The sequence below is a fragment of the Lissotriton vulgaris genome, chromosome 2_1 (genome assembly GCF_964263255.1).
Source record: "Lissotriton vulgaris chromosome 2_1, aLisVul1.2, whole genome shotgun sequence".
NCBI classification, from domain to species: Eukaryota; Metazoa; Chordata; class Amphibia; order Caudata; family Salamandridae; genus Lissotriton; species Lissotriton vulgaris.
The window spans coordinates 1,920,586,753-1,920,730,931 of NC_141687.1; positions in this window are offsets into that span (position 1 = coordinate 1,920,586,753).

The following is a 144,179-nucleotide window of genomic DNA, read 5'->3' on the forward strand; positions in this document are numbered from 1 at the left end:
TTCCGATTCAAACGTGCACCTCAAGGCTATTGTGAGAGTCCCTCCATTTATAGTCAGGCTTTGAACTCTCAGCTCGATGCTTTCACTTTGCCCCCAGGTGCTACTCTTATTCTGTATGTGGACGATTTGTTAGTTGCTGCTGATTCAGAGGATGTTTGTAAGAATGTGACTGTTTCGCTGTTGCGTCATTTGTCTGACCTGCATCACAAGGTGTCACCCTCTAAACTACAATATTGCCGCCAAGAGGTTACCTACTTAGGTCATCTCTTGTCGAAGGAGGGAAGGCGATTGACCACAGAACGTATTGAAGCAATCGCAAAAATGTCTGTGCCATCCACACAAAGGGAGATGCGTGCCTTTCTGGGCATTACCTCTCATTGTAGACAGTGGATTCCAAATTTTTCTTTGTTGGCTAAACCTCTGCTGGCACTTACTCTGAAAGACACATCCCATCCTCTTCCTTGGACTGACGAATGTCAGAAGAGTTTTTCTGACTTACGTGCTGCCTTGAGTTCTGCCCCTGTGTTAGGTACTCCGGATTGTAGTAAGCCTTTCACACTCTATGTTCATGAAAGAGAAGGTTGCGCGTTGTCAGTTTTAACGCAACAATTTGGAGACAAACAGCGGCCATGTGCCTATTTTTTGGCTACATTGGATCCAGCAGCCAAGGCATTGCCTAGTTGTCTCAAAGCTACAGCAGCAGCAGCGATCTCCATTCGTCAATCTGCTGGGTTGGTACTGGATAACACTCTTGTTGTTATGGTACCACATGCAGTGGATACTTTTTTGAACAGAACGAAAACACAACATCTCACGAGTGCCCGCTTGTCTGGGTACGAGCTGACGCTCTTGGCTAGTCATATACACATCAAGCGGTGTAATACTTTGAATCCAGCAACACTGTTACCCATTCCAGAAGAGAAAGACACCCAAGAACAGCATGATTGTTTTCTCTGTACAGAGGAGGAACGAAAGGCAGAATAGACTTAAAAGTTACATTACTTGTGGACCCGGATGGGATTCTATGGGTGGATGGGTCTTGTTTCAAGCTTCCCAATGGCGAGACGACTGCGGCCTATGCTGTTACCACCTTGTATACAGTAGTGGAGACAGCACGCATTACACAGAATTCAGCCCAAGCAGCTGAGCTGATTGCCCTGACGAGAGCGTGTGTGTTGGCTAAGGGAAAGAGTGAATGTTTACACTGATAGCCAATACGCCTTTGGCGTGGCTCATAGTTTCGGTCATTTGTGGAAGGAAAGAGGATTCTTTACTTCCCATGGGACTAAGATACAGCATGGTCAGTTGGTAAATGACCTTCTCGAATCACTTGCTTTGCCTACCCAAATAGCAATAGTGAAGTGTAGTGCACATAAAAGGATCACTGATGATGTGGGTCGCGGGAATGCTTTTGCAGACGTGGTAGCGAAAGAAACAGCGAGAGATGCTACAAGTCGCATGTGTGTTGAGGCCCTGCAAGATGGGTCAGAGAAGGAGGAATGTGTGAGGACACAATAGAAAGTGTGAGAATGATTCAAGAAGAGGCTACAGAAAAGGAATTGAGTAAGTGGAAAGAAAGTATGGGAATGTTGGACGCAACAGGGTGTTGGACGGAATTGTCAGAACATCAGCGTTGGCTGTTACCAGACGCCTATGTACTGCCTGTAGTTACTATGGCGCATGGTCCAGCCCACATCAGTGTGAAAGGAATATGCGAACTTCTGGCTCCAGTATGGCAGAATGAAGGAATCCCTAAATGTGCGGAAAATGTGGTAAAACATTGTATCGTTTGCTTGATGCATAATCCAGGAAAGGGAACCCCAACTCCGGCAGGTCATTTTGCTCCCCCTAAGTATCCTTTTGAGGTATTACAAATTGATTACATTCATATGGAACGTTGTAACAACCTTAAGTATGTTCTGGTGGTGGTGTGTGCCTTTTCCAGATGGATAGAGGCCTACCCCCTAAAGGACAATACTGCTTTATACACTGCCAAAGTCCTTTGGAAGGAATTCTTGCTGAGGTTTGGTTTGCCGCGAATTGTCTGGAGTGAAAATGGAAGTGACTTTGTAGGCCAAATTATGCAGAAGGTGTGTGCGGGTCTTGGTATTAGGCCGAAATTCCATGCGGCACACCACCCTCAGTCAGCAGGTTTGGTAGAGTGCTATAATGGCACTCTCAAGCTCAAACTGACAAAGATTCATGCCAGCACAGGTCTTGCTTGGCCCGATGCTTTACCTTTGGCACTTTTATCTACAAGAACAGCTGTACATTCTCGCTTAGGACTCAGCCCATACTAGGTCGTTTTTGGGCACCCAGCTAACGTCTGGGGAGTCCCTCGACTTAAAAAGTACTCTGATAATCTGTATCCTATGTTGATTGACTACTTACATGACCTCACTACTAAATTGCGTGTTCTTCACCAACAGGTTCAAAACGCTTTGCCGGAGGCCTCCGCAGATCCAGGTCATTCCATCCAACCCGAAGACTGGGTTTGCCTGAAGAATTTTCAGCGGAAAAAGAATTTGGAACCTCTTTGGGGGCCGCCTCGGCAAGTTCTTCTAGTGACACGTACAGCAGTAAAGGTCGTCGGAAAGAAGAATTGGATCCATGGCGTGCACTGCAAAAGGGTACCTTTGCCTTTGCCTTTTGACCAGTGGGTCCGCAAGGGTGTAGGTGATAGTGAGAGTGAAAGGGTCCCACGTTTGGTACCTTTCAGTAGTGCACGTCTGGATCGGAAAAGGTCTAAAAAAGAAGACGACGATGTGTTGCAAGAAGCTGTACCATCACATTTGCGATTGAACACAACAAACTCAGAGACTTTGTTTCGAGAGTAAACGGTACCTGGCAAGACCCGGTACAACCTAAGACATAGACTGATTAAGAACAATTGAACTTTTTCTCTTTTCTTTTCAGGTTATATTTTTGAGAGACATTTCTTTTCACTATCCATCAAGTTGCAGGGTCACGGTAGGAGTCTTAGGCTGTGACCTGAGTAGTGACAGTAAGTCTGCAGGACTTGCAGTGTCATAGGACGGCTAATAACCACAACTAAGTGATCTAGGAAGATTACAGTGAGCAACGCTTTAGAGAAGCATTTTAATATGTTCATGTATTTTCTTGACTTGTGTGGTTTGGGTTGTTCACACTATGCAGCAAGCACCTGTTCCTACTTCTGTTTCTTTGCCTTTTTCTACTACTGCCTCCCCGCATCAGTTCCATACACTCCCAGAGCACGAGCAAATTAGGAGAACAGAATACTTTAACAATTCATTCATCCAGCTGTTGCATCAGCATCAACTGGTAGTCAATACTACTGACTGTTGGGTTTGTGGACTCATGCCCCATAACACAGAGAGGGATGCCATATTTAGTCCTTCCGTTTTCTCACGAAGGTTCCGCTTGGGCCTATTGTGCCATGTTTTCCAATGTATATCAGAATCAACTTTGATATCCTCCTGGTGGTCCATATGGTGATGGAGCAGATTTTAGTCATAGTTCTTTGATAAAGGGAATAGTGGCCATGGCTAGATTTGCCGAAATTGGTAAGATTCCCGTTGATGAGAAACGAGCATATGATGGTTGGAACGTGACTCGTTATGTTACTAGCCTCACAGATAAGGCTAGACGAAGGAGATCTCCAACAATTTGGACCGTACCTCATCGAGGTAATTTATGTCTACAGATAAATGGTCAAAATATTAAAACCCAACAGGAAAAGAGTGTTTGTTCCCATACATACATCTATTCACCCCAGATTTCTTCACCGTTAGTGCCATCTCAAGGCACATATTTTGTCTGTCAGGACAGAGCCTACACGTGGCTTCCCACCTACTTTTCAGGAACGTGTTATGTGGCTTTTCTTCTCCCTCCGACATACACTGCTCCTTCAGGTCATCACAGGAAAAGATATGGCAGAGGGGTTATCGATTCCAAAGACACAACAGGACAAGAAGGAGGTGACTTTATCAAAGGGTTTCTTCCTTTCTGTTGCCCAATGGCCAATAGCAGAAACATTAGACAGTTAGTTTGTGTTGTTGAGGCTACCATAAATGTGACTTCTGGAGCCTTGAGTAATCTAACAGCTGAACTTCAGGCGGACCGCCTTATGACTTTGCAGAACCAGATGGTTCTAGACATTGTCCTTGCAGATCGTGGAGGAGTTTGTAAATTGATCGGGTCTAGTTGCTGTATTTATATTCCTGATAATGCCTCTATGGGTGCACAGACAAAATATCGACTCCAAAATATTGACTGGACATAATATCGACTTTTAAATATAGACTGGACAAAATATCGACAGGACAGAATATAGATGACCAAAATATCGTTTTTAAGGTAAGTGATATAATATCGACTGTTAAAAATATAGATAGTAAAAAATATCAATTTTCTAATAATATCTAATTTTTATAGTGTATTTTTATGGTATAATATGTGTGAAAAGTGTGTATTTATGTTATAAATAATATTAATTAATGATTTTTGTTTTTATAATCATTGCGTAATTTAATTCTGTAGCGGGTTGTGGGTTTATAGGGGAATAGGGTGGGAAATATTTTAATTATTATTAATTAAATATTTAAATTTATTTATTGATAGTAAATTTAAATTAATACTTAATTAATTTATAATAGTTAATTAATTACATTTTAATTGGTAATTAATTTTAATTAATTGATTAATTGGTAACTATGTAAATTTTACTAAATTATTTTTGTAGCGGGTTGTGAGTTTATAGGGGAATTGGGTGGGAAGTGATTAAATTATAAATAAGTAATTAATTACATTTATTTATATTTATTTAATTTCAAATAATTGTTAAATACTTTTTCATTATTAAATAATTAATTGTAAATATTTATATTAATTAGTATTAATAGGTGATCAATAGAAATAATTATTGTTAATTAGTAAATATAATATATTAATTAATAAATTGTATACAAATATTAATTATTTTTAATTAATTATTAATTGATATTCAATAATCCATTTTATAATTATTTAAGAAGTATTAATTTTGTATTCTCTGGAGTGGGAATAGTAATTTTAACCCCTACGCTATCCAACTTTGTCCCTACTGTTGCACCCACTGGAGTGGGAATAGTAATTTTAACCCCTACGCTATCCAACACTTTCCCTACTGTTGCACCCACTGGAGTGGGAATAGTAATTTTAACCCCTACGCTATCCAACGCTTTCCCTTCTGTTGCACCCACTGGAGTGGGAATAGTAATTTTTACCCCTACGCTATCCAACTCTTTCCCTACTGTTGCACCCACTGGAGTGGGAATAGTAATTTTAACCCCTATGCTATCCAACACTTTCCCTACTGTTGCACCCACTGGAGTGGGAATATTAATTCTAACCCCTACGCTATCCAACGCTTTCCCTACTGTTGCACCCACTGGAGTGGGAATAGTAATTGTTACCCCTACGCTATCCAACGCTTTCTCTACTGTTGCACTCTTTGGAGTGGGAATAGTAATTTTAACCCCTACGCTATCCAACGCTTTCCCTACTGTTGCACCCACTGGAGTGGGAATAGTAATTTTCACCCCTACGCTATCCAACGCTTTCCCTACTGTTGCACTCTTTGGAGTGGGAATAGTAATTTTAACCCCTACGCTATCCAGCGCTTTCCCTAGTGTTGCACCCACTGGAGTGGGAATAGTAATTTTTACCCCTACGCTATCCAACGCTTTCCCTACTGTTGCACTCTTTGGAGTGGGAATAGTAATTTTAACCCCTACGCTATCCAACGCTTTCCCTACTGTTGCACCCACTGGAATGGGAATTGTAATTTAAACCCCTACGCTATCCAACCCTTTCCCTACTGTTGCACTCACTGGAGTGGGAATAGAAATTTTAACCCCTACGCTATCCAACGCTTTCCCTACTGTTGCACCCACTGGAGTGGGAATAGTAATTTTAACCCCTACGCTATCCAATGCTTTCCCTACGCTTGCACTCTTTGGAGTGGGAATAGTATTTTTTACACTTCTGCTATCGTACGGTAATATAATAGTATCTTATTTAATTATAGTATGTTACTATATATATATGTTTTAACAAATATGATTGTAAAAATTTATTTTTATTAATTTCATTTATTATTTAATTATTATAAGTTAATTTAAGTATTTTTAAGTATATTTTAGTAATTACATTTTAATATTAATTTAATTTAACACTGTTTTTAATAAAGTCGATATTTTTAAAGACTATATTATTATAAACGATATTTTGTACTCGATATTTTTGTACTTACCTGTTTGTAGATACAAACTCGATATTTTGACTGTCGATATTTTGTCCACGATATTTTTGCAAGTCGATATTTTGTCCCTCGATATTATTTCAGTGATCCGCCTCTATGGTATACCAAGCCATCTCTAAATTGCATGTAATTTCCGAGTCTATTCACCAGGACATAGGAGATTGGTCTGTGATAGGATGTTTTGGGGACTACTGTCCACATGGGGATGGAAGGTATTAACCTTCCTTGGAATGGTTTTGGCCATCATTTTCTCTTTTTGTCTTTGTTTACAGTGTGGCCCTGCCATCTGCGGTCTTTGTGCCACCATGTGTGTCCCAAGGCCTGTGTCACAGAAAACAGAGAACATTACAATGATGTTGCAGCAACAGCTCGATGACCTCATGGCCATTGACATCGACTCAGACTAACTTGAGTCCTTTGTGTTTTGCCTGAGTAATGGCAAAAGGAGGGTCTGAGGTTCTTTGGTTTTCGACTTCGTCCCGTATTCGGCCGCCGTTTTGTGTCCCGTCGCCATTTTGTGTTGCCCTCACTCAGGCAGCACAGCGAACGGAGTGTTTTTGCCTTTTCCAGCTGCTACTTGTCTCTTCTGTTAAAAAGTAACCCCCTGCCCTTGTTTACGAAACCGATGTCAGTGTCTGGCCGAGTCCACTAATCCATGTCTAGGTTGATTGATCCCTGTCTCGACTGATTGTTTGGCTTCCCCTATTCTTTCCTTACTTTATCTTATAAGACTGGCCTTCGCTATTCTCTCCTTGTATTCTCTTGTTACATAACTATCCTTTGAGGCACACAAGTACGTCCTGCCACCTGCATATTGGATTGTAGGCATTTGCACTGATTAACTTGTGGGGAAGGGTGACACACAGGGTCTAAAAGAAGGGTATATACACTTGATAGCTTGCTTTCCAACTTTTCTTATTGGTTAGCCTTGTATGTATTGGGAGTATACGCTGTAAATAGGTGTGCTATAAAAGATTGTGCGCCACAGAATAAAGTGGCAGTCTCCTGAGAACCTACTCTGTACTTCTCGGACAACTGTGCTTAGCTGCTGCTAATAAACCTGGTTTTCTACGCCTAACAGAGTGTCTCGTGTCTCTGTCCAACAAGGCAGGTGAACTCAGAGATTTAAGGCGTACCCTGCGCCGCCAGGCCCATAAGGCCCGGTTCTTCACAGGGAAGCGGGGAGGCAACACAGGTGGCTCGAACTCGAGGCAGCAATGCGGGCAGAAGAACGGGCGCAGCAAGGTGGAGCTGTACAGCGTGGAGAGCGACCTCCCTGGAACAAGGTCAAGGGTCGCTCTCTTCACTGCGCAGCAGCCACCATTACGAAGGGGAGGTGGGAGGGAGGAGCAGCTGGGAGGCAGGTGCTGGGTCAATGGGCGAGCGAGGGGGGCGGGCCACAGGGGATGCAGCAGCAGGAAAAAAGTAAGGCAGAAGGCAAATGGCAGAAGGCCAATCATCAATGACTCCACCCGCACTGATTGCCAAAGCTGCACCAGAGTCTGGCTGCGCTCATTGGAACCGGATGTGAGCTGGTGTGAAGAACTCACCTTGTGATACTTGCAGTGACTTGGTCACTGTTCTAGTCTTTCTATTGTACCAGCCACTCCCCTAGGGCTGGCGTACACCCTACCCCACACCCATTCAACACAGGCATCACAGGATATGTGAACCTGTTAATAAAAGGGGCCGGGTGCATGGGCCCAGGGCCAGGTCTACCCACTATAATACTGTATCCATGTCGTTACTATCTATGCATGGGGGCCTAGGGCATCACAGTATTACAATCCTGACTCCACCTACAATAGCGGATAAAGCCATCAAGTGGGACTGCTGAATGTTGCCTCACCTAGTAAATATTCCCCACCATACTTTATCTACTGTAATCCGCCTGGCTGTCTAAAGTTAACAACAGCGTATCTGAGTATTTTCTTCTTCATCTGTGAGAACCCTCCTTGATCTTGTATGAGGTAGGGTTGTCACGCCCTGTCACCAACCTCATATCTACAATTTGAAATGCTTGTGATATAAACCTAATACTTTGGACTGAGGGAACATGGAAGTAAGGGAAATAATTCATAAAACAGAAGAGTAATCTCTACAAGCACACAACAGAATATAAAAAATATAAGAAACTTGGGCATGCCCGTACTTTACCACACTCATCCAAACTGGCATCACACATACCATAATAACAGCCATACCAGGGTCCTTATAACTTTTGCTGCTACATTTACAAACAATTGAAGTTGATGACATATCGCTACAGGAATTTTTGTGTAATTTTACTCGTAATCTGGTTATGCTAACTTTCGAAACTTTATAGAGAGACCTTAAGAAGTTAGTTGCATATTAGCCTCAGTCACTATTGCAGCAGAAAGTATAAACCAGCAGCCACCCTTCCTCAATTAAATGGGTTTACCTTCATTTCCTCTTGAAGGAATGGATACAATTATTTGAATATAACCTCATAGCCATAGGTGAAGAGAGATTCAGCCATGCACTTAAACGTCACATTCATTTGCATACCCTAAGCATCGAGGGTATGAAAATCCCTGCCTAAACCTGATAACATATCAGATGGAGAGGATGAGAGTTAAGTCAGATGTTTATAAGATAATTCTTCTAAAGTGAGAAACTTATTTTGGAGATCAAGTCAATGTAGTGTTAGAAAGTTTTTTTTTAGCAGAAGCCAGGACAAGAGAATGTAACAAACTATATGGCTGTACTTAGAGGCGTATCAAAGTTATGTGATTTCGGAATCTTCAACAACTCCCTGATAAGAGAACAGGTGGTCAGATGTACAAATATCCCACAAATAAAAGAGAAACTGTTATCAAGGAACTCCACAATACAGGAACAATAGAAATAACCAAGTCTGTAGAACGCACAGCCCATTATATCAAAGAAATGAAAAACCAACTAAGGCTATTGACGAGATTCACACAGAGGATGTATGTAAAAAGATATCAACCCTGATATGAAGTATAAATAAAAGTATTTTAAAATGTTTCCACTGTGGGATGAGTAACCACCTTGCAAAAAATTCTGTCAGACATACAATGTCACCATTAGGAAATGTAACAAAAAGTGCATTTTATCAGGGTGTGCAGAGAGAGGGACGTGTATATGATAGATTCCAGAGTGTACCCTAGAGTTCCCGAAATGTTGTATATACTTAGATGACAATGCTGTTTCAATGTATGCTGATTCTTGCACTCCTTGACATTGATAATTCGGCTTGACTTTGAACAATTGAAGGGGTATGAGAACTTTCAACTAGATACACCTGATATCAATCCTACAAGGTACATGAGAGACCCAGTTCTATTAGAAGGTGTGACTAAAGCCTGCCTTACATTTAAAGATCATTCTAACTATGGTCCGATTTATGTGACATCGAAAGGTTCAGATTTGTTGGGGTGGCAGCATCAAAAAGAAGTTGGCATTAAGTTAGACCCTAACAATAAAGAACAAGTACTTCTTGTTGACAGATGCATGGGCAACTACAAGGAATTGTGAAATTAACTCACCAACCTATTTTCAGAATATTTGGGTATGTTGAAAAGTTTCAAGCTCAAAATCACACTGAATAATGCAACAGCTGTGGTACATAAATTACAACCTATTGCACACCTCACAAAGTGAGCTTAAGAGCAACAGCTCTCCAGACTGACGAAGATGGGAGTTATACAACCCATTGACTGTGTGGAGTGATTAGCGCCAATAGTCTTTGCTATGACAGCTGATGGTAAATGGTTGCTTCTATGTGTTGATTGAAGTAGCCTTAATAAAAACATTTGGATCGAAAGACACCTTCTAACACAGAATAATGATATACTGTGCACCATGGATGAAGCAAACTACAAGTATCATCGATCTTACAATATACTACCCTCAGGTAAATCTTCAACCAGATTCAAGACCTTTAACCATATTTGTTTTGCCAATGGGGGACTTCATGTTCCTTTGGATGCTTTCTGAATTAGCATCCTCTACTGCCATGTTAAAAAAAGTCATGAAAAAAATCCCAGAACACCTAATGCTTTCAAGACGACATATTACAATGCGGAAAAGATATTCAAGAACATGGCCGAATCCTAGAGATGGATTGATACTGGCCTGACCTTACAGAGACAACAATGCCAATTGGGTGTCACCTCAGTCGATTACTTGGGTCAAACTTAATTAATTGGCAGAATACCTGCCAAAATATATTAAGAACTTCTCAAACAGCAGTCCTGACCTCCAAGATCTACTGAAAAAGGACTACCAGTTACTATGTAGTGAGAATTGCCATGAAGCATTGGAAACATTAAAAACTGATTGGCCCTGCACCCACCCTAGGAACATTTGACACAAAAAAGAAAACTATCCTTACTACAGGTGCCAGCAAAAAATTACTAAGTGCCACTCTTTCTCGAATAGTGGATGGTAAGGAGGTAATTGTTGCCTTTACATTCAGGTGCTTATCTAATGCGGAACACAACTACCTGTGAGAGATAAGGCATCCCTAGCCTCAAAACACACAAGTTATTTGTACGGGGTATACTATTCACCATATTCATAGACCTTAAACCTCTCATATCTATGTTCACATCTAAAGAGTCAGACAATAGCACACACAAAACTGCTAAATTTAGGTTAGGTCTAGAAGGATTCTCATTCAAAATTGAGTATTTACCTGGTGCAGAAAATCCAGCAGCAGACCTCATCTCAAGGGCACACATAGAAGGACAGAAACAGGAAGAAATGTTGGTTTCCCCAATCCTGCCCATCCACAATACAACTTTAAAGGAAGCTGAATAGAGAAGGATCCATTTCTACAACGAATCATGAAGCACATCGCTGATGGATGGCCATCAAAGTTCAGTCTCCTTGAAGAAGATCGGTAGGAGTTTCGACAGGTCAGACACAAGCTAAACATGGCCCATGAAGGCATGACTTTTTGCTTCACAATACAAAAAACGTACCACCAATGAGTTTAAGGAGCAAAATAGTTGACCTAGCGCATGAATGACTGATTCCATTTGCTGATGCTTGATCGACAAGACCAAAATCGCATGTAAATCACAACTGTCCCTGGCAGTGGTACTGGACAAAATATTGATCAACAAAATTCTCTGGAAGATAGAGATCTTTTGGCAATCTTAGCCCTCAAAAAGGGTATTCAGTCTTATTATATGATTGTCGCTGCTCTCCACAAGCCACAGTTTAGACATATCCGATTGTTATTGTCCACAAAAGCTGTCAGAAATTTCTGCTGTTTTTGAGTCAGCGGATCAACCCATGGTAAAAAATCACGGTAGATGTAAAGGACCAACCAAGTTGTCATCATTGTTTTAAAACTGTTTATACAATGTATAAATAAGATACTTGTCAGCACCTAAAAATGGGCTTCTATATGGAGTTCTTCAAGGCTTATTTCTATCTTGATGCGTATTCAATAATGATATCAAACCACTTTCGGATCGAATTGAGGTGGCGCTTACATTTCAATTGCAAGTCAACTATAACTAAATAACTTAGAATTGTTATTGCAAGATTGAACTCTGAATGCCCTTTAGTAATTTGCAGCTTAATGTAGTCAAAATGAGGCCTAATGTACACCATGAAAGCCCCAAGGTTATTTTTGTACAGACGTATAGTTTGTGGACGTGTGCTGTAGTCTCTCACCCTGGAAGCTCTCTGTCAAAATGTATTCGACCTGTAATCTGAAATGTACACTTTATTAAGACAAAGTACACTGCTACACAACAGGCTGAGTGAGAAATACTGTTGTCTCATTCAGCCTGGAATTTGCGCATATGTAGCACCAACATGGTGAAGGACAGGGTCCTGTAGGGCCACGCAGGTTAAATACAACCACCTGCTATGCCTTCCCAAAGGAAGTGTCGGTCTGACAGTAGAGAATACAATAGGCATTTTATTAGCTATACTCTGCAGAGGAATCCATTAAGACCTGCACCCTAAGGTGTCTGCCAAGCGACTGGATTTCCTACGCATAGAAGTAACAGTTATACATTTCAGCAGGAGCACAAGACACACCCACCCAGTAACCTTCCACAGAAGGCAGCAAGAGACAAAGAGGGGCACACAAGGATGAGCTAAGAGTCTGAGGCTGGGTACAAACTATCTCTCTCTGGCAAGGTAATTCTGTTTGTGCCTGCAGCTGAGCCAGTGGAAGCAGGCTCCGTCTCATGGGTAAGGTATGCAGAAGTATAAACAATATATCCACTAATACAGGGAGGCCCAACCTTAGGAGAAAATGCACCCCAGCAGCTTTTTACTGAAGCAAGCAGTACATACACATTCAATCACAGTCTAATATGGATTTTGAAATACAAAATGGAGCCACAGGTGCTAACTTATGCCTGCATTCTATTAGGACAGCTCAGTGGGTTACATAAAAAAATGTGGTTACTGCTACTAACTTAGCCTTATTTCTTTTAATTTTTATTAGGAAATACATGAGTAGTTGGTCAAATCCGTTTCCGAAATACAATGATCAATGCAAGCTTTCAAATAAACAAAAAATCCCTATACAGAACAAAACAGGGAAAAAAATGTTAATGTTGTAAATCATAATATACAATATAGGGTTACATCCATATCATAGGGACTACAAGGATTCCAGTAGCTCCAGATTTCAAATTTCACGATCCAGATATTGCGAGACAGTGCCCCAGACTAGCCACCCAAGCTTCTTTTTATGATGGCCTTTGAGGGCATATAAACTGTGCTCCACATTGAATATAGAAAAAAACCGTACCCTCCAGGCCGCGAATGTAGGTGGTTCCTGCTGAAGCCACGCTGAGGCAATGCTCAATCTATATGCTGCTGTAGCTAAAAATATTAAGAAAGCCTGCTGCTTCGTTATTCCAGCGGCTGCTGAGCCCATCTCTACCCCTAAGAGAGTCTGAGTAGCAGATAATTGCGTAGGGGCACCTAGAATTTCTGTAAGGAATTGCTCCAACTGACACAATAGCTTCCCTAGAGTTGGACATGCAAAAATATATGGACATCATCTGCAGAGAGAGGTCCGCAACGAAAACATTTCCCTATTTGATCCCCAGTCCATTTAGACACCTTGTCGGGAGTATAATAAAGGTATAATAAAGGTTAAATAGTGATTTGAAGTGTTGGGCTGACAATTTTGCGGACAAGAACAATTGACTAGCCAAGGCAATAGAAACCTCGATTTGTATATCCTGCCACCCCAATTTAATCCCCCATTTACAATTTTGTTTCTCCAAGTCATAAGCCTTAGTACTTAACATAAGACCATATAATGTTCCTTTCCTTGCTGCTTTCATATTACCTTATATCAAGGGATTAGGTTGAATTGTACCACACTTATTCACCAAATAATGTCTAATTTGTAAGTACTTAACAAAATTCTCCCTAGGTAACTGGTATTGTGCCCTAATTAGTTTGAATGATTTGAGAGACTCTTTTGAAAACAAATCTCCGAACATTCTAATTCCTTTTGCTCTCCAGTTATGGACCGCACGGTCCCACAAATCAATCCGCAAAAATATTGTGGATACCAATGGTGTATACCAAGAGATTTTCTCAAAACAATACATTTCCCTTATTACTTTCCACACTTTATATGCTGCCCACAAGACCTTGAATCTGGTTCGCTTGTAATAACTCCCGTCTAATTGTATAAACAAACAATTTTTAGCTTTCACACCCAAAAACATCTGGTATATAGAGGGGCACACCGCAATATCCGGGGGGCCGGCCCCTGAAAGCAAAATATCCATGCCCTGGATCATGCAAGCATAATAGTACAGAGTGAAATCTGGTACAGACCATCCCCCTAACAATCTCGGAAGAACCATAAATCGTATAGCCCGGCAGGGCTTGCCCCTAGACCACATAAAGCGCATGCACATAGATTGCAGCTGTGTAAGGCTTGCCTTTGGGATCTCTAAGGGCACACATCTAAAAAAATAAAGAACTTTAGGCAATATCATCATTTTTAGTAAATTACAACGCCCAACAAGGGATAGATGAAGACATTCAGCCTGAACTAACTGTCTTCTTACCCCCAGCATAAGCACCTCCCAATTTGACTTCACCAAGGCTGTTGCCGAAACCCTAAGCTTGACACCCAGATACACAGCCTCCTGGCAAACCCTAGGATCAAAATACATTGGCATATTGGCACATAACAGCTGAGTTTTAGCTGTTTCAACTTGTAGCCAGACACTGCTCCAAATTTAGAAGCCAAAAGTTCAATCTCCTGCATCGCCATGGCTGGTCTAGGTGTGACAACAGCAACATTGTCTGCGTAGGCAAGAACCTTGAACTGATAGTTCTGTATGTCTATTGGCTGAATCCTACTGCTGGATTCCAACATGTTTAAAAACGGCTCCATATATAACGCGAAGAGAAGTGGAGAGCACGGGCACCCTTGCTTAGTGCCCCTTTGTATCCGAACCGGCCTCGACTCGAGTCCCATGGTGCAGATACGGGCAGTGGGTTGGCAATACAAAGACTGCAGCGATGTAATGAAGTCTGTGCCAAAGCCCCGATGCCTCATCACATCCCATAAAAAGCACCAGGAGACTCGGTCAAAAGCCTTCTCGGCATCCAATAACACCAGACATAGGGGCTGGCGCATTGTGCTCGCATAATCAGAAAGATTTATCACCCGGCTAACATGATTTGGCGTCCCTCGATGCGGAATGAAGCCGTGCTGTGTAACAGAAACCAACGGAGTAATAACAGAGGAGAGACGATTAGCCAAAATTTTTGAGTAAATCTTCCCATCAGCATTTAAAAGCGAGATGGGACAATATGAGCTAAGTGTATTTGCAGGTTTACCTTTTTTATGAAACACTACTATGGCTGCTTCATCCCAAGATTTTGGAGCACCACCTTTCTGAGCCATTCTGACCGTTGCTAACAGATCTAACTTCAGAGAAGAAAGTTTTGTAAATTTCTAACTGTAACTTATCTGGGCCTGCCGTCTTGCCCACGGCCAATCCTTTCACCGCTGTCTCTAATTCTTCTAACATAATTGGAGCGTCCAGCCTTTCTGCATCATCCAAGCTAAGGTCTGCCGTACAATACTGTCGAATGAGAGTGTCCGCATTAGCCTCATTATACTCATCTCTGCAATAGAGTGAGTCATAGAACTCTCTAAATACCTCTAATATACCACTTTCGCTAACCACGGACTAGCCATTTGAATCAAGGATATTATCTATTCGTTGGGCAGCCTCTCTCAATCTTACTTTTTGGGCGAGGCACCTGCCACTTGCCTCCCCATACTCATAGTGCAGTTGTTGTTTGATAACGATTTTGTTTGCAGTTTCTTGGGTTCAATTAAGAATCACCGTTGCTTTGCATCGTGCTACCGCCATTGTGGCAGCGGTTATATCGTTGCCGGCATGAATACCCTGCATGAGCCTCTCCTTGGATTTTATCAAATCCTGGTACAGCTCGTAAGATTTTACTGCCAGCTTTTTTTGATTATACAGCCCCATACTTAGGGCTTCCCCTCTAAAGGTGGCCGTGAAACTATCCCAAACACAGCCTACATTGGCGCTCCCACGATTTATATTATAAAAGGTGATAATCCATTGCTTCATGTATTCCACAAATTGCTGATCTAATAATAATTTACGATCAAAAGAAACAACCCCTGGCTGTGTAGCGATTGCCATACTGGTTATCATCAAAACTACTGGCCCATGATCCGATGAGATTCTTGGATACACCTGAATAAATGCCTGATTGAACAATGATTGCGGTGCAAAAAAAATAATCCAATCGTACTAATTTTTGGTGGGGAAAAGAAAAAAAAGTATATCCTGCCTCCGCCCCCGAAGATAAGCCCAAGTATCAACCAAGCCGTGGGCCTCTATTAAAGACTGCAAGGCTTTAAAAACACGCGGCTTCCTACCGCTATATATCGCCTTAAAATTCCTTAAGATGTTGGGAGCCAAATTTATATTTAGGTCACCACATAGAATCAAAGGTGTAGGCCAGGTTGCAAGCTCCACATTTAAAAAATCTAGAGTAGCATCTTCATCTATATTCGCCCCATACACGGAGCAGATTGTGCAAATTGTGGTACCTATAACACATTCCACGATTACCCACCTACCTAATCCATCAGTTGCGACTCTGCCCGTACTGCCAATATGTTTCCACACCTCTAGCTGTGCCAGAGTATTTAGTAGAGACTAATAAATTAAATCCCAACTCCTCCAGCAGTTGCCTTTTGGACCATACTATATGGGTCTACTGGAGACACATTATATCGCAAAGCAGGATACGTAACTCTTGTGCCACCCGCCGTCTTTTATCTAAGGAATTGAACCCCCTGACATTCAACGTGCCAATCCTGATACCCCTAACCGCCATCAAATTGTACATAGATTGCCTGCCCTGACTACAAAGAATACACAGAAAGCTTACAAAAAAGACTCTTTATCAAACTGTACTCATGTATTATTTTCTTTTTTTGCCCCCAAACACCACCCCCTAGTTCCACCCGCACAAACCCCCCCAACCCCACTACCCCCACACCTGCCACACCCCCCCACCACCCAAAATGAGGCTTAAGGACCATGTCCTCTGCGATGTCGAAGCGATATGCGCAATGCCCCCCCGCCCCTACGGCTCCCCTGTCCCCTTTACTTCTATTTTTTTTTTTTTATCCTTGTGATTGCGCTCAAGTATCACCCTAACTAAGGACCCATATATATTATCCTCCCCTCTCCAGAACTTGCATTACCAACCATTTGCCTATATTAACAGTCATATAAGCAATTCAGTTAACTAATTAGCCAGGGAACAACTAGACATTAATTTTTCTGGCCCTTGTCCATATCATTTAGAAAGTCTTGCGCAGCAGTCCCAGATGCAAAATACCTTGTTTGACCCTTAGAAATGATTTTTAGTTTTGACGGATTGAGTAAAAAAACCTGAGCTCCCTTTGCTTGGAAGGGTGCAATTAACTTCCGAAGTTGCCAACGTTCATGCACCGTTGCCGGACAAAAATCTGGGCGAACGAAAAACTCACATCCCATGGCAACCCGTCTCTTCTCAGGTCGTGCAAGATCATATAGTGCCTCCCACAACAGGTAGTTATTGAGGCAAATCAAGATCGCCCTAGGATATGCATTCTGACCAGCTTGTTGGTCACTGCTGCGCTGACGCATTGCGAATGGAAATCTGTGTGCCCTAATCACCTCTATGTCCCAGTTCCAATCACTAAGCTCAGGGAAGGATTCCTTAAAGAGCTGAATAATAAATTTCCGTGGGTCTGCCCCTTCCTTAGACTCAGCAATTCCTAGGACACACAAATTATTGCGTCGTGCGCGGGTCTCCAAATCCATGAGCTTCCAGTCGACATCGGTTTTAGATTTTTGCAAAGTCTTGATGATTTATTGCTGTCTAACCAGACTATCCTGGGCTGAGGAAACTCGTTCTTGCACTTCCACCATACGTGTAGCGACCTCTGCACTAGACTTCACCAGACGCCGCACTGTGTGCTCACCTGTTACAGTTGAGGCAAGATGGTGGCCGCAGCAGTGGCCGTGTGAGGTGGTGTGCACTCTGCACTCCATGGCTCCCTCTTACCCCGGGAACTGACTATGATTGCATACCTGGAGGTCGGTTTATCCGGTCCGGCTATACGGGAGTCTTGAAGTTGCCCTCTTTAACTTTGTAGCAGCAGCGTTGCAGCTTGTTTGATTCAGCTGCGTGTGTGCTCGGACATCGCTCACGCCCCCACACTGGGCTGCAGCCCCCAGCTGAGGCCGGTTGTGAGCCTCGCGGATTGGAGACGCCGGCGTGGGCGTTGGTTGCGTGGAGTGTCTGCGGAGTCAGCTCTACTGTGCGCTATTGAGAGAGAGAATCGAGCAAACGACTGAGACCGGACCATTAAAGATTAAAGAGTGAAGTTCGGAGTTTGGGGTTTGGACAGCCGTGGACTGAGCTGACTGAGCGACGGCTCATAGCAGGCGAGGAACGGCTGGTCTTTGAGGTACATTTTGGGCGCAGCGCTAGTAACTGAATCTTTGGCGCCAAAAGGTAGAGGAGGCACAAGGGGCCGTGGAGCGGCTCCGGCATCGGTTAATACATCTGCAGGCGTGGCGCTAGAGGGTGCCGCTATGGCCGTGGGGGCCAATGGTGATATGGAAAATGCTGGTCACTCTCGAAGCGCAGATACTAGTGTGAGTAAAGGCTCCAAAGCCATCGACAGCAGCAGCAGCAGGGGAAATATCGACAGTAATGTCACTGTGATAAAGCAAGGCACAGCTGGCATACAGAATACAAGTAGGGGTAATGAATCCCAGCAGGAGCCATCTACATCTATACAAACACAGGTTGTGCAGGGGAATTATGAGACGCCAGCAAAGCATCAGTAAGTGCTGACCCTATAGTTACTGGAGAAGTAATCACAGGAGAGAATGTTGCCTTAGTAGGGTCAAGTCTTGATTCTATAATATCTGCCAGGGAGAAGAGCAGTGATCCAGAGTATGCTGGATCTGAGGGAAAGTTTTATTCTATGTCCGATCTGCCCACTGCCTCTGATAAGGAGAATGAAGAGGATAGCTCTAGCAATCCAGGAGAATGGGGCGGTGCCCTAGATGGAGATGACGGTGAAGATATTGAGCATTCTCTCTCTCTCTCTCTCTCGAGAGACAGTGAGGAAGGTGGCTCAGACTGGTGAAGTACTAATGTACGAGCAAACCTTCAACTTGCTCAGCTAAACTTGGATGAGGTGGTTGAGGAAGAGTCGATAACCCTTGGTTTAATCTACAAGAGTATAATGGCCCACCATTCAGAAACTAAGGCAGAGGGCTCGCGTACACAAGGGGCTGTGAGGAAACTAACTTAGCCTTATAATGCTAACCTAATATAGCACAGTGCACAAATAACACAGCTAGGGGATTTTCAGGCTAGTAGTAGATGGAACTCAGATTAAATTGCTTATGGCCTACTGATGCCTTATAATTTAATTGCGAATCAAGCAGAAGAAATGCTCTATTTGTTGTTTGATTAAAGTGAAAAGCTGTAGTGTTTAAATATGTTTGCAATTTGGTTAAAATTCCCGAAAACATTAATTTTGATTGACAAAAGTTACAACAATCATTGACTTATCCTGTCCTATCAATTACTGGGTCATGTTAAGAGTCCGTTTTATTTTGTGTGAGTTTGCTTATATACTTGTAAATTTGGCATACATCTCTGAGCCTTTCTAAAAGTGATTCATCCTCTGGACTTCCCTTCAGGGAATGCTAATGAATCTGCTTCCAGCCTCCTCACTCCAAAACAATAAGTCCATCTTTGAGAGATTTTATGTTTCCTGGAAGAAATCATCTCTGTGGGTTGAATAACAGCACTGCTTTGTCATCTAACTGCAGGATATTTCTGCATGGGATAAAGGGAGGACAGACAGACCTTTAGATCCAGCTGCCACAGAGGGTTCCTATGAAGTCTTGGAGGAAAGAAACCAGATAAGAGTGGACGGAGCCTGGCCCACAGATGAGAGGTGTGGTACTTTTGGAGGCAGCTACAATCTTTCTTACTTCCCAGAATGCTGTGTGAGGGGTTGTGAAGCTAATAGGCAGATTTGGGGGTAGCTGACATCTTTCTTTCTTCCCAAAATGCTATACAAGAGGTTGAGCAGCCAGTGGGCAGATCTCTTAAAATATCAGTTAGAGGTGAAGGAATTATGTGGCGTCACTGGATTGGGTTTCGATTCCCAGGTGCTAGAAATTTCTATCTCCTTTCTAAAACTGTTGTTAAAGGAAGAAGGGCAGATACTCAGCATTTCTACTCCTTGCACTTTTGTGTACTTTCAGAACGAGTAGAAAGTGCAGCTGCCAGGAACTCTGAATTTGAAGGGAAGGGTCCCTTTGTACTTCTGTGAACCGCACATGTGCCCCAGGAGTGGGTACTACAGGCTCCTGCTGCAGGCGTGCTCCTCACAAGAGGCTGAATGGCTGAATGCATGGGGAATGTTGGCCTGGAGAGGTGCACAACCAACTGGACCTGCCTGAACCCTGCTGCTGGCCTCTGCTGGAGCAAGTCATGATCCCCAAGATGGGTTTTCCAGGTCCTGGACCCTTAGTTTGCATCAGTGTGAACTCGTCCTCAAGAAAAGCTGAAAATGCTGAAGCATTGGGCTCCTTGTGACTGTGAAGTGACCTCTTTGTTCTGGGAATAGACAGCCCGGGAAAATTGGCAACATGAAGCTCCAGTGGAACCTGCTCTTTTCACTGACAGCGACCATCTGCAATGCCCTGTAACACGAGATCTGCCCTTGGCGATGAATGCGACCATCTGCAATGATTAACCAATTAGAAACTTCAGTGACAACTGACTCATCGCACTACACCAACAACTGTCCACGACACATGTCCTGCTCCTCGCACCTAACACCACCTCCTCTTGGCTCCCTCCAACATGGATGGAACTCTTGCTGACTTGAGAGGGTAACTTTTCAGTGAGACTGACCTGGTTCCTATATCCAACCTGTGCTCCGTTGTGGGTGCCCTGAACTTGTGACTTTTCTCCAAAGTAGCATAACCAGATGAACGTGAGTGGCATTAGTCCTTCTTAGCACTGTTTTTACATAAAACTTAAAAAAATAAAACGGCTGGTTATGATGATTGGTTTTTGTCATTCTGGTATAATTTTATTCATTAATATTTTCTCTATGTTTCTAAATTGGTTTCCAAATTTTCTTGTGTGGTATTGTCACATTATTACACTTTTAAGCACCGAACACCTAGCTTGCCACTTGCCTCCGGCCTCCAGTTCCTGCTTGCTTCAGACTGATCTTGTGACAACGCAGCTACCTGGGTTTTCCCACTGGGGTTTTCCTGACCGGGTATTCCCTTTTACCATTCTTCCTGCCAACAGAAGCCCCGCCCACCCCAGGACCTACTTAATGCAGGCCTCAGGCCGCGCTCTCACCTAGGTGGGAAAGAGAGTGCCATTAGTTACATACCATTTGAAACATTCATTTGCAGTAATTATCAGGGTGTGTCACAGTGATTTACCTAGCAGGCATCCTTCCCCAAATTCTCCAGCAGCCAGGCATGTATAGATCCCACTGTTCTGGAATATGTAGGAGTCGTGGGTGCTCTCTGGAAATTTGGCCACAATGTCAGTAATTATGTTGCCAGCGTCGCAGATCATCTGCACATTTATTGAGTGGGTGGACTTTCTGTTTCTGTAAATGTACTCTGTGGCAGCAGGTGGGCAGATCGGGATGTGGGTGCCATCAAAGCAGCTGATGATGTGTGGGAAGTGTGCCATTTGACAGAAGTCACTCTTGGTCTTGAGAAGTTCTGCATGTGTGTCAGGGAAGCTGATGTAAAGATGCATTCTCTACATCATGGCATCTAGGAACTTCCTGAAGAAATGGGACAGGCATCTTTGGGATACCCCACCTACCGCAGCTATCACCCCCTGGTAACTCCCAGATGCAAGCAGGTGTAGGCTACAGAGCACCTGCACATGGGGTGGGATGGCGTGCACAATTAGTTTTGGGTGTTCCAGAAGTGGGTGTAGGTCCCTGATCAAGTCCAGGATGGTTTGCGGGTGTAGCCTGTACCTTTGCAATATCTGTGCCTCAGTGAGTTGGAAGAGCGTTAATCGCTGTCTGTAGACTTGCTCCTCCCATCTCCAGACCCTCTCTCCTGCTGCCTGTAGCCGTAGCCGCCTTACTATCACGTAGAATGCCGCCATTCTGGTCACACTGTTGCATTTTGGGGCCTTTTTTATAGCCTGCACATGGTTACCACCTGCTTTCAATCCATGGTAATTACCGACTCTTAAATACCGAATATCATGAAATTCGGTATTTTAGAAGTTACCTACATCTCGATTGTCATTTTTTAGCATTTCTTGTTTACCGATTCGGAAAATATCGAATCAGTAAATTCCGAATAGGGAAATTCCGAATCGGTAAATTCCTATTCGGTAAATTCCGATTCGGTAAATTATGATTTGGTAAATTACCGATTTGTATTTACCAAATCAGTCTTTTTTGATGTCCTACATCTCAATTGCCCAATACAGGTCGGTAACGGCCGAAATTCGGTATTTTCAGCCGTTACTGACTGGCATTTGGCTAGCTACATCTGGCCTCAAATCTTTTAAGTCTTTAAAAAAGTCATCTACTATTGTAGGTGAAAGTTGGATTACCTTGTTTAGATGATTAACCACACATAGATGTGAAGCATCGCCGTCAGCATTAGTCGCATTATCAATGTACGTAGTGGATGATACCTGTGTGCCTGTTTCCTCTCGTACCTCACCATCAGTATTTTGCGTCCATGAGATCTCAACGAATGCCGTCATCAGAGTTGCTAGCCGCTGGGGACAACACAGTGCATGGGCCGTTACTGCTTCAAGCAAAGTATCAACATCCGTTGGCATGACTGATGGGAGTGTGAGACATGAGTCTATCACGCATTCTTCTCCGCATAGCAGGCAGCGTAGAACAGGTAAGATGCAATCTTGTCAGATTGATCTGAATGACAGAAACCATGTGGTAATTAATTCTCGTAAACGAGTTAATCCCAAAATTTGAACGATGCGCTCACGACACTTCATCGCCAGTATAGTTGTCTCCATGGAGAACTGGGTGTAGCTGGTGAATTGGCTTACCATAACGTAGCAGGAATAGCAAACATAGTATCCCTGCAGCGAGTCCCAAAATAAGAGGCAGTCCACCAAACACTGAGTGCAGGAAGTTTGGAAATATTCCTAGGACTGCTTCGAAAGGTGCTAACAGTCCAGAAAATACGGTCTTTAATACATGTACAATACCGCTCATATCAGACATGTTTAAGATACGACTTAACATTTCTGGGAAATATACAGTGCAGTTTGTAGTTAATAGGGCATGTATCTTTACAGAAGTCCTTGCGACTTGCAGATCATAGATCTCTTTGGCCGAGGTCAGTGGCACAGTTTTAGGCAAAAGAATGGCTTTCATTCTGCTTAAAGTATCAATTCGTATAGAAGAGATGTTCAGTGAAGGCCATAACGGCGACTCCCTGTCTGTCTTGGTTTTAGGAAACAGTATTTGAATGCAGCAACTGACCCTGGCTGACACAGTTACTAGATAGGGTAAACCTGGCAACGTGCCACAGCAGCTGTGATCGTTCAACATGTGGTAACTTCCATTGGAAAGTTGTCCAAAAATTGGTCAATCACCGCAGCTGGTGAACTTTGCAGGTGGCAGGATACGTTGGTAGAGGACCCATCGCAGGCCCCATGTAAATTAATACCCTGACAAAGGAGAGAACCGCTCAGTGCTTTTTCACAGTTTTTACCACTGAGAAACACTTCTCTTCCCCCACTCCAACATCTGTGTATGTACAGTATTTCTCAAGATGCCTTGATGTATTCTTTACCCTACCTTTCATATGTGCTTGCTGGTATATGTGTTTGGCAATACTGAAAATGGAAAATTGTAACAGGCAGAGAGATTGTTAGATGTATAAACCATTCAGTGGCTGGCTTTTCAGCCACTGTAAAAGGCAATCTTTCCAGTTTTTCAATGCTCAGCACTGTATAGTCTGCTCCCCTTTGTGCCGATTTGATCTGTTTATCAGTGAGATTGAATTCTGAAAACAGTGACGTAGTATTGATTAAACGCTAAGGCATATAGCCTGAACGAGTCGTTAACCCATTGTCAACCACAGAGAGAGTTTTCTCTAAATTAATACAATCAATTTCTCGTATCCTTTCTACAGTCTCTGCTTGCGTAATCTTTCATGCTTCATTATAAGCAGCATAGATACCGGCATATATAAAAACGTTTATGACACAGTAATCTTGGTCCTAACAAGAATTCCCTAAGATAAGCACCATCTCTAAGTAAAGATAAGTGTTGTTTCACATCCTTAGTGTAAATCTATGTAACCATTTAAGGCACAGTTTCCCTACACTGTATGTTGTTACTATTCCAGGATTCTGTCTTTGAACATATCTTGGGTCTGGCCTCGGGAATGTGAAACCCTTTGTTTTGTTCAGGAATCTGTCTTGACAATTGTTTGTGTCTGTGGCCCAGATCAACCATTTATTCCAATCTGGGTCTGTTCTGTTGTGATGCAAAATAGTATGTAAGTCGACCTCCCCCTCTGAAGTGTTACTGCTATCAGGTGCAGGTATGGGTATAGACGGATTGTTCAAGTCTTTTATCTTGGCTAACCCAAGGCAAGACATTTGTTGAACAGTGTCATTCAAAAACATAATTTGCTCAGGGATGATACAGGCTCTAAACAAAGCTTCTACACCAGACACTTGCCAATCTTTTGTGCCTCAGACAGTTTTTGTGTCAATGTTGTCTTTCCAAAAGTCGAAACCTAGTTTAGACAATTGAGCATAAAAGGCTGCAGAATAAATTTGTTTGGTATTTATCAACTTACTTTTCATGCCTGTTTTGTTTACATTTCTAAAGTAAAATGATTCAGCATTGGATACATTGAACCCTGAAAAGTACGGAAATGTTCTTGCAAATGTTTTTGAGTTACCCTTTGGTGGTATAGGACAATGTTCCCATTGGTTATACAATAATACATTTCTAGGATTTTCAGATTTGTGCAGGAAATGGTCCCCATAATGATTATAACGATACATTTGTTCATAATCTGATGAACCTTGTAAGTACTCATGATTTGTAAAAACAGCAGACTTTTCTAAGTCTGACATCATATTATTAACCGTCTCAAAGTTCCAATCATCAGAAAAGGTACTAGATGAAACAAAGTCATTCAAGGAAATCTTAAAATGGTGTAGAATCTTCAACAGCTCCGCAGGGCCGAAAATGTCATAGTCAGTTCTGTCCCAAGCTATACCACCAGGTATAGGAATCGCTGTGATGTTCACTGTTGACAAGTCTCTTTGTTCACTATGGGATGATTTGTGTGGCTTGAATAGTAAGTTGATGTTCTTACTTGCTGTGTCCTTCTTTTACATATCTTCCATTTATCAGCATTCCCAAAGTTATCACCAGAGTCAACCAAAGTAGAAGGAAAAGCACACCCAACACAATCCAAAGTTCAATCCATGGTGAAACCAGATAAGTCTTTTCCAGGTGATGAAAAAGGTTGGTTGCTTGTTCTTTGAAAGTTCTTTTAGCTGGAGTCGTTTCAGGTTCACTTGGATCCTCAGAAAACGTATCAAAGTTAATGAAGTAGCCAGAGGCAGTTCTGTCAATGGTGGGGATTGCATCCGGATTTGTTGAAATCGCTGGAACCACAGGATCACTTGTTACTTCATTGTAGACAGGTGTTTCTTGACAAACTGTTTTTTGGGTTTCAAGAAGTACAAGTTCTATAGCTTTGTTGCTTAGTCATTCATTTTGCACTGCAGATTCCTCAAAGGTGATGAGTCTCTCAGTTTGAACCTCTTGGATAGTAGCCAGATTAGGGCATCTGCTACTTGGTCAGAGTCCACTTAGCCTACTACTTATGATCAGCCAATTGATGTGGTTTGACCACGTCGATTGACACAAACCTGTTCTCCTTTCTACCAGCAAGGGACAACAGTAATACTGTTCTTGATCTGTGGATTGCTAGGACAGGTACTGGTTGTCTGTAAGAAGGCCCAAATTCCTTCTTGTACGCGATCTTTTCTCTTACTAGATCCCCAAGCTTAGGAATCCAGACAGGCTGGGATGGTTGGTTTCTCTTCAGTGGTGGTTGGCTTCAGGAACAGGTTACCTTGTAAAACAGCCAAACAGTCTTTGATATCAAAGGTTTTTGGTCTACCACTGAAGTCTGAAAATCAAGGTCTGATACTAACATTCTGGTCCCAAAAAGGACTTCATATGGAGTGATGCTCCCTAGAGAACTTCTTGGCAGATTGTTAAGACTACGTTGGACACCTATTAGATGTTTGACTCACCCGTCACCCAAGACTAATACCCTAGCTGTTATAGATTGCTTTATGTCCCGATTTTTTCTCTACACAACCGAATTTCCCTCAGGATGGAATGGACTAGAGTACCGCAATGCAACGCCCAATTTGGCCATGGCCGACTTGTAAGCTCGAGAGCTAAACGTAGGACCCTGGTCAGGATGTAGCGTGCCGACTGCGTATGTACTGATAAAGATTCGCAAATCTTTTATAACAGTTCGAGCGTCAGCCAAGCACTGAGGCCACATCCAAATGAACCTTGAGCATGAATCCACTGTGACCATGATATATTTGTAATTACCATCCCTCTGTAAGGGACCGCAGTGGTCCAGGTAAATGCAAGTAATGGTTTATCTGAAATTAACAGGGGCGTCTGCGCAGGAAGTTTCACTGTAGAGACTTTCATCTTTTGGCATATTTCACATTTCAAAACATAGTTTCTGGTTTGTTTCCTCATGCGCGGCAATCAGTATCTCTGTTTTAATAATGATACTGTGGCTGAAACACCTGCATGTGCAGAGGCAAGCCTTTCAGGTGCTGCTAAGATTAGTCCTAATCTATGTTCCATGTTTGGAATTACCCTATACCCCACTCCAGGGATTCAAGCAAACGGAACATTATTCGCATCAGTTATATATGAGTATTTGAGTGGAAATTCATTAGGTAACGCTGCACCGCTGCCTTTGCTTGTGGTATTGACAGCTAGCATTATTTTGCCATCTATTTTCGTTTTTAAACGAGTGATTGCAGCTACGGAAGCCGTTTGCACAGCTGCCTTTGCAGCTTCATCAGCCAATAAATTCCCTGCAACGGGCACACCATCTCGTTCATGACTCAGCGTATGTATCGCAGGAGTGTTTTGTAGTCCTGGTCGCAACTGAACTACTTGTAACCTAAAGCATTTTATGCATCATTGTGCCACCTTTTGCAGCTTTGTAACCGTTTTGAATCCAGTTCTGCAAGTATTCATTGTAAGATTGAACACAAATTTACGAATTGTACACTATGAGTGTGGGGAAATCGCAATCTGTATTTTCAAGTGCCATCTTGAATGCTTGTAGTTCAGCTCGCTGAGATGTACAATCTCCTAAAGTTTGAGTTTTAGTGATCATTGGTTGGAATTTGCCATCGTGTCAGTGACCTTTAACGATCGCGCACGCCGCACTATAGGCTTGTTTACCCCTCCGTAGCGGGTTAAGCTGATCTGTCCATATGAATTATACACTCATATTCCTCTAGAGGCAGAATTTCAGTAGGCAGATGACATTCTTGTTCGTATTGTAGAAATCTTGAAATATTGGTCAAAAACGTATTCAACGTCTGTTGCAGCAAGAGAATTAACCCATTGTATCCATCTTGGATGTAAAGCTTTAGCATTTGGAATGCTCGCTTTCATCACTGCCTCTAAGGCAGGTACAAGTATAAAGACCATAAAGCGCTTACCCTGTGCAAGGGCTCTCTCTTTTGCTACTGCAGCTTGGACTGCTGTCAGAATTTTTTCTGTTGATGTGAATTTCATTTCTGCTGTGTGATTTGTAAGCTATTGGTACTTTTTCACCTTCGATAAAAGTTAAGTATGTGAATCCGCATTGTCCTGGAATGATTCGGATCACTAAGTTGTGTATCTTTACACGTGTTTGCAAATGTTTAGTTGCTAACATGTCTCTTTGCAATGAACGCAGAATTTCTGTGTCTTTTTGTGTCCAATTAACTGTTTTGAAATCAGGTTAGATTTGTTTGTAGAGAGGTTTAACCCTTTCTGCGTAATTTAGAATGTATGTTCTACCGAAATTAGGAAACCTAGAATCAACTGTAAGTATTTCGGTGTTTTTGGGGGTTGGAGCAGCGCACATTTCTCTAAAAAGTTTGCTGCTAGGCTTTTGCCTTCACTTGAAAGTTCATATCCTAGAAACAGGACGTTTAAATGGGCAATTCTAGATTTTTTTAAATTGAATTTGTACCCTTCAGAGGCAAATCCTAATATAATTGTATTCACCCTGTTCAAGTGCCTATCCAAGTCATCATCTGTCAGATAGATGTCATCGACTTATGACAATGCTTCGTCATCATTAGTTAGTAGTAACTCTGTTACCCTCGCTGAGAATAACCCAGGACTATTCTTGAATCCCTGTCTGAGATGACAGAGTGACTCTGTGTCCCCATAATTGAAGTTTGAAGTTTATTTTATTTTGCCGAGTTACTTAACACCATTGCAATACATGCTAAAATAAAACCATATATAAAATATTCGACCACAATAAAAAAATATCATCCTCCTGAAAATGTAAAACGGTTCTATTGCTTTAAGAAATACAAATTTAGACATGCTGGAGCGACCTTTGTAAGTGACCCAGTCTCTTCCATCGACTGGGGCTCTCCCTGCGAAAATTAATTGGCCAGAGACTCCAATGCGCTAAAGCTTTAGTGTCAGTGTGGCATTTTTTGCCCGGGCTGTTAACTAGTCTAGTGTTTAATTGCGGTGATGCTGGGTCGAAGCAGGCCAAAACTGCCTGCCTCCTTCTCCTAATCCCCCTTTGATTAAAGGGAATTTTTAGTAGTTGCCTCCTTTCTTGAAGCATCTCCGTGCAAGAACAGATGGTGTGGATGATGTCCCCCTGGCCATATTTGCACAAGCTGCATACTGTAAAAGTCTGCACCCATTTCCATGGTGGAAGATGCTGCGTGCATGGCATCACTCCGAGTCATAACTTTAGGAATTTTAGTTTCAGTGCTTTTGGATAGCCCAGTTTAAAGTATTGTTGCGGGGCTAGGGTCTTGTACGAATTCAAGGTCATCTAAGCATGTGCTCTGACAGAAAAAGTAGATTTGACCTCCACCAGTGACTGTATTTTCAGCGACTTACACACTCATTTTTTAAAAATTTAATGGTGACAGGGTGTGTATCTCATAGGGGGGTAAGCCCTTATTTGCCAGTGCCTCCTGAAGGTACAGTCTTGCGGGCAAATTCTTTCTCTGTTGTAGTTCTTGCCACAACAGGTGGTTTAATATGTTAGTGTTTGCTGTTCTGATTTTATTGCAGCAGTTGATATATGCTCCATAGCTGGCCAAGGTTTGCTTTAACAGGCCGAACTCCAGTCGGATTTGCGCCGGGATAGGTGTATTTTGGGACGCTGAACATAGTTCTGTATGCTTTTAAAATCAGTTTGTCCAGAAGAATGGTATCTCTTCCACGCAGTGCTTCACTGCCATAGGTAATAGTAGGTAGGATTTTGGCTCGTGCTACTACTAAGAGAGGGTTCAGCATAGGGCCCAGTAGTTTGGCTGTTAAGCTTTTCATGGTTAAGGCAAGGATCGTCCCTTTCCTTTTGATCTCTTCTTGTTGACGGGCAAGCGATCCTTTTTTGTCTAAGTAGACTCGCAGATACTTGTAATCCTCTGCTGGTTCAATATGTTTGGCGCCCAGATGCCATAGATAGCTCTTTTTTCATTTGCTATTAATTTTCATCGTTTTATTTAGATTTATTGAGAGGCTATTTTCCTCTACGTAGACCTGCAGACCATTAAGAAGATGTTGCAAGCCAACTGCTGTGTGGCTAAGTAGGACTACATCGTCCGAGTATAGTAGATTGGACAATGAGGTGCCCCCTAATCTGGGCGCATGGGAATTACAGGTGTTAAGTGTTTGTGTTAATTCTGCCATGAATAAGTTAAATAAGATAGGGGCCAGTATGCAGGCCTTTTTAAGACCTTTCGTTGTTTTAACTTTATTGAGAGCTGGGATCCTGAACCTAATTTGACCTGCACCCAGGTATTGGTACATAAAAGCATTAACATTGATAGAAGGGTGTTTGGGATGGCCCATCTGGCTATCTTGTTCCACAATTTGGGCCTCTCCACGTTATCAAACGTGGCGCTAAAGTCAAGGAAACAGACATGCAGCTGTGTTTTCCTCATTTTTGTTGTGTCCGTTATCGGTGATATTGCCATGATGTTGGATATCGTGCTGGAATTTTTGGAGAATCCTGTCTGATTTAGCGGGATTATTTCATTATTTTCAGCCCAAGTTGTCAATTCCTCCAGCAATGTTCCTGCAAAGTATTTGGTCTTGTTATCAATCAGTGCTACTAGCCGATAATTGGCTGGCAGGATCTTGCTGCCACTTTTATGGATTGGAATGATTGTTGAACCTTTCCATGAATCTGGGATAATGCCCAATTGTGTTACCTCCAGAAATAGTGGATGGAGTATTTATGCCCAATCTTCTGGCCTTTCTTTAAACACTGCAGGTGGGATTCCATTTGGGCCTGGCACACTTTCCTTTCTTCCCTTCCTGATCTGTTTCCTGATTGTTAGCGGATCAGTGACAAGAGGACTTTCCTCCTCATGAAGAATTAAGTCGGAAAAGTTGAGTGTGTCATTTGCCCTTACACGGATAAAGGCGGCAGAGCTGTCAGGGAAATAGTTGTTACTGCTTTCCATTCTTCCTATGTTGGTATTTTGTCTGTCCCTGGCAACTCTGCTCTGCTTTGGTGTGGGCTGGTTGTTGCTTTGGCTGTTGAAGTGGGAATTTAAGTAGCTTGCCCAAGTTTCCGCTAATATGAAGGAAGTAAGTCCCCCATGATGCGGGTATATGATAGTGTTTACTATTTTCCAGAAGCCATTGCTGGCATTATGCTTTATATTGTGCAAGAGTTTTGCCATAATTGAGAAAGCGGTCAAATACCTACTTTCTGGTCCAATGTTTTGACAGAAGAAACCGTTAGAAATATCTAATGTGGTTTTATATTTTTTATGCACAATGTTATTCATTAGTGCTGCACTATGTGCATTTCTGTACTGCAAAAGTTTTGCAACATGAATTTAGATGCCTGTAGTTCAGAACTAGACGATATGTATTGTCTTGTTTGGAGAAAGGAAACAAAGGATTGTTCATAGACTAGGTGCATGTTTCAATCACCCCCTGGTATTCAAGTTGATCTAATATCCCCCTGACCTGTTTTTTAGCTTCTTGCTTAACTGGGTACTGCCTTTGTGCGGTTGGTTGATTTTTTAACTGGATTTTATGTTGAGGAGAATCCTCATCCCATCCTACATGATATTTATATAATGCAGGAGCCTGGGCTACTGCCCATTTCCTGGCATAGGTATATTTTCATTAATTGGAATGTGGTTGGAGAAGGCTGCCATAATGATGTCTTCGCCATGTGGGCACTCCCTGACAAATTGTGGAGGCCAGTCTTGTTTAGCTAGAAGAATGTCATAACCCTTAGAGAGTCGCTCCCAAAAGAGTGCTCTCACTTTTCTTGGTATGTCTCCCTCCATCCGGAGTGTTACTTCATATAACTTATGTGAAGAACTAACCCTGGTAGTTTCAACTTGAATGAATTCATTCAAGTCCACTGTCTCCAGATGATCATTCAAGCTCTTGCGAGCTATGGTGAATTCTGCTGTGCTGTCCAACATTGTCTGAGCCCATTCCCCGTTCTTGAGTTGTGCCCTCAAGATCCTTGGCATGTCTGATTTTTAGACCTACTACTTTCTTTTTGGTGAATTGACTTTTCTTGTTTTTCGGAACGTGTTGATCGTCTTTGAACTTCACTTGTTCTTCCTTATTTTTGGATCATCCTCTTCTTTTGGATTTCTGTGACAAAGTCTGAAAGGTACGAGAAGAGCGTGTATTAGTGTCTTGATATCTATCAGGTTTTCTCAATTTATCCCTATTCCTGAGTTTATACCTCCTTTCAGAGGGCTCCTTGTGAGGAGACCTACCTCGGTATTGAGAACGCTTCTCTTTAGAAATTTGTTTGCTTTTTTTTCACTTCTTTTTAGAAGGAGTAGGAGTGTTTTTAGACAGTTGGGGTTTAACTGGTTTTTCACCCAGACTGTCTGTGCCTAATTCATGTGGTTGCTCAGTTACATCAAATTCCCTTAATTTCTGGTGGATCGCCACCTTTAATATTAGCTAATATTATTGCTGAGAACTGTTAGAAATCTTTCAGTAATTTCATACCTTAATTTAAAGCAGGCTCTGCCCCGTAGTCATTTTGAATCTCTTTCAGGACAACAGGTATTACTGCCATAAACGGAACATCGTGTGTTTCAGTGTAGATCGCAGCAAACACTGTATCCCAAGTGTTGCAGTCTTCCATATTTGGTACGATCCCCATTGGTAAACAGATTGTTAAAATTATGTGTTTCTCATGAAGGGTAGTATTAGGAAATACTGCTTAGATTTGAGTAATTGTTTGAGCTTTCCAGAATGGAATTTGTTCCCTTTTTGCAGGTAACTTACCAATGACTGAATGCAAAGTCTGTGGTGTAATTTTATTTGTATTCCCCTGGTGAGGGGATTGTTGTGGAATCATTATTGCAGGTTGGACTGTAAGAGTCCGCATGACATATTGAACCAATTGTCTATAGATTTTGATTAACTCTTTAAGTTGAGTTAGTAACTCCGCATCTGACATTTCTTCAATGTCAGGATGTGGTGTATAGCTTGCTAAGACCGGCCATGTTGCTCCTGGTCTATTTAGTGGACCGAGTCTGGCAATGTGATTTATATGTTTTAGGGCGCCTTTAAACCAGAGCGCATGCTCCTGGTAAGCTAGTGGAATGTCTATATCCTTGAAAGGAATATACTCCTCAGGTGGTTCATCTTCTTTGTAGAAGTGAAACACATTTGTTACTGGATTTGCTTCAGGGAAGACTGTCCATGAATAGAATACCTCTGTCTGATGATATTCATGTGCTTCTATCACGAAAACTACCCTACCACCTCTCAGTGTTAGGCCATTTAAGTTTTACAGTGATGGCTTTCCTTAAATTTAGCGGAATGCTTATAGCCTCATTGTCAGTTTCTTGGGAACCAGTAACACGATTGCCATCATATCGCACTTTCTTTTATCAATAGTGCCTACCCCTCTTTCTTCAAATAAATAAATCCTTAGGTGAGACACTATTTTTATCCCATTTTATCCTTTTCCACTATCTCTGGACACTTCTACCTGTACCGGAGGTAGCCTCAGGTGAGGCAGGCATCGACTACCCTATGAATACGCCATGACTCCTGAGGGGGCGGATAAAAGATACACCTAAACGGTGATGGATCAAGCCCTGATCTTTGGACTGGGTAAGAGTGGTCTGCTTAATTCAGACACTCTGTTCATCACCACCTCCTTTTCTGAATCATTTTGTCCACCATAAGCGTGGAAGGGTATACTCAGATGTGAGTCCCTTGCTCATTGCACCATCAGGATTCAAGCAAGCCGGGCCGAAGATGGCTGAAATGCCAGAAACCGGTCCCAGGAAGCTTGTTTCCTTCCCAGTATAAGAATTGGCTTAGTAGTTTGGTTTGCCCTGTTCCCATCATGCACTGGGACAGGAACAGACTAATTTGCATGTAGCCAGGTTCTGAGCTGGGATGGTGCAGTGAGCTATAAAACGGTGATGGATCAAGCCCTGATCTTTGGACTGGGTAAGAGTGGTCTGCTCAATTCAGACACTCTGTTCATCACCACCCCCTTTTCTGAATCATTTTGTCCACCATAAGCGTGGAAGGGTATACTCAGATGTGAGTCCCTTGCTCATTGCACCATCAGGATTCAAGCAAGCCGGGCCGAAGACGGCTGAAATGCCAGAAACCGGTCCCCGGAAGCTTGTTTCCTTCCCAGTATAAGAATTGGCTTGGTAGTTTGGTTTGCCCTGTTCCCATCATGCACTGGGACAGGAACAGACTAATTTGCATGTAGCCAGGTTCTGAGCTGGGATGGTGCAGTGAGCTAAAAAACGGTGATGGATCAAGCCCTGATCTTTGGACTGGGTAAGAGTGGTCTGCTTAATTCAGACACTCTGTTCATCACCACCCCCCTTTTCTAAATCATTTTGTCCAACATAAGCGTGGAAGGGTATACTCAGATGTGAGTCCCTTGCTCATTGCACCATCAGGATTCAAGCAAGCCGGGCCGAAGACGGCTGAAATGCCAGAAACCGGTCCCCGGAAGCTTGTTTCCTTCCCAGTATAAGAATTGGCTTGGTAGTTTGGTTTGCCCTGTTCCCATCATGCACTGGGACAGGAACAGACTAATTTGCATGTAGCCAGGTTCTGAGCTGGGATGGTGCAGTGAGCTAAAAAACGGTGATGGATCAAGCCCTTATCTTTGGACTGGGTAAGAGTGGTCTGCCTAATTCAGACACTCTGTTCATCACCACCCCCTTTTCTGAATTATATCTAAATAAGGGCTTTATTTCTATGCCTAAATAAGGGCAACGTGGATTGTACCTATATAAGGGCATGAATCAGGGAAAATTCATTCAGAATGTAAAACGGCATACAACAAAGCGTGTCTCAGGGCTTGTCGCAGCTCCAAAGTTAGAGAGTCGCCGCATGGCCGCCGGGCATGCACGCATCATCTTCACGTCGTTTCGTCGCATCAAGGGTGCCATCTTTTCACATCTCACTGGATCGTCGCATCGCAGCAAGGCGCCATTTTTTTGCATCACAACCGGGCTGCACCTCGAGATTGTTGCATCACCTCCTCTCCGGTAAGGAACAGATGCATCGCCTACTTTGCGCAAACACTGAGGAACAGACGCATCGCCTCCCCCAAAGCAAGGAACCTTCGCATCGTTCTCCCTGCAAACCTTTTGCTTATCTAGCATGACGCATCCAAAGGTGCTTTGTGAGAAACATGTCTCATTTACAATCTAAAGTGAACTGGGTTATTTCTACCATCTTAAAGTCATTTTCTTAATACTGTATTGTGGATTTTTGTCATTAGAGTCCTGTGTTAAGTCTATATAAAGAATACTTATTTTTATAAAACCTGTGTTGTGTCCATCTGCAGTGTTTTCACTGATTTACTGTATGTGTTCACAAATGCTTTACACACTGCCTCTGAGATAAGCCTTCCTGCTTGTGCCAAGCTTCCACAGGGTTGAGCAGGTGTTATTTTAGTAGTGTAGCCCCCTTACTCTGACCAGAAGCAAGGGTCCCTATTTAGACAAAGGTGCAAACCATTGCCAACTAGAGAGCCCCAGTTCTAACAAATCCCAACATACTTTGTTGTATTTGGGAATTCTAACTGTTTTAGATTTGACTGAGCACAACATTCTCCTTGCTCAAATTCTCTGGGCCTGTCCAGTGAAGGAATTTATATACTGTGCAGAGTGCCTTAAAGACAACTCTTTTCTTAACATCAAGGCCTGAGAAACTGATTAATATTAAAGTATTTTTATATGAAACAGGCTGTTATTTAAATAACGCTGCTGTATGCCCTGATAAAGGGTATCACAATAGTCCTGCCTGGACAATACCAATGCAATTACCACTGATTTTTGCAGAGTGTAGGGAATAAAATAAAGCATTTTTCTCAAAGTCCTTAAGAGAAATAAGCAGGTATAAGTGAGTTTGTTGATCTGATCTCTAAAGGATCTCATAAAGGGTCACCCTTGGTTACCAGCAATAACAGATGTTAGGGTGAGCCACCAGCTCACCCGGCCGCAACTTCTTACCTAGACAACCATTCCTCCCAGTACAGCACAGATATGCACTCCCACAGTATACTCCACTTCATGTTTTCACATATCATGGACTCCGAGCAACTCTCAGAGCCTTACATCATACCTTCCCTAATCCCCCCATTCTCCATGCACTTGATATTCTGCTCATCAGCACATCCCCCTGTAAGTTGATCATGCACCTTGATACGGCCATGCAGGCTAAAGCAAACATATGGACCCCCAGAGCGCTCTCTAGTTTGGAAACTGAGATTGACCCATGGCGGAGCAATGGCGAGACTGCTGCACCTTGACTAAAGCGCTCTCCCCTAACTACAAACTGTGCTTGCTGCACCTCCTATTCCTTCATAATATATACCCGTACCCTCTTCCAAATGCACGGCAAGGGCCACTCTGAAGACTGGCGGTGTCACAGATGTCGAGAGGACAATGCCTCATTCCTTCGTCTTGCGTGGGATGCTCTGCAGTGGCCCACTTCTAGACCTGTGTTTATGATGCCATTGCAGCATTCATTGTTCACCACCATCCACTGGGCTCCCATGGCAGCCTTACTGGGCTCCTTAAAGGAGTTCCCCAGTGGAGCCCCATGCCTAATTGCAATGCTATTACTTTTGGAAAAGCACAGAGTTGGGATCCACTAGGGCCACCGCCCAGCCCCTCAACTTAGCGACTGGCTGTGCGATGTGACCTATTGACAAGAACAACTCACTCACTCTAGAGTGGGAGTTAATGCCTCAAAGATCTCACCCCATGGCCATCTGGCCCCATTTCTGCAGCTACCTCTCCTCCCACTTGGATTTTTCCACAGTTTGAAATGATCAGAGCCTTATTCCTCTGGAGAGGCCTTTTACCAATGATGTCAACGCCCATGCCTACCTGAATATCCAACCCTTTGGGGTAATGATATTCAACTGATGCACGCCCCAGTCCCGGTACTGACACACCACCTGATGCATCGCCAATCATAACCTGGAGTGACCATGTACTGGGAGCGGGAGGGGACCACTAACCTACATCCTGCATCGATTGATGTTACAAAAAAAGCCAAACAATTGTATGCAATTCTATAAATACATCTTCATTCTGCTTGTTTATTTTTGTATCTTTATTCTACTGTACTATTTTTAATGGATTCTATACTCTAATGTAAAACCTCAATATATGAAAGGAAAAAAACCATGGTTTGATAATATCAGTCGGCATGACTGTTCAAAATTGATTTCACCGCAATATTTTATTTAGGCACGTGACAGGTGATTGTGGTTTTAAGTAACCCTGGGCGGTGAACTACGTCCTCTCCTGAAGTTTGCAGGGTTTCGGTAACTTTGTGGATCGCGTAGAATGTGTAGTCACCGAATACTACCCAATCTGCAACGTAGCGTAGCTGTTTTTTTTCTTTGTGCGCTCAATATGCATTCTCGCGCACGCGGTAACGACTTACCATGATTCTGCATTCGCCGACCAGCTTTCCTATCCGTTCGCGTGCGCCACTAGATTTGAAATCCGTTCACACGATCCTGTAAGAGTGTGGGAACGAGGACACGTCATTCGGACGCGCGATCTGACTTCTGGCGGCAGTGTTGGTAAGATCGCGAACATCCAGAAACTGCGACCTGGCGAAGAATATCTCTCGAGCATCATAAAACCTTCTCAGAAATGATCATTTTGCTCAAAAAAACTTCTCAGATCGTGATTTGGCTGTAGTTTTTTGTGCAATGAATCCTTTTTCTATTTTATTTTTGGTTTTCAAGAGGAAGGAAGAGCCCCTGAGCCTCCAACTTCCTGTTCCTGTGCAGCAGGCTCCTCCCAGTGCTTTGTCCTTTTGCTGTTCACTTTCATTTGGATTTGGAGCTGGAAGGATCACTTTTTGTGTCTGTCTGCAGCATCATATCATTGGATTTGTTCTTTGCTATTCTTATTCTTCCTGAGTGTACACAGTACACCAGGAAAGCCCTGGCCTTGTTGTCAAAGTCTCATAAATGACTACACTGTTGTTGTTCACTGAGTTACTAAAATGTAATAATTGTGACCACCACATACTAGCTTATATATTATATTAGTCTGATGGTACTATTGTTTGACTGATGTTCTTCTGGCTTTTTTGCTTTTAGGTGCACAAAAGACTGAGGAGGAGGTGTGTCATCATCGCCCGTTGTGCTGCCAGACAGATGTCCTGCTGCTGTACATGTGACCTGACCGGTCCTGACCGGACATCTCTGCAACTTGTGCAACTGAGTGCTGCTGACATCTGAATAAGATGGGCCCAAAGGACCGCTTAAGTCTGGTGTTCCGCCCCATACCTTTTTTGAGAAAACAAAAATTACGCCTGCAGCAGCCGTGTCCAGAGGGCAAGCGAAGCATCTCCGCATCAGTGGGCCCAACCCACCAACCCTGGCCCAAGCACATGAGTGTGTAGGAGGTAGCCAGCCTAATGGTGGAAACCAGTGATGCTGAGCCTGAGTTAAACTTATCACTATCTCAAAGTAGTACCCAATCAACGCAGGAGGAAACACAGCAGATAAGGGGTCAACAACAGCCGCAACCACCGCCCTCAATAGTAGTTGTTGTTCCTCTCGAAGTAGGGGCAGTTCAGGAAATTGAGCCTCATGCAGAGGAAGAAGAAGAGGAAGCCACTCATTAAGAAGATCCATTGCCTTCCAAATCTCCAGCAAGGAAAAGGGGGGTTAGTCCATCAAGTTCTTCTGATGTTCTAGATGCCACTTGGAAGCCACAAACTGAGTCTGAGACGAAGACACGCCCCAAGACCAGGCTAGGAAAAAAGCAAGGTTCCAGAAAGCCTTACACTAATGGAGGTCGATGTACAACAGCAGGATGATGATGATGAGCCAGTCATCATGAACATTACTCCCGGCCTGAGGAGATGGAGACCAACATTCTTACCCTAACCAAAAACACTGCTAGGGATGTAGCATGAATACCTCCAACACAGGTAACACCAACACGGCCTACAGCTTCCATATTTGCACTAGCAAAATCCCGGCAGCGACCTACATCCAGCACAACCACCACCTCTGTAGAAGTACGTAGTGGTACAGCACAGAGTCAAATTCAACGCACACTCTCCAGTTCATCCGGCATTGGATGTAGCACCTCCAGCAGGAAGCAAAAGCTAAGCTCCCCAGTTTAGGACTTCTTTATGATTAGCGTAAAGGAGTAGAACATTGCTATATGCTCCACTTGTAATACCTCTGTTAGTCGGGGTAAGCTTGGTACAAACTAAGGTACCGGAGGCCAAATTACTCATCTGAAAAAACACCACTTGATCGACTGGGTGAACCACCTTCGCGGTATAAAAACTGCAACCATTGGTGTTGATGGGGATAAACAAGTAAAAGATCCGATCTCGGTGGAAGAGGAAGGACTGGGAGGCATTCACTTTGGTAGTGGAACACAAAGTAGCCCTGTCCCCAGCAGTGCAGTGTTATTGTCGCCCACATCTTCAACAACATCTCAGTGGCACATGAGTAAGAGTCAGCCTGAGACAGTAAGAAGTACCTCAATAAAAAAAAGTGCATTGTTGAGCCTAAGGAAAACTATGCAGCCTACCATTATCAGCATGTTTATGGGGGAGGGGCAGTACAAACGCAATCACCCAATAGCACGTTTGTACAATGCGAAGCTGGCTAAAATGTTAGCACTGGACCTTCTCCCTTTTTCTTTTGTTGAAGGGGTGGGTTTTCTGGAATTTGTGACAGCCATTTGCTAGAGTTGCTGTTCCAGCACTACATCACAACGTGCTGGATTTGCTTGAAAAAGCCTTGAAGCAGAGTGCTGTTCAGAGTATCCACCTGATAACAGACATGTGGACCAGTTGCCACGCCACTGATTACATGTACATCACTGCACACTGGACCTCTTTTGTGGGGTTAGAGAACAGATATCTGCTGGTGTTGACGCTGCTGAGAATTTTCATGCCACTCGCAAACATGCAACTGTAGCCATGTTTGCCATGGAGAAATCTCATACTGCTGCAAACATTTTGGAGGAGTTTAACAGCAAGGTCTTAGAGTGGCTGCACCCAGGAGGCCTTAACATTGGTTTTGTTGCCATGGACAATGGCAATAATGTAGTTAATGCCATGAAAGATGGTGGCTATTTCAGGGTCCTGTGTGTGGCACACTGCTTTAACTTTGTTGTTCAAGACTTTCTGAAAAATGAATACAAAGTCAGCAACTTACTGGCCACGTGCAGAAGAATATGCACACATTTCAGCCATTCTTTTAAAGCCCGGAAGCTGCTGAGGATCCTTCAACGTGAGCATAAATTGCCAGTCAAAGCACTCATCCAGGAGGTGCCAAAACGTCAGAACTCAACTTATTACATGCTTGATCGTCTGTTTGAGCGGTACATACCACTCAATCCTTATGTCATGAAAACGTAAGGGGATCCTACTGTGAAATGCATGACTGTTGCCATGGGCCAATGGGCCTTTGTTAATTGCCTGACAGAGATGCTATTTCCTTTTGAGGTCTTCACACATGAAGTCAGCAGGGAGGACTGTACTAGAGGCCAAGCTATCCCATTGTTGCACATGCTAGAGCAACAGCTGAAGGAGGTGTCTGAAACTTACGCAGATGTGGATGACAAAAAAGACACATATTATTTGGCGGACTCCTTAGCTGTTCGCTTATCTGACAATATAAGGATTCAAAATAACATTGTGTCACATCCACATTACATTACTGCTATAATTTTGGATCCACGGTACAAAGTAATTCTGAACAGTAAGGCAGTAATTCCTTTTTCAGAAGTGGATGTTGCCAAGTGCAAAACTTTGATAGCTGAGCAAGCCATTAACTATTGAAAACAAACAGCTGGTAATCAGAACCCCCCCCGCCCCAGGCCAGAACAAGTCCTACAGAGCAGATTCCAGAGTCAAGTTCTACTTCAGAGCCTGCGGGAGTGCGTTTGTCTCCCAGTAGTCACCAACACTACCAATAACATCAACAACAGTAAGAAAAGGATCATCCACAGTACAATCGGCAACTGATTGGCTTCTACGGCAGGAGTATGGTAAGTCCAGTGCTGATGCAAAGGCAAAAGAGGCCGAGCACATCGGAGCACCCCTGAGTATTGAGCGGATGGTCCAGGCCTATCTGGATGACCCAACAGAGGTGTTCATGGATCGAAACCCATAGGTGTATTGGTATGGGAAAAGAAGTCAATGGACAGTGCTCAGCAGGCTGGCAATAAAGTATCTGGCTTCCCCTGTCGCAAGTGTCTCTTCTGAGCGTGTTTTCAGTGCTGCTGGTGCCATTGTATTTTTGAAAAGGACTCGTCTCTTGCCCAAAAGCGTGGAGAGGTTAACCATGATAAGAATGAATCAGCACTTTATACCACCGGAGTACAAAATACGTGAATCACAGCAGGAAGAGGAGAGCGACTTATGACGTAAGTAGTATGTTACATGACCTACTTCTGTCTGAACCATCAGATTTTGAGGAAAAGCTCCTCTTACCTGACAACTAGGCTTTCAAATTGTCACTTTCTTCCTTCCTTTATTTGTGTGTGTATCTGTCTTTCTGGTTCAAATCAAATCACAACAAATCCATCACCACTGTCTTCTCTTTTTATTTCCCTACTGGAGTTGCACGTCTGTGCATTTAACTGCCCACTCCTTAGAGTCCTGCTCCATCTTCCTGACTCACCCTAAATACATTTTCATCAAGCCAGACATTGGATGGAGAATAGTACAAGAAATGTTGCCTCTAACAGTCCCTCCATAAGAAGTGAAACGTGACTATAGCTATCCTCCGTTTTCTTTCTGAGCCGACACTAATCACTGTCTGAAGGCTACCGTCTCTGCAGGCATCCACAACTCTTCACTGTCAGAACTTGGGCAGGCATCCAAAGGTAAACTCATCACTGTCAGAAGGCAACAGCCTCTGCAGGCAGGCAGCCAAAGCTCATCACAGTCCGGATAAAAGGTACTTGGCAGAGAAAGACAAGCCTCTTTGAAGAAACTTTTCTGCAAATTAAATTGACCAATGACCTCTACCCAGGCTGCGACCCATCACAGCGCTGACCATGTGAACCAAGTTCAACTGTGCCAAAGTGCCACAGATGAATAAGAAGAAAACCGAAACAGCAACTAACAACACTCAAAATAAATGTGGAGTAATAATGAGGCCACAACCTCGTTAAAAAAACACATACCTGTCAGGACTAAGCATCTGATCTGACAGCCATAGAGAAGAGCAAGACAGGTGGTGAATGATAGCATGCATTGGATGTTTGCTAACTCTGAGCGATTGCTCTTGTTTGGAGTGTTGAATGATGTTGTGCATGAAGTCAAACTCTGCTAGTTAATCTACAAAGTAAAGGTGACTCAAGTGATAGTAAATGTTTCCTTGTTGTTTAATAACCACATTGTACTCCTACTACTGCAGGTGCAGGCCAATATCTGTTGCAATTTTTTAATATGGAATATGGACTTAATCTGAGTCACTACAGACTGAGCTGTAGTTGGACATCTATTGACTGGGTGTGAGTGTTTGATTGGTTCAGATGCTCTGTCCATCACCACCCCCTTTTGTACCGCGTTGGACATGACGTACCACACCATGATGATGAACGGCACCATACTATCTTTGCACGCAGTCAGTCAGTTGGATCGGAGATGATTGATGGAATAACTGTGTTTCATGAAGTGGCATAAAAGGTAAACACAACAATTCAACAAGAACCACAGCAGACCTACATGTCTGTGTAGTGGTGGAGTCGAGTGTAGTGGTATGACTGACAGCGGCGCATTGATTTAGTCACTTAATTTTGAAAATGTTAGGTTGCTGTATATGCCTTTTGTCTGGCTCTGTCAAAATGTAAGGTAAATGGAGGATGGGTCACGGCCCGGTGCCGTGGGCCTGTACTGTCCTGTTGTTGTTGTAGCTTAATGCTGTAAACAGAGTAGACATGATGTATTCAAGCAGCCTCAGTCTGAAAGTGTTCTCTCTTCCCTTGCTGCACTCCACTGTAACAAATGCTTTTTTTTAATTCATTGATTTTTCATTACCCCTTTTGTTTTTCCATCTACACTTACAGGCCGGCCTTTACCCTGTGCTATACTCGGAGAAACAACTCACACTTAATTTACCAATCCGCATCAGGCAGGCAGTGGCACCCAAGATTGATGTGCGGAGCGTCCATGGAAGGGAAGACCGAGAGGAATGACGAGATTCAACTCCACAATTTGACCAGGATAATACAGTAACTTTAGTAGAATTCATCATTTATCTTTAAATTCATTTGATTCCTTTTTTCTCTTTGATCATTACGACTATGTGTCGAAGGTACTAATTGATACAAATATTGATGAATGCTATTTTGTACAGTTAACAGAGTGTGAGGACATAGTACAATTGGCTCTCCCTTAAGGAAAGTAAGGCTGAATACAACGCTGTCCTTAATGTAGAAGAAAAGCTGAATGCAAGTTGTATACCCTGTTGTCTGCAGGTTAGATTGAAGGTAGTTGTTGATACAAAGATTGAAGAATGCTATTCAGTTCTAGACAACAGAATTTGAGGTCACAGCAGAATTGTGTTTGGGTTAAGGAAAGCAAGGTTGGATACAATGCTGTCCTTAATGTAGAAAGAAAGCTCAATTGAAGTTGTGAACTGAGCTGTCCGTAGTGTAGATTGAAGGCAGTTGTTGACACAAAGGTAGATGAATGCCATTTAGTCACAGATAATAGAATCCCAGGATACAGTATAATTGTGTGTGCCTTAAGAAAAGCAAGGCTAAATGCATTGCTGTTCTTCATGTAGAAGGAAAGTTGAATTGAAGTTGTGAATCCTGCTGTCTGCAGTGTAGATCCAAGGTAGTTGTTGACAGAAAGATCGGTCAATGCAAGTTGTCCACCCAGTTGTCCGCAGTGTAGATTGAAGGTAGTTGTGTACAGAAAGATTGAATAATGCTATTTAGTTACAGATAACAGAGTCTGACGACATAGAATTGTATTTGTGATAAGGAAAACAGTGTTGAATGTAATGCGGTCCTAAATGTAGAAGGAAATCTCAATTGAAGTTGTGAAGTCTGCTGTCTGCGGTGTAGATTGAAGGCAGTTGTTGACACAAAGATTGAAGAATGCTATTTAGTTACAGATAACAGAGTTCTTTACTGCACCAGAAGGGCTAAGTAGGATCTCGAGGAAAGACCTAAAGAATAACTGCTGGTACCATCTGGAATCCCTGTGACTAGGGGTAGAGCTAAATAAGAGATCAGTTGTGCGGCACCAAATGTTGCTTGTTTCGGGCAACATGCAACCCTATTTGAATTGGTGCACCAAGGGTTTTGACAGGTTTTTACTTGCTAGGTTTAATTTGATATCTTTTTTCGCCTAGTCTCATTTCCACAAATTAACGACTGGTCTGAAATGCTCATTAAATGCCCATGCGATGGGAGGGCCGAACAATCAACCCTCCACGTGATTTGTTTCTGTGGATTTGACCATAAAGAGAGAGCCCAATGGATTAAACCATTTTTGAAAAATTATGGAACTTGGCACCAGTGCCGCCCAGCTTTATTGTATCTCCAGTTGTTACATGACAAACTGTGTGTGGACACCATGGTCGGTTTTTTAAAGAGTGTTTTTAGAAAAAGGAAAAGTTTAATGTGTTCATAAAACCATTGTATCCACAGCCATTTTCTTTTTAAATGTAATGTTATATCTGTGTACATTATGTATTGATTTTCTGATGATGTTGCTTTTATGATTTTTTAATTCTACAAAAATCGAATAAAGCTTTTCTACTACAGATAACAGAATGTGAGGACTGAGTACAATTGTATCTGTGATAAGGAAAACCATGTTAAATGTCATGCTGTCCTTAATGTAGAAGGAACGCTGAATTGAAGTTGTGAACCCTGCTGTCTGCAGTATAGATTGAAGGCAATTGTTGAGACAAAGATTGAAGAATGCTATTTAGTTACAGATAACAGAATCTGAGGACATATAATTATATCTGTGATAAGGAAAACTGTTGAATGTAATGTGGTCCTTGATGTAGAAGGAAAGCTCAATTGAAGTTGTGAATAAATGCTGTCTTCAGTGTAGATTGAAGGTAGTTGTTGAGACAAAGATTGAAGATTGGTATTTAGTTACTGATAACAGAATATGAGGAGAGTTGAATTGTATCTGTGATAAGGAAAACAGTGTTGAATGTAATGCAGTCCTTAATGTAGAAGGAAAGGTGAATTGAAGCTGTGAACCCTGCTTTCTGTAGTCTAAATCAAAGGTAGTTGTTGACAGAAAGATCAGTCAATGCAAGTTTTCAATCCAGTTGTCCGCAATGTAGATTGAAGGTAGTTGTTGACAGAACGATTGAAGAATGCTATTTAGTTGCAGATAACAGAATCTGAGGACATAGAATTGTATTTGTGATAAGGAAAACAGTGTTGAATGTAATGTGGTCCTTAATGTAGATGGAAAGCTCAATTGAAGTTGTGAACTCTGCTGTCTGCAGTTGTAGAGACAAAGATTGAAGATTGCTATTTAGTTACTGATAACAGAATCTGAGGAGAGTTGAATTGTATCTGTGATAAGGAAAACAGTGTTGAATGCAATGCGGTCCTTAATGTAGAAGGAAAGGTGAATTGAAGTTGTGAACCCTTCTTTCTGTAGTGTAGATCGACAGAAAGATCGGTCAATGCAAGTTGTCAACCCTGTTGTCCGCAGTGTAGATTGAAGGTAGTTGTTGACAGAAAAATTGAAGAATGCTATTTAGTTACAGATAACAGAATCTGACGACATAGAATTGTATTTGTGATAAGGAAAACAGTGTTTAATGTAATGCGGTCCTTAATGTAGAAGGAAAGCTCAATTGAAGTTGTGAAGTCTGCTGTCTGCAGTGTAGATTGAAGGCATTTGTTGACACAAAGATTGAAGAATGCTATTTAGTTACAGGTAACAGAATGTGAGGACTGAGTAGAATTGTATCTGTGATAAGGAAAACAATGTTAAATGTCATGCAGTCCTTAATGTGGAAGGAAAGCTGACTTGAAGTTGTGAACCCTGCTGTCTGCAGTGTAGATTGAAGGCAGTTGTTGAGACAAAGATTGAAGAATGCTATTTAGTTACAGATAACAGAATCTGAGGACATAGAATTGTATTTGTGATAAGGAAAACAGTGTTGAATGTAATACGGTCCTTAATGTAGAAGTAAAGCTCAATTGAAGTTGTGTACTCTGCTGTCAGCAGTGTAGATTGAAAGCAGTTGTTGAGACAAAGATTGAAGATTGCTATTTACTTACTGATAAAAGAATCTGAGGACTGAGTAGAATTGTATCTGTGATAAGGAAAACAGTGTTGAATGTAATGCGGTCCTTATTGTAGAAGGAAAGCACAATTGAAGTTGTGAAGTCTGCTGTCTGCAGTGTAGATTGAAGGCAGTTGTTGACACAAAGATTGAAGTATGCTATTTAGTTACAGATAACAGAATGTGATGACTGAGTAGAATTGCATCTGTGATAAGGAAAACAATGTTAAATGTAATGCGGTCCTTAATGTAGAAGGAAAGCTCAATTGAAGTTGTGAAGTCTGCTGTCTGCAGTGTAGATTGAAGGCAGTTGTTGACACAAAGATTGAAGAATGCTATTTAGTTACAGAAAACAGAATTTAAGGTCACAGTAGAGTTGTCTCTGCTTTAAGGAAAGCAACACTGAATGCAATGCTGTCCTTAATATAGAAGGAAAGCTGAATTCAAGTTGTGAACCCAGCTGTTCGCAGTGTAGATTGAAGGCAGCAGCTTCTGATTTAATTTGTACTACAATGTCAACTAAATTTAAAACTTCCATCAAAGCTTTCGTCTTCAAAATCACAATTCATGTTTGCAGCAGTAATTTCTCCTTCTTCACTCTCATTGCCTGTGACAGATACGATTAGTTCTTCAATTCTATACAAAGTAATATCCAAAATCTCATGAGTATGAGGCTCATTAAAGGGCCTTGAGTTTGAATTTCAATAAGAAACTGAAGATTTGATAACTATAGACTATACTGGCTCTTTTTTTAATATTGTTAGACTTTTAAGCTTTTGTTTATACATGAACGGCAGAAATACGCAAATTACCCACTGCCATTCACGAGTAATAGTTACTAAGAAGGCTCAATAAAGGGCCTGCACTTTGAATTTGTACTACAAGAAGGACAATTGACAACCCCAGCCAAGAAAGGCAGCAAGTGTTCAAATTTCTGACTGCCTTTGGATGGGATAGATCTTCGAACAAAAAAGCTTGATAAATGTGTAGTGAGTGATGTTGAGGCGAGTGATGTTCTTTTTTTAAATTTTTGATGAGGTTGATAGAGTATTTGACGTAACTGAAAAGTTCATCGCAATAAATGCATAGAAATTTAAGTTTATCAAAATCAAGATCAATATGTGAGTATGGACTACTTGCCAAAGATGCTGTTGCAGCAGTTGATGTGGTTGGTGCAGCAGCAAATGGGTTGTCATGCAATCTCTGTGTTGCAGCTCAAGTGAAGTTGTTGGGGTGCAAGTTTTTACATGTCGCACCATAGTTGGTGTGCCAAAGGAGTATTTTTTGGATGGATCATCCCTTGAAAGAGTTGTTTGCTAAATTTTACAGATTAGTTTAGTAGTATTAACCTTCTTCTGGGGTACTAGAAATTAGAAAAAGGTTAGATAAAGAGTCTTGACGTTCAATTAGAATACCAAACTGGGGAATAATTGATAATCCCTGCCAAGAAAGGAAGCAAGTGTGCATCTAAAGCAAGAAAGTTCTGTGGAGTACAAGCAGCACAGATTGGTAGCAAAATCTTTAAAATCAAGTTTTCTAATAAATATTGGTTGTCCATTCACAGAAGTAAGTTGAAGTATATTTTCAAAAAGTATGATGTATTTTTTCTAAATAAGTCATCTCATTCAATACGGTGACATGGTGATGATTTGTGGCGCACTGAGCTAGTAATACCTTTAGCGCTGAGCTTGAATGTACCCTGTGATGATGTGTGGTCGGGTGAGGTACAATAATTGAAGTAATGTCTTTTGTTGATTGAATTCTGCATCAATTCCACGTAAAAGGGACAGTATGTCTCACTGTGACATAAAAGTGTTCACTCTTGTTTGTGATTATTTATGGTGCGCTGAGTAAGTAGTATCTTTGGCGGTGAGCTTGTATGTTCCCTGTGCAGTGTGGATTGAAGGCAGTTGTTAACAGACATAGATGAATGTTTTTTTCACTTATTTAAACAAAATGTGAAACACATATAGTAGAATTTTGTGTGCATTAAATCAATGAAGACTGAATTTCCTAGTGTTCAAAGTTTAAGAAAATGTGAGGATATTGTGCAATGGTCTGTGTTTTAAGTAAATCAAGATTGTATTGAATGTTTTCTGTAGTGCTGGCGCTCTTGGTATCTAGTTGTGAAGTCTACTGAGCGCAGAATTGATTGAAGGCAGATCTCAGCACACATAGTGTAGATAAATTTACATGGAAAACTGAATTGAAGTTGTGAACCCTGCTGTCTGTAATGTAGATCAAAGGTACTAATCGATAGAAAAATTGCTGAATGGTATTTTGTACAGTTAACAGAATCTTAGGACAGAGTAGAATTGTATCTGCGTTAAGGAAAACAATTTTGAATGTAATGCTGTCCTTAATGTAGAAGGAAAGCTACATTGAAGGTCTGAATGCAGCTGTCCACAGTGTAGATTGAAGGCAGTTGTTGACACAATGATCGATGAATGCTATTTTGTACAGTTAACAGAATGTGAGGACACAGTATAATTGTCTCTGCCTTAACGAAAGGAAGGCTGAATGCAACGTTGTGCTTTATGTAGAAGGAAAGCCGAATTCAAGTTGTGAACCCAGCTGTCTGCAGTGTAGATTGAAGGCAGTTGTTGACACAAAGATCGATGAAAGGTATTTTGTCACTGTTTGCCTAACCTGAGGACACAGTATAATTGTCTCTGCCTTAACACCTTAGCTGCTTTGGAACGTCCAGCTCCAGTGCTGAACGTTCCATTGCGCAGGTGCAGTTGGAACGTCCAACGGCAGCACTCCCGAGGTAGTGGTGCCGTCGGCCGCTGGACGGGCGCAGCGCTTAAGGGGTTAAGGAAAGCAAGGCTGAATACAATGCTGTCTTAATGTAGAAGGAAAGCTGAATTGAAGTTGTGAACCCAGCTGTCCGCAGTGTAGATTGAAGGTAGTTGTTGACAGAAAGCTCTGTCAATGCAAGTTCTACAAGTTAACAGTATCTGTAGACGCAGTATAATTGTGTCTGTCTTAAGGAAAGTAAAGCTCAATACAATGGTGTCCTTAATGTAGAAGGAAAAATGAATTCAAGCTGTTAACTCAGCTGTCCACAGTGTAGATTGAAGGCAGTTGTTGAGACAAAGATCGAAGAATGCTATTTAGTCACAGATAACAGAATCTGAGGACACAGTATAATAGTCTCTGCTTTAAGGAAAGCAAGGAAGAATACAATACTGTCCTTAATGTAGAAGAAAAGCTGAATTGAAGTTGTGAATGCAGCTGTCCGCAGTGTAGATTGACAGCAGTTGTTGACACAAAGATCGATGAATGCTATTTAGTCACAGATAACAGAATCTGAGGATGCAGTATAATTGTCTCTTTCTTAAGTAAAGCAAGGCTGGTTTCAATTATGTCAATAATGTAGAAGGAAAGCTGAAGTGAAGTTGTGAACCCTGATGTCTGCAATGTATATTGAAGGTGCTACTCGACACAAACATTGATGAATGTTATTTTGTACAGTTAACAGAATCTGAGGACATAGTACAATTGCCTGTGCCTTAAATAAATTGAGACTAATATGTCATACTCTGTTTTAAGAGTTTGCAGCATTCTTAAATGCACAAAGGCAAGCATTAAGTTTGATAGCATGCTTATGTGATCAATAATGAGAATTTACATTTTCTTCAAGAGTCTTCACAACAAGCTTGTCCAACTATCTTGTGGTATTGTAATTTGTTGTTATACTCCATAGGTAGTATAAGTAAATGATGTAATGTAGCATTGGTAATGTTAACATTTGGTTATATTTTTAAGATAAGGAAGTTATTACAAATATGCAATAAGGAAATTAAGCTGAATACGGAACTATTCTACAAGAAGTAAGAATTGGAGAAATGACTGAACATGTCAAACAAGTTTTACAGAGACGATTAGTTTAAAATTTGTTTCCAAAACAAAATATTTTTGCTAAGTTTGTAGGTATTTTTAAAATAATTGACAACCCCAGTGAAGAAAAGCAGCAAGTGTGAAAATATCCTACTTTCTTTGGCCGGCGTATTAGCTACAACAAAAAGATTTGTTAAAGGTCCTTGACTTTGAATCAGAAAATGAAATTGAACAATAATTGATATCCCCTAGCCAAGAAAGGTAGTTAGTGTGTAAATTTTCACTGCGTTCGTTCGTAGTCGTAGGTACAGCAAAACGCCTCAATAAAGGGCCATGAGTTTGTATCAGAATATGTAATTGATGAACAATTGATAACTGCAGCCAAGACAGGCAGCAAGTGTGCAATTTTTTACTGCCTTTGGCTGGGGTACTTTTTACCAAAAAAGGCTCGAAAAAGGGCCTGTAGTTTGAATACGAATATGAAATAGAATAGTTGATAACCATGGTCAAGAAAGGCAGCAAGTAGGTGTGTGTACGTGTAGATAATGTGTTGATTGAGTGGAACATGAATATTTTAAAAACTAAGAAAGATTGTAAGTGTGCAAATTAGCCACTGCTATTCATGGGTAGTAGTTTGCAAGAAGGCTCAGTAAAGGGCCTGCACTTTGAACTAGAATAACAAAGAGAAGATTTGATAACCATAGACTAAACTGGCTCTTTTTTAATATTGGTAGACTTTTGTTAAGCTTTTTTTCATACATGAATGGCAGGAAGTGCACAAATTATCTACAGCCATTCACGAGTAATAGTTACCAAGAAGGCTCAATAAAGGGCCTGCACTTTGTATTTGTATTACAAGAAGGATAATTTATAACCCCAGCCAAGAAAGGCAGCAAGAGTTCAAATTTTGTACTGCCTTCGGCTGGGGTAGTTGATAGAATAAAAAGGGCTTGATAAAAGGACTGCAGTTTGAATAGGAATATGAAATTGAACAATAGTTCATAGCCCCTGTGAAGAAATGCAGTAAGTGCGCAAAATTTCCACTTACTTCTGGGAGTGCAGTATCTACATGAAAAAGGCTTGATAAATGGCCCGCACTTTGAATACAGATATGAAATAGAAGAATAGTTGATAACCATAGCAAGGAAAGGCAGCAAGTAGGTGTGTTTACGTGTAGATGATTTGTTGATTAAGTGGTAGATGAATAATCTAAAAAAATATGAAAGGCTGGAAGTGTTCAAATTATCCACTGCCATTCATGGGTAGTAGTTAGCAAGAAGGCTCAATAAAGGGCCTGTACTTTGAATTTCAATAAGAAACAGAAGATTTGATAACCATAGACTATACTGGCTCTTTTTTAATATTGTTAGACTTTTAAGCTTTTGTTTATACATGAATGGCAGGAAGGGCACAAATTACCCACTGCCATTCACGAGTAATAGTTACCAAGAAGGCTCAATAAAGGGCCTGCACTTTGAATTTGTATTACAAGAAGGATAATTGATAACCCCAGCTAAGAAAGGCAGCAAGAGTTCAAATTTCCTACTGCCTTCGGCCGGGGTAGTTGATAAAATAAAAAGGGCTTGATAAAGGGACTGCAGTTTGAATAGGAATATGAAATTGAACAATAGTTCATAACCCCTGTGAAGAAATGCAGCAAGTGTACCACTGCCTTCTGCCAGTGCAGTATCTATATGAAAAAGGCTTGATAAAGGGCCTTGACTTTGAATCAGAATATGAAATTGACGGTGCATAGTCAGCTTTCAATTATAGTGCACGCAACTCATAAAAGATTCTTACCATAAAGTTTTCTGTATAAGTTGCTGAAGCTTTTTGGTTACAGACACCACAATACTTTTCAATAGACTGTAAATGTAAAAAAGATGTATATTAGGGAATCATAATAGCAATACTAACCATTGAAAAGGTAGTTTGCAAAATAAATGTTATCCTTGAAACCCTCTTTGGTATTTACGAGTATTTTAAGGAAGTTGCATCAAGCAAAAAAACGGTTGCAAACTGGCAGATTCTCAGAATCGTTCCATTTGTGACCGGTATTTTTGCATTTGGGATGCATCATCCCAAATGCAAAAATCGCAATTAAGGAATCTGTAAATTGAGATTCCTTAAATTGCGATTGAATTTAAGGAGCCACGGCTCGTGCAGGGCGTTACGCCGGGCCGTGACGTCAGGCAGAGGAGGGGCAGGGTGGGGGTTGTAAAATGCGGAATATGGAGTATGTCAGGTGAGTACCAAAAAAAATAAAAAAACACATTTCATTAGCCGCGCTGCATCGCCAAATGTGATGCAGCGCGGGCAACGAAATTTGTTTGAATTATTTTTTTCAGTACTTACTTGATATCGTCCATATCCCGCATTTTACAACCCCCCACCCTGTACCTCCTCTGCCTGACGTCACCGCCCAGCGTAACGCCCTGCACGAGCCATGGCTGCTGACATCACCGCCCGGCGTAACGTCCTGCACGAGCCGTGGCTGGCAATTACATTTGTTTACACTTACAAGTATTCGAAAACGAATACAGGCTTAGGAGTGTCACGTGACTCTGTAATAAATATTAAAACTAATGGGAGAATTAGGAGGGAGCAAATACGATGAACCAGAAAGCATATATTCCAGAAAAATTAAGCAAAGCAGAGCTGGGAGGGCCACCTGATGGATAGAAAGAAACGTTTGCGCAATAACTCACTGTCCACACTTCTTGGTTAGGAAGAAAGGCCACTTTATTAAGACAGGTGCAAATTAACTTCTAATCAAACATCTTGCTATTCATTATTTAACAAATCAAAAATTACTTCATCTTAGCATCCTTATGAAAGATGAAACCCCCACCAAGTTAACCCAAACAAACCCAGGAGCAACTGACTCTTGTTGATACCCCCCTCCTTTCCTTTAACTGCCCTTTGAGGATGGAGCAACTCGGTCCAGGCTGCCCACCCCCAGAAAAAGCGCCTACCAACTAAAATTGCACCTAGATCTGTCTTAGCGTGGCAACCAGGAATAAACAGCTTCGGCAGTACCCAATGCACAATAAAGCAACAAACAAATAGGACCTGAAAGAGCAAGAGGATGGGTGGGGCAAAAACAACCTTCGCCACCCGCACAGTTCCTTTTCCTGCCCTTTCTACCCCTATTTATCCCTTGTTCTTTCCTCTCCAACTAGCTAATCAACGCCCCTTGCACCTGTGAGCAGTTCCCTTGCTCGAACCAACCCAGGGAGAGAGCGGCTCGCGCACGGCTCCCCCTGGGTCCTCCCTTATACTACGTACATAGAAAATCATTGAGGGGTAGGAGGGGCACGTGATGCAGAAAAGAATACCATCATGAACATACAATAAAAAGAACACATTGTAAAGCACGTGACACACTTCAAAAATAGGATACAGAAATTCATGGAAGCTCAATTTATAAAAAAAGGCGTAGGAGTGCTCCGTAAGACAGAAGGATCAACAAAGGAAGATCAATAAGAATAGAGGCCTGGGACCAGGGCCTGACTGGGAACCAAAACCGGCCCAAGGGTTATATTACGCTGAGAGAAGGTCTGCCACTCTTTCACAAGGATGATGTCCTCAGTGATGTCATCAGTGATGTCATTTGAGATGTCATCAGTGATGTCATGAGTGATGTCACTGACCATGTCATGAGTGATGTAATATGTGACGTCATCAGCCGTGCATTGCGGGCGCGCGAGTTATAGTTAGCTGATTTAACTATAACAGAGGAATTTCAATGCTTTTGTATGAGAGAAATGTCCAGCTAACTATAACATGGCTGAAACCTATGGTTTTTTCATTGAAAATATATATATATCTATATATCTATATATATATATATATATATATATATATATATATATATATATATATATATATATATATATATATATAACCTACTGGCGGTCGCCAGTAGGTATATATAGTTAGGATTTTTTCTCTATGGAACTTTTGAAAATTCTATGTCTAATAACTTTGGCGTTTGCGGACGGAATCGGCTGAAATTTTCAGGGAATTGGCACATTTCGTTCCTGAGCAGCCCCTGAAAATTTGGGGAGGTTCCGTCAAGGGGGGGCCGAGAAAAAAGGGGGGTCCCAAAACGCGTTTTTCCCATTCATTTTTCCATAGGGCCTTTGGCCTCACTTTTAGCTCGAACGGCTGAATGGATGTACACGAAACTTGGCAAAATTGTAGGGACTGTTAGCCCGATGTGCCTTTGCTGGGTCTCAATATATGTGCTCCAGTGGATTTTGAGAAATTAACGTTTAAAAAAACAGATATATCTGTGACAGCGTCCCAGATAGCGCTCCAGATCGCGTACTTTTCGCGTAACGGAGCTTTGCAAAGCGAAGCTGATTGGCTCTCCGGTGTCTGTCAACATTCTAAACAGTCCGGTGCGGCCGCCATCTTGTCTCTCGGTAGGATCGAGAGACAAGAGGAGGAGAAAAACGAAGGGGGAATTTAATGAAAGGGGGCAAGGTAGACCCCTCTTGACCCCTTAGGAATGATGTTGAGGTTATTAAAGGGTCCCGTGGGGCAAATAAAAAAAATTTGATTTTTCGCGGTAGAAGCGCTTCTCGGTTCGCGAACCGGGTCGCAAACTGGTAGCGAAACGTGAATTCGCCATTTTGTGTTTCGATTGAATTAAATTACTAGATGGAGGAAAAGCAATGTGAGTATTGGGTATAAGGGGGTATGGGAGACGTATCCTGACCCCCTATGTTTGGTTGAGGAGGCTCATATATGTTGATACTTGTCTTCCAGAGGTTGCGCGTGAGCGTTTTTTTTTTTTTTTGCCGCTTGACTTCTGTTAACGTTCGATTCGAAGGGAATTAGGAAGTGTTGATCGCCATTTTGACACTGCGAGTAAATATATTGTTAAAAATAATTGTTATAAATTAATCCATATTGATAAACATTGTGTGCGCCATCTTGCTTTTTTTCCAATGCCACACTTTTGTCGTGCACGGCAGCCATTTTAGATGCCTTGACCAGACCCACTCTCTGTACGCCGCAGATCCTCAGCATGGCTCCCCACCCTCGCAAGCATCTCCCCCACGCACTGGTCACCCCTGCTCTCTCTCTCATGCATGGGCCATAAACTTCACCCCATCTGCGCTGCTCTTCCCTGAGTATCACACCCTGTGCTCGCCCGACACCTCCCTTTCACCCTATTCACTACCGCACCCTCTGACACTCCTCTTCCTCTGTGTCTGATTGTCCAGGCCGGTCCCAGGCTATCACCTAGCCCTGCGGATGTAGTTTATGGCCCCAACTGTAAAGAATCACCCCTGTTCAAAGGAGTTACAGTAGATCAAGGTCGCCACCTCATGAGATCCGTCACACCACACGCGTTCCTACTATCTGATAACGATCCTGTATTGTAATTGGGGAGGGGATTCTCACTGTAAGGGTGTGTGGGACCTAGCCTGAAGCGGAAGATTCCAGGGATGCCTTTTTGTACATCAAAGTCTTCACAATTATGTGTCACATTAAAAATATATAGCACTCCAACAAAGTAGTAGGATTATAACACTTTAATAACTTATAAATATATACAACGCTCCAACAAAGTAAACATGTTAAAAAAAAACTTTCTAAACAACTATTTATATGACATTGCTTTAACCAGGATAGACAAAGAAATGACACAGTGATGTAAAAGTTTCTGAAAGAAATGCCAAGAACGTCCCATGTGAAAGTGAATTTTATCTGGCAATTTTTTTCTTTTCCTTCTCAAGAAAAGAAAGTTAATGCCAGGTTCGTTACCTGCCTCATCTGCAAAAAAAAAACTCTCGAGAGGGACCGAAAAAAATATAGCTATGGTAATCATACCATTGCAAACTACTATGAGTCTGAAAATACAACTTATATTCCCCTCGGCTTCGCTACTCTGGCGCAGTTTCTTTACATTCTCTTCAAGCTAAGACTCTGCATCCAGTGCCAGTCTCCACCTATGCTGTCCATGATGAATACATCCAGGCATCCATCCATTCAAAGTAAATGTCTATCATTCTTTTTTATATATCTCTTAACAAACCTTAGTTTGTTTCACCAACAACCACCCATGCGTCCACTCCTTCCTTACTTGCCTTGGCTTTGAGTTTGAACCAAACACCGCTGATGATTCTTGCTATCCAGTATCCACCCATAATGTGTCGTCCACCCAGGCAGGTATCTTCTTTCACCTTCCACCCATCCTTAAACAACCCATGCATCAAATTCCCATCTCTATCAGCCGCCTATGCATCTTTCCAACGCATCCTTCTCTGCCAGTCATATTACATATCGCCCATCCTTCCTCTTTCCACCTTGCTTTACCTTTTTTTCAACACATCCATCAACGTAATCTGATCTGACTTTTAGTCTTCTCCATAAAACTTTCACAGCTGAGTTGAAGTCAGCTAGAAGAGGCCATTGGTTACTCAACTCATGCTGCTAATGCTAATGCTAATGCATTGCTAAAGCTAAGTAAAGGCTGTCTTCTTCAACTGTTGTATAATGTTCACTGCAACTTCATACTTAATAAGTCTCAGCAGTACAGTGAGTGAAGTGAACACCCTTCCAGCTAGTGTAATGTCAATAAGTAATGAATATAACTTACCACCGCCTGCCACTTCTGCTGGCTCACCCCCTGTAGCTCCTCCAGGTGCCATATCTCCTGCCCCCTCCTGAGTGGCCGCATCACCCTCGCTGCTGGCCCCGCCGGCACTGGTGGTTGGTAGTACGTCTAGAAAAAACATTACACATTTTTAGATGCCTGTACACCTCCCCCTATTTGTTAGTTTTCACTAGCAAGATTGAATAAAACGTTAACACATACATATACAACATACATCACTAGTCCAAATTGGGTACTAGTAAGTAGAGTCAGTAGACACTAGTAGTGTTATGGTCCCTAAGGTCGTTATAGTCTACACTACTTTTTGCAAAGTTAGCCTGAGCCATGCAAACATTTTAGCTTCATGTCTTCTGCACATGTTACCTTGCAGCTTGTTGTGCAGTAAGACGCTTTTGAGCCCACATGAGCTCATACAACTACTGTCGGAGCATTGCGTACAAGAGGTCGAAAAACAAGCCACTTTGTTATGGAGTTCGGTTAGTCCGTATTGCTTAGTCATAACATGTTACACTTTTTGGCATGACTGAGAAATGCTTGCATTATACTATCTAAAGCTCACCATTTTTATCATAACAGACGTTGTGGTGGGATGGACTTAAACGAGTGAGTGAGCGAAAAGGTGTTATGTTCTGGGTTGTGTAATCATTGGGTTTCTTCGGGTGGGTGTTCGGGGACCTAATGAGACACTATAGCTAGTCGGTCAGGGGATTGTGGGTTCCGACTGAGGTGTGAGGAAGGTCCAACCTCCCACCACCAACATCCTATTTTCTTGTGCATAGTTCTGTATGTGGCTGTGCAGAATCCCCACAACAGTAGTAGTATGTACTACTATATCCTATCAAAAATAGGCATTTTGTTGGTGGGAATTGGCAAAGTCTCAAGATTAAGAAGACTTGAAGAGGACAACCCAAAGTACTGGACTCTATTGGTTAATCTGAGTTTTATTCAAAACCTTAGATAAAGAGTGGCCAACAGGGCAAGCTTAGCTACAGACGGACTAATAGTAGTAGTACAGAGAGTCATAGCAGAAGCAGTTAGAACTTAGAGGCAGGAATAACCAGAAATTAAAAACAGATAGTCAAGATCAAAGAAGCTTTTATAAAAAATAGAATTAGGAAGCGGAACCAGAATTAATAGTTCAGAAAAAATAAGGTGCAGTAAAAGTTAGGTAAACTATAATATTAACCACTGGAGGACTTACTGGGGCCAGCAGCAGGACCCTCGGAAGAGGAGCGGTCCTTTGGTTGTCCCGCCGACTTGGGCCCCATCTTCTAGCCCCTGGGTGCTGCTGATCATGTAAGATATAATAAAGAAAGAGATAAACATTAATGATTTCTGTGAAACAAATTCATTATTTAAAAAAATGCTCAAAAACATTTTAGGAATCAACAATTGCAACAAAATTGACCTATCTAATCAAATCGACTACTGGCTTGCGGGTTTCACGGACCCGTCTACTTCTATTCTGATTCCAGAATACTAACTAAGCCTAAGTATCACCTGACCTAGCCCACCTATTCCAGATGGGAAAAATATTCACTAAGCCTGCATTTCCATTTTTTTAGCTCTCAAAAATGCATAGATGAGATGGGGACACATGCATAAATTTGTACATACACCAAATTGTTGGTTGGTTGCGTCTGAAGTTCTGCTACTGACTGACACTGCAAAGCCTACCACTCACTAAACAACCTACAAAAGGTTCTACCAAGGACTGGGGTAAGCAGCACTCAGTGACTGAGGATGCGTCATGCAGACTGCTAAAAAATTATGAACTAATACTAACTAAACCTAGTATCAATCCATCCACTACTATTTGACAGAAGGACAAAGGAAGGACTAGAGTCTCTCTAGCAATAGCATTACCTAACTCAAGTTCTCTAAAGTAAACTCTTACATAATAATCAGCCCAAGCAAGCGCAAAGTTGCAAACAAGTAAGAGTAGCGCCGAGCACCTGTGTCCTACAATCACAGAAGATTTTGAAACATAATTTACCTACAATGTAAGCAGAAGTATTCTTGCTATTCTTATAAAAATCATACACAATACTTATACTACTATATATTATTAGCTACTCACCAAGCCCCATGACCTCGACACCTAACAGGTCCTGCTCCCGGTCCAGGATGTCTGACCACAAGTGGGCCAGCTGGTTATGGGTGCACCGGACCCCTGAGCAGCAAAACACTGCCCAGCGCACCTTTTCCCACCGGCGGTGATGCTCCTGGGTTGGGTACCCGGAGCTTGGCTTACTGCCTGCTGCCAAAGTCAATGGAAGGTGGCGCTGCACAAAGAAAACAAGGGCGGCCACCTCCGAAAAAAGATGCCAGGCCTGCACCCCTGCAGGGCGCAGTCTGCTGCAAGGCAGACAGCTCTTGGGCGCAGGCGCCTTGCCCTCGGAGCCGGTACTCATACCCTTCGCCACGGTTCTGGGGTGTGTGGGAGGTGGAAAAGAAAAGTTAGAAGGAAAAAATTTAGTTAGGGGAAGAAGTAGGTGCTTAAAGAAGGAAGTAATATAAAACAGTAGAAAAGTTAAAAAAACACTGTAAAAGTAGAAATAAAATGCAAAATATAGACTTAGGGACAGAGAGAGATAGATAATATATAAAAAAAATCAGAAAAACAGTGTAAAAAACTGAGGATTGCAAAGATTGAGGCAGGGTAGAAAAGCAGGCCGAGAACCATAGCAAAGAGTGAAAAACAAGATGGCTGCAAACTTTGCGACAGCATGGGTAAGTTCGCACAATATTTTCCACCGAGCACGCAAAAAGCATTGTGAACAAGTAAAACATGTTCCCGAACATGAAATGCGCATCGCGAACATGCTATACGGGAATCCGACAAGGAAATAAGGCATCGCGAATAGGCGTGACAATTGAAAAACAAGATGGCCGGGTCCATAGGCGACCGCATGGGCAAGTTCACGAGATACTATCTCCAGAGCATGCACAACGTGTTCCTGAAGAAGAAAAAAGCATCACGAACGGGAGCGACAAGCAACTATGCCCCTACGCATAGCGCTATAACATCTTCTAGCAGCTTTGCGTAGCGCGACTACGCAAATTACGCCCAGGCTTACTTGTGATGCGGAGTCCCAAGGATGAGTCTGGCTGCGGCGTTCTGGATGGTTTGGAGTTTGTGTAGAAGAGTTCTGTTGATTTCAGTGTTGAGGGCGTTGCCGTAGTCCAGTCTGCTGGTTATGAGTGCGTGGGTGACTGTCCTTCTGCAGTCAGAGGGGATCCATTTTAAAGTATTACAGAGGATGCAAAGACAGTTGATACTAGTGGAAGCAACGGCATTGATCTGGCGGTTCATGGATAGGGAGGAGTCGAGGATGATGCCAAGGTTCAGAGCGTGGTCTGTAGGGGTGGGTGGGCTCCTGAGGGTAGAGTGCCACCAGGTGTTGTACCAGGCAGGGTCCAAGGACAAGAACCACGGTCTTCTCTGAGTTGAGCATCAAGCAGTTGTCTTTCACCCAGGCTGTCATGTTCTTCATTCCTTCATGGAAGCAGAGTCTAGTGTCTTCGGGATTCTTTGTGAGTGAGAGGAGGAGCTGTGTGTTTTCAGTGTAGGATGCGATGCTGAGCCCTTGCTGTCTGATGATGGAAGTGAGGGGGCCATGTAGATGTTGAAGAGCGTGGGGCTGAGTGATGTTCCCTGTGGTACTCCGCAGTTGATTTCCTTGGGTCCGGAGACAAAGGGAGGGAGTCGAATCCTCTGAGTTCTGCCAGAGAGGAAGGATTGGATCCAGTCAAGGGTGGCTCCTTGTATACCCGCGTCATGAAGTCTGGCTGCGAGTTTGCAATGTGAAACGGTGTTGAAGGCTGCTGAGAGGTCTAGAAGGATGAGGGCCGCAGTGTGTCCCTGGTCCAGTAGCATGCGGATGTCGTCAGTGGCGGCTAAGAGGGCGGTCTCGCTGCTGTGTTTGCTGCAGAATACAGACTGGTGCTCATTTACGGATGTCAAGGCAGTGCTGTGGGAGAGAGGAGTCAAGTACAAGATGTTCTTCCCGGCCAAGCTGAAGATCATATATGGTGGCAAGTCCCTGTTCTTCATCTCACTGGCGGATGTACAAGACTGGATTGATCGCGAGTTTTCACGAGCCCGGGATCGAGGGGTGGCGAGAACTGGAGGGACACTCAGATGGTGTCACCAACGTCGACGGACGGGAGATTGGAGGTAGATGCGCAGAGCCAACGTTCCTGGAGATCGAGATCTGTGATTCCTCACTGGGGGACGCTTCGAGAGGCGACGGAACACTGACGATGGCAGGACTGATGCTGAGACCTACTGATTGACGTACTCTGTGTTGCGGGCCTGAGGGGGGGTAGGGTATGCCTCTTCTGTAAATTAAGGACACAACAAGGGATAATACCACTGAACGGAACGGACTGCATGCAAATATGAACCTGCTGTGCAGGGATGGGCTGTCTGCTCGAACCCTGCAGGGAGAAGGGCTGTGTGCTGGAGCAGTCCGGCAGTAAGGCTGAGCTGCTGGGGAGAGTGCTGGTCTTGGACCAAGAGGTCAAGAGAAAGGCAGGTACAGGTTCTCAGGAACCCACAAGCAAAATCCTTAAAGATATACTGCCCAAAGCCCCCAAGCACATCACAGGTCAATTACCACCTAGCCCCACTTTAAAATAAACTAATTGCGGAGGGCGTGACCAGGTGCCAACAGAGATGGCTGCTTAGCCCGGAGCTCCCCGGAGCCGCAGCCCTTCGTCCCAACAAAATCCGGTAGAACCCGTCGCTGCCACACTCCACCCAAATCGCTGCTTCGTTTAGGGGAAGCGGCGAGTAGCCAACCTGCTCCGGTCCCTCTCCCTGCTTCTGGGGCGGTGCTACAGACCTGTGACCGTGCGCCATGCGCCGGCCGGCAACGCTGGTGCTCTCCGTGCAGCCTGGAAGTAAATAGAGGCCCCGGATTTGAGGCCTAGCAGGGGCGTGGCATTCAGGAGGCATTGGCGGCCAGTTATAGACCTGGTGCTGCTGCGCTATCATGGAGGGGTCGGAGGTGCTATTTGGACCTGCTGGCAGCCCCTGAGAACTGTCTCGCGCTCCGGGGAGGAGGCTGGCGGCTCGCGCTGCGAAGCACATCCTGCAGTAGGTGAGGCCCGTGGCGCCATTGTAATCTAAGGCAGCGGCGGCCGTGGCGCAGTGGGGGCCGAGGAGAGTGTGCCTGTCTTCCACCAGTGGCGCTCTGAGCAATCCTGGCTTGGCAGAGGAGAGGCGGGCCGGAGAGGCGGTAATTTTAATTAGTGGTCCGGCAGAGAGGGGGGCCGCCTGATACTCCTGAACTGCGCTCCAGCCTTTTTGGGTAGCCTGATCGTGGCCTCGAGGGCGTGCTGAGTTCCCCCACCTGGGGCTGGGGGCTGCGTGGGATCGAGCTGCGCCCCTTACTATGTTAATCCCTGTGCCTGAAGACCTGCAGTTGGTGGTGGCACTGGCATCTTTGAGGGGGCAATGCCGGGCATAATTTGTAGAGTCCTTGGCAGCAGGGGCGCCTAGCCCAGGGACCTGAAGTTGGACAAGGGGGCCTGCGGAGTCATAGGTGCAGCGGCGCCCGGAGGGGTTCTTGGTGTCCTGGTGGTGGGCTGATCCTAGGCGGCACCTGCAGGACGATTCCTTTGCTGGGAGCGGCCTGACTCAGCCACAATGAGGCCTAAACAGAACACAACCTCACAGTCCAACAAGCTCGACAAGTATACGGTGCAGAAGGGAGCACCGCAGTCAGAATGTGCAACTGGAGAACAAACCGGACAAAAAGAACCGTCTTTGAACTCCATCATGACCGCCATCCAGACGCTTGGTGCTACGCTTGAAACCAAGATTGACAAGGTTTCAAAAGAATTAAATCTACTCCGCGTTGACCTTAGTAAAACCTCCGAGAAGGCCGAAACCAATGAAGCCGATATCCGGGAGCTCCAAACTTTGTCGAAAGCGATGGAACAACGCGGTAATGAACTGGTGTATCAGCACCGACAGATGTCCCTGCGGCTGCAGGATCAGGAAGGGAGAGCCCGCAGGAGTAACATTTGCATGGTGGGAGTGCCCGAAGAACTTGAGGGGCCCAGTGTCGAACTCTTTCTGGAAGATTTGATCCTTACTCACCTAAAACCTAAACAGCTGTCGAAATGCTTCACCATTGAGCATGCCCATCATGCACCTATCCCTAAACCCAAACCAGGGGCTCCGCCCAGGACAATCATTGCTAAAATCTTGAATTATAGGGACAGGGATGCAATATTACAGACAGCAAGGCAGGCCAGGGACCTACAGTACGAAAATGTCACTATACGGTTTTTCCTGGACTTTACTCTTCAAGTGCAAAGGGAGAGGCGCTCATTTACGGATGTCAAGGCAGTGCTGTGGGAGAGAGGAGTCAAGTACAAGATGTTCTTCCCGGCCAAGCTGAAGATCATATATGGTGGCAAGTCCCTGTTCTTCATCTCACTGGCGGATGTACAAGACTGGATTGATCGCAAGTTTTCACGAGCCCGGGATCGAGGGGTGGCGAGAACTGGAGGGACACTCAGATGGTGTCACCAACGTCGACGGACGGGAGATTGGAGGTAGATGCGCAGAGCCAACGTTCCTGGAGATCGAGATCTGTGATTCCTCACTGGGGGACGCTTCGAGAGGCGACGGAACACTGACGATGGCAGGACTGATGCTGAGACCTACTGATTGACGTACTCTGTGTTGCGGGCCTGAGGGGGGGTAGGGTATGCCTCTTCTGTAAATCCTTTGAAGGGGAGGTGATGGACATCTACTCCCTGACATTCTGAAGGGGAGCCAAGATTAGACTGGCGGTTTTGCGTGGTTCTCCTCCTCTCAGTGACGATTTGGTGACCCCCATAGGCCCATTACAGGCAGGATTATTGGTCACTCACGTCGCAGAATAGACTCTAGTTGGATGGACCTTAATCCTAGTGGAGTGTGGGGGGGATTGTGGTATAATGTGCCATTCTGTTCTATTATGCAAGGGATGGAGGAGGGGAGGGTGTCGGCAGCTTGAGTTGGGACTGGTTCACGCACCGTAAAGGGAAGGTACTGATAGGAAGGAGGGCAGGGGGAGTTCTCTGCTAGTTTCTTCTCCTTTCTGGTTGGGTCGAAAGGCACCCTGCTAATTGGGGATGTGGGTAGTTCTGAACCTACAGAGCAGGGCAGCAGGGAGCGGGGTTAGGGGGAGACAGTTGGAGAGAGGGGGAGTTGGGGGGGGGCGGGAGTTCCGGGGGGGATGGTGGTAGGGGCTGGGGAGGGGAGAAGGGGAGTTGGGGGGGCTGGAGTTGAGGGGGGGAGATGGTGGGAGGGATGGGGAAATGTTTGGTGTGGTCACAACAGATTTATGCACACAGTATTGTACATTGTGCCAGGAGCCTTGGGGGGATTCTTGCATTTAGGAGTACGTACTAATATGAGGTGGGATAAAAGCCTCAAGATTCTGAGTTTGAACATCAACGGGCTTGGGGGACAAGCTCAAGAGAACTATAGTGCTGCAATTTATTAAACACATGCCAGATGTGGAGCTCCTTCAGGAGACCCACCTACTTGGCAATACATGCCATGCGCTTAACAGATGTGGGTACTCGCTGGTGATTCACGCCAGCTTTACTTCAGGGGTCCCGTGGGGTGGGCATCATGCTGCGTCGCAGCCTTCCCCTGGTTGTGGACCACACAGATTCTGATCCCCTTAGTCGTTTTGCTGCTATTTTGGGTATATGTGAAGGCTGCAGAGTAAACTTAATCACAAGCTATATCCCGCCTGGGCTACAAACTCAATCATACCATGATTTAGGGAAGTTGCTTCTTTCCCTTCCGGAGGGACAGCTCCTAGTGGGGGGGGATTTCAATGCTGTAGTCTCAGGGCACCTTGATTGGCATCCACCAAGGGATCTACCATCGGGCCACACATGGTTTGCAGATTTCATCGAGACATTTGGCCTCACTGATCTATGGTGCCTCAAACACCCACTAGACACTCAATACACCTTCTTCTCTGGCCTCCATCGCTCCTTCTCCCGCATACATTACATATTAGCACCTATAAAGCAATGCACCACCGTACAAGAAGCCACACACTTATCAAGAGGCATTTCGGACCATTCACCACTGATGGTACATCTCACTCTCGGAGAGAGGAGGGTGGGGAGCATAGCACTGATCACCGCCTGGTATCTCCATAATGGAGACTTGAGGAAGACACTTACACTGGTGATTGCTTGATACTTTGAGGACAATGATGGCACGGTTGAATAATCGGTAGTACTGTGGGAGGATTTAAAAACCGTGCTTAGAGGGGAGGCCCTCTCAGCGATTGCGGGACGCGGCAAGGAGGGGGAGGCGCAAATGGTCCAATTGGAGCGAGATCTCCAGAAGTTGCAAGATGCGGCACTTACCCAGGGAGACTCAGAGGCGACACACCAGATGCAACTAAAAAGGGCAGAAAATAAGGCATTGGCCACTGATGCCGCCAAAAATGTACTTAGAGATCGGGAGGGGAGAATCTATGACCAGGGAGACAAGGCGGGCAAGCTGATAGCTTGGCTGGATAAAAAACAACATTTGCAAAAAGTGGTGACGGAGCTCAGCACTGAAGCGAGGACCGTTATTACTGAATCATGTGATATTGTCCGGGAGTTTGAGCACCACTACCGAAAGGTCTATAGTAGGGGGTCTGATCGGCCGGAGGAGGACTCCGTGGACTTGCTAGCTAACATTCGTCTGCTTATTCTCATGGAGGCAGAACGAGAGACCCTGGAGGCGCCGCTCACAGCTGAAGAGTTGAGCCGAGCCATTAGTGATCTCCGTTCGGGGAAAGCCCAGGAACCAAATGGGCTGCCGATTGAGCTTTTTAAGCTTAAACCCGACGGCCTAAGCCCTTACTTGAAACGGATGTTCGAGGAAAGCAGGGAGAGGGGTATATTGCCACAAGACCAACGTATAGTCACCATTGTGGCCATCCCCAAGGACGGTAAACCAAGAAACTCGTGCGCCTCTTACAGGCCGATCTCTTTACTGGATGCAGAGCCCAATACTGGCCAAGGTGCTGGCCAATAGGCTTAAGCCAGTCCTGCCCCATCGCAATACGGCACTTAATCTTTGCTGTTTACATGGGGTACTGGGGCGCTGTCATACCCTCAGGGAGGACGCAGTAGTGGTATCACTTGATGCCGCTATGGCATTTGATACTTTAAGATGGCCATATATGATGGCAGTCCTCCAGAAACTGGGTTTTGGCCCCAAGTTCCTCAGGTGGGTGTGTCTCCTCTATGCTGAGCCTTTGGCCCAGGTAGCGGTTAACAACAAACTCTCCGAGGTCTTTGCCTTAGACAGAGGGACACGACAGGGGTCTCCCCTCTCGCCCCTGCTTTTCGCCTAATCCCTGGAACCACTCGCGGCCTGGATCAGACAAGACCTCTCCCTGAAGGGGCTCCAGTGGACCGATGGGTGGGAGGACAGGATATCACTTTACGCGGACGACATCCTTTAATATCTAACGAGACCTCGTAGGTCCCTCATGGTAGCCATGGACATCTTTACTAATTTCAGGAAGAACTCAGGGTACAGTATTAATTGGGGCAAGCCTGTAATGTACGTCCTTCATGGAGGCCCTCCAGTGGTCCCCCAGAACTGCCCGATTAAGATAGCCACAGATGGGTTTAAATACCTGGGGATCTTTATCTCCAAAGAAAAGGCCTCCACATATGAAACGAATCTCCTGCCACCTCTGCAGCGTTTCAAGACGGACTCGGCCTCCTGGTGGAAGCTCCCTCTGTCCCTGCTAGGCAGGGCATCACTCTTTAAAATGATGGTGTTGCTGAGATTCCTATATGCCCTGCAGAATTATCCAGACCTGGTTCCACAGTCTTATTTCGCATCTATTGAATCCATGCTGTGAGAGCTATTATGGGTCGGGTTGCCCCGTATCTCTCTTCAGAAACTTACACTGGGCTGGTTTGACGGAGGCATAGCACTCCCGGAAATTCGGAAGTATTACTGGGCCACACATCTCTCGGCCATTAATCAGGGCACGTATTGTGATGGCAATGATCCAGGGTATGGCATGGACCGGTGGCTTCTACCGGGCGGGAACTTTGAAGCGGTGCTGTACTCCAAACCTGGCAGGTACCCTGTTCACTGGGCCCACCAAACACTCTTCCTACTGTGGCATGCAGTGCAACGTAAACTGGGATGGGCTGACACTTTAACTATGGCTACCCTGCTATGGGTCTCGGAAAGATTGGGCACCCTGGGCTGTACCAAAGGGTTCCGCAATTGGGACCTAATCGGGATCTCCCATATAAGGGACTTGTGGGGTTCAGATGGTGTTGTGTCGTTTGACTCCCTCCAACACACGTATGAACCCGCTCAAACAGAACATTTCAGATATTTACAGGTCAGACACTCCCTGCAATCCAAAATTCCCCCGGGGACTCTGCCCCCAGCCTCATCCCCCCTGGAGGACAGACTACTGGATGGCCACCTACCCGAACATGCCATCTCCCTCACAAATAAGAAAATCATGAATAACTCCCCAGACTTACGTAGTCCCCTCAAAGGGAACTGGGAGGCGGAAGGGTTAGAAATAGATGAGTAGGAGTGGAGGGGTGCCCTAGTGTCCCCAAAGAAAGTAGCTATATCGGCCAGACTCAGGCTGATTCAGCGTAAAATTCTCCACTGAGTTTACATATCAGAGACTAGACTACAATTGATGGGCCGCAGTAAGGATGGGCTCTGCAGGAGGGGATGTGGAGAGGGGAGTACATTCTTCCACATAATATGGGAGTGCTCTTTGATCCAGACTTATTGGCAACGGATACATCGATGCATGCAAGAGGTGTGGGAGGTGGAGCTCCGAGTTGAGGCAAAGCGGTGTCTCCTGAATATCTGGGAGCCCACTGACCTGTCACCCCGTGGGAGGACATGGGGCACACTGGGATTTGCAATAGCCAAGAGAAACATAGCTAGGCTATGGGGGGCAGTGGATCCTCCGAAAGTGGGCTCATGGAAAACAGACATGGACTGGTGCATGCTCCAGGAAAAAACGGTTTATGTGGCCAGTGGGTGTCCCCGGAAGTGGGCTGCAATATGGTCCAACTGGAACGAATACAGGGGGCATATATCCGAACCCCCCCAGATTGCCCCGGTTGACGAACCACTCTCATTGTTGACTGCTTAGCAATAAACTGCAATGAGTATTTCCAACCTTACATGTCCTGTAAGCTTTGACTTCCTAAGGTACAATTGTATGTAATGTATTGTATTACTGTGACGATCACCACTGTTTTCTGCAACGCTAATAAAAATATATTTTTTTTAAATTAATTGAATGAACTAAAAGACCATCAGCAATACTCCACCTGCCCCTAGAAGATCTCAAGACAAACAAATACCTTAAGATTTAACAATGACACATAATGAGGAAACTTTCCATTTACATGACAACTAAAAAATGAGAAATGAATCTCAATATTATCCTTAGCCAATGTCAAATGTGGATGATAGATGGTTCCTTCAATCTGCGTCCCAAACCAATCACTCAGATATACCCGATCATTGATGAATATCAAAATACAAATATCCGTTTATATGCCCTACTGTCAAATAAACAAAGCAGTTCTTACTACGACCTCCTAAACCACAATGAACATAAAACAAATAACTACAACCCCAAAAGAATAATCAGAGACTTTGAGCAAAACATGATTTAAATCATTAAAACAGTTTACTCTCACACCGCAATACAGAGACACTTCCCAAAATCTGCACTAGGTGTAGAATATTCAACAACAAAAAATTATTTGCATTTGAAATTAGCCTCTGTCCCCATCACAGAGGTAGCCAACCACTACAATTTACAATTTGTTAACAGAAAGCCTTTTCTACCAACAAAATGAACACAATTTAAGCCTCATAATGGATTATTTCAAAGACACTAGGGTTGGCAGACTGTATCTCTCTGGAAACTGACACCAACCCAAATTCCAAACACCAAGGTTTAATGTCTATGACAGCACCTTGGCACAGGAAACTGAACAAATGCAGTGGAAGGTTGGCACAATGCTTTCCAATCCACACTAGGCAGAACCCAACCTACACTCTCTAAATTCATAGAAGCATTACAATAAGAGCAAATCTACCAACAACTACAAATGGAACAATCTTTTAGACAAATTGCCCCTAAACGTAGCAAACAAACCAAATGAATATACAACATGCTACAATTATAAATTCAAATTTTTTCTAAATAACAAAGGAGAGTTTTTTAAAAAGGAAATCAATTTCTGTATTAAAAACGGACATTGATTTACTTTTAAAAAAAAAGTAAACTTCTAATGTCCATGGGAGACGTTCATGAACAAAAACTACACTGTAAAGTAAAGTACAAAAACCAACCCGCAAAACAAATTTCATTCCTCAAAATACATACATATTCCACTTAAAAATCAAAATATAAATAATATAACACAATTAAACATAACATAACTATACATACCTAAAATAGTGTGTAAAAACACAAAACTACCAACTATCAAAAAACACTGCTATTAATACTTTTAGTTGGTTTTTAGGTTGTTACTGGACAGGGGGACCCCACTGATGTTAGTCCTCCTTGAACTGTCGGCAGCCTTTGACACCATCTCCCATAAGATCCTGCTGGATAAGCTGCGAGGGATTGGTGTCAGAGGTATGGCCCTTGAATGGATATAAAGTTATCTATCAGACCAAACTCAATGCGTTCAGCTAGATTCCTTCATGTCACAGACCTCATTAGTGGCTAGGGGAGTCCAACAGGGATCTGTTTTGAGTCCCACCTAGTTTAATGTGTATGTGGCCCCCTTGGCTGAAGTAATCGGAAGCTGTGGGTTTGAGACCATGTCGTATGCTGATGACAAGCAGGTGATTGTCCCCATAGAGGATGACTTTGCAGCAACTCAATCAAAATTCAAAAACTTCATGGCCAATATTGCGATATGGATGAGAAAGAACTTCCTACAGATTAATTCCACTAAAACAGAGATACTGCTGTTCGGGAGGGCTGAGGAAATATGGACCCCCGACTGGTGGCCTGCAGAGCTGGGAGAGGCCCCTTCCCCAAAAAACTGGCCCAATAATGTAGGCATCAGGATCCCAGTCGACTGACCAAGAGTGACTGAATGAGGGTTTTTCTTGCCGACAGTGGGATCCAAGGGAAGATCTTTATAATCCCAGGATTATGCCAACTCTTTGCTCGTTGTAATAAGGGAAGACCTACTGTCTAAATTACAGGTGGTACAAAACACTGCAGCCTGTCTCCCCCCCAACAACCCGGTGTGCATCCCCTCCTTACTCCTCGTGAGCCAATTACACTGGCTTCTGATTAGGAAACGAGCCATCTTCAAGATGCTATGTATGGTCTTCAAGTCTTTAAAGGGGACAGGCCCTGCCTATTTTTAAACAGAAACTAGCCCTGTATCGACCCGTGCGGCAGCTAAGATCCAGTAATCGCAATCTCTTATGCAAGCAGAGAATAAACAAGGCTAAAATGTGTGGTCGAGCTTTCTCTCATCTAGCTCCCAGCCACTGGAACAGTCTTCCAGAGGAGATCCAGGCCTGTGCCGATCTGTCTAGATTTAAGAAACTGCTATAAACCTGGCTGTTCTAGGATTTTCTGCTTATTAGTACTCACTTCTACAGCGCCAAGAGATCCCCCTGGAGATGATTTGTTGCGCTCAACAAATTAGTATAATAATAATAATAATAATAATACTTCTAAATATACCAAAAAGCCACAAAAAACACTTTTACTAACATATAGACCTCTCCACTAAAACCCCACCTTCAAAACCCTTAGAAAATCCTTAAAAAAGGGATGGCATGTTCCAACAAATAGCATCTCACCACAACCTGGTTCTGGGAAAATAGATTTAAAATAACACAAGTAATTACAAAATAGAAACTAATAGTTAAAAAGTGGCCTCTAAATGAAACAAAAAAAGGCAATCTCTCCATAAAAATGTTTGGGATATAATGTAAAAATGTTGAATAAATGTTATGAATAAAAATTTTGAATATGTAAAAAATGTTAGTTAAAATGTTATAAAATCGTAAAATATAAATTAAATAATGGAATACATCTGTACAATATGTTAATACATTATTTTTCTTTTAAATATAAAAATATTTCACACTTAATAGTCTTCATATATTCCGGACCTCGAAATGACTGCCAACGCGACGACTTAACCTCCTGCCCCCGGATGCCTCCACTTAACAGTATAAGAATTGGCTTGGTAGTTTGGTCTGCCCTGTTCCCATGATGCACTGGGCCAGGGACAGACTAATTTGCATGTAGCCAGGTTCTGAGCTGGGATGGTGCAGTGAGCTAAAAAACGGTGATGGATCAAGCCCTGATCTTTGGACTGGGTAGGAGTGTTCTGCTTAATTCAGATACTCTGTCCATCACCACCCCCTTTCCTGAATCCACTTAACTGCCAGCACCAGTTTGCCCTCCACTGCCGTAACTACGGCCCCTCTCAGCCTGATTGTATCTCGATCCCCGGCTGACTCCCTTCCCCTCCTTCACACACAGGTCGCCTGTGTGATACCGCCAACCAGTCCTTATCCTGAGACGCCAATCCACATGTTGTATATCACTTTTCAATTGATACTCTGGCTGGCAGTTCATTTACAACGTTAGGCCTTGTCCCGTGACCAGTGAGTCACCCTTCCTGGTTCTCTACCATTGCAGCACCTACAAAACGCTAACCTGGTCCTGAAGATGACCCTGATTATCCAAGGGTTGAAACGCCATTGACTCTCCAGCGCAACATTTGGAGCGTGTTTCTGGTTCACAAACTTCTGTAAAACTCTTGTAAATAATTTATTGTGACCCTAAAAGTACCTTGTAAATATGTGCACAATTGTTAACCCTGCACCATTTATCGCAGTGTCACTTGTCACTTGTGTTGACCACCTCGCGTGTCACAAGCACTAATGTGCACAAAGTGTTTTCAGGTTATGCTTACATTCGATGTAGACAGTGCTGATACAACTGTTTTCCAATTTGCTCTGGCACTCTCTTTAACTTTGGAGTCTCCCTTGTCCGTCCTTTTGCAATTTTATGTGCATGCTTATTAAATAGCCTAATTAAATATCACCGGTTGAGACATTGTTCTTGTTACAAACGTAAAGCCATCCTGCATGGCTTTTCATGGCCTTGTAAATATGGCCCGTTTTCATGCATTACTCTGAGTAAATGGGGAGTTCATGTGTGCTGCTATGCAACATCCATGGAACCCAACACATTCCAAGATTTACAAGGATTTGTAAACCTGCAAATGTTTTAGATTCCTACGCCTCCCCAGGAGAGGCATAAGCTAGGCGCACTGAGGAGAAATTCTTTTATTTTGTCCATATTTTTCCTTTTTCTATGTGTGCTGCAAATACCTTTTTGAAATGATCATTTCTGTTTGTGATTGTTCAAAATAGATGAATCTGCAGAACTGCTGCCCTCATGCAAACTAAAGAACTGAGATAATGTAAGCTGCCTAAACATATCCTTTCATGTAAATTAAATGAAGGGCTACTTTACCACTCGGTTGCTGCCCTCCCAATGCACACTAACATGTAAACAGACAAAATGTCATCACTTACAGTGCATGATTCTCCAAACAATGTCTGATCAGCTGACCTAATATGGGAAAGTCCCTGAAAATAAAATCGATGTGTCAAGAGAGCTGACTCAGTGACATCTCTATTTATACGAACTATGGGGCTCATTAGGATGGCGGAAGGAGCTAGCCATGCGGTGACAGGCCCTCCGCCATCTGACTGGCAATGTCCCCCCGCCACATTACGACGGCGGGGAATAGTTACACAAGCATGGCGGGCGCAAAGACGCCCGCTACGCTTCCGCCACAGACCATCACTGCGCTTGCCTAGCAGAGCGGACAGATGGAGGTGAATGATGGCTGTGCCTAGCAGGCATTGTATGCCAGATCACAATGCTGGTCTCAGCCAGCCTTTTCATGGTGGGGAAACCGCCATGGAAAGGCTGGCAGGGATTGGGTTGGGGCCCGTTGCAGACCCCCCTTGTCTTGGGGAGAGGTGTTGCTGCACTGGGGGATACCCATGGTACCCCCCTGCATTTCCCTACACTGTTTGACAGGTGTCGCGTGGGGCCTGCCACGTAGTGCAGGGAAATGCACTGAATGACAATTTAACACGGCAAACAGTGCTGCAGCCAGCAGCACCGTCTGCAATGTTAAATCCCCAGGATGTTCCCGCCATACTTGCGGGCGCATTGTAATTTCAGTGGTAGAACCGCTGCATGACTGACCACCACCACAACAATGGCGGGCGGACTCAGGTCCACCCGCCATCGTAATGAGCCCCTATGTACAGAGCCAGAAGTGAAAAACTCTTCAATAGAGCAATGGCTGAGAGAAGCTGACCGAAAGCCTCTATATATATTCTTTTTGAATTCATTTTAAGTGACCTAACCAAACAGGTAAAGTCTGATATAGCAGAATAATTGTGTAAAAATCTCTTCTAAACACCCAAAACTACATGTATTACTTACATTTTCCAGCCCGTTCCCATCTTCGTGCCCAGATTGAACATAAATACGTGTATCTCAGTTACTGTTCCCTCGGAGGACGCTGGCCAGTCTGGTACCGTAAACATGCGGTGCGGATGTTTGAGTCTACCTGGCAAAAAATGTGGCATCATCTTGACTGGTGGGGGGGTTTCTGCTCTTAGTCTGAGGTGAATTACGTCATTGCTGTTCAATAACTTTGAAGCGTGCAGTAAAAAAAGTAAGTTCTCCTTCAATATCTTTCATGTAGTCATGTCACTCAAATATCAATAAAAGGAGCGCTTCAGCCGTTATTGTTGCGGTATCCTTTGCAAATCTCAAAAGGCTGGGAAAAGCTATTCTCTGCAGTCATCCCAAGACCTTGCCTCCCGAGGCACTCTCATCTTCAGAATATTACTTCATCTCGCTGTACCTGCTGGTAACTATTCCTCGCAGCTCTTAGAAAAGCATTTGCTATGCAATTAATGCGTTCATTCTTGTTAAGTAGGAAAACTATTCAGAGTCTGTCCGGATCGGTTAATATTAATGCATGTTATAGTCGGGTTATTAATAGTGACAGGTAGATATAAATAAGCAACACACCTTGTAATCGACGAAGACAACCACTACTAATTAAGCCTTAGAGAAATCAAAATAACTAAAATGTAAGTGAGCTTTTTGTAAATTAAATTAATATAGGACTCAAGCCACCGGAATGTTTATTTCTCGTCTATGATTCTGCGAGCACGAGTCCCAGCCGAGGGCGGAGTGTGAGCTACAGTCTGGGAAAATGACTTTAGAATCGCACTACTATTGACTGATGTGTTCTTTGTCTCTCCCAGTGAGCATCCCTCCACCAAACCTTCCAATGTTTAAAGAAGGAACACGTTTGTAAAGGAGTGTGGTCGTTACGTATGGATCTAGCAGATGCCTGCGGTTTGGGATTGATGCATTTACAGAGGAGAGAAGGCACGTGTTTGCTGCTTTTGTCACCGTAAATTGGGCGCAGGATCTGCCTAACCTAATGATTAGAAGGGATTGGTGTTTATTTTTTACGCGGGTAAACAGAGCGCGCACGCTAGTTGGAATACTCAAACTGTCTTTAGTATACAATGAAATGTCATTGAAGTACTTTCATCTTGTTCTCTTTAATCCCAGTACTTCACTGAGTGTCATCCACTTTCCCGGTCGGTTCATCTGCTGTTCATCTTACAAAGAGAAGAGAAGCCCTCGTTCAAGCCTAGGCAGGCTCTGGACATAATTCCTAAGCCCTTTCTGCAGAAATACACCAGGCATGAAGGACCCGAATATTGCAACTGGACAGAAATAGTAGCGCACCTGGAGCCATGTAATATTTAAAAAGCTCACTGTACGCCTGTGCACAGAAGCATCATTTTGACTGTATGAGCCTGGTGCAGATGGATCATTGTGCCTCATTACAGATAATGTACTGCCCCCCCCCCCCCACAGAGCCCCTTGCAGCGGAAAACTCGTATCCGCCCTCGACCTGTGCATTGGTGCAAGGTTACTGGTGGTTTGAAGCTACCGGTCCACCTTTCACTGTGCAGGTGGCCTGCCTTTCAAAGGGGAACAGAGATCTTCCAGAAGGTGGGTGCAGTAAGTGACTGCACCTGCACCTGCCTGCAGAGGGATGTCTCTGGGGGTCCATGCCAATGTTCGCTATTGAAGAATGCACTTACTGTGCACTGGAAGCATGCTATACCTGGCTGATGAGCCCTAACTAGATCTAAAGTGGCCCAGGTTTGCTTGTGTTTTGGTTCAGGGAGGACCTGGCTTGTCAATTTGAGCTGGACTGTTCCCATTAGAGCAGGGTCAAAACTGATTTGCATATGGCTGGACCTAAACTGGAATGGTGTGCAAAATAACAATGGATTGGTATGCGGCTCGAGTAATTACCAGTGGCTGAGATTAAGTCAAGCATTCCATCCATGACTTTTTTGTATACTAGCGTGTTGCCCCAAGTGTGACGGGTATGTTCAAACTGGAACGTTTCCATTGGAGCAGGGTCAAGACTGATTTGCCTATGGGTGGGACAAAATTGGGGTGGCATGGTTTGCAAAATACTGATAAACTGGGATACTGCTCCAAATATTTACTAGGGGCTCATATCAAATCAAACATTCGGTCCATCACATTTTTGTATACTGCTTTAATGGGGTGGCATTTTCCTACCTGAAGCGTGTGCTAGCCTTTTCAGACTTAATCTTCAGTTGTCATCTCGACGCCTGCTGGCCCACTCTAAGGAGGAGCTACTGTGGGTACTGCCTTTGCCTATGCACTGGGCTCTGCTTGCCAGACCCAGGGCCAGTGCTCGGATAATATAAGGTATATGTTAACTAGTTTCAATTACTATTTGTACTGACAACCTAGCTGTAAGTCTCTAGTATATACTAGCGCATGTAGGTCTAGAGGCCCAGCCAACTAACTGCACTTAAGTGTGCACTATTGTGTTGCCTGCTGTCATTTTAAAGGCAGCCCTGCTTTTAAGGCTGCCTTCACCTTACAATTATATGAAAATTATAAATTGACTTTGGAATCAAAGGTTCTTCCAAGACCTGACACTACCTTATTCTTACACATAAGTCACTGCTAAGGCACCCGTAGGTGCCCCAGGGGAGCTTTGTAACTATAAGAAGGGACATTATAAAATATCTTTTATATGCCCTAGTGAGGGAAAAACTGCCAGTTTAGTTATTCCTCATTGTAGCACAACAGCTTCATAAGCTAACATGAAAATGCCTATTAAAGTATATCTATCGAATGAAAGAAGCTAAAAGTATACTTCAAGGTATCAAAATGATAGTTAAAATAAAACGAATAACGAGTCACTGTTAGAATTATTATAATCATCACAGAAATAAGATATAGAACTTTCTTTTGTGTAAGCCAAAATTCAGCCTTCCAGCAGCCCTGATCTAATTGGCCAGCCTCAGACAGTCTGAGCCAAGCTGTCGTAAGGAGGTGTGAATTGGCCTGACTAGACAGAAAGGATTTTCTGTGGGAGGAGAACTGGAAGCTGCAGAGCAAAAGGCCGGATGAGGGGGATAAGCCAAACTGGTCTCAGAAAAGGGAAGGACAGTTTAGGGTAGCACAGGCTCACCCCCACATGCTGCACCCCAGCCAGTCCAGTGGGACCAGGTATACACATTTGGGGTTTTGTGCTTTTTGGCACTATTTTCAAATAAATATATAAAACTACATAACTCTGGTTCTCCTAATTGTTTTTTTCTCATTTTGGTCTTTAATAATTTATTACATTTTTTTAAATTGGTGAGAGATTTGTCTTGTATTGTGTTTTACTTCATTACTGTTTGAAATGCTGTATAGATTCTTTAATAATTACCTCTAAGTTACGTCTGACTGCTCTGTGTCAAGCTACCAGAGTGTTGAGCACAGGTTAATTTAGGACAAACAATAGAAGAAATGGCTATGTTTAGCAGGTGCACCCGACCACACTAGTCTAATGTGGAGGTTGTGAATTATTCCTTTAGTGTTCATATATCTTCTGGTGCAGCAGGAGGAGAAAGTGCCATCAATTCTTTCCCAGTTGGACAGAGTCCAGAAATGTTTCACCTAGATGGCTCCTGGTTCTGAGTCATTGATACCCGAATTTGGGTGTCTTCCATATAGGACATCAGACTTGGCCTATAGGCACTCATCTTACAGTTTGCCCATCCTCCAGAACGTCACTCCTTACTCGATACACTATTTTTCATCTTCACATAACTTGGCTTTGAGCAGGTGATTGTGCCTAGTCCTACCAATGGTAGGTTAGTTAACTGAAAAGCAAGGTTTTCAGGTGTAGGCTTTGATGTGGAGCGGAAAGTCGTTCCGTGCTTTAGAAGTGATCTAGTTGAATGCCGTCCTTTTGTTTAGGCATGGGAACTCTGCAAATTGACCAAAAAACTCTGCCGTGCTATGTGGAGTTCCGCAAGAGGCAGAGTGCGTTAGGAGTTGCCGGTCGCTCTGATTTGTAGCGGGGAGTATTTGTACCACGCTGGAAAACCAGCACGAATGGCACTATGCACAGCACAAGAGGGAGCTACTTATTTCTGCTGCTCAAGTAGATTTGCTACTCAAGCAGAATCTTCCTCAATGCAAATGGAAGGTTTTCAAACTTGAGCTGTAGCGGTCATCCACCCACATTGTGAAATCTCGCCTGGAGTAAGATTTTCCTTGCTCTCCAACTTAAAGTTAGCAAGCGCAAAAAAGATAAAACCTCTTCTCCGCTGTGCGGAGCAGAGTTCTTCAGAACTCCATGCTCTACGCGAGCACGGAGTGGGAAAAACTCTGCAAAATCCACCAGCGGAGCGGAATTTCACACCCAGGCCTGCTTCTGATATGGTCTATGTATATGTGTAATGTGTGCAAGTAGGGGACATCAAAGTAGATGGTGGAAGGAGATGCAACTGTTCAGGTAGGTCCGGCCTGAATTGCGTATTGCCTTGAATGTGCATATGAGACGTTTGAATTTAGCTCTTCTGTGTATCGGGAGTCTGTGGAGTTACATGAGTTGTGGTGTGATGTAAGTTCTGTGTCAGAAGTTAACTGTTGAGTTCTGGATAATCTGTAGTATTCTAGTGAGTTGCACCGGCTGCACTCACAAGGCTTCACAACAAAAGGACTTTGCTTGCCTTAAAGGATATGGATCAGCAACAGGTGGAAAAGTGCTTGGAAGGGCTACCTGCAGCATCAGCAACAAGAAGGACTCCAAATGATAAGCTTCACTTGGAATTTACCTGGATTGACCAGGTGCATTTTGGGAGCTGTAGCAGCATACCCCAAGAGGCAAACCAGATGCTCTGAACCCTTGGCTGGTGCTGTGGAACGCTTTCCTGCATCAAGAAACACTTCTGGAAGTAATAGTAAAAGTTTACATTGTGGGCATCCAGAACTCTTGACTTTGTCCCAGTCAAGAGCAAACTTTTTTTGACTCTTTGAGTGCTATTTGCTTCTTAGTGCTAATTTTACTTTTAAGCTTTATATATTCATATCTCTGGTTCCCAACCTTGTTTTGTAGTTATGTTGGTGTCATTTTAATCATAAAAATATTTCCTATTTTTATAAATTGGTGTTGGATTTTTATTGAATATGTGACTTATTTATTTACTGTAGTGGTATTTTTGAAATGCTTTACCCACCAGACAAGCTACCAACGGTTGAGCAAGGATTCATTTATTGAGAACCTGACTGGACCTTTTTTGTGAGTTTTGAGTTATTACTAGCTGTAGGTACGTACCTGCAACCTAGTGCTAAACCACCTTCCAACATTTGGTGGCTGCAGTAGGATTCAGTACTTGTCTTTGACCACACCAAACAGTATTTAAGTAAAGATATTAAAAAATACAGTAAATTGACTTAGAACAAAAACTGATTTTAAAATTGTTTACATTTGGACTAAACTGTCATCAATACATTTTTAATTTTTCTAAATTGTTTTAGCTCTGATTTGCAAATGGTTTGGTGACCCGAAAATAGTATACCATGGAGCTTGATCTAGCTAACCTGACAAACCTCCCAGTAGTTGCACTTAGAGTACAGCGTAAGTCCAAAGGAAAACCTGCTGTTTACAAGATTTGAAAAGCAGAAATGAAGGGCCTTAGTCAGCTCCAGGAAATTAAGGAGAGAGGAAGGATTACATCTCCAACAACCTCTTAGAGGAGGATGATGGCAACTTGTCCACTGCTTTTAGCATGAGGTCTATACATCCAGTTAATAGCAAGATGGGACGCTCCCTCACTTGGGCCCCATTAGTGCCCCTCAGAGAAAGAGAGCAGGTGGCTCAGCTAGATTCCCAAGCTCTAGAAGAGAAGAAGTTAGACCTAGCTAAAGAGAAGTGGGCAGAGGGAAAAGCAAGAATTAATGGTGGCAGCGAAGAAGAGGAAGATGACGAAATGTCCATGGGTGGTGGGCTTGATCACAAACTTCCCAAGGGGATCATTCCCAAGTACCAGGAGGGCGATGATATTGATAGGGGGCTAACACCATTCAAAACGGCCCTTTTGATGAGAAGGTTTCACTCCAAATACTGGGGTTCACTCCTGTGAGAGTTGATCCTAATAGCTGGGTGGGAAGGCTCCTGACCCCAGAGGGGTAAGCTGCAGAATCTAACTCCTACATGAAGCAATGTCCGATCGGAAATTTGATCACACCCCAGAGCAGTACAAGCTGAAGTTCAGGGACACCCAGAAAGTTAGCACTTAATGCTGGATGGACTTTGTAGACATTTCAGTAAACTCACTAGAGGGCTGAATACAGGATAACAAGGTAAGTACCTATAAATGACTCTATACTCTGTTCACGAAGGAGCACATTTTGAGTAATTGTACCTCAGATAAGTTATTCTAGTATCTAGTTCACTGGTCCCAGGACACTGGGGAGACAGCTGATAAGTGGGTAGGTACAAGAGTACCCAAGAAGTTCCAAAGGGGAGACTCCAAGAAGGAGATGTTATTCTCACAACAATTTAAGGAGGGAGGTTGTAAGCCCATCTCAGAGACTCCATCAGTACCCCAGAACCCTAAAGAGGAGGAGAACAAATCTCACCCCAACTCTGATAATCAGCTTCAGGGAGACCCAGGGCTAAAATTTCATTGAATAACAAGGTGTGTTCTGACTGTCAGCAGTAGGGTCACTTCAGAGGTGACCCCACCTGTTCCAAGAAGGTGGTTAGTACTAAGTTGCACAGCGAAGTCTTTGAGGATGACTCCTCAGATGAGGAGGCCCTCGTAGCATTGTACTGTGAGATAGGTCCAGATGGTAAGCTGGTGATCCCTGGGGTCGGAGTAGGCTTTTCTGCCCCATTCAGTTGGATGATATCTCTACCACTGGCCTGAGAGACACCTGTGCCTGTCACCATGGTGAGTGACAGGTTGGAGTCCCCAGATCAGTATAAACCAGTAGAGTTAACAAGAGTAAGGGTAGCCCCAAGTGAAGTCACAACCACACCCTTATCCATAGTGCCCCTGGGGTGGTAGTCATTTCTGACCTCCCCCCCCCCCTTAGAATTATCTTAGGAAATGGTCTCCCATGCATTGGTCTGATCCCAGATGGGGCAGTCACCAAGGGAGCTCACCAACACAAAGTACCTAGGGAGCCATTCCCTACACTTAAATGACTGGGGTCCCAAAAGAAAGGGAAAAAGAAGATGAAAGGGAAGCCACTGTTAACGAAAGTCCCAGTGACTGAGAAATCTAAAATTGGCACTGGTAAGGCTTTGCCCCGTCTAACCCAAAGGAAGTCCTGAGCAGTCAGGCAGCTGTCAACCAGCAGGGTGCCCTTCACTGACAGAAGAGCGAGTGGAAGAAGCATGTCTGCCACAGGACATGGTATACCCCCACAATAAACAGCAGAAGAGATTTTAGGAACCCACAGTTGCTCTTAAATCAGCTCAGCCACCTGTCAGTGGAAAACTTACTGTGTGGTTCCGAATTCTGACAGCTGTCAGAAACCTCTGCTGGGTGCTGGCCTTAATGGCAGCACTGTACTTGGCTTGGAAGGCAGACCTCCATATCCAAAAGTAATTTAGGCCCCCTGACCCTGCTGGTGATGGTGGGGTTGCTCAAGTGTTGGGTAACCTCTGTGCGTAAAGAATGGAGGAGGTGGGCACCTCACTCCCCAAACTAAAAAGGGAGGATGAAAATAAGACAGCTGTAATGAAGTTTCAGTTTCAAACGAGTACTGTTACTGTGGAAATGGATCAGCTTCCAATAGGAAGTGACCTTAGCATGAGTATGTAAGGCAGTGTAGGCCCTACAATTATACAGACTGTTTTATTTATTTTCTCCCTAGCCTGAAAACCCGGGGAATCTCTCCTAGGGCTGGGCTGAGTCTCCTGGGGTGTTGGCTTGGAGGAGGAGGTGGGGGTTGAGGAGAAACCAGGGTTTTTTGCAGCGTCCCTCCACTTTTTGACCCCATTTTGAATACTAGATCCTGATTTCTGACTGATTGTGCCGTGGGATCTGGAAAAACTGCCAATTTTGTTTTCACTATTGTAGTGCATTAGCTCCATAGGCTAATATGGGGCGGCTTTATTAAACTTTAACAAAGTCTAATTATTGACAGGAGTGAGGTAAAATGATACTTCAAAGCATTTAAATATTAGTAGAATGAATCCAACAACTTGCCAAAGTCAAAATAATTGATTTATAATAAGTTATAGAACTTGCTTTTCTGATGGGCCTAAATCCAGCTCTAGAGTAGCCTCTCCTGATTGTCTATCGAACGCCTGGAGCACAGGTGCACTCACAACAGCAGCCTCTCTGACTCAATCTCCAACCACAACAACTGGATCACTGCCTGCAGTGACACCAGGGCACCCTTGAAATCTAACAAAACCAAAAGATCCAGACTGCTCAGGACAAACACCACACAACCAACTAGAGCGTAGAGGGGGGGGTGTGCCAAGAAAACAAATACAGGACCATCATCAAAGTTGCCCTCAGACGGTATTCACACCACCAAATGCCCTATACTCACAAACCGCATGATACCAGCAGCAGAGTTCTTCACCATTGTGAAAGATGTTGCCTCCCCTGCAACCAGCTTTACCAGCATCACCTCCTCTGCACCAAACTGTCTCAGTTCTTCTGCAACAAGATAACCAACATATATAACAACTACAACATCCAACCGGACGCTCTGACCTAGAAACAAGTCACCCCATCTGGACCATGCAAAACTAACACTGATGGCCATGGCCTGGCCACTAACCCTGTGCATAGTTTGCGTAGTAGAGCTATGCGTAGCTGCGCAAAGTGCACTTCGCACTACGCAAGCTACACGTAGCTACGCGAACTGTGTAGTGCACTGTGCAAAATGCAGTTTGCACCGATTGCACAGTGCTGAATGCTTGTCCGCACTGTGCAATCAGTGCAAGCAGTCGTTTTCTGCCGCTTGAGTAGATTTGTCCTCGAGCGGCAGCTTTCTCAATGCGGACTGGTAGTTTTTCATCGCAATCGGTCGCAAGCATACGCGACCATTCGCAATGAGTAACCTGACCTCGCGTTGAGAATCTTGCCGGGAGGTTTATTTTCCACACTCGCGTTTGCCAACTTGACATTGAGGACCGCGAGCAAGCACTGTGCTTCATGCAATTTGTGTAATGTGTAGTTGCGCAACCTACACAAGTGTAGAGTAGTCTTACGCCCAGGTCTACTGGCCACCATCACCACAGAGGAAACACTTCCACTATGCAACCGATCCACTTTAAGACCCCTTTGTCACCAGTCCCACAACATCTTTATAAAGGGACTGCAATCTATAAGATTTGCACTCATCCCAATCTTCAACCCTTTCGTCATTGAAGTTTCCTACACAGATGCCTGGAAACACACCACAGTACTCCCCCTCCTCAAGAATGAGTTTGTGGACCCAACTACACAAGCACATTACAGATTCAGCTCCTTGCTACCCTACCCAGCCAATTTCCTGAAGATGTTTCCTACCCAACCACCTCAATTAAAACAATTAAAAACACCTTGTCAACTCCACTCAATCTGGATTTAGACCAAACCACAGCATGGAAACAGCCCTCATCACCCCAACAGATGATGTCCAAATGATCAGGGACAATGGAGGTATGCAAACGTCATCCTACTGGACCTCTCTGATGCTGTCTACACTGTATCCCACCAATCCTCATCAAATAACTACATAGACCCCACCCCCAAGAGACCACTACACTGCATATGCTCCTTCCTGACAGGTCATACTCAGTCAGTAAGCTTGGCCCCCTCCTGCTCGATACCTGCAACCACATCTGTGGAGTAAAGCACAGCTCATCTCTCAGCCCGACCTGCTTCAACTGTACATAATCACACTTGGCACCAACATCCATGTCCCCAAACTCAACCTCCTATCCTATGCCGATAACACACAACTGATATTCTCCCTCTCAGACAAAACATGTAACACCCCTAGCAAGTTTGCTGCCTGCACGACCGAAATCATCAACTGGATGAAAAGCAACTGTCTGAAACTGAACACAAACAAGACAGAAATAATGATTTTTGCTAAATCTTCTCTGTGGGATTCCACTTGGTGGGCATTAGAATTCAGTCCTACACCCACTAACCACAGCAAGCACCTCTGCATCATCATCGGCAATCAATTCACCATCAGCACCTTATGATTCCACTCTGTTAACATGGTGAAGAAAATGCTGAAATGTCTCTCCACCAGAACGTGCAGAACCATCCCACAAGCCTTCATCACAAGCAAACTGGACTACTGGAACACCCCCTATGCCAGGATCATCACACTTCTAACAAGACACCTCCATCTATACAGAACTCAGGAGTCAGGTTCACACTTACATCATCCCATACCTCAGGTACCTTCCCTGGCTTCCTTTGCTGCACAAACAGGCTCTTTTCAAACTCGATAAACACACCTTCAGAGCAGTGCTTAGTTTGTAAAAAAAGTCAATAAGGGCCAAGGCTCTTGTCAGCAGGCCACTTCCGCTTACACTGCCCATTTCTGCTGTCAATTACAGTAACTATTAACAAAAAAGAGCTGGCTCTAATCAGTGAGGCTGAGCACTTATACCAATATAACAAAGAAGAGATGCCTAAACTGATACAATTGTTCAAACAATAATTTAGCTCAAACAGAAGAAAAACTAATTTCAACCAGAGTTTTGCTATTCAATAGCCATTTAATCATTTTAAATATAAAACATTGTTACTACATAAATTCATGAGAAAATTGCATATATTAGATCAAAGGAACACAACACATTTAGAAAATAATATATACACATTTACACCACTCAACCATATCACAGTCATTCAAATCACATTCATCCATTCATACACAATCTAGAGACAGAGACAGAGAGAGGCAGGGACAGACAGAGACAGATAGAGACAGATTGATAGAGAAAAATACAGATAGAGACAGAGACAGATATATATATATATATATATATATATATATATATATATATATATATATATATATATATAGAGAGAGAGAGAGAGAGAGACAGGGACAGACAGAGACCGATTGACTCAGAAAAAGATAAAGATAGAGACATTTAGAGACAGAGACAGATGGAGACAGAAACAGAAAGAAAGAGAAAGAGAGAGATAGAGATAGAGATAGAGATAGACAAAGACAGACAGATAGAGCCAGTGAGATGGAGACAGAGACATATAGAAACAACAAATAGAGACAGACAAGGACCGACAGAGATAGAGACAGATAGAGATAGAGACAGAGACAGAGATAGATACAGAGACAGAGAGACAGGGCTAGACAGAGACAGAGACAAATAGAGACAAATAGAGACAGAGATAGAGACCTAGAGAGACAGGGACAGACAGAGACAGATAGAGACAAATACAGATAGAGACCAATACAGATAGAGACAGATGGAGAAAGACAGAGACAGTTAAGGACAGAGACAGATAGAGACAAAGACAGATAGAGACAGAGACAGACAGAAAGATATAGAGATAGAGAGATAGAGAGAGAGAGAGAGAGAGAGGGATAGAGATAGAGAGAGACAAAGAGACTGAGAGAGATACATGGAGATAGATAGAGACATAGAGAGAGAGGGATAGAGATGGAGATAGATAAAAAAAGAGAGATAGATAAAGAGAGAGAGGGAGAGATAGAGAGAGAGATAGATAGATAGACAGAGATTGATGGATTAATGAGTGTATGCCGGGTCTGGTGGCTCAGTGGACTAATGCGTCCCCTGCAGGGGCCTGTGTTCAACTACATGGGCACAGGTTTTTTTGTTTCTGCTCTAGCCCCGCCCCCCCCCCACTGACCCCACCCCCACTGGTATGGCCCTCGGCCATGAACCACACTGTAAATTTAGCCCCCGAGAGAAAGTTTGTGAGTGTCCATGCACTACTACAAGTGTTACAATTCTGACAATTTTAGGACTCCAAAAGCTAAAACAATGGCTTTGGCAGCAGGTATTAGTCATTCTCAATGTATATTGAATTGATAAACATGTTGTGCTCATCTCTGACTTAAAATAACAGCGCCACCATATGGCAGACTGTAATAGGTAGCTGTGCTGACAATTAAGTGCCGATACAGAGCACTGCAAACCACTAGCTCAAATTTATCAAGGCTTCAAAGGCTTACACTAGCACAGCCTATCTCAGTAATCACATCACATTCCTTGATCCCAACAGACACCTTTGCTTGGCTGGACTCATATTTGCACATACTCCTCATATACAAATGGCCAGATGAGGAGGTAGGACTTTAATCTACCTCATTTTTAAAGCCTTTAAGTACCGGCAACTGTTCACCAGAGGTTGTCTTCCAGATGTGGCTTTTTCAATAGGGCTCAGTAGCTTGGTATGGTGATGTAGTTTCTTTTACTTTTCAGAATTGTTTCTCTACAATGTAGAATGTTCTTGTTGGTTTGCGGGTTAACAAGATTCCAGGTTGGCCAGTTTCTTCTGACCGCGGACGCTGTGGCTAATAAATCCAGTTTTTGAAGATCATAAGTTTCCTGCCTCTTCTTTCACACTGCGCTATCACAATTTGACAACAATTTTAGCCACAGCGAGGAACATACGCAACACTGTACTACCGCAACTCATTTACCGCAACTCATTTACAGATGGAACATGTAGCATGTCACAGATGAAGAATGCAGAAGCAACAGGCCAATCATTGTGCATTTTATGGGTTTATGTATAAGACTTTCTTTGAAGCTTAGTGTCTTTCATGTCGAGTACGCCAAATTTTGAACATTAGTATGGCACATTAGATGTGATAAACGTTAACGTTACAGTGTGCGCGTGCCAATGTGTAGTTTGTCACTCGAACACTCACCTACCATTCCGAACTGCACGCGCACAGCACTTCTCAGCAGCGTTCCAGCGTGGCTGCTTTTTAGTTTTGGCACGTAGGTGGTGAAGCGCATGCACGGAGAGGTCAGGCATTGATGATTCTATGTCATCAATTGATTTGGGGTAACCGGAATTATTCCCACTCCACAGGAATCCTATTACTTATTATGGGAGGAAGATTATACTATTTGGGTATTTTAAGTGTCATCTCAAGTTTAAAACTCGCACTATTTTTGGTAAAGTGTACGTTGCCAAGAAAGGTTTAAACATCCTTGGTTGGTACCACCAATTGCTTTTTGGAATGACACTTAGGCCTGGGAGGAGAGTTCAGGTTTCTTTGGTTATTGATCACAGTTCAAATTGGACTGGGATGTTTGGTTCAGTTTTCAGTGACAAGTTAGGTAATGTCAAAGGGTACAAACACAGGATCAAAGTTCAAAGAGATGTCACTCCTGTTAAGCACAAATTAAGAAATGTACCTTTCAGTGTTTGTGATGAGTTAGCCAACATTTAAAAAAAAATATGCATGGATGGTGTGATTGATCCGATTGAGTCTTCTTTGTGGTTGACTCCTTTAGTTATTGGCAGTAAGAAGAATGGCCAATTGAGAGTCTGCATTGACCCGAGGAGCCTTAACAAAGCTATTTGGGTACATTCACATCCTTTACCCAGAATTGATGACATCATCAGCGCTTTCTCTGGTGCAAAGTTCTGTTAAAAAATTGACTTAGCGTCCGCCTACCATCAGGTCGTGCTTGATGAATCTTCATGTCACCTCACAGCTTTTGTGTCACCGGTGGGGACTTTTCAATTCAAGAGAATGCCTTTTGGCTTAGCGTCGGCGGCCTCCGTTATTCAGCATGTGCTTGAGAATGTTCTAAAAGGAATTGAGGGTGTTGTGAAATTCCAGGACGATATACTAGTCGCTGGTGAAGATCTTATAATACACGATAGATGCATGCACGCTGTGTTGGAGAGTCTACAGATGTTTCGGGTTGTTGCCAACCCTAGCAAATGTGAATTTGGAAAAAGTGACATTGAGTACTTGGGGCATGTAATCTCTGAAAAGGGGGTTGAGCCCTGGCTGGGTTTAATCGATTAAATCCCTAAGGCCTGTACCCCCAAGAGCAAAGAGCATGTTGCGTCCTTTCTAGGTCTCTGTGAATTTTACTCGAAGTTTATTCAGAAATTTTCAGCAAAAACTGTTAATTTAAGAGAACTGTTAAAAAAATAAATTGTGCGGGATGAATTGTGTTAGGATAAATTTCAAGCCTTGAAGAATGAGATTATGTCGGCAGGTGTTCTTGCACCATTTGATCCCTTCAAAGACTGCATTATCACTGTCGATGTGAGCAACAATGGTTTAGTTGCCACCATTTTTCAGCTTAAGGGTTCATCTGAAATGACTGTTGGTTTTGCCTCAAGGTCTTTGAGGTTAAACAAAAAAAAGTGTTCTTGGTTATTGAAAAAGAACTTTGGGTTGTTCTTGGGTGGTTGGACGATTTAAATGTTTTATTTGGGGAGGAAGTTTACCCTCAGGACCTGCCACAAACCTTTAGTCAGCATTCTGGGTGTGTCTGTCATTAAAAATCACACGCCCAGGTTTGCCAGGTTAAGCTCTAAACTTTTGCAGTATAATTTCACTGTAGAATACATTTGTGGTGGAAAGAAGACGAGGGCAGATTATTTGTCTCTCTCCTCCCTGAATTTTACGTTTTATCCTGTAAATGTTGGTAGTATTGATGTGTGTCATGATACTACTTTCACAGAACAGAAGTGGGTTGATGAATCTGGAAAAGATGTGGAACTTTAATGCGCCAGGAAATTTGTCATGGATGGGTGGCCCAAAGAAAAAGCCTTAGCGCATTGTTTGCAAGCTGTTTTCAAGGTTGCTGATGAACTTTCTATCGACAAAAAAGGTATGCTGGTACGTGGTGATACATTTGTTCATCTTGTTGGTTTGAGAGGCTCAGGATGTATGGTCAAGGGGTCATTTAGGTCAGACCATCACCAAGAGAAGGATCAGAGACACTTGGTGGCCGGGCATGGATACTGCCATCATTCCTTGTGTCATGTGTGCCACTAGCAATACGGGCCTCAAAACTGAAGCTGTTTCCTTGCAACCTGTCAGTTTGCCTGAGTGTGTGTGGTTCAAACTGTCTACTGATTTTATCAGTCCTTTTAGTATATTACCACGCAAATTCAAATTTTCTATTGTAATTGTGACTATTACACTAAATGGTGGGTGCTGAAATTCGTGGAAGAACCCAACATCTCTGGTGTTGTCAAGTTTCTCAGTAATTCATTTTTAAGAGAAGGGGGTCCCAAAGAGATTGTCTCTGACAATATGGTCTAGTTTGTATCAAGGGGAATGAATACAATTCTGTACAGAAATGCCATTAAACACAAATGTGTTGCCTTATATCACCCACAAGCAAACGGGCTTGTAGAGAAAATGAACCGCACTTTGGTGGAATGCATACAGTGGGCTATACAGAACAAGGTGTAGTTGTGTCAAGCTGTGGAGGAACTGTTATGGTCATATAGGTCCTGTCCCAATGCAGTTTCTGTTGTTTCTCCATTTGAAATCATGTGGGCGCCCACCTGCCTTCAGGTTGCGTCCTGCATGGTTGAGGGAGTGTCAAGCCAAAAGTGATTGTATGTTGGGTGTGGATGAAATTGTTAGACCCTGTGTTACTTAGTTTCAAGCCAAAATGAAAAGTCAGTATGATGCGGTGCATAGGGAGCAACCCATTAGGTCAGATCTGTGTGTTGATATTGGGTTTGTGTCAAAGATCCCAATCATGGATCATTCTCTTATTAAATTTTATATTTCCAGCACAAAAACTAGAAAGCTGAATAAAAGCGTTCTACCAGAATTTACGTACAGAGACTGGAAAGCTCTGGAAAAACTGAGTTCCACCACCAATGTCTTCAATGTGGAAGAAAGCTTCTCCCCAACAAACTCGGTCGAATACAACTACAGAGCCTTTAGCACGAGGATAGTATCCATCACGGACTCTCTTGCCCCACTAAAACATTGTAAACCTAAAGGCAGAGCACCTGCTCCATGGTATAATGACTCCCTGAAAATTCTCAAACTAGCCTGCAAACAGGCTGAGAGGAAGTGGAGACAGGGATACTGTGACAATAATAAAATCATCTGGAAAAATAAGCTCCTGGAATACAAATCTGCCATCAAAGAGAGCAAATCGACCTATTACTGCTCCACTATAGTTAACGCAGCTAATAGCTCGAAAAGTATATTCCAGATCCTTGATAATCTCATTCACCCTGATTGCGCCAAGAAAACCATCCCCCCTCACAGACCCTCTGTGACAATCTCGCACAGTTCTTTACGGACAAAATCGAGACCATCATAAACAATCTGGCAACTCCCCATCGCAAAATAATCTAAATTCCCCCGGAGTCGACACCACCAACCGTGATCCACCGAGTCCAGGCTGTCCACCTAGGGAAGGTTTACAGGCCTTTCCCCCTATCCCCGAAGATGATTTCGAGAGACTGGCACTTGGAATCACCTCTGGGTCCCCCCTGGACCCACTGCCTCCAAAAACCTGTAAAGCGTGTGGAACTGTACTATTCCACACCCTCCGGAGGATCTGTAACCAATCTCTGTGCTGTGGTTTCGTTCCCACCCCCTGGAAGCAAGCACTCATCACCCCGTTGCTGAAAAAACCATCCTTGAACCCAGAGTGTCTTTCCAACTTTCGACCTATATCGCTTCTACCCTTTCCAGCGAAAGTGGTGGAATGCTGGGTCAGCTCCTGTCTATCGACACATCTTGAGCAGAGTCACGTTCTGGACGACTTCCAATTCGGATTTCGGCCAGCCCATGGCACCGAAACAGCAGTGCTCACAGCCATGGAAGAACTTCGTATGCGTGCAGACAGGGGCCACGCAGTAGCCTTGATCCTGCTGGGCCTGTCTGCCGCATTCGATACGGTTAACCACGTAATTCTGCTGAAGAGGTTGAGAGAGGTAGGGGTTGACGGCACTGCCCTGCTCTGGTTCCATTCATACCTCAGAGATAGGAAACAAGCTGTATCCCTCCCCCCTTTTTAATCTGCTTTCTCCCCAGTCCCTCACGGTGTACCCCAGGGTTCTTCTATCAGTCCGATCCTTTTTAATGTTTACTTAAAACCATTGGTTACTCAAATCAAAACCCACAGAATGAAACAGTAAACTATGCGGACGACACCCAGCTCATTCTTTCTTGGGAGGGGGAAGACTCAATCCCCATGGAAGCTTTTCATGATTGCCTAAGAGACACAGCAGGCTGGTTGCACTTGAATTCCCTCCAATTCAATTCCTCTAAAACCGAGGTTTTGTTTTGTCCCGGAAGCCGAATCCCCCGCCCTTTACCTGTGGAATTCTGGCCCCCGGAAAACTCAGATAAACCACAACCGGTTACCAGTGTCCGCAATCTGGGTGTCATGCTAAATAACAACCTTAGCATGGAAACGCAGGTAACCAAAACAGTCTCTACCTGCTCGGCCCTTATGTGCTCATTGCGCAAAATCCTGCCACTACTCCCCGCCCAGGCTCGAGCATTGATAGTCAGGTGTACTATTCTTAGTCGCCTTGACTACTGCAATGCTCTCCTGCTCGAGTCTCCAGCTGTACTATTGGACAGACTCCAACGAGTCCAGTCGGAAGCAGCCAAATTGGCCCTTGGTTGGACCAGGAGATCCTCGGCCACAGCAGCTTTAGCAGAGCTACATTGGCTTCCTTTGAAGCAACGAGTAGCTTTCAAGGCTCTCTGCTTGGTCTTCAAGGCATTACACGGATCTGGCCCCAGACCCCTACAACAAATGTTTTCCTGGTATATCCCCACCAGAACTCTACGATCCGCTACAGCCTGCCTTGTGACGGTACCCAGATTTAATAAGGTAAGGACCGGGGGAAGATCTTTCAGAGTGGCGGCTGCTAAGCTTTGGAACAGTCTGCCCGCCGACATTCGTCAAATTCCACAGCTCCTGCCTTTCAGGAAGCGAATCAAAACATGGCTCTTCCCCTAGTTTCCCCGCCACGTCTATCCCCTTAACAGATTCCCACTGCTTCTAGATCAGGAGTAAGCTCTCAGCGCCAGGATACCTGCCAGGTGACAGCCGCGCTTTACAAGTGTTTTAAATAAAATAAATAAATAAATATGTAGCGAAGGGGAAGTCAAAATTGAAAGCACCAGTGAGAGTTGAAGTTGTGACCAAGAATTCTGTTTGCACGGACAGGAATGAATGGTGGAACAGGGGAAGAGTTGTGAAGGTGCATTCCCACAAGCCTTTACTTCCTTCCTCCTCTTCTGATATGACTGATGTCAGTTCTTCCTCTAGTTTTGTTCATCTTCCCAAACAGAAGAGTAGTGGTCAATCTATCACCAAACCTTTCAGGTGTCGTGATTAACACTTTTGTTTGTTTCTTTTTCCAAACAGAGGAGTAGTAGTCGTACTATCACCAAACCTTTCAAGTTTAATGAATAACTTCTTCATTCGCCTTTAGATCGTTTGCGGAATACCTTTAGTGATATTTATCAGTTACTGTTTCTTCCTTTGTGCACATGTTGCTGTTTAACTGCAGCTTATTTTCATTTTGTTTTCCTTTATTTGTTTTCATTATTTATTTGTTATGTTGTTGCATTTTTTGTATTTTGTGTAAAAGAGGGCGATATTGTGGTGATGTCATTTCTTTTACATTCCAGAATTGTTTCTCTGGAAAGTAGAATGTTCTTGTTGGTTTCGGGGTTAACAAGATTACAGGTTCGCCAGCTGCTTCTGACTGCGGACGCTGTGGGTAACAAATCCAGCGCCTGAAAATCATAAGTTTCCTGCCTCTTCTTTCACACTGCAGTAATACACTTGGTCTTAGTACCAGGATGCTCCTGTCTAAAGTGCCAGGATACCTCTACAAACACACATAACGTACATAACAATCTGATGTGATTAATCTGATTCTGCCTGCTATTCCCCATCCCTATTTTTTATTGAACCTTAAGAGTCGAACTCATAATTTACCTTATTTTATTGCCCTTAAGTTACTAGACATTAATAGGAACTCCAGGTTCTAGAATTGCCAGTCACATTATAAGGTACTTGTGAAGTTCTGTCTTCAATGATATACGGAGAGAAGACTTGTGAAGAATAGAGGTTCTTTAATGTAGCTCCTTCACAGCATACGGGAGGAGGAGACGAAGATGGCAGGAAGAGAAGACTCGGAGGGGTACGTTCGATGGAATGCTCGAGCTATGGGTCGCTCGAGCGGCAGGAACGTGGAGTCTTTAGGGCGCTCGAGCGGAAACTCGCTCGAGAAACTGATATGCGCAGCGAATATCAAGTGGCGCTGGACAGGTAAGAACTGTCAGAAAATAAAGTTTTTTTATACGACCTTATGAAGAGTATGCGCGCTTCTTCAAGGAAAAGTTCAAGCGCACTCCAAATGTCGAGAAAGCCTCCCAGTGCTTCAGCGGATGCTGGTGATGTGAAGGAGAAGATCCCAAACGTTGCCAAATGTTAAGTTCTGTCTTCAATGATATACGGAGAGAAGACTTGTGAAGAATAGAGGTTCTTTAATGTAGCTCCTTCACAGCATACATGAAGCACGTCAGCAAGGAACAGGAGTCAGGCAATAACTGACAACAGATAGAACATGAAGCATAGAATCCAAGAGGCATTCTAAGCAATAGAGACAAGTAAAGAATGTAGATAGCCTAAAACTCTAAACCATAGATACCACAGTACTTCATAATGAAAACCTAAAAGATGTTGGGAAACTGGGAAGTTAGTGGATTTAACATTATACACTTGTTGGCAGATACCCCATTATCATCAAACTCTAAATGAGGCCAGTAGAGTTTTTTTTTAACTTAGTGATTTCTCAAGGTCACAACTATCAATAACCCTGTTGTCCAAATTCTGTGTGACATACATTTCATACAGTTTAACCAATAAATAGTTAAAGTTTCACATGCAATCAAGTGTTTTTATTTTTATTACAAAGTTTAACTTTAGTCCAAGAATAGGACTGATAGTTCTCAACAAAAATTATTAAGGCTCTGTACATTTTTTTTCAACTGCACACCTTGAGGACTATTTGACAGTCTAATGTAAAAATAGACTAATTCGACTGGAAGAAAAATCTTGATCCCTGACAACCATGCCCTTGAAACTAAATATAGGTTTAACGGGCCAAATAATGCACCTGGGTCAGCTAACTAATCACTGGGCTCATGAGTTTTGAAGAAGCCATCTACTCGATGACCTTCACCGACTCAATGTTTCAGTTTAATTCTCTTCATTAATGATCTTGTCTAAACGCTAATCACTTTGTTTGCCATTTTCTAAAAAGGCATCAGAGAGAATGATCTTTGTGCAATGGGCGAGTAATCATGATTTGTGGATGAAGCGCCTGCAGGCTTTGAAAATACAGTAGTACCTGTCAGCAACATTTCACTGAATTAGGTGTTCCATATACCATTACTTGCAGTGAAAAAGTAAAGCAATCTGCATAGCATTAACATGTGCAATCATATGTATGTTAAAAGTTCATTAGCATGAAAGAAGAAAAGGTATTGACATATACAATGTAATTATAGTACTAAACCGTGGCATATTTTACAATAGGATGAGAAGGAGAAGGTTTCCAGGGCAGCAGAAGGTCAGCAGCACGCCCTTGTATCCTTAATTCTGAGAGCTGCTTTACCTTTGTTTTAGCTGCCTCGCATCCTTTGATATTCAGGAATCGTAGAGATAAGATAGAGCAGCATCATGTATTCTTTTTCCCTATACTTCACTCTTTATTTTTCATTCTATCTGATTTTCCACTCCCTCACTCCTATTTCTTTCTTCCATATTTACGCTCCAAACTCATTCTAAAGTGTCCCATATCCATTCTCCTTTCCTTCACCTGTTTCTTTCTCTTTGTCACTCTCTCTTTTACCTACCTGTTTTTTATGACGTTTCCATCTGTTCATTCACCTGCAATACTTTTCCTTTTCTCTTAGTCGCCCTCGATTTTCTCTTATCTCATCCTATTCGCCCAGTTATCTTTTCTCTCTTCGCGCTTGTCCAATCATACCGTATCTTCTCCATTCCCTTCTTTCTTCAGTTGTCTTTCACAGACTGCCACTCGCTGTCGTGCAATTTCTACTGCTCTCGTCTTTTTTCTGTTCTCTGTTTTTCCCCCACAGTCCTATTTATACACTAACGTCTGACGCTTATTTCGCTGCTGCTCACTTGACCTTTTTCTTATTGTCCACTCCCTTTTTCAACTCAATTTCCAGTTCCAAAAAGGGATGGCTGGTATCATGCACCTCAATGACACTTTTACACCCGAAGTCTCTCTTTATTACTCCTGATATCACTACGCAATTACATTCTGAGGTAACTAACGATGAAAGGGAAATGAAAGCAATGGGTAGAACTTCGAAGGCCACAGGTCCTATAGTAGACGAGAGTACATTTTAAACCTATAAAATGTGTACCATAGTCATTGACTCAGTTGCAAAGTCCAGGAAAACAGTGTGAGGAAATGGAGTTTGAGAAAGGCAAATTATTACTTCCTATCAGGTGGAAGTGAACTGTGGAGAATAAGGAAGTCATTTTATTCCCTTGTGTAGAGGGTATACATTTATTAAGTGAGCTTTATTATTTGTTTTACCCTGAAAGCTTTAATTTGTTGCTAGGGCTAAAGATTTTAGCAACATTTTCCGTAAACTAGGGGCCAAATGTACGACAAAGTGGCGGAGCGTGTTGTTAGCCTCCTGGGGTTAATGACAATCTCCGCCACTTCGGAAACGCAAGGCTGCACAGCTGGGTGGCTACTCTATACCGCTGATATAGCCAAGGGAATAAAATTTATAAAAGTAAACATGAAATCATTAGCGCAATCAATTTAGGGCACTAGCACCTCGATAAAGAACTTTAACTGGGAAGTATATTGAATCTACACCTTAACAAAGGGTTTACATAATGTTCAAGTGAAGAACAATGATTTTGCTGAGCTGAAGAACTGAAGGTCAAATCTAGAGAAATCAGTGTTCAAAGAGCGATTAAAACAAAAGAACAAGGACAATGCACTTTAAAATACAGGACAACGAGAAAGAAGACACTTGAATTAAAATGTACCTCAGCCCAATAGCACTTTAAATACTTAGGGCCCGATGTAGGTCACCAAATTCCGGTCGGTAACGGCCGAATTCGGCCGTTACCGACCGGTATTTGGTGATTGAGATGTAGGGGGCTATATTTTATAGAATCGGTAAATTTACCGATTCTGTTAAATACTGAATCGGTAATTTTACCAATTCGGAAAATTCCTAATGTAGGTAGCACTGTTTCCAGTGCTACAGGCCTTTCAGATTCGGTATTTTACCACCCAATCCAATTGGGTGGTAAAATACCGAATCCAGGTGTGCATGCACATGTGTGCATGCACACCTATGCCATGTGACAGACAGACATGCCCTTAGGGCATGTCTGTGTGCCACATGGAACACATGCCTGTATTTGGGGTGCTAGAGGGTTTCAAAGTGACACCCCCTGCACCCTTGCTGAAATCGGTATTTACCGAATCGGTATTTACCGATTCGGTAATGCCCATTGATTCATATGGGCTTCAATGTCCATTGGAATCAATGGTCATTGCCGAATCGGTATTTACAGAATCGGTAAATACCGAATCTTAACGATTCGGTATTTTCCGATTCTGTATTACCTACATCTCCCCCCTCTATTTTACCACTTCTAAAATACCTATTTGGTATCATTCAGTATTTAAGAAGTGGTAAAAATGTAATTACCTACATCGGGCCCCTTATCTTGCACATTGGGAAACGGAATCGCATAAAGCCCTGAGAAACACTGTCATGCACCAAATGGCGAGTTTTTCAAGTTGAGGCCATACAAGAACTGAATTAATGTAATTTCAATATTCATTTTTAATTTGGGGTTATATGACCGTTTTTTAAAAGATTTGTCAGAAATATAAGTTTATAATCAAATTTTATGACATTTAATCAATGAAATATTCTGTAACGGTTTTTATTGACCAAAAACATAAATAAATAAAATAAAGTAAAAAGATATATTTTGAAATACTTGTACAGTTTGTTTTGAGGGTTAGATAAAAAAATTAGTATCCTACTGCCTTTCCTTTCACACTCAGAAAGATTGTCACGTAGTTCACATTACAAAATCCTCCCATTTTGCAGTTGGAGAAAGAATAGTAGACACATATATCTACGTTAAAAGAATAAACAACTGTTAGAATTGAGATTCCTGGTTAACTGAGGTATACAACCAAGCCAGGTGAGAACCACCACTCTAGTCAGGATAAGCTAAAATAGACAATAAGGGAAAGGGTGCTCCCCCTCTGGTAGCTTGGCACAGAACAGTCAGGCCTATCCACAAAGGCAATGTGTAAAGTATTTTTGCACCACACACACACACACACACACACACAATGACACAATAAAAACACCAAAAAAGGCTCCTCACTGGTTTTGAAAAATAGAGAATATTTTTCTGAGCAAAATGAGACCGAGCCAACAAAAATCTAATAAGTAGCCGTCAAGATGCAATTTTTTAAAGAATAGACTAACATTAGTGCTTATAAGTAACTAGAAGTCAAAAGATTACTTGCAGGACCAATGCAAATCCAATGTTTAGGCTAACCTCGATCAATGGTAGGCTGGCTACAAGACCCAGCCAAGTCCTGCTGAAGAAATAACTCCAGTGGAGTTTTTGTTGAAATCGAGAGTCTATTGACATCCTCGAGCCGTGCAAAGGGGGTCCTGCGTTGTAGGCAGGCTCCATTAAATTGAATGCAATGCATCGTCATTGATACATGCAGAGCCTTGTCATCGAGCTGTGCAGGCTGTGGAACCCTTGATGTCAGGCAGCCTCTGCGTCAGCATCGAAAGGCAATGCAAGTGGAGTTTCTCACACAGTCAACGCAATGTACTGGTTTTATGAAAACAGCTGCAAAACCCTGAGGCACAGAGCTTGGAATGGGCATTTCAGGCAAGGGCAGGAATCACAGAAGGCAGAGTCCAACAGCACCAACCGAATTGTAGGAAGTATTTGTGTCTGTGACACTTCAGAAGAACAGGAGGCAAGCCAGCAAGCCCTTGGAGATCACTTGGCGGGAATGCAGAATCCTTCCAGCAGAGACAGGGAGCAGCAGGCTGCAGGGCAACTAGCAGAAAAGCAGTCCTTTTAGAAAAGCATCCAAATTAGTTCTTTAAGCAGCAAAACAGTCCTTCTGATAGAGGTTCAGGTCAAGATCCAGTAGTGTCAGTTTTTAGGGGTTCAGAGGCCCAGTACTTATACCCAAAAATGCCTTTGAAGCAGAAGTTGACTTCCACAGAATTCCCAGAAGTGCACAAGGATTCCTTTCAACCCAGTCATGTCTGCCAGGCTAACACTGGGGGGTAGTGTAGGGCTTTGAGTGTAGACAGGACACTACCTATTGAAGTGTAAGAGTCAGCCACTCCCATTCCTTTCCTGCCCAGGGAGACCCATCAGAATGCCGGTGAATGCAAATGAGTGCTCAGAATGCAGATGAGCTTCACCTTCATGTGCTTATCGCAGTCTAGAGGGAATGCACAATGTGTAGCTGTTACCCAGCCCAGACATGTATTGGCGACAGGCTGTCAGGCACAAGGAGCAGTAAGTGCAGAGAAATGTTCACATTCTAAAAGAGGCATTTGTAAAACAATAATGCTAAATCCAACTTCATCAGTAAAGACGATTTACAATTACCATTCCATACATAACAAACACGAAAAAGCTACTCTTCTTTGATCATGAATTACAGCTTAAAAGAATCTTAATGAATTCCGAGTCCTGGCCAATGGGAGGGGTAGGCCTCACAGAAGTTAAAAATGAATTAGGCTGTTTCTTACTAAGAGGACATGTAAAACATAAAGGTACATATCCTATCTTTTACTTACATAGCACCCTGCCCTTAGAGGTATTTGGAGCCTACCCTAGGGGTGACATATGTAATAAAAGGGAAGTTTAAGGCCTGGCAAGTTGTTTTAAATGTTCAGTGGAAGTGGCAATAAACTGCACACACAAGCAGTGCAGTAGCAGGCCTGAGACAGGTTTGAAAGGCTACTCTTTGGGTGGCACAATCCAGCACTCTAGTAGCATTTGAAGTACAGACCCTGGGTACATGGTATACCACTTTACGAGGGACTTACAAGTACAACAAATATGGCATTCAGATATACACCAATGTTATCACATTTAGAGGAGAAGCACATGCACTTTACCACTGTTTAGCAATTGTAAAGTGCTCAGAATCCTAAGACCAACAACAGGAATTAGCAAAAAATGAGAGGCGAAAGGCAAAAAGTTGAAAAGACCACCCTAAGGATTACAGGTTTAACAACACAAATTTTTAACAAGACAGGGTCTGACAGTTTCTGTCTGTGACAAGATAAAAACTAAATCTAAAAGCACCTTTACTTCTTGTTCACCTTCCGAACTTCAGCATGGTTACTTGTGTGTGCTGCTGCGCCACGAACCCCCAGTTCCGGTGCCTAGGCTTATTAATGAGGTAGGCATTATTCCTCAATGAACACAGTCCCTGTGCAGATCAAAGGACTACAATGGTGTATATAATCAGTAACAGAGAAGAAAGAATACTGTGGCACAAACAAACAGTCACACTGTAGAATTGCCACATTAGTTATTACAATTGGCAACATAGAAATATATTCAATAGTGGCACAGATGAGTGACACTGGAAGGCCACCACGGCACAACCAGTGGTATAGATGAAGACAGCAGGAAATAAACAAGCATTTGCAATGCATCAGGTCTCGCCTCTGGGACCACATAAGTGTTTAGCTATGCAGCATATTATCTACTATAATATATTAGCTATTAAAGACATTAAAGTTTGGGGTAAATTTTCATGACTGAGAGCACTCACATACCACCACTCTCACAACCCTTAGTCAATCTAATGTTAGTGCATTAGCCAATATATTTAGTGGTGGCTTTGAGCCTATCAATAAGGAAGCTTGCAAGTTATCAGCAGTCTAACCAACTGATTCTATCATGCTTTTTGATTCTAATATGCATGTTTGTTTGAGGAACTGTTGGGGATTGTCTGAAACCTATTGTCCCAGAAGCAAAGTAACTAGTGTTTTTTTCCCCCAAAATTGGCAGTTAATAATTATTCTTTGGGAATGTGCCACTTTATTCGCATGGTTTTTCCCTGCATGCAAATACAACACGGTCGTTACAATGACCGCGTTGTAACACCACATGCCATTACCCCGCAAATCATAACAACGACTTGCTCTACGGGGGTTGCTGGATGTTGGAATAGTATAATTTACTATTCCAACTCCAGTATGTGCAACAGTAGGGAAGGTGTTGGATTGTAAATCCAACAACTTCTGCACCCTCCGCAAGTCGTTGTTCCGACTTGCGGAGGAATGGTATGCATTGTTACAACTCAGTGTAGTGTTTCCCTTTTTCTTTCCTCGTGGAGGCTTGCATGCCTCAGAGACTCCACGAGGAAATGGTAGGATTAAAATGTTTGGAAATGCTTAGCGTTGAATGTTAACGGACCAGGAGTCCGTTGTAAGATAGCTGTTGACTTCTGGAGGCTCTTGCTGTTCGTTGTCTGGCTGATTTATAATTAAAGTCAAGTTTAACTTCTTACCTTTAGCCTGGATTCACTACATGATTTATGGCGATGATCTCAGCCAGACTGGACCCTTGCATTCGCAGAAATCATTAATTTCCTTGAAATTGACAAAAGAATTGAGGACGTTTCGTCAAAAGGAACTTCATTAGACCAAATTTTCTTTCGGTTTGCTTCCAGCAAAAGTATTAGCTGTTTCATCGTAACTCCACACTTTTTTCATCATCTTCGAGGAATGCACCTCCTTCATTGTGTTAATCTATTTCAGGAAAGAAGTCTGACGAGCTGCGTTGGCGGTGAGTTTCCGATGTGCATTTCGTGTAAAAGAGTGATACTTTATTTTCATACGCAGCGTTTGCACAATTTTACAAACATTTCATTCTGCCAAATTGTTGCTGCAAGCTTCATGTGGTGCCATCTATGTGAAAATGTTAACGCGGCATCTGCAGAACTTGGCTCAGAATTCATCCAACCAAGTTCAGTTTATATCTGTTTGCATTTGGTTCTTCACAATTGTCATCTCGTCGATTCACACAGACTGTGAAGTGTGAATATTCTCTAATTTGGGTTGAACTTCCAAGACTTACCTTTGCTCATTCATACAGTCTTGAAAGTGTGAGCCTCTTTATTGATCTTCAGCTCTGATTGTTTGATGCGAAGAAGTAAGTAGATTTGCACAGCTTTTGAACTCAAGTTCTTAAACTATTTACTTTGGTCACATTTACCCACACATATGTTATGATGTTAAATATTTGAATACGTGTGTCTGTTTTTCATCTGCATTATTATTTTTTTTAAAAGGAGTCTCTCACTCTATGATTTATAAAGGTGTATAAGTATATGGTAGAATTTATGCAGGGTTGTTATAGCTCTTACGTCATTTAACTTTAAAATACACATAGCTCTGCCATGCTATGTTAGTAGTTGGTCTACACCAACTACTGAATTGGGGTTAGAGGAGCACTCTGCTTTTAAACTCTGGTAATCTCACTTGTTTTCGGTCTATTAAAATTTAAACCAAGCGTGCAGCTGAGGTAGCACGTCTGTCCTGTTCCGTGCCTGACTATAGAAATCTTATCTTAAGTGTATACAGCACTTAACCCCTGCGCACTGTTACTACTTGCGGAAAACCGCTACCCATTTATGAATACAACAACGCTTATAGAATTTCAACAGTAAGTGTATTTATAACATGTTTCCACAACAAATGTACTCTTTTGTTTTACACTGATAAACACAAAGTATGTTATTACATTTCAACACACAATATATACAATATAAACATAAGTAGATGTCGAATCTTTCATTTCTGGTGACTTTTTCTTTGTTATGCCCAATGCATTTCGAGCTCAATGGAGCTCTTCCTCGGGCGCCTGTGAAACTGAATATGATTTTCAGTTAGTAAATTCATTCAACTCATCATGGCATCACGAATCTTAAAGGTTTTACAAAGCAAAAAATGTATGGTAACATTCACTTCTAAAATACCCTTCACCAACACCACAGTGTGTGTGAAAAAAATCAAAAAGACAAACTCACTGAAGTCGCAATGAACCAGAAATCTCCTCTCCTAAAAGAAAGTAAAACACTAAAACAACCTCCATCTTTTCTTTTATTGTAAAGTCAACTACCTGACAAAAAAACCACAAAACGCTAACACAATCTCTTACCTTGAACACTCAAAGCACTGTGCTCAAACCAAAATCTCCAACACACCCAGTCGTCCCTCTTCTCCTGTGAATACATAGAAAACATCAGCTCTACTCCGGGATCCATAACCCTGAAACACTTATCGGCTCAACCACCATTGTTCCAGAACCTCACCTCGCTAGTAACTCCTGAGTGTGCAAACCGTTTCCCTCTCTCGTTCAAACGCTCTCACTATGGGAACCGCTGACAGCATGGATCAACCACACCCAGATCTTTAAAGTGGTAACCAATGTTCAACATTGAAAACGGACTAAAAAACGAACACCTACCAACTAAACCCCGAACGCCATATTTAAAGAGCAAGATGACCCTAGTAAAACCAAGAATCACAAAGATGATAGCTATACACGTGTTTGAAATAAAATAAGAAAAATAATAATAATAATAAAGTGAACAGAAAAATGTTACCATTTAGTCGAATAATGAAACAACAAAATGCAGATAAATACAGTTAGATGCAGACATCAATCTCGTACAGCATTAAGGCGAAAGAGGAATCATAGAAAACATGATAAATCGATTTTCTCATTAAGACCTTTGGGTTCTTGTGTGACAAGATATCTTATCCAGTGAATTTCTCTTTGGAGGAGGGATCTGGATAGATCAACCCCCTCGTATGCTCTTACTACCTCTAGAATCGAAAACCTGATCTGGGCTATGCTGTGGTTATTTTCATTCTAGTGTTTGGCCAAATTACTCTTGACATTTTTGTTTCTTATTGTACTCTTATGTTCAGAAATCCTTGTTTTGAGTTTTCTTTCTGTTTTTCCTGTGTAAATTTTCCCGCAGGGACACTTTATGTAATAGATTAAGTTCTTGGAGTTACAATCCCCGTTGTATTGTAAAGTCAGTTCTTTACCCGTTTGAGGATGATGTAGCACTTTCCCTTCAATCACATTTGAACAATGGACGCAGTTTTGACATTTCTTCATGCCTCTATGAGTTGCTTCTGTGTCTCTTATGGGGGTCATCAGCAGTTCTTTTAGATTTTTTGATCTCTTGTAGGCAAATATAGGCTTGTTTGCGAAAATCCCATTAAAATCAACTTCATTCTTTAGAAGGTCCCAATGTTTGTGTATGATGGTTTTTAGTTTCTGTGATACGGAAGAGAATTTGGATACAAACACATGTCTGTCCTGCGATTTCTTCGGTTTTTGCATCAAAAGGTTGTCCCTACTGTAAACTTCTATCCTGTCTCTTGCTTTCTTCAAAACATCATCAGGGTATCCCCTATCTTTGTATCGTTGTTGTTGCAAATTGAGATTCTTTTCCAATTCATCATCATGTGAACAAATTCTTTTAATTCGCATGTATTGAGAAACTGGTAAGTTATTTTTAAAATTTTGTGGATGAAAGCTATGATAGAATAGCGAATTGTTTACATCAGTGTCTTTTCTGTGTACTGTGGTTTTTATCTGAGAATCTTGAATGTTGATCAAAACGTCTAAGAATGGTAGTTCCTTTTCACTGATCACATATGTGAATTCAATGTGCTCTGAACATTGGTTTAGTCTTTCAATTTCAGATTCCAGACTTTGCTTAGTTCCTGACCACAGCACAAAGATGTCGTCAATGAACCTCCTATATAGGGTTGCATGATCATTCCAGAACTTGTTGGTATAGATGTAATCAGCCTCAAATTTAGCCATAAAAGTATTGGCATATGCCAGGGCCCCGGCAAATCCCATCGATGTTCCATTCTGTTGAAGAAAAAACTTTGATGACCATTGAAAATAAGTATGATACAAACAAAAATGTAAAAGTTCCAAAATGAATACCTTCTTAGCTTTCACCGATGTTTGTTGTAGCAAGGCCCACTCCACGGCTTCCAATCCAGCTTGGTGAGGAATAGAAGTGTACAATGACTTGACGTCAATTGTGCACATTATTGTTGAACTGGTGATGTTGATGCTTTTTAATGTCAAAAGAAAATCATTGGTGTCCTTTATGTACGATGGCCATTTCTGAACAAATGGCTGCAAAAATTTGTCAATATACTGACCGAGTGGTTCAAAAATAGTACCACATCCGGTCACAATGGGGCGCATAGGTGGATGTAAAAGGTTTTTATGCACCTTCGGGAGCATGTAGAGGGACGGTCTTCTCGGGTTTTGAACTGTGAGAAATAGTTTGGTAGTAGTCGATATGTGTCCTAATTCCAATGCTTTGGTCAAAATTTCATTGAGGGTAGTTTGTAGTTCAACTGTTGGATCTCTTTCCAGTTCAAAATAGGTTGTGGTATCTGATACGTGTTCATTCACTTTGGAATTGTACATTGTTCTGTCCATCACTATTATGGCACCTCCCTTGTCAGCTTTTTGTATGAAGATATTCTGGTTTTCTTGAAGTCCTTTGATGGTTGTCCTGTCGTAAACTGATAGATTCTTCCTTTTCGATTTCCTCAAATTTAGACTGTCCAAATCATTGATGACAGAGTTTTCAAACGCATCCAAGATTTTATGAGATACCGGAGCTTGAAATTTAGATTTTGGTTTAAATTCCAGAAATTCTGGTTCTTCTTTTTCCGTTTGAAGTGGTGCCACGTTGGTAAAAAAATGTCTGAGTTTCAAAACACGCATGAACTTGTAAAAAGCTACTTCGCTCTCAAGTTTGTTGGTATCATACCTAGGGACGAACCCTAAGCCTTTGTTTAAAACTCTTAGTTCGTCTTTGGTCAGTTGAGTTTTGGATATATTCATTACCAAATTTATTTCGTGCTTCTTGTTCGAACCCCTTGTACCTCCTCTCCTTGTCTTGCTGGCTTTTTCTGTTGTTTCCCTGGTGGTTGACTCGCATCCCCTCCCTGGGCTAAAAAAGACTGGCTGGTATCAGATGTTTTTGATGAATCAGTTAGAGTTTGACTTGCAGTAGTTTCAACTATTTGGGTCTGAGCTGCAGGTCTGTTGGTGTTCAATTCACTATCAGAGACTAAACTCTCTTCTGATGTTGTAGCTGCTTTCTTCTTTGGAAAGATTCTACGTTGGGCATAAACTTCAGCCCAAGTATAAACTTCATTTGATTTATAATCCAACGTATCTCGTTTGAATTTTCTCAACTTTTCTTCTTGTAACTCCTTAGAATATCTCCCAGACTGGGACAAATCATTGGAGGATTTAAATTTGAAACTTGAGAGATATTCTAAGGAGTTACAAGAAGGAAAGTTGAGAAAATTCAAATAATGTGCACAATTGACGTCAAGTCATTGTACACTTCTATTCCTCACCAAGCTGGATTGGAAGCCGTGGAGTGGGCCTTGCTACAACAAACATCGGTGAAAGCTAAGAAGGTATTCATTTTGGAACTTTTACTTTTATGGCTAAATTTGAGGCTGATTACATCTATACCAACAAGTTCTGGAATGATCATGCAACCCTAAATAGGAGGTTCATTGACGACATCTTTGTGCTGTGGTCAGGAACTAAGCAAAGTCTGGAATCTGAAATTGAAAGACTAAACCAATGTTCAGAGCACATTGAATTCACATATGTGATCAGTGAAAAGGAACTACCATTCTTAGACGTTTTGATCAACATTCAAGATTCTCAGATAAAAACCACAGTACACAGAAAAGACACTGATGTAAACAATTCGCTATTCTATTAAAGCTTTCATCCACAAAATTTTAAAAATAACTTACCAGTTTCTCAATACATGCGAATTAAAAGAATTTGTTCACATGATGATGAATTGGAAAAGAATCTCAATTTGCAACAACAACGATACAAAGATAGGGTATACCCTGATGATGTTTTGAAGAAAGCAAGAGACAGGATAGAAGTTTACAGTAGGGACAACCTTTTGATGCAAAAACCGAAGAAATCGCAGGACAGACATGTGTTTGTATCCAAATTCTCTACCGTATCACAGAAACTAAAAACCATCATACACAAACATTGGGACCTTCTAAAGAATGAAGTTGATTTTAATGGGATTTTCGCAAACAAGCCTATTTTTGCCTACAAGAGATCAAAAAATCTAAAAGAACTGCTGATGACCCCCATAAGAGACACAGAAGCAACTCATAGAGGCATGAAGAAATGTCAAAACTGCGTCCATTGTTCAAATGTGATTGAAGGGAAAGTGCTACATCATCCTCAAACGGGTAAAGCACTGACTTTACAATACAACGGGGATTGTAACTCCAAGAACTTAATCTATTACATAAAGTGTCCCTGCGGGAAAATTTACACAGGAAAAACAGAAAGAAAACTCAAAACAAGGATTTCTGAACATAAGAGTACAATAAGAAACAAAAATGTCAAGAGTAATTTGGCCAAACACTGGAATGAAAATAACCACAGCATAGCCCAGATCAGGTTTTCGATTCTAGAGGTAGTAAGAACATACAAGGGGGTTGATCTATCCAGATCCCTCCTCCAAAGAGAAATTCACTGGATAAGATATCTTGTCACACAAGAACCCAAACGTCTTAATGAGAAAATCGATTTATCATGTTTTCTATGATTCCTCTTTCGCCTTAATGCTGTACGAGATTGATGTCTGCATCTAACTGTATTTATCTGCATTTTGTTGTTTCATTATTCGACTAAATGGTAACATTTTTCTGTTCACTTTATTATTATTATTATTTTGCTTATTTTATTTCAAACACGTGTATAGCTATCATCTTTGTGATTCTTGGTTTTACTAGGGTCATCTTGCTCTTTAAATATGGCGTTCGTGGTTTAGTTGGTAGGTGTTCGTTTTTTAGTCCGTTTTCAATGTTGAACATTGGTTACCACTTTAAAGATCTGGGTGTGGTTGATCCATGCTGTCAGCGGTTCCCATAGCGAGAGCGTTTGAACGAGAGAGGGAAACGGTTTGCACACTCAGGAGTTACTAGCGAGGTGAGCTTCTGGAACAATGGTGGTTGAGCCGATAAGTGTTTCAGGGTTATGGATCCCGGAGTAGAGCTGATGTTTTCTATGTATTCACAGGAGAAGAGGGACGACTGGGTGTGTTGGAGATTTTGGTTTGAGCACAGTGCTTTGAGTGTTCAAGGTAAGAGATTGTGTTAGCGTTTTGTGGTTTTTTTGTCGGGTAGTTGACTTTACAATAAAAGAAAAGATGGAGGTTGTTTTAGTGTTTTACTTTCTTTTAGGAGAGGAGATTTCTGGTTCATTGCGACTTCAGTGAGTTTGTCTTTTTGATTTTTTTCACACACACTGTGGTGTTGGTGAAGGGTATTTTAGAAGTGAATGTTACCATACATTTTTTGCTTTGTAAAACCTTTAAGATTCGTGATGCCATGATGAGTTGAATGAATTTACTAACTGAAAATCATATTCAGTTTCACAGGCCCCCGACGAAGAGCTCCATTGAGCTCGAAATGCATTGGGCATAACAAAGAAAAAGTCACCAGAAATGAAAGATTCGACATCTACTTATGTTTATATTGTATATATTGTGTGTTGAAATGTAATAACATACTTTGTGTTTATCAGTGTAAAACAAAAGAGTACATTTGTTGTGGAAACATGTTATAAATACACTTACTGTTGAAATTCTATAAGCGTTGTTGTATTCATAAATGAGTAGCGGTTTTCCGCAAGTAGTAACAGTGCGCAGGGGTTAAGTGCTGTATACACTTAAGATAAGATTTCTACACCAACTACTAACATAACTGTAAATCCACCCAATTAATTCATGTGTGTTCCAGGTGATCCTCCTTTTCCGTGGATACAGTGGAAGGCGTATTTTATCAATTTTTTTATCTACTATTGACCATGCAAATAAGTTATCAGCTGAGAGAAAACAAGGTTTATTAATGCATAGTTTAGGATCTGAAGGTCTTAGAATATACAACAAACTTAGTAAAAACACAGTGTCTGGTGATGACAATATTTTTAACCAAGCTATTAGACATTTAGGGCCAGATGTAGGTAATTTATATTTACCGACTCTTAAATACCGAATTTTACCGATTCGGTATTTAAGAGTCGGTAAATATGAAGGGGGGAGATGTAGGTATTACAGATTCTGTAAATACCAAATCGTTAAGATTCGGTATTTACCGAATCTGTAAATACCGAATCGGTATTGCCCATTGATTCCTATGGGCCTTAAAGCCCATAGGAATCAATGGGAAATACCGATTCTGTAATTACAGAATCGGTAAATACCGAATTTTGCAAGGGTGCAGGGGGTGTCACTTTGACACCCTCTGGCACCCCAAAAATAGGCATGTGCGCCAGGTGGCACACAGACATGCCCTAAGGGCATGTCTGTATGTCACATGGCTAGGTGTGCATGCACACATGTGCATGCACACCTGAAATCGGTATTTTAACACCCAATTGGATTGGGTGGTAAAATACCGAATTTTTCAGGGCCTTTGGGACTCAGAAGAGTCCCACCTACATCTGGGAATTACCGATTCGGTAAAAATACCGATTTGGTATTTTACAGATTCTGTAAATTTACCGATTCGGTAACTTTACAGAATCTGTAAAATCTGGCCCCCTACATCTCAAGATGCCAAATACCGGTCGGAAACGGCCGAATTCGGCCGTTTCCGACCGGTATTTGCCACCTACATCGGGCCCTTAGATATTTACTTTTCACCTTAAGTATGTATTGGAGTTACTTGTTTCAAATTCTTTCAAAGGAAACAACTTAAGAATGAATCTTTTGATGATTTTGTTACTGTACTTCAGAAACTTGCCATAGATTGTAGTTTTTTTGGTACTATAGAAGAAGAACTTATAAGAGACCAAGTGGTCATGCATGCATTTGATTCTTCTATACAAGACAGATTATGGGTAAAGGGTGATAACCCTCTTGAAGATGTCCTGGCGATCGCTAGGAAAGCTGAATTGTTTGTTAGATGTGCAAAAGCTCTCAAAAATGAGAGTTCTGATAGTGTACAACAGGAAACAGTTGCGAAGATTATGTCTCCCAAATAGAAATCTAAACTCACTTCTAAATCTTTTGTTAAGAAAGGTAGTCATTCCAGTGAAAAACAATTCTGATGTTACTGATGTGATAGCAAACCTCATCTAGCTAACAACTAAAATTGTCCTGCCTTAAGACAAAGATGTACGGTTTGCAAAAAAGTTGGTCACTTCAGCAGTGTTTGCCATGTTAAGAAATATAGTAAAGATAAAATTAGATTTATTGAGGAAGGCCACACTTCTTCCAATAATGAGGAAAGTGATGATGAAGCTTGTTTTGCACCAGGTTTCATGAGTAAAGTAGTCCTCAATATTTCACATGCCAATTATTCTAACAAACCTATGTGTCCTATGTCTATTGGAGGTATTGAAATACACAATACAGCAGACTCTAGATCTCTTTTCACCATTGTAAATGAAGCAGTATGGTCTGATAAATTTGTAAGGAAACTTGGTTCTGATCTACTTCAACCTGATGTTGCTCCTGAGAGTTACACTGGTGAACCAATTGATCTCTTAGGTTTTAGGAACCAGGGGCCAGATGTAGGTAAATGAGATTTACCGATTTTTAATTACCGAATTTTACCGATTCGGTAATTAAAAATCGGTAAATCTGAGGGGTGGATATGTAGGAACATCCAGATGTTCCTTTTACCGAATCGGTAAATATCTGTATTTACCGATTCGGTAAATACCGACCGGTAATGCCCCATTCATTCCTATGGGCTTTGAAGCCCATAGGAATGAATGGGGCATTACCGGTCGGTATTTACCGAATCGGTAAATACCGATTCTGACAAGGGTGCAGGGGGTGTCACTTTGACACCCTCTAGCACCCCCAAAAAAGGTTCGGGGGCCATGTGGCAGGCATACCTGCCCTAAGGGCAGGTCTGCCTGTCATATGGCACAGGTGTGCATGCACACATGTGCATGCACACCAGAATCGGTATTTTACCATCAAATAGTATTTGATGGTAAAATACCGATTCTGTAATGCTTGTGGGACTCAGAAGAGTCCCACCTACATATCAATTTTACCGAATCGGAAAAAATACCGATTCGGTATTTTACAGAATCGGTAAATTTACCGATCGGTAAATTTACCGATTCTGTAAAATACAGGGCCCTACATCTCAAATTGCATTTACCGGTCGGTAACGGCCGAATTCGGCCGTTACCGACCGGTAAATGCCTACCTACATCTGGCCCCTAATGTTTAGATTTAAAACTAGAAATGCACTTTGTAAACTGTATGTTTCCAAGAAGGGTTCATCTGTTCTTGGATGGAAAGATCAGAGGAAACTTAACATAATTCTGGATCCTAATAGTATGGAACAAGTCCTACTTTTAGATAAAGGTGAATGTCTAGGTAAAATGTTATGTGATAAATTTCCTGCAGTTTTCTCAGGTTCTTTAGGCAAATTAGAAGGCTTTGAATACCACCTTCACCTAAAAAAGATGCTTCTCCCAAAATTCACAAAATTCACAATATCCCTTTTTAGGTTAGAGAAGAAGTGGAAAAAGAATTATGTAGACAGGTAAAAGATGGCGGTATTGAGCCTATTGAATTGTCTGAATGGATTTCTCTGTTGGTCGCAGCGAGAAAGGCCAATAGAACGCTCAGGATATGCATTGATTTACGCCATCTTAATGAGAATATTTTATTTGATCAGTTTCCTTTACCAAAAATGATTGAAAGGTTTACAAAAACTAAAGGTATGGAGATTTTCTCCACCGTTGATCTTTCCCAAGCTTATCACCATATTTCCCTCACTAAAGATTGTAAATACCTTACTGCTTCCATTTCACATATAGGATGCTTCCAATAGACTAGAATGCCTTTTGACTTAGCATCCCTTGCTGCTGTATTTCAACGGTTAATGTTCAGAATTGTTTTCATCTGGATTATGTACTAATTTTTCAAGATGATATTCTTGTTATGGGCAGAAACAGTAATGATCATAAAACCAAGCTGCTCCCTGTACTTTCTCTTCTGAACAAGTTTGATTTAACTGTGGAATTTTCTAAGTGCAAGTTTGCAGCCTATAGCGTAAATTATCTGGGCCTTAAAATTAGTGCAGTGGGTATATATCTCAAAGAGAAATTGGTTTCAGCTACTATAGATGCCACCAGCCCAGAGAATAAAGATGAGGTGAAATCCTTTTTAGGACTGGTAGAGTTTTTTTCTCAATTTGTCAAGAACTTTTCTAATAGAACTTTTCAAATTAGACAACTTCTTAAATCTAATTCCCAATTTGAGTAGTCTACTTCATGTCAGGAATAATTTTCAGATATTAAAAATGCTATTTCTTCTGCTCCTTCCCTTCAAGGTTTTGACCCATGTGGATAAAACATTATCACCACTGATGCCATTGGGACTGGCATTTTATCTCAAGTGGATAAAAAAGGATTGGAATCCATTGTGGATTATGCACCTAGGTCTTTGTCTCCTGCTGAGTGCAAGTATGCTGTTATTGAGCTTGAAGCTCTCGCTTGTGCTTGGGCGTTAGAGCATTGTCACACCTTTGTCTGGGGTAAGGAAGTTACTGTTAAGGGTGATCATAAACCGCTGGTTAAAATTCTGTCTAATGTTGGGATGATTAACGTGTCAGCAGGGTTGGCATGGATAACCATGCGTTTATTAGATTTCCTATACAAGATTAAATACTGGTAAAAGAAATACTGTTGCTGATTTTTTTATCACGCTTCCCTGTTCAATGGTTGAGAACCAGGATGATCTCATGGACACGGTTCAAGTTGCATGGTTGTGGGTTCATGGTTTGGATTCAGTTCAAAACAAAGAGTGGAATGAGGCCTTGACTAAAGATGACTGCATAAGGAAAGTGCTAGAATTTTTGTGCAATGGTTGGCCTCACAAACCTCACAAAGTAGTTATTAAAGAATTAAAAGCTTATTGGGAAGTCAGAGACCAGTTATCTTCTTTTGATGATAACCTTATGAGGGGAGATAAAAGTGTTCCTTCTTTTGATTTAAGAAACAAAATTATCTCTTTTTGCCGTGATGGTCGTCTGGGTATTTTAAAAACGAAATTTATTGTTAGAAGCAGATATTGGTGGCCTGGAGTAGACATTGAAGTAGAGAGTTGTTAGAGATTGTGGTTTGTGTTACTCTGCGGATAAAAAATTAAAAACCTTGAGACCACCTATGAGTGAGTTTATGTGCCCGGAATCTCCATGGGAGTCCGTTGCTGTGGACATTAGGGGTCCTGTGGGCAGTTCTGAAAAATATGTCATTTCTATTATAGATATGTTTTCTAAATGGCCTGTAGTCAAAGTCATCGGAAAATTGGATATAGACACAGTGTTAGCATTATTTGATGAAGTTTTACTTAATGAGGGGACACCTTCTGTGATCATTAGTGATAATGGAGTACAGTTTTCTTCGGATACTATGACCAATTATTTGTCCAAATGTGGTATACAACATAGAACCACTTCCTTGTATAATCCCGGTGGAAATGGTCTAGTGGAAAGGTGTAACAGAGTTTTAAAAGGTGCCATACAATTGGCTTTCAAAATTAACATTCCCTGGGAGACACAAATGTTTAAAATGCTTTGGTCTCAATTGTGGGTCCCACTAATTTTTCTCCATTTGAGCTTATGAGAGGTAGAAAACCCAGAGCCAAGTGGTATCCGGGTTGGATTAAAAGAAAAGGAGAAGTGAGTTGGTCTTCTTCTGATATATAAAACAATCTTTCTCTTAAACATGACAAGTACAAAATGTTTTATGACAAGAAACATAATACCCAGGTTGTTAGGCTTTCTATTGGCCAACGGGTCAGAATCAAGAAGCCTGGTTTTGTGAGAAAGAATGAAAGCAAGTTTTTTGAAGCTCAACGTATTACTAAATTAAGGAAAAATGCTGTCATTCTAGAAGATGGAAAATGGTGAAATCTAAAAAGAGCTGCCTTATGCAAAGCTCCTATTGTATTTGAATTGGTTGGTAACAAATCGTCTGTCCTGCATGATCCCTATGCTTGTCCACAGGATTGTCCGGATCAAGAAAATGAAGTCATGGTTTCAGATGATGGTTCACAGATTGAAGATTCTAACATCCGGATGAAAAGGATCATCAAACGCCCAGATGCTTTAAATGATTATGTTTGCAATTAATAATGTAATTACAAATGTTTGGTTTGTTTGTAGAGGAGGAGATGTATAGTGTTTTCCTTTTTCTTTCCTCCTGGAGGCTTGCATGCCTAAGAGACTCCACAAGGAAATGGTAGATTTAGAGTGTTTAGAAATGCTTACTGTTGAATGTTAATGGACCAAAAGTCAGTTGTAAGATAGCTGTTGACTTCTGGAGGCTCTTTATGTTCGTTGTCGGGCTGATTTATAATTAAAGTCAAGTTTAACTTCTTATGTGTAGCCTGGATTCACTACACAAGGTCATTGTAACGACTGCGTTGTAATTACCTGCGGGGAAAGGGATTCATGGCAAAAGATGTTTACCAATTTTTTGGCTTATTGTTCAAGTGTAGAAAGAAAGACAGGCTGTGGTTTATACACTAATTTACTGGCATGTTTGAGCAGATGTGTTTTTATTACACCTGCATTAGCAGGCATGACTCGGGAACTGTTGGGTTTAGCCATACTGTACAGAGACGAGCCCAAATTAAAGCATTGCCAAAAAATGGGTCATGGTTGCTTCTTTTGTTTTGAGCCACAATACAACTATTGAAAAATTACAAGAATGCAACAATAAAACATGTCAAATACAGAAAGGCTGTAAATGTAATGTGTTAGCTGTAAGTAACATGGGGCAAAGGAATCTGTATATCTGCTGGCATGCCGGCGCTACTGACCAATAGTGACAGCACACAGAAAATAAAGCATTTTGCGTTTGTTTACCTTAAGCCAATGAAGTTGATGGAGCAGAGGGGAGGTAGACGCTTGTTGAGGCAACCGAAAAAGCAGGCGAGCTGCCGCGTTTTGAATGAGCTGTAGACAGCGAACAGAGGCCTTATCTGCACCCAAGTACAATACATTGCCATAGTCAAGTCTGAAGAACACCAGTGCCTGCAATATGGTTCTTTGGACTGCAGGTGGAATTAACCAAAGGATTTTTTTAGCCACTTGAGAACCACAAAGCAAGTTGCGGTGACACAAGACACTTGGGGTCTGAGAGAAAGATTATTATCAATGGTAAAACCCAAGTTCTTAACCTTCGGGACAGGAGCATGTAGAGGCCCCAGAGAGTCAGTCCCATGGCTAGCTCCCCAGAGTTTAGGATTGTTTCACAGAATGATGATCTCAGTTTTAGAGCTGTTCAGCTTTAAAGCATTACTGGACAGCCACAAATAGATATTACGCAGTCCAAGCTGGAGCAAAGAAGGGTTCTGATGCTGAGAAGATGAGAGACAGAAAATGATCCAAGTATCAGCTGCATACGAGAAAATGGCCAACCCAGACTTTTCTGCAATGTCTGCCAAAGGGCTAACATAAAAGTTAAAAAGCGGAGGACTCAATATCGAGCCCTGCGGTACTCCTGATGTTAGAGATACTGAATTTGATATAATGGTATGTGAAAAGACTTGGAATGAATCATCATTTAAAAAAGAGATCAGCCACTGCAAGGCCTCTCCTACAATGCCTGAGGCTTCAAGACGATCCACCAGGATGGAGTGTGAAAGTGCGTCGAAGGCTGCTCTCAAGTCCAGTAAGATGAGCTCTGCTGTACCACTGCAGTCAAGCTGCTGCCTAAGATATTCCGTAACCCCAAGCAGAGCCGATTTGATTCTATGCCCAGAACAAAAACCTGACTGTGAGGGATGATATAACTTGTGCAATGCAACATGTGAGGAGAGTTGGGAATTGATGTGTCTTTCCAAAACTTTGGAAAAGGTTGACAGAAGAGGACGGTAGGACAGTAATTTGACCAACAGAGTGGGAAAAGGTCAGTCTTTTTCAGCAAAGGGAGCACCAGAGTGTGCTTCCAATTCTGGGGCACCTGACCTGAGGCTAAAAAGGAATTGAGGAGAGTAAGAATCACACCAAAGGCTGACTCGTCCAAAAATCTGATCTTGGATGGGGGGAGAGGATCAAGTGATGAGCCAGACTTGATAGTTACCAACAAACATTGAAGAGAGGTCAAGTCCATTGGGAGCTAGGCCTTAATCTGACAAGACTCAACAGATGAGGAGGCCTGAGAGAAAGTGTTGACCTGAGCAGAAGAGGGAGTGTTTAGGAAAATAATTTTGTCTTGAAGGGAAGGGTCAGAGTTAAGCTTATGGTGAATAGACTCTACTTTATTGTGGAAGAACAACACAAGTTCATTGCAGTGATGTAACAAGAGTGAAGTTGACGGCAAAAATGTGCTAGATGCAGAAAGTTCTTTCAGAACGTTGAATTAAGTTTTCAGACAGTTTTGAGCATTCATAATCTTGACCATATGGAAGGAAGCACGTGCTGATCTGCATAGAACATGGTATTTTTTCAGTGTCGCCAAATAGACTGGCCTGACTGGTTTTGTGACGCCCTTTGGGACGATCAGTCCTCAACGCCCGTTGTATGTGTCAGTGCATGCCATGATCATTGTAAAGCAAGCATCAATCTCAACTCCACAATTTAAGGCAAAGCAAAAGAAAATAAAAGAGCTACATACATAAGCATACAGAAGCACAGATGTTCAGAGAAGCAAATACAGCAAGCACAAAAAGAAAATCTAGACAGCGAAAGATAGAAAGAAGAGCAAAACGCTCATGCTAACTGAAATGGATCAAACAACAGCAAGCCCTTCAGTGCTTTTGGTACCCTCAACGGTGCAAAAAAGGCTTACAGCTCGGAAAGGTAGGACCCTACAGGTGGCCTTAGCCTTTCGCGCCAACTGGATACGCTCCCAAAGAGTCTTCGAGGCTTGCAGGAACTATGTTAATCTAAGAGCTCAGAGAAAAGCAGACCCAGGCATCAGAACAGAAGGGGCAAACAACATGGGGAAGAGAGATATGCCTGGATGATGGAAGACCGTGTACCACCCCCTCAGTATCCCAGAGAGACGCCTGACCACGGCTGTGGATGGTGGGGCAGACCAGGACCCCTCAGAGTCTCATCATCTCATGTCCACAGCCTGGCTACAACATACAACCTCATACATAAATATTTCACATAAGCATGAAGATGGGCATACGAAACCACCAAGGGACCTGACTGGGGACCTAGGAGCATTGGGGCAAACTATGATGGACTTAAGAATAGCTGGCCCTCAAAGGGCGAAGCATATATAGGCACCTGCTCTTACCCCGAACAACACAGCTTGACCTAACCTCGAACTCAACAATTGCGGAGATGGTGAAGCTTGTGGAGACAGATGGAAAATAGTAGACCCTCAAAAAATTCATACACCTTCCATAACCACAGGAAGCCTGTGGCACTGACATTGAGATTTCTTCAACAACTAATGCAGGTGATACAATTGGCAAAAACATGACACACGAGTTGGCCCGGGTGACGCAGGAGCATAGTTAGTGGCCCTGAAGAGCAAGACAGGATGGCAGAACCAACAGCTCACACATATAGGGCCCAGTTACCAACAGCCCTGTACTCAAAGGAGTCATTGAACTCCTAGCGCCATGGGGAAATGGGAGAAGACATCAAGAACCACAGTTATGATTGTAAGTTGGAATGTGGCAGGCCTTAACTCTGAAACAGCCAACAGCTATTGGGCTGAGCTCCTACACAGAATGGGAGAAAAGCACAAGAACAGAAAGCATACTGAAAAGGCAAGAAACTACAAAGAGAAACCTCTTGGATGATACAACAAAAATACATAGAGGAAGAACTGATACACATTTACTCCCTGCCAGCACCCAGCAAATCAAGGGTATTTTGGGGTTACGTTAATTGCCTTACAAGTAGAACTTATTAAGGACAAGGTTGCCCCGGCCAATGAATGGGTTGCCTATGTTAACAAAACTCTACGTCGACGCAGATTCATCCAGGGACTTTAGCAAGAAGGCATTAGAAAACTATCTAGAAGATTTGGAGAAGTCCTGAATGATAGGAACCCGAAAGGGAGACATCAACACCCTGTAGGGTATTTGGAAGGATGGAGCCACCGGACCAAACGGCCTACCCGGCAGCATCTTTAAAGGAAATCAGCAATTGTGACTCCCTATATGCATAGCCTTTTCAACATATGCATGCTAACATCAGTCATTCTGGACTCATGGAAAGGCTCGATCTTACAATCCATACACTAAAAGGGAGAGGATTTGCGACAGGAAAACTACAGGCTGATTGCCTAAATGGATGTTGACTGCAAAGCTTTTCTGAAAGTGCTCCTGAACTAACTGGAAGCTTGGATTGATGAGAATATTATCATACCTCAATACCAAACGGGGTTCAGGCCAAACTCTTCCACCATGGATAACCTTATCGCCCTTTCCTATTTGGCAGCCCAGGACATAGAATTCACATTTCCACCACTTTATGCTTGCTTTGCCGACTACTGAGCTGCTTATGATGACATTGACCAAAACTTGCAAAGTGGGGAACACCAAAGAAGCTCCACGCGGCCATCACAGCTCTGTACACTGCCACATGGGTCCAAACTAAGATCACCCAGACTCATACAACCACAAAAACATACATGAAGAAAGGGCTAAAGTAGGGATGTGTAATTGCTCTGACTTTGTTTAACTTGTATACCATTGTCTTGGGTGCTGATCTTTTGAATAGAAACATCTTTCCACCTAAACTAGGCCCCATCAGACTCCCCATTATGCAGTATAACTGAACCAAACCAGATTCGATAAATACTCCTCCTGTATTAGGCAAAAGAACTTTCTGCATTGAAAAGCCACAAAATCTAAAGTCCTGATATTTGGCCACAGAACTAAGAAACATCAACTGGAATGGTAATAGGGCCCGCTAAGGGTAACCACTGCCAGAAAATACAACTATGTAGGTGTTCTGCTGACAGACATATGCAAACCTACCTTGCAGGCAAAGGCACTGACAGAGAAAAGCAGCCATGACTACATACACATTATGCAAATTGCAATAAAAGCTGCAAAGTTACACCAAAGAGGGGGTCTGACGTGTTTTGCAGACAAAATTGCAACCAACGATAATCTTTGTACACTTGGCTTTCCCTGGCATGCTCACTAAGGTACTAGAGCGACATACATCTGCTTAATGAAAAATATTTACCATCCCAATAACAACCAGGCACACACTGATACAGCTAGAATTCAACCTTGTGAATATGAACATTTAATGTATAAAAGATCTGATCAAACAATTATCACTGTGTGTCGGGAGTGGATCTGGAATCATTGAGAGGTGCACAAAAGAAGATATTCCGTGATTCAAAGAGCATCTGGGAAAGATACCTTAGCAGTTCCAGAGAATCCCTAAACTTGTCCTTAGAATATCTAACAGATCCATCTTTTATAACTGATGGGTGGTAGGGGGAACACAAGCAAGATGGCCGCACTTGAGTTAGGCTCTTGCGGCTCAGGACCAAAATATATTAAGATCCTGTCCAAATGCCTGTAATTTGACTAACACAGTCGGGGGAGCAGAATAGGAATACTTGCTGCCACCTAGAAATGAACAAGCGACAACTGCACCAGCTGGGAAACACAAAACACGGCCCGTGATTGGCGGACCTCGAGCTGAAATCAAATCGGCGACTGCGCTGTGAGTACAGTTGCACCCACTACCGCGGAAGGCTTGGGAGGGAGGGGTGGGGGGGTGAGCAGACCACCAGACAAATTGAGAGTGTGAAAAAGGCCGCTTTATTGAAAGAGGTGCATATTTACAACAATACAAACCCTGGCCAACGCCTTACAAAACTAAACCTCACTAATTAAATAATTAACTACAAACCCCAAACGTCAGGCCCTCCCCTAATACGTCACAGTCCCCGCCCCCACCCTGTACAACATAATTACAATACAACCAATACAAAACCTGCATAATCGTTTAAACATCATCCCAACCCAAAAGCATAACATCACATTCCCAAATTGCCCACCAAGAACTTACGTTAACCAAAACAGTGTAACCACCCCACGAAACATCTATTTCAACTTCTCCAGCCATAGCCCCATTTTAACAAAACCCAACAACCTTCATGTTCCTGCTGGCAAAAAACCCCCAAATTCCGCCACCCAGAAAAGAGGGGGGGGGAAATAATCACACCCCTCTCTTTCTGCCCCCCAAAAACCAAACAAGTGACCACCGAAGGTCTAACCAAGAAAATTCTGGATTTTCAAGCACCTGGAAAGTACCTCCCTCAATTCCAAAAGATATAAGTCCATCCCAATTCGAGACAAATGAACTCCATCACTGCGAAGAAACTCCAAGGCATCATAGCGAATGTCCTTATCGGACACCCGCCCAAAACCTAAGTCCCTGCAAAAACGAGAAACCTCTAAATTTAACTTCCTGCGTGCTTTATCCACTGCCCTAGGCTTAATCGCACCCCTCCAAGTTCTACGGGGGACCAATTCAGTCCACAAAACATGGCATCCTGACCACTGTTGTTTTATGAGGGAGAGATCCTTCTTCATAGTCCATAGAAGGACCACCCCTTTGACCCCACAAAGATCATTTTCACCGAGGTGTAAAAGCAAAACATCCGGACAAATACCTCCTACCAACCATGAATTCAAAGCAGGAATAAGTTCCCTCCAAATCATACCCCCTTTACCCTTCCATACAACATTAAACAAACGGTCATTAAAACCAAGCTTAGGACCAAAATAACTCTTCTGAGCTTGATCTTCCGCACGCCTTATGAAGGAATGCCCCACAATCCAGATCGTCATAACAGCTGAACGGGGGCCGGCCACCGAACCTGAAAAAAGAAAAGCAGCATCAAATTTCAAGGAGAGACATCAGTCGCAAGCGCAGCACCAGGATCATTCCGCACATAGCGCCGAAAGCAGTCGGAAGACCAGCGCCCTAAAGACATAATATCCTGCTGCGACCAACCCCTATTATAAGCCTCCGTTGCCGCCCCAATCCTGAAAGAATGAGTACCATAACGACTTTCATCCAAACCAAGAAAACGCAAAGCTTTTCGCAGCACCATGCGCAGCTGGTATTCAGTCACCCTGGAACCATCCAAATGTTGAAAAACAGAAAACTCAGCAGCCGCCCACGAACAAGCCTTCAACCGCATAGCCCACCGCAAAGGGCACGTCTCTGGAGGAGAAGACGCCTCCAGCCAAATACCCTTCCCCTTGCTTCTCTGATCAGTTTATGCGCGAGCCAGCCAAATATGCAATCCTGTCTCAGAAAATTGAACATCCCCCCACCCCACCCCAAAAGTAACTTTAGATCCTAACAATTCTGACACCCTAAAAGCACCGAAAAACATCCACACCATGAGAGTCGAAAAAAGGCAAATCTCAAACTCATCCAAACAAACAGAGGGCAAAACTTGCAAAACTCGGGCCAATGTTTGCCATGACAAAGGTTGACGGACCATCTGCTCCCTTCCCTGCTCCCTGGACCAACCCTCCATCACGCGCTTACCAATCTCCCCTGCCGAAGGAGAATAGCCCCAAAATAACTTGCCCATGAACGCAATACCAGCCTATTTTCCTGCAATTGTAACACGGGTCAGACCTCTGTCCATCAAGTGAAGAATAAACTGCACCACATCCTCAGAAAGTCTCCAACCGGGCACACGCCAGCAAGCTCCAGTCTCCAAAAACTCCTGCCAGGCTAATTCATATGCTGTCCTAGTAGAAACTGCCAGGGAACCTACCATCAACTGTAAGACCCTGTCTCGCCTACCATCCACAGATGATCTGGCATGGGGGTCGGCGTCCAGTCTGCCTCCGAGGCTAGCCCATGGAATCTCTCCCACTGTGAACGAGACAAAGCATCCGCAATGTCATTGTCCACACCAGGAATGTGCAAGGCCTTAAAACTGATGTCGTACTTCAAGCACCCCAACACAAAAACCCTCAAGAGCTTCAAGATCTGGGCATCCCTAGCCGACTGCCTATTGATAATGTCCACCACAGCCTTATTGTCAATACGAAACAGGACTTTTTTGTGAGCCAGCTCATGACCCCACAGAGTCAAAGCAACAACCACCGGGAACAGCTCTAGAAATGCAATGCTCCTGCCTCCATTCTTCCACTGAACAGGCCACTGCTCCGCACACCACTTGCCCTGCCAATAAAGACCGAAACCATCACTTCCTGCAGCGTCAGAAAAAATTTGGACATTCCAAACCCAATCTTCTTCCCTGAACAGAGGAATGCCATTGAAGGAATGTAAAAAGGCTACCCACATCCGCAAATCCTCCTTAACCCCTGCTGTTAAGCGAACTTGATGGTGAGGTAAATAGTGCCCTGATAGAGCCCTACCCAGCCGCCTACAGAAAGTTCTACCCGCCCTGACCACTCTGCAGGCAAAATTAAGGTGGCCCAACAGCACCTGAATCTCCTTGACTGTTACTTTTGACTTGACCAGCATGGAATGTAAGAGGTCCAACATTTTAGCCTTTTGCTCCACAGGTAAACGTGCTTCCATAACATGAGAATCTATCTCAATACCCAAAAAAGACATGGTCACGCAGGGGCCCATTGTCTTCTCCGGTGCCAAAGGCACACCTAAGAAATCCATCAAAGTTTGAAATGTGCGCAAAGCATTCTGACATGCCGGGGAATTGGGAGCGCCCACAAAGAAGAATTCATCCAAGTAATGTGTTACTAACTGGTGACCTGAACAATTAGTGAAAAACCATTGGAGAAAAGTGCTGAAAGTCTCAAATAGTGCACAGGAGATGGAGCAGCCCATTGGTAAAGCTTTATCTACATACCATTTCCCATGAAATTGAATCCCCAAAAGGTCCCAATCCCCGGGATGTACTGGTAGCAAACGAAATGCAGATTTTATATCGCATTTAGCCATTTCTGCATCAGAGCCAGCAGACACAACCAGGGCCATGGCCACATCCACAGATGAATACGATACTGAAGCAGCTTCCTCGTCAATGAAGTCATTAACCGAAGAGCCCTCCGGCCATGACAAGTGTTGAATTAGACGAAATCGCCCAGACTCCTTCTTAGGGACTACACCAATGGGGGACACAATGAGATTCTCCAAGGGCCAATCATCAAAAGGACCTGCCATCCTTCCCTCACGCACTTCTTTATCCAATTTGTCTTGCACCACAGCAGGATGTTCATCGGCTGACAATAGATTTTTAGACCACCGCCGCAATCGCGGCCCTGTATAACCAAGCTGAAAACCTTCTTGAAAACCATCCAGCAGTAACTTACCAGCCTCAGCATTCCCATAACCCCTCAGAGCCACTGCTAGCTGAAAAAGTTTAACCGGAGTACGAGCCTTTGGGCCCAGCTCCTGGAGTGCTTTTCCCCCCCCTGTTAGGCTGAGGCTGCTGTGCAGGACCAGGGGCATTGGCAGTCTGCTGTGACCATTGTCGACCTCCTGTAACGCGAGGCCCCCAACACCTGGCCAATGGATGCGGTCTTCCACATTGGGAACATTCGTGCCTGAACTTACAATATTCCCTTGGGCAGTGACCTCTTTTAAAATCCCAGCAGGTCCCATTGGCAGGTTGCACTGACGCTGCTGCACCCACCCCTCCCCGGGTGGGCTTCCCCTGAAAGGGCCGGTAAAGTAAGGGATAGCCGCTAGCTGTAAAAATCGTCTTACCACCAGCCGATGCTCCCATAGTGTGTTGCCATAAGTCATTGCCCAACTCCCCCCATTTCGCCTCAGGATCCCAAGCCATCCGTGCTCGGAATTCCTCATCATACTGTGACCAGGCATAACCACTGCCAGTAATCTGCGCCTTTCTGATCACATCCATATACTTAAAAATGGCAACACAACGCTCAGGGAATTTTTCACAGTACACGCTAGCATAGATCAGAAATGCCGCTGTCCAGTTTTCTATCGTCAAAGGAACCTTTGGGCGCTTAGCCAGCTCGTATTCCTCTTCCTTAGACCCCTCCTTGGAGCGAACTTCCCTATGTAAGAGCTTCAGTAGTTCAACGTACTCCCCTTTCCAAATCCTTTCCTTAGTTGCTAACATTAAATGAGCGCCCAAAGGTTTCGTAACGCCCATGTAAGGTAATTTCTTTATTTTAAGCTCCTTACTATGCGGGGGATCTTTACCTACCTCCATGGGCTCAGTACCAGTGCTAGAATCCGCCTTGGAACCCAGACCGCCATCACTCGTACCCACCCCCTGATCTTTAACATAACGACCCTTGTGTAACTTAAGGTCCAGACCTTCCGAAACCGGTTCACCACCTGTCCCCACAGACACCATAGTAGGTTTGGCCCGTGGCACAGAACGCTCACCTGGTTTAAGTAAAGGAACTTGAGCCAGCCGCACTCTCCAGGCCAGATGCTCCACATCGTCGACCGTCCGAGGAACCCTCACCGAGGGGCCGCTCTCTCGAGTAGGTCTGGAAACAGCAGTTTTTGGACGCACCACCACTGGCGCCTGTAAAACAGTATCAGAAACGTGAAAATACCCCCCCATCCGTGCCCTCAGCACGTAACTCGCCCTCCTCAGGGCTGTCCTCACCATAATCCAACACCACAGATTCCTCCACTCTAGGAGGGGCAACCACCACTGACGTACTTTGAAAACCAACATGGGCCTTACCCGCCCGTTCTGAAACACGAGGCGGGGGAGCCGACTGAACCCGTCTGTACTCCCCCAAACGTTGACCACTTTTGGACACCTTGTCCAATGACAAATCTCGTTTAGAATGACATGAAGATGTTGGGGCCAGCGAGGACGCGCCTGTCCTGCTTCTGCCAACCCCGCTGAGAACTGGAGAAAAAGACGTTGGGGCCAGCAAGGACGCTCCTGGTCTGCTTCTGCTGACCCCGCTAAAATCTTGAGAAAAAGAAGTTGCGGCCAGCGAGGTCGCGCCTGACCTGCTTCTGCTGACCGTGGCGAAATCCTGAGCCAAAGACGTTGGGGCCAACGAAGTCGCTCCAGACCTGCTTATGTTGACCGTGCCGGGATCCCTCGCCGGTACGGGGTATGCCGCGCCAGGCTCCACCCTCCCTTCTCCTCGGTGCCACTGGGCCGCACACCGCCCTACCAAGTCTGCCGGTCCACGATCCTCCCCGACCTGTGAAGAAAAAGGCTGGACTGATGTGCCGGGGCCCTTATTATGAAAACTTCCAAACATATCAATACCACTAGCTACACAAGACCCAGACTCCTGCAATTGCCCGCGACCAGCCTGCCCAGAAACAGACCCCGTAGCCCGACCAGACAAGACTTGCCGAGGAGGAGACGACTCCACTACTTCACCATCGCTACTCCAATCCAACAGTTCCTGAACGAAACTCGACGCAGGACCCAAAACGTACCCGCTACGCCCCCCCTGCTGCGTATCCGACACGGACCTTTCAACCCTCTCAGAAGGTCTACCCCCCACAGGCAGGCCCGGAAACTTCAAAGTGCCTCCAAAGCCACTCAACATATCAGTACCTTGAGTAGGAGGAACTCCACCAGCATCCCGAATTCCCTCTGCCCAGGAAGAAAAAACATCTAGACCCTCCCAAGACCTGGCACCTACCTGTTTACTGCCACTCCCCTGCAAAGAGTCAAAAACATCACCTCCAAGAGCAGACCCAAGCCGTGTCCCACTTGACCCAGAATTATACGCAGCAGCACCCAACCCGCCAACATCAGCCCCCAATCCACGAGAAACATCTCTCACCCTTCTTTCGACCTGCGCCCACTCCCCCTCCCCCACAGAACCACTGAGAACAGAAAAAACCTCACCACTATTCGAAACAGGAGGAGAAAACAACAGGGGACTAACGGGCGCCAAGTCCCCCTCAGAAACTGCCACCGTATCAGGAATGCCATCACCCTCAAACAGAGGCGCACTAGAACCACAAGCTGGCGTAGAAAAACGGACTCCCTCAACCCCTTGACGCGAAGGCAAAAATTCGACCTCTCGACTAACATCGTGTGCCCCAGATGCCAACTGGTCAGAAAATTGCCCAACTGGCCCTTCAACCGGTAACATCAAGGCCCGTGAGGCGCCAAAAATTCAACCTGCGCATGCGCGCCTACCGCCGGCGCGTTTCCCGCCTGCTCAACGGTTGGGATAAATGAAACAGAGGCCGAGCGCTTTCTGCCTCCTCGTTTACCGGCCCGCTTACCCCTCACAGCGGGCACCAAAAGTGAACGCACCGGCGGCCCCACGGGGACAAGAGAAGCAGATGCCCCTCCGTCCCCCACCCCCGCCTGACTAGACAAAACCGCTCCTGCTTGCAACGGTACCACAGTATCAGGAGCCGGCCTCCTAGAGCGCGGGCGACCCCTCTCACTTACCGCCTCACGGCGAGACCTCTTCGGGGACAGACAAGCCGCAACTACCGCGGCCACACGAGCTGAGGCCTGCCGCTGAGGACGCGGCGGCCCAGCCACATCCCCCAAAACCAGGTCCAGGCGTCCCGCCTCGCTCAAAAGGTGGATTGCCTCCAGCACACGATAGTCTTCACCCGACATCTCGGAAAAGAACACTAAACCTACACTCACAAGAAAAAATGTTATTGAGCTCCGGGCCACCAGGTCACCTAGCCTAAAATGGTGGCCGGGAGGAGGAGCCAACAGAATTTATAGTTGGGCTCCCTCAGTAGAAAATAGTATAGCCCAAAACCAGCCCAAAAGAAGCCCAAAGTGCCCTGCTCTCTAAAACCCCCCCACATGCCCCTCCCAAACAGCCCGGGGGGGGACCTCCCTCCGGTCGGCTGCCCCCCCAAGTCCCCCTTGGCAGCGTCGCCAAGAAGATGACGCTGTTGTTGCTGTGGTGGCCTGAGAAAAGTGACACAAGGGAGCAAGGAGCACTGCTACAAGTAGATACTCGGCTGCTACAGGTCTCCAGAAGGTGTGTGCCCCTGCCTATGAATGCCTACAACCATGAGTAAACAGCTGAATGGCGGTTGCTGAATGCGGCGGGCAGCCCAAGGGGCCCTCATCTTTCCCTGCTTGTGTTGAAGCCCGAAGGTCCAGAGCGAGGCTGACATGCAAATAGAATGATGCCTAAGATTGACTGAGGCCCGATTGCTGATGGCATATTCCCCCCACTTGCGCTAAAGCCCGAAAGCCCAGGGAGCAGATGGCACGCAAAGAGACTGAAGCCTGAGACAGACTCAGGCCCGATTGCTGAGGGTATGTAGCACCGGCTTGCACATTTAAAAGTGAAAGAGCAAATAACATAATAGACCCGAAACACACTGACCCTGCCGAAAATACTGAACCTCATCTGGTTGCAGGGGAGCCGAATCGTGTACGACCAGCAAGACAGCGCCGAGCTATCGCATCCACATAGGAAGAAGTGCATTTGGGTGAGACAGCATCGAGAAGATTGGTAATCACAGGGACTATGAGGGGGGAGGCACAGATGTGGAACCGGCACAAGGGGAATATGCACGTGGCCTAAGCAAATACCCTCACCAGTAGACAACGTGCGGTTGCAATTCAAGGTGTGAAGCAGCATGGAAAAAGCAGATGGCAAGCAAACCAAACTGCAATTTGAAGCCTGGAAATCCACTCGACCACAGAGTGACACTGAACAAACAATGGAGGAAGGGCAAAACTCAGGCAGCCATACCACAACAGAAGATATCAAAGAAATCTTTCTCACAATGAAAAGCAGTCTCACCTCAATAGAGACCAAAATAAGTACACGCATGCATAATATAACTCACAAGATAGATCAGCATGATGAGCCCCTTAAAGAGACAGAGCAAAGTATCTCTGACTTTGAAGACACATCTGCGGGGCACAAAGAACAACTACTTAATATGGAGTGTCCACTAATGGTGATAGCGGCAAAAAAATGAGGACTAAGAATTGAGGTCACGCCGCAATATTATACAAATTTTGGGCATACCAGAGTTCGCAAACACCTGCTGAATGGAGGACAATGTGGAACGCCTACTCACAATGGTTTTTTAGGGGAGCCCTTTTTCTGTGATCGGCATAATAGAGAGAGCACACCGATCGTTGGCTAATCGCCCACCACCTGAAGCGCCCCCAAGACCGATCATCGCCAGATTGTTAAATTATCAAGATTGTGACACTGCCCTGTGTCTGGTGCGAGAACGACAGACACTTTCCTTTGAAGGCTCCGAAGTGGCGATCTATCCAGACTTCAATATAGCGGTCCAAGAGGCTCGTAAAAAGTTCATACCAATCAAAAAGAAACTCCAACAGGCAAACATCACTTATGGCTTGCTCTTCCCAGTACAACTCCGGATAATGCATCAAGGCAAACAGCATTTTCGCACAAACCCTCAACACGTGGTGGACTTCCTGAAGGCCACAGTCAGATGTTGGCCTCAAAATGATTCAGCTTTGGGCCCATCCCGTTCGACATCAGCCCTGTTGGACATAGAATGGGAGAAAGAAAATCAGTCATCCGGCTAACTGACAGAAAAGAAGGTGGAATTGCAGAAATGCGACACAGCAGAATATAGCTCAACTGGGCATATGCTATCGATCCCCTGAGAAAAACTAGATAAGGACAAGAGTGAGACTTCTGAAAAAAATTCTGTCAGCGCTATCCCCAGGCATACACTTGTAATATCAGAAACATGGGACACTGAATCTTGTCCTGGGCACATTCGCATTTACGAGGTGGAACTGCTATGCCCTCCTGCCTCCCATGGGGCACAGACTGATTTGCATATGGCTGGGTCCAAACTGGGGTGGCGTAATGTGCAAAAGAACAATGGATTTAACCCAGATTTTTTGACTGGGGGAGAATGCTTGAATTGTCAGCATTCCGTTCATCATTTGTTTGCTGTAACACTCCTGCGATTCCCTATCATAACATGGGTTAACCTCTTTTTTGTTCCTCTCAATCATTTTACTCCTTGGGATAAATTCACTATATTGAAGGGCAGGGAGTGGGGATATACACCACAGCAGGATTTGGCTCCTGATATGGGAGGTGGGATGTAGGGTGGATTGTCAAGGACACTTATGATAGCCATAGTACCTGAAATTACTGTGCAATACTGTGATAGCCTACCATGATACACAGTGACCTCACTAGCCATACAATCCAAGAAGTACGACATAAATGAGCCAACCCTCCCGACCTAGCTATAACTTCCTAATGTGGAATGTACGAGGCCTGGGCAACCCCCAGAAGCATTGCCATGTCCTGGCATACCTAGACAAACATAACATACATTGTGCCATGTTACAAGAAACACATCTTATCCCCTCCACCTGCATCTAAGTTTCTCTTCATACTCTACATACGCCCGGGGCACTGCCATCCTCATAAAGTAAATTTTACTATATGTAGCCTTAGGCTCGACAACACACCCACAAGGATGATACTGCCTCATCTGGGGCAAGATGCCATCCCAATCTATAACATTCGTCTGCTGCTCCAGTCCCAATACCAACGACCCTGAATTCTTTAATATACTGTGAAGGAAAATACTAGATATAGGATCCACCCATGTAATGTGGGGCACAGACTTTAACATGACACTGGACCAGGCAATGGATCGCTCGCATCCACAGGTTAACCATCACACTAATGCCCAAAGCCAACTACGAGAGATAGTGTATGATCACAGGTTATTGGACGCCTGGCGTGACTTACACCCAGCTGAGAGGGAAGGCACATGCTACCCCATTGTGCAATATTCATGGTCAAGCATAGATTGCTGGCTGATATCTAGAGGACTGAAACCCAGGCTGACAAGAGCGAGCCACTTATCAAGCACATATTACGACCACTCGCCAGTATTAATGACAATCACCCCACCTTGCACAGCGGCGCCTTATGAGGCTACCAACACATGCCCTGCTGGACATCCCTATCCGGACAGAGATAGAGCAGGTAATAACTGAGTTTCCCCCACATTACGTTGATACAGTGCCCCTATTATCCACAGTGTATAGCGAAGGGAGGACGGATTATGAGAGACATTCAAAACACACTTCAAAATCTGGAGACTGATCTCAAACAGCTAGTGACCCAATCGCAATCTGCACCCAGTGTAGGCCTGCAGAAACAACTTAGGGAAGCACTGTCAGAATTCCAAGAGACAGCAAATAGGGAGTGTTTGTTTCATGGAAAATATCATGAAGCCCGAAAATATGGCGAGGGCGAGAGACCAGGAAAGGCCGTTGTGGAATTGATTCCCAAACCGCAGAGACACCCTGGACATACTGAAGACCTTTCACACATTCTACAGTACCCTCTATATAACACACAGAACGCTGCCTGTAGAGTTGGGTCCTATTTTGTGGACATAGCATATAGTTGGTTGGGGATTGCCCAAAGAGAATTCCTCTTGGCCGATTTTAAGGATGATGAGATTTGGGCTGCCATTATGCAACTCCGCTCCGGAAGGCCCCCTCGCCCAGACGGTCTCACTGTAGAATTTTATAAAACTTTCAGTGACTCCCTCATTCCCATCCTAAAAAGTGCATACAAAGAAGCAAGAGTTAGCTAAGTTAGCTAAGTTTCTTGCGAATCGACTAAGTCTCCTTATGGGCACTTTAGTGCTGCCGGATCACTCAGGATTTGTGCCAAGGAGGGCGACCTCACTTAACTTATGCACTCTCTTTGCCCTAATGCAAGACATCGATCCAGACCTAGCTGTAGTGGTAGTCTTTTCAGACGCCACCAAGGCTTTTGATTGCATTGAGTGGGACTATTTAGTCAGCATTCTGCAGCGCATGGGCTTTCCACCTCCCTTTCTATCCTGGACTCAATTGCTTTATACAAAACCAAAGGCCAAAGTATATATCAACGGAATGTGCTCTACCAGAATTCAAATCACAAGAGAGACACTACAGGGGTGTCTGCTATCTCCTCTCCTTATTGCGCTGGCCATTGAGCCGCTGGTGGCTAAGCTCCGGCAGCACCATCAGGATTACTCACTCAGATATCCTGAAAGACAAATCTTAATATCATTATATGCAGATGATCTCACACTATATCTACAAGACCCTGAACTTAGCCTAAACCAATATTTTGTGAACTTGTACTATTCGGGATGTATTCGGGAGTCAATATTAATTGGGGAAAATCCCAGATTGTTCCCCTTACTGACTCTGTCAAAAGATACAACTCTAACTATCCATTGACCTGGTGCGATACCCAAATTAAATATTTGGGGATCATGATAACTAGGGACAAGACAGAACTTACGAGAGCCAATTACGGTCGAGCACTAGAGACACTGACCGGCTCCATTACCAATTGGATTACCACGCCCCTCATATTAGCAGGAAGGCTTTCACTATTCAAAACGGTGATACTTCCCAGGCTTTTCCACCTCTTCATTAATATCCCCTATGCACCCAGCAAGCATTTGTTTAATGCGCTCAAATCTCAACTAATTCGCCTGACTTGGGGAGGCAGACAGCCTAGATTAAAATGGGAGACCTTCACCAAAAATTTGCGAAGGGAGGTTTTGAAGTCCCATATATGGAAATGTACTTCTGGTGTACTCAAGCACACTTTGCTGCATACTGGATATGACCACCGCCATATATGCCGCACATGGCTCTTGAGCACGGATATATGGCACAGGTACCCTACGCTGCTTATTTGAGCTTGCTGGTTAATCCCAGAAGCAAAGATCCGATGGCAGTCGAATTCACGAATAAGGCATGGCGCAACATCGCTAAACGCTTGCAAATATCTATGCTATACTCTTCCCTGCTGACACTGCAAGGCCACTTGGATCTCCCGGTTACGCAAAAAGTGAGCTGTTGGCAGCTGCTCCAAGGTTGAAGCGTTGACCTCGGGGACTTGTTGGAGAAGGGGAAATTCCGCACTCGAGAGACATTCTTTATGGACCAGCAGCCTACCTCAGTGGAGCTTTTCATAAAATCAGGCTTTGCCAGAATGTTAAGGCAGCCACCCCTGACTTTCCAGCTGAGTCCCCGATCCTGGCCCAACTACATGCCTTACTTCACAGTCCGCACCCGCGTATGTGGTTTCTATGCTTTACCGGGTCACCCAGACAGATAGTCCACAAGTTAATCAAACATCGTGAACCCACTGGGAAGAGGACCTGGGAGGTCCCCGTAATGACGAGAAACTGATATTGTGCTGCCAACAGACGGGACGTATGGTAAACAGACAAAATATCGACTACAAAATCTCGAATGGACATAATATCGAGTACAAAATATAGGCTGGATAGAAAATCGAATGGACAGAATATAGACATCGAAAATATCGTTTTGAAGGTAAGTAATGTAATATCGAAATTTAAAATATAGATAGTCAAAATATCGAAGTACATAATATAGGTTAATAAAAATATCGAAAATTTAATAAAATTGAATTTTTTATATTGTATTTTATGTGTTAAAAGTGTTTATTTATGTTATAATGTAATTTAATTAATGAATTTAATGTTATTTAAATTTTGCGTAATATAATTCTGTAGCGGGTTGTGGGTTTATAGGGGAATAGGGTAGGAAGTAATTTAATTATAATTAATTAAATATGTAAATGTATTGGTATTTGTTTATAATTAATTGTTAATTCATTTTTATTTTGAAATTAATTACATTTTAATTGCCAATTAATTTTATTTAATTGATTAATTGATAATTATGTTGATTTAATTAAGTTAATTTTTGTAGCGGGTTGTGGGTTTATAGGGGAATAGGGTGGGAAGTAATTTATTTATAATTAATTAAATATGTAAATGTATATATTGGTATATGTTTATAATTAATTGTTTATTAATTTTTATTTTGTAATTAATTACATTTTATTTGCCAAGTAATTGTATTTAATTGATTAATTGATAATTATGTTAATTTAATTAATTTAATTTTGTAGCGGGTTGTGGGTTTATAGGGGAATAGGGTGGGAAGTAATTTAATTATAATTAATTAAAAATGTAAATGTATTTATTGGTATTTGTTTATTAATATTGTTAATTAATTTTTATTTTGTAATTAATTACATTTTAATTGACAATTAATTTTATTTAATTGATTAGTTGATAATTATGTTAATTTAACTAATTTATTTTATGTAGTGGGTTGTGGGTTTATAGGGGAATAGGGTGGGAGGTAATTTCATTATAACTAATTACATATGTTAATGTTTTTGGGTATTTATTAGATTTTAATTGTTAAGTAAGTTTTTAATTACAAAATAATTAATTGTTAATTTGTAATTAATTAGTATTACTAGATAACTAATTGTAATGATTAAATTAAATTATTATTTGGAATTAATTAATTTTTATATTATATTAAATTGGTAATTACTTTTAATTATTTTTTTATAGATATTAATATATATATATATATTTTAAATAATATATAAAGTATCTACATTCCCTACTGTTGCACTCTTTGGAGTGGGAATAGTAATTTTTACCCCTACGCTATCCAACCCTTTCCCTACTGTTGCACTCTTTGGAGTGGGAATAGTAATATTTACCCCTACGCTATCCAACGCTTTCCCTACTGTTGCACTCTCTGGAGTGGGAATAGTAATTTTTACCCCTATGCTATCCAACCCTTTCCCTACTGTTGCACTCTATGGAGTGGGAATAGTAATTATTACCCCTACGCTATCCAACGCTTTCCCTACTGTTGCACTCTCTGGAGTGGGAATAGTAATTTTTACCCCTACGCTTTCCAACGCTTTCCCTACTGTTTCACTCTCTGGAGTGGGAATAGTAATTTTTACCACTATGCTATCCAACGCTTTCCCTACTGTTGCACTCTCTGGAGTGGGAATAGTAATTTTTACCCCTACGCTATCCAACGCTTTCCCTATTGTTGCACTCTCTGGAGTGGGAATAGTAATTTTTACCTCTACGCTATCCAACGTCTTATCTACTGTTGCACGCTCTGGAGTGGGAATAGTAATTTTACACTTCCGCTATCCTACGGTAATAATATTGGATATTTTTTAATTATATTATGGTACTATATATATATGTTTTAACAAATATGATTGTATATTTTTTTTATAACTTTAATTGATTATTTAATTATTATAAGGTAATTTAAGTATTTTTAAGTATATTTTAGTAAATCATTTTTAATATTAATTTAATTTAACATTGTTTTTAATGAAGTCGATATTTTTACAAACTATATTTTAGTAAACGATATTTTTTACTCGATATTTTTGTACTGTTTGTAGATACAAAGTCGATATTCTGTCTGTCGATATTTTGTCGCCAATATTTTTGGTAGTCAATATTATGTCCCTCGATATTATATCAGTGATCCGGGGCGTATATCAGCAAGCAGCAGATTAAACATTATACACTTTAAATATTTACACCATTTATATTATACTCCTGCAAACCTACATTGTTTCCAGCTAAGGGAAAACAATAGCTGTGATAGGTGTGGGGGAGCGGGAGCTGATTTTCTACACCTGGCATAGGAATATGCCCCCATTCAGAGATACTGGTACTTGAGACAATTAGCCAGATAATATGGTCCCCCATACTGAACACCCCACTCACCACACTGTTAGGGTACACAAAAGACCTTGGGGCCTCAATCAGAAAATGTCTCACTGGGCTTACTCCTAGCCAAGCGCAGGGTGGCCTGGAGATGGGGCAGAGGGCTGGTTCCTAAATTTCAGGAGTGGCTGAATGACCTTATATTTTGCCCAGAGCAACAAACTACATATCCAGAGCTAATGCCGCCCATGTCCCAACCAAATGACATTTGGAAACCCTTACGGACATACTTGCAGGAACCCTCCACCACAGGAGAAAAAGGAGAGGGAATACTCAGGACTCAGCAAAGGCACAGGAAGAAACACCAATGGACAAGGGGTAGATGCAGAAGAAAAGAGAAGAAATTGCTATGTGAGACCAAGAGTTTACAGTATGATTATGCAGATTGCATTGATAATTTTTAGCATAATGCTTATGAAAACGCAGGTGTGCACGCTAATTATGCTATTTAAGGCCACCATGGCCACTCTATATATGTCACTAATATGCTGTGATGTTATGCTGGATTAAAGCCTGTTACTGTTGTTCTCAGTTGCAAAATCAATAAAAAGATTTTTTTTTTAATCTTTAATACCTAACTGCTTAAAAAGACTGGTAAACATATAAGGCAGGTGCCCATCAAGGGAGCAGAATATAGGACAAATGAGACACTTCCTGGGCTTAGAGGGTCTTGCCAAATCGCATAGTGATGCCCGTGCCAACCATATCTGAAAGCAGCCTTGGGAAGGCAAGCCCTAAAGACTATATTGTGGATCAGACTTTTCACCCAGCCCATACAGAAATGCAGGCATCACTTGAAAAATATGCCTGTTGGTCAGGATGAGTGCAGTATGTGCCTATACCAGATGCACATATCATGTGCTGCTGCCCTGCTTTGCTATGCCAGAGGCGAGTGCATAGAGGCCTTGACATACATTTATACAACTACCATTCCAAACAGTGCTGGTCAGAATCTCAGAAGACTGGTGGGGTAGGGAGGAAGGCGTGAGAAGGGGTGTGCAGGGAGGACGGGCAACACAAATATACAAGACCTTATAGGTATTTAGTATTGCAGCACAATATCCCTACTGCAACAACATTAACTGTTGCATGCCTAAACACTTATAAGGTCTCAAAGGCAAGGCCTATTGGCTATGCCAATGCTTTTTTATTTTATTTACAAATTGATCCCCGTGAGTTACATTATTGTCCGTCTATGTACTAAGAAAGAGTTCACACTAACAGTGACAAGAAACAAAAAAATCATCTTATTGCTGCAATGAAACACAAATGTGACAACAGGTCTGGGAACGGCAGGTGACAAGACATGACAGAGACATGAAAGGTTTAATCTGTAGGGATTCAACAGCAGGACCAAGCTTTAGGAACATTTCAATATGTCATGTAAAACTCAGTGAGTCATTTCGTTCCAGGAAGAATGCTGTAGTGTAAAGCTACACGTTTTGTTTAAGACAGGAGTTCACATGTTTATGGAGCTGCGTTTCCTGGATTAGCGGCGTAGCTGGGGGGGGGGGAGGCGGTGGGGGCGGTCCGCCCCAGGTGGCACTATTTTTGAGTCGGCCACGCAGCACTGGTGGCCCGATGCGGCGGCCTTTATAATTTTTGGGGTGACACTCACTGACACTATTGTCAGTCACAGTAGTGTGTCAGTGTCCCCAAATACATTATAAAGGCCACCACAATGGGCCACCAGTGCTGCGCGGCCCCGTTTGAAAAGTGCAACAAGCTTGGCTTGCTTTCGTGGACGTCCGGGGATGAGCAGAGAAGGAATAGGACTCAGACAATGTTCTCTTCTTTTCTGTGCTGGCAGCTGCCTCCGCCCCTTTCCTATTATTCCCTCTCTTTCTGTCTTGCTCCTCACTTACTGAAAACCGGGGCTTGAAGAAATGGTTCACAACCTCTCTTTTCTTCTTTCATTTAGTTGCTTCCCTGTGAAATGGATCCAAAAAAAAACACTCTTGCAGGAAATGGCCTTTTTCCGACATTTTTCTATTCCAAAGTGCAGCGGGATGGAGAGAAATAGAAGGTTTTAAATATGAAAAATAAATACATAACTAAATAAAGCAAAACAGAGTGGTTGCAAAGTGGCCAGATTGGTTTCATTCACATCCAAATACATCATACATACTTTACAGAGTTTGCCAGTGAAGCACTACTTTTGTTTTCTCATCTTTCTTTTGAACAGCATTGTTGTCCCTAGCCTGGGAAGTGTACCATTCTTGGAGGTACTGCAATACCTGGTTGATGGGTGGATTGCAAAACAAAATATGTACCATGCTCTGTGTTTATGGATGTGGTCTTTTTAAACCATACTGCTTATGTTTTGTAAGGATATAAGCAATGGACATTGAAACGGTTCCCTTCAGGGCCCTGTAGTCATATCCTTAACTTTTCAGGTAAAACCACTTGCTGATTTCTGAATAGTGAGTGAGAGATTGTTACGGTAACTATGTTGTTTCTGCTTACATTTCACATGCTTTACTTAATCTTGCATTCCCTATGAGTGTTTGCTTTTACTTTTATTTTTTAGGCAGCATATTACTCTTATGAAGTGCATTATTTGAATTGAGCCACATCCAAGTGTTTATAGCGGGCACAATCAGGTTAGAGCTGAATGCAGTGCAAGTTTCTCTCAGTGGGGCAGTATGGGAATCAGTGGGGAAGAGGATGTGGCACTAGGGCCAGAGCTGTCGAATTTGGAACTGGAGAACCGGGTTCAGCCTTCATGACCAGTCCACCAGACCACTCTACTGAGGGAGCATATTCCCATGCTAGACCTTAGAAGGCCCCACTAGACCTTAGAAGGCTTGATGTCTTAGCACAAGCAGGTGTACCCTAGTGGTGTCAATTGTGGGTTAACCTTGAAGGCCTGTCCACCACAATTCATACTGAAGTTCTTCTCCAGTCTTGCGGGCAGGCCTACGAAGCAGCACACCCTAGAGCAACAGTGATCCAGTCCCTGTGACTCTGGCACTGAGTTCACATGAACCTTGAGCATGTTAGGGCGGTGCGAATGGTGTGACCACACTGGGTACCTATTTCGGGTGGGTGCGTAGTGTTTGCAAGTATATTATGGTTTAAATAAAGCTTGCTGAATATCTTTCTTGTTATGGTGTACTCTGTCCCACTGATTATTTGACATCGGAAGGTAGGGGGTGGGTCAAAAGTTGCACTGTCAATATTTGCTTCGTTATTAACCTGAACATTGTTTTGTCGCTAGGAAAGGAATGAACGTTATTATTCGTTTTTCATTTAACGTATGGTTTGTTGTGGGGTTAAAAATAAAAATCATAGACCTAAGCCATGTCGTGTATTTACATCATCTGCATTTTGGTAAAGCATATTTCCATTCGCCGCCGGACCCTCGGGTTGTCGGCTAAACGGACGTGTGATCCTGATAATATTGCTAAGGCTGAATTGCTATCGCGGCCGGCCCAGGAGGTTGTAGGCCCTGCATTGTGCTATACTGAATATGTACAATAAAGGTCTTTAAAAAAAAAAAATAAAGCTTGCTGCCTCCTTCCTTGCCTCCAGCAATTTTCAGAAACAATAAAAAAGTCATGATAACTTCAGTGATTAATGTACTTCCTAGAGAGAGATCCGAGTTTTATTAAGTGGAACCATTGACTCCTGGAAAGGTAGCACATACGGTTAATGTGCCTGCTGCAAAGAACATGTACCATGCAGATCACAAAGTGCACTGCTTTAATGGGGGGACCATGATGAATGGTCATTTAATGTCAGCTGTAGATGACAGATCCCTAAACAGTGTCATGTATGTGCATGTTTGCATTGTGCTGAGGGGATTATGTAATTGTTCATGCAGCTCGCTGATGGATGTCACATGCGGTTTTTCAGAGTCCCCAGATAGATCATGCAGTCTGTGTGTTCTCTTTTGTACTGCCAGTCACTGTCAGTCACCATTGTATTCAACTGTGTAGCCTTGGACCATGTCATGTATGTGCATGTAACTTGCATGATCGAGGTAACTATTAGCGGCGATACTACTGTCTCTCGGACCTCTTTCAAGTGCTCGCCGTCCTTCCCCTTATGGGGCGGCAATATGAGGGATAGCCCCGGGTGCCACAAGCTCTAGCTACGCCTCTGGCTACGTGTGAATTTGAGGGTTTGGTCGTCCAAACGCTAGAAGGCCAAATAACGCGCCATACACCCAGAACAAAGGTGACAGACTGTGGATCAGTAAAACCCAAACTACACGCGAGGCAATTGTAATAATAAAATGAGCTGAGCAGTCTATGGCCAGTGAAGAAGCAGCCTATGATGAGAGCCAAAATGAAGCACGTGGAATGTCAGGCAAGAGTGAATATTCGGTGAATCAAAATTACATGAGAAAGAGACATGAAATAGTGCGATGGATGTGGCAGTATTACCCCATAGACAATAATAAAAGATGTTCAGCAAAAGTAAAGCTCGACAAAGGATTTGAAAGGAACGAATCCTAAGCATAACTATAACAAGCATTGGCATAGCAATAGGTTTCAGCTTTGGGACATTATAAGTGTTTAGCCTGCAACAGTTGATGTTGCACCAAGGATATTGTGCTGCATGATTGAATACTTATAAGGTCCCAAAGGCGAGACATATTGGCTATGCCAATGCTTGTTTTTACTTAGTAATGCACAGTTCTTTTTCCTGCTAAAACATTGTCCTGCAGATGTGCACAAAATTCTAATCTACAGTGCTTTTCTTCTATATTGAATTATTTTTCTATGTAAGCACTATTTCGACCACAGAGACGTTATCAAGAGTCGCATCTAGAGGGGGTGATGGACCACGACTGGAATCTGTCCTCTCATAACAGTCGTAGCTCTCTAACACTCTGTAAGAAATGGACCTTTGGTGAACAAAACCTCCCTAAAAGCTTTTTCAAATGTTCTGTGATGTCTCGTCCTGTGATTGCTCATTTCAAATGTCACAAAAGCCTTCTTTTGATGAAACTGGGTCAAAGGTCACCTGGTGTCACTTCCTGTGATGCCATCATAGGGGGACATGGTGTATGATGCCACTTTCAATATCACAGAAATCTTGCTGAATGGACACCCACGTTATTACTGTATTGTCTCAAGTAAAATCATTTGTCACAACAGGGATGCATGGTATGCACTGCAGGGAAGACGGCACTGGAGCGACCCATCCTCACAACATGTCGTGGCTGCAGGGAGATTTAACTGGCAAGTGCTCCCCGTCGCCACATAAACATGGTATGTGGCTTAGTTAGGTTAGAGAGCACCACATAAATCATTTTGTACCACAATATAAATTTTAGTTGTGCTGCTTGCACTCACCACATAAATGTTGTTTGTTCATACAGGATAGCCTTGTATAAGTGCTCCAGAGCGGGAAACATCACTTACAACGCAACTTTTACAACGACATACCATTACAACGGAACTTTTACAACGCAAAAACTTTTACAACGCATGTATTTACAACGCATGTTTTTACAACGCAGGTACCTTTACAACGCATACCATTACAACGTAAGTATTGGTAAGTATATAATTATATTTTAAATGTTATATGTTTGGGGTAAAGGGGTATTTTTAGGGTTCAGGGTCAGTTTTGGGTTTTTGGGAAAAGGGGTATTTTTGGGGTTCAGGGTCAGTTTTTAGTTATTGGGTAAAAGGGTATATTTGGGGTTCAGGGTCAGTTTTTAGTTTTTGGGTAAAGGGGTATTTTTGGGGTTCAGGGTCAGTTTTTAGTTTTTGGGTAAAGGGGTATTTTTAGGGTTCAGGGTCAGTTTTTAGTTTTTGGGTGAAGGGGTATTTTTGGGGTTCAGGGTCAGTTTTTAGTTTTTGGGTAAAGGGGTATTTTTGGGGTTCAGGGTCAGTTTTTAGTTTTTGGGTAAAGGGGTATTTTTGGGGTTCATGGTCAGTTTTTAGTTTTTGGGTAAAGGGGTATTTTTAGGGTTCAGGGTCAGTTTTTAATTTTTGGGTGAAGGGGTATTTTTGGGGTTCAGGGTCAGTTTTTAGTTTTTGGGTAAAGGGGTATTTTTGGGGTTCAGGGTCAGTTTTTAGTTTTGGGGTAAAGGGGTATTTTTGGGGTTCAGGGTCAGTTTTTAGTTTTTGGGTAAAGGGGTATTTTTAGGGTTCAGGGTCAGTTTTTAGTTTTTGGGTAAAGGGGTATTTTTGGGGTTCAGGGTCAGTTTTTAGTTTTTGGGTAAAGGGGTATTTTTGGGGTTCAGGGTCAGTTTTTAGTTTTTGGGTAAAGGGGTATTTTTGGGGTTCAGGGTCAGTTTTTAGTTTTTGGGTAAAGGGGTATTTTTGGGGTTCAGGGTCAGTTTTTAGTTTTTGGGTAAAGGGGTATTTTTGGGGTTCAGGGTCAGTTTTGGGTTTTTGGGGTACAGGGTAAAAATAAATTAAAATTAAATTTAAATTAAATTACATTAAATTATATTTTTTACAATTAATTTACGATTATAAAATTAATATATATTTACCAATACTTACGTTGTAATGGTATGCGTTGTAAAGGTACCTGCGTTGTAAAAACATGCGTTGTAAATACATGCGTTGTAAAAGTTTTTGCGTTGTAAAAAATGCGATGTAAAAGCATGCGTTGTAATAACATGCGTTGTATCATCATATATCCCTCCAGAGCGCCGTGGCCCTTACTCACTTAGGCTGTTGCCCGCTCAGTGCAGAGCTGTTTAGAGCTGCACACCTGGGCCTTTAGAATGGTTATTACATTGACTCTGTATTTTGTGTTGTGAGTAGCATCTGTGTAAAACTTTTGTAAACATGGGCCCGCTACATATTTATTGGGCCGGAAGTGTCCCCTGTAGGGACCGCCGACACTTACCCATGTCTGAAGTGAGGGGAGATCATTCAGGCTGACTGAACTCCCTGCTCTAGATAGCCACAGTCAGTGCTGAGGGGGAGACTATTGCCAGTGCTCCTACACATCCACAAATTATACAGGTGCAGAGGGGAGGGTCTGGTGGAAGTGCAACGCAATTCCCCAAACAAAGGGGCTTGCCCCTTGTGCCGCTGTTGCGTCACTTTTAATAGGGGGGGGAGAGCGACGTACCGGCGGCGCATGGGACTTGTAAATAAGCCCGGAAGAGTGTTTGGTGAGGTTGTTACTCTATACCGCAGGAGTGCAGGTTCGCCCTTGCTCACATTCTAACCTTACCTTCAGCACATGATCCCTGTTTGTGCAGATTGAAGAGCTTGGTGCACACGCCCGCTACTCACACAGCCCAGTGTGTCTACAGGTGTGTACAGTTTATCAGGTGTATACTACATCCACTGTGGACAGGGCCGGCTTTGGGGCAGTGCCACCAGTGCAGCTGCACCTGGTCCAGAGTTGGGGGTGGTGTATAGAATTAAAGTATGGATGTAAAAGCACCTGCTGCCGAGTTCCTTGAGTGGCTAGCAGTTTTCATGCAACAACAAAATGTCAAGATAACGCTGGAAAGAGAGCTTGATGTTTGTCTAGTGGCAGTTTTGACTCATCATAAAGTAGCTCAGGGGGTTAATATGCCTGCCGCAAAGAGCGTGTACCATTCAGATCACAGGACTGTATTTTCTGTGGATAGCTCAGTTGGTTAGTGCTTTTGAAACAGAGATCCTTTTGTTACATAAGATACAGTCCTGATATAGCACAGTGACTTATGAACTGCCATCAAACAGCTGCATGCAAACTGCATCGTATGGGTTAAAATGTTATGCTTTCCCCTAGGCCAGGGGTCTCCAAACCGGTCCTGGAGGGCCGGATCCATGCCAGATTTTTAAAATTACTACATGTATCTCAATGGGGATATCCAAAAAATCTGGCATGGTTTCGGCCCTCCAGGACCGGTTTGGAGACCCCTGCCCTAGGCTATCATGATCCTAATGTTGCTAAAAATAATTAATTTGAGTAGAAATGCATTCTTATTAGTAAAGCTATCACAAACAACTGTGCTTTGTTTAAAATCCTATACGTAACAAACCGGGTCTGGCGTGTGGCACAGTAAGGCTGCGCCAATTCAAGAAACAAACAAAACAATTTGCCAGTACTGTGCAATTATTTTATCAGATTTTTTGTTGAAGAGCTACTAATTGCTCTCTCAAAAATGACCACTCTTTCAGTCAAACCAATTTATGAAAAAAATAGTTTTGTTAATCTTTATTTGATCAAAACTGTTTTTCAAATTTATCTAGTTCATGTATTTCGCAGTATTTTGTTCTGCAGTGTTTTTGTTTTCAACTATCTGCCAATATACATAACACAGAGGAGGGACAGGGAAATGAACGCAGGAAATGATAAATCAAATGAATTACGCAACAATTAGACAATTAACACACAACATAGACACTGGACAACATTAAACATTCATTGCTATCTAAGGGAGGTTGGGGCGGTGGGAGTTAGTGGCATTTATCTCAAACTGTTTGTCACAGAAAAACAGATTTTAACTTAATTCTATGTACAATTCAGCCTATTTACAATCAAATAATATTTGAGTCCAACTGGATAAATGCTTGCATTAACCAAAATACAAAACAATCCATTTCAAGCCACCTAACAACTAACGCCTCAATCGGTCGACGCGTTTCGAATCCTAGAACTTTAAATAGGATTCTCTTCAGGACCACACAAAATCAATCTGTGGAAAAAATAAATAAAAAGCAGACTGTCAGTGGACAACAGAGAGACTCTCAACTTTCACTCAGCATCCAACACGCACTCAATATGTTACCTGTCAGTGTAGTGGCTTGGACACGATGATGAACTGAAAAATCAAAAACATTCTTTTTCAGAACCTATTTTAAAAAAATAGGGTTGCTAATCTAAAAATTACGGGAATCTTGGGTACTCACTAGAATGTAATGACATCAAAGACCTCATACGGACATCCAAACAGGCGAAAGATCCATTGGTTCCTGTCGTTTTAAATCATTTCGGGATCCAACCTCGAGACTTAATCTAAAAAAGAGACAACAGCGGCTCTCAGTGCTCTATTTAGGGCTCCTCACTAAGTGTATCAGCCATAATGACATAACGGGCGGCGGCATTGTTACACGAATGGCAAACACAACTAGCTGCAACTGATGGCGATGTCGAGATGATCTCTCTAGACAACGCTCCTCACTACATGCCTGAACGAGGAAATATTTTACAAGAAGCGGCTCGGTCAAGCGGGTTGCAAAGACCGCTGACCTGGACTCTAGGCGGTATCTAATTACCTGAGGCTGTGCGTCTTGCTCCTCCACTGGGTCGCGGTTGACAGAAAACGCGATGCTAGTTTCACCCGGGTCGTGTTATTTTGAAGTCAGGGTTATTTCCGGGTTCAAGCTCTATGACTCATGGGAGTTGTAGTTTAGGTGGTATGAATCATGGGAATTGTAGTTCTGAAAAAGAATGTTTTTGATTTTTCAGTTCATCATCGTGTCCAAGCCACTACACTGACAGGTAACATATTGAGTGCGTGTTGGATGCTGAGTGAAAGTTGAGAGTCTCTCTGTTGTCCACTGACAGTCTGCTTTTTATTTATTTTTTCCACAGATTGATTTTGTGTGGTCCTGAAGAGAATCCTATTTAAAGTTCTAGGATTCGAAACGCGTCGACCGATTGAGGCGTTAGTTGTTAGGTGGCTTGAAATGGATTGTTTTGTATTTTGGTTAATGCAAGCATTTATCCAGTTGGACTCAAATATTATTTGATTGTAAATAGGCTGAATTGTACATAGAATTAAGTTAAAATCTGTTTTTCTGTGACAAACAGTTTGAGATAAATGCCACTAACTCCCACCGCCCCAACCTCCCTTAGATAGCAATGAATGTTTAATGTTGTCCAGTGTCTATGTTGTGTGTTAATTGTCTAATTGTTGCGTAATTCATTTGATTTATCATTTCCTGCGTTCATTTCCCTGTCCCTCCTCTGTGTTATGTATATTGGCAGATAGTTGAAAACAAAAACACTGCAGAACAAAATACTGCGAAATACATGAACTAGATAAATTTGAAAAACAGTTTTGATCAAATAAAGATTAACAAAACTATTTTTTTCATAAATTGGTTTGACTGAAAGAGTGGTCATTTTTGAGAGAGCAATTAGTAGCTCTTCAACAAAAAATCTGATAAAATAATTGCACAGTACTGGCAAATTGTTTTGTTTGTTTCTTGTTTAAAATCCTGACTTTGTGTTTCCCCAGACACTGCCTACCACTATGGATGACGTTCTTTCTACACCTGTAGTCCTCATTAGTAACATTTCCTATAGGCTGATTTTCACGTGATTCACTGTTTACGTATAATGTGTGGGTGATGTAAAGTGTGAGATGGCGGACACTTCATTGCACGTCCTCCACCATGTGAGTGTTGTTTGAAACGGGGCGAGGCAACTGCGCTCCTGCCACAGGAATAGTGCACATGCAGAGGGGAGACTCCACCAGAGAGCTCACCGCAAGACCGCTGACCAGAGGTGGGAGCTCACTCGCTTCACGTGAATATTGTTAGTTACCGAGTTCAGAGTTCACACCACAATGACTTCCCTCAAAACACTATCATTTGGGCAGCGTATTGCTCATGCAGATTCCACACCAAAGACATACTGTGTGTAATGAAGGAAGGGCTTGATGCAGGGGCCTACCCTCACCATATGAGAAGTAAATGCATAACAAATGTGCAGGACAGGGTGTCTGCTGCACGTGCCCACCCTCCCTCCCCACGGCATCAATAGGCCGTGTCTGATAACATGGTCCACTCAGTGGATTCCGCTGTAGTGCCACCCTTTACCACAGAAATAGTGTATGTGTCAGTATTTCTCCACTCCATGGCCACTTTCCACCTGGTCACCTACTTTCGACTGCAACGCCCCTTCATTACAAAGTGGGTGGGCAGGGGACCCCCATCCCCGAGCCGAACAGCCCAAAGTCATGAGCAAGGCTCACCCCCCGTTCTCCTGTCACTTGGAGGTCCATGCTCCTTCCGGTTACTACTCTTGTTATTCACCACCAGAGGGTGGAGCCAGATTGCTTACAGCGCGGGGGCCGGGGCAGCCTCTTCAACTGGAGCCTGCAGACAGAAGTGAAAGGTCAGACTTGAATACTCACCCTAAACCTCATATCTGACACAGACCAGGACCTGTATATATAGTGGGCGCTTGGGAAGTCGTAACCCCCTAATTAAAAGCATATTTATGATAACATAAAAACATGTGTGCTCTTCTAGAACCAATCACCAAACATCAACCTCGCATGAATAAAACCTGTTGTGTAATTATAATTATCTAATTAAAGTGGTGCTCATTTTCAGGGCCGACCCCAACCTTCTTGGAACCCCCATTTACCCCGAGACCTATGAGTTTCTGTGCGGTATAGGAGTTTTAGGGGGGGATATCACATTCGGCAGGGTTGAGTGTGGGTGCTTAATTTTGCGTTAGGCTGCTGCTCATTTTGTCGATCCACGAAAAACTGAATGTTAACACAGCCCGCAACCCTCGAGTGGCATGTCGGACTTGCAAGATACAAGCTAACCTAAGCAACAGGCCCTGAACACACCGAGCTATCGTAATAGACCAACTAGAAGCATTGGCCTGGACACTGATATTCCAAAGTG